The sequence below is a fragment of the Hirundo rustica genome, chromosome 3 (assembly GCF_015227805.2).
Source record: "Hirundo rustica isolate bHirRus1 chromosome 3, bHirRus1.pri.v3, whole genome shotgun sequence".
NCBI classification, from domain to species: Eukaryota; Metazoa; Chordata; class Aves; order Passeriformes; family Hirundinidae; genus Hirundo; species Hirundo rustica.
The window spans coordinates 47,997,935-48,142,113 of record NC_053452.1 but is presented as its reverse complement, the minus strand read 5'-3'; the positions used below and the strand labels follow the sequence as shown (position 1 = coordinate 48,142,113).

General features: G+C 38.1%; 3 protein-coding genes across 6 annotated transcripts; 1 reads left to right on the top strand and 2 right to left on the bottom strand.

The window, feature by feature from the left end:
* Positions 1-7,479: 7,479 nt before the first annotated feature.
* Positions 7,480-25,319, bottom strand: EXO1 (exonuclease 1). The gene is made up of 13 exons (XM_040058823.2): positions 24,870-25,319; positions 22,488-22,607; positions 21,465-21,588; positions 20,559-20,696; positions 20,147-20,359; positions 18,644-18,831; positions 17,698-17,794; positions 16,905-17,121; positions 15,695-15,950; positions 13,637-14,102; positions 13,051-13,152; positions 9,624-9,817; positions 7,480-7,817 (listed from the first exon to the last, which is right to left on the bottom strand). The coding sequence occupies exons 1-13, from the start codon at positions 25,028-25,030 to the stop codon at positions 7,676-7,678; spliced, it is 2,418 nt and encodes an 805-aa protein (XP_039914757.1). The 5' UTR covers positions 25,031-25,319; the 3' UTR covers positions 7,480-7,675.
* Positions 25,320-32,958: 7,639 nt separating this feature from the next.
* WDR64 (WD repeat domain 64) lies at positions 32,959-100,963 on the bottom strand. Of its 3 annotated transcripts, none has more exons than XM_040060224.1 (30): positions 100,715-100,963; positions 94,320-94,479; positions 92,694-92,845; positions 91,861-91,991; positions 88,906-89,005; positions 88,264-88,367; positions 85,739-85,768; positions 81,277-81,384; positions 79,863-80,077; positions 79,205-79,339; positions 76,484-76,563; positions 70,313-70,452; positions 57,739-57,865; positions 55,605-55,753; positions 54,509-54,632; positions 53,052-53,221; positions 51,049-51,225; positions 49,989-50,119; positions 48,631-48,708; positions 46,871-46,961; positions 45,426-45,468; positions 44,030-44,160; positions 41,819-41,924; positions 40,101-40,162; positions 39,538-39,647; positions 38,554-38,739; positions 34,950-35,043; positions 34,307-34,381; positions 34,097-34,130; positions 32,959-33,337 (listed from the first exon to the last, which is right to left on the bottom strand). In XM_040060224.1, exons 3-30 carry the CDS (start codon positions 92,842-92,844, stop codon positions 33,249-33,251), a joined length of 3,171 nt encoding a protein of 1,056 aa, XP_039916158.1. In that variant the 5' UTR covers position 92,845; positions 94,320-94,479; positions 100,715-100,963; the 3' UTR covers positions 32,959-33,248. The 3 variants fall into 3 exon arrangements, with proteins under 3 accessions (XP_039916158.1, XP_039916156.1, XP_039916159.1); XM_040060222.1 differs by having other exon boundaries at positions 44,030-44,163; positions 100,715-100,948; XM_040060225.1 differs by lacking the exons at positions 32,959-33,337; positions 34,097-34,130; positions 34,307-34,381; positions 34,950-35,043; positions 39,538-39,647 and having other exon boundaries at positions 38,568-38,739; positions 44,030-44,163; positions 100,715-100,948.
* OPN3 (opsin 3) lies at positions 100,416-117,019 on the top strand. Of its 2 annotated transcripts, none has more exons than XM_040060227.2 (4): positions 100,416-101,432; positions 111,691-112,010; positions 112,985-113,017; positions 116,427-117,019. In XM_040060227.2, exons 1-4 carry the CDS (start codon positions 101,084-101,086, stop codon positions 116,694-116,696), a joined length of 972 nt encoding a protein of 323 aa, XP_039916161.1. In that variant the 5' UTR covers positions 100,416-101,083; the 3' UTR covers positions 116,697-117,019. The 2 variants fall into 2 exon arrangements, with proteins under 2 accessions (XP_039916161.1, XP_039916160.1); XM_040060226.2 differs by having other exon boundaries at positions 100,428-101,432; positions 112,985-113,236.
* The last annotated feature ends 27,160 nt before the right edge of the window (positions 117,020-144,179 follow it).

Below are 144,179 nucleotides of genomic sequence, written 5' to 3'. Positions count from 1 at the left end.
GTAGAAGACTCCTAGTTCAACCTCTTCACCTCCAACACACAGACAGACACAAGCACACTCACATCTAAATCCACATCACATATAGGAGATTTAAGTTCTTCAAACTTAAATTAGTGTCATTTAAATAAGGATTCCACAAAACAAACTCAAGTATTAATGTTGATTGCTAGGGTGTGCCGGCATTTCACAACAGCTATAAATGTGGGAGATTCAACATTTTTGCACCCCTCCTCCTGCAGGCACATCTGAGGAATGTTCAGATGCTCTCACCCACAGCTATATTAGGCACATGTCACAAGTGCAGAAGCAGCTTTTTAAGTTATGCTCCAGACAATGGAGGCTTAGACATATAACTCACTGGACTGATGCATTCTTGTGTCATCTATTAATTTAGTATGGTACAGAACAAATGTGCATCTTTGATCTCCAGCTGAAATGTAACTATTCTCAAAGAATATTGTTTTATCACCCACTTATATGCAAGCAGGGCCAGTTGGGAAGGGTAATGGGATGAATGCTTTTTCTTGGAATTAGGGGTGAGTTCCGATTGGCTGGACATTGCTCCTCTTTTTTTTTTTACACATCCTTATTATTCAATTCCCCTTGTTTAACTTTTCTGGTGCAGAACCTAAAATAAATCAAGAGGCAGTGTGTTCCTAGATCTCCTAAAAGCTGATTTTAAGTTTACAGTCAACCTTATGAGTTGAAGTTACTGGGCTTATATGTTTATACTATTCCTTTCTAACCATCTATGAGGTGCTTTCAGGTGATCTCAGGAATGTTGTCTCCTTGTTACAGTGCAGAACTGTGATTCGAAGTACCTAAATGCCAGTTTTTACTGTCTCACTGATTTAGAGAACACTGGCTAATCTTCCAATTTTCAGTCCAAACAGAGTTTCTATTTAAAAAAAAAAAAAAAAATGAGGACAATACTGTTGACCTTTGTCACTCTCTGTTGACAAGACCTATAAAAGCTAAATGACTGCAACTCAGAAATTACTCTCACTACAGTTGTATGTGACAACTGTAGGTTCACGTATTCTATCAAGCAGGTAAGTACTCCAGAAAACCTGTATCCTTAAGGAGTTAAGAAGGTATGGCACAATATACTCATCAAATAAAATACAATTGTGATGGAGTAACTTCCTCTACCTGCCATATCTGATGATTTCTAGTAGCCCTCTGGGAAGGGGAGCCCAGGTTGATCCTCTTTTCTGACTATATGCATTTGCAAATCACTGGTAAATGGTCTCTTCCAAGTCACCAGGTCTCTAGAAGCACAAATAAAGGAAATGTGAGTGATATAAACACTCCTCTCCACACAGGAAATATAAAGTTCCAAGTTTCAGTTCAGAAGAATATGAGCCTAAAATGTCCTTTAATTTTTATGATTTTTCAATGTGCATATCTAGATGTAATGTCCTGGATTACTTACACCTTGTTTATAGCTACAGTGGGTACTCTTTAGTGAACTTATTATTTAGACCCCTAGAAAGAAGTAGGAGTGAAGCAAGAAGACAGGGCTGAAAACTCAGTCCAAAGCATTCAGAATAAAGAAGATTGATAAAAAAAGGCAAACCCAGTTTCCTCATTACACAAAAAGATTCAGACCAATTGGCTCAAAAGTTTCTAAAGTCACTTTCCAATTCCAGAAACATTATAGACTAAGAACAGAAGGAGGGTCAGATCTTACACAAAATTAACTACTTTGACTGTGAGCAAAATTAAAACCTCTGTTCAGTGGTCCACAAGAAGAAGATAATTCAAATAAAAATTGAGATGGAACGACTACCATCTCAGGAGATTTTCTTGCTGGTCTGAAAAAATGAAATTTAAAAAAAAAAAAAAAAAAAAAGAAAATAGAGTACTGCTACTTATAAACTTAGCACTAATTATGCTCAACTCAGTTGCATTCAGCAGTAAGTATCCTGCCATCCTACGTGGGTGTGACTCACTGCAGGCACTTGTTTAATATAAAAATCTTCCAGGCATCCTAGAAGGTTTATTTTTAAGGCTTCTGAATTGGCCTAGAAGTTATAGTTTATGTACAGAGTTTACTTGTGTTTGACATCTCTGCAGATACCAGTGTTTAATTTTTAAACTGAAAATAAAATCCAGCCAGAAAACTTTATTAAGCCTTTAACCAATCTATTGAAGGAAAGTTACTCCAGCCACAAGACCGAAGCTCACTTGCTGTGTACTTTTCATTACTTCTCTCCCATCTATAGTTGATATTTTCTGTTTTGCAGAAACAGTGTTCATAGCTTATGGGCTAACATCTCATCTTTCCTTAGTTCTCCCTTCTCTAGACTAAACAATGCCAATTCCTTCCACCCTCCCTCATACTGCCTTCTAGACTGTTGCTCATTCTTCTTACTTCTCTCTGGACTGTCTCCAGGGTGTCTACATTTTTCTTCAATTATGGTGCCCAAAACAGTACTCCTTGCTACTGGAAAGTGTCAAGGAGAGTGAAAGAAGCACTTTACACACTCTGCATAAAATGTCTGTACTTCAGAACTGCTTTGTTTGGCTTAAATTTGGCAATACTTGGTAAGTGCTGAGAGCTTTTTGAACAGTTCAGCTAAAGATGTATGTTCAGAGAGACTTTCCTTGTGAAAGCTGGGTTCAGGTATAAATCTGTGATCAGGGTCATAAGGCCAGAAATTTGTAAATATGTATCTTCCTTTATTATAAGGCATGCTAGCAAATCAGGAGTAAGCTCTGTTTTGCCGTGCAAAATGGTCCCTATTTTTAGACCCTCAAGCAGGCTTGCAAGGTTTCCAGATATGGATGGCAATTATCCTATTTTGTATTTAATTAGCATAGCAATAAATATTACCCAGCTTTCTAGACACAGGCAGTCAAGTCAAATTCATGAGAGCCTTGCCCGCAGGGAAAGCGAGCACCCAAGCCTTCTGAGCTGTGCACAGTTACACAGTATAAAGCCTTGTTACTTCTCTGTACCTCTAGGCTGAAACACTGTTTCATGAAAGGCAATTGAATATCTATTAACTGGATTACCCAATTAGCTCTAAAACTTTGCAGGTAGCAGTGTGTTATTTACTATTCATATTTGGTTATGAAAATAGTCTTAGTTAATGCTCTAGTCTAGTGTAGTCTAAATATTCATTCGAATAATTCTAATACCTCTCCTACTCTTCCTTTGCTGTGTTGCCTTTAATTGTGCTGTGTTTTTGGAAGAGGATTTAGAACAGATCTTAATGAAATTTTCTGTCAGAATTTGAAGGATTTTGTTTTTCAAATACTTGCCAGAGGCCCGTGATATATTATTATACTTGGTACTGGGCAAACATGAAACAAACTCAACAAGTTGGGCTGGTGTTTTTAAACAATAGTGTTGATCCACAGAAGTCAGGGAGTCTCAGGTAAAACAGAACTTTCTCAGTCATCTAGTCTCACAGTCTTTTAGTGCTTAATTATAGCTGTATAACTTAGCATGGGAAAAATGTGGGGCTACACATCAAATATTGTCCTTTGCTATAGAGGAGGAGAGATAGAATAAGTATATTTTAAATTACTGTTCCACTTCCATGCCATCACTACGACACAAGTCTAAAACTAAAAACAGGGAATGAAAACAGAAACTCATAGCTGTAAAGTGCAGTAGTCAGTGTTCCCTTGAAGACAAATAAAGACGTCAGTGAACTAACTTCAAGGTTGAGTAAATAAGATTAGAATAATAATCTATAACCTGGGAAATTGCAGAAATCTTCAGTGGATTGTTTTGAACGCAGACCAAGCATTCTCTAATTTTGGGGAAATTGTTACTGCAGACTATTGTAACTTTCCCAGAAAATTCACAAAATTCCTTCTCTCCACTTGTCACTGCTGGCTTGAAAAGCAGATAAGCAGAAGGCATTTGGATGGTTTAATATATAAATAAATCAAAATACCATCTAGGGCAAAGAAGGGAAGACTTTCATGTCATTTTTGCTGAGGAAATAGTATAAAGGCAGCCAAAAAACAAACAAACAAACAACCCCCACCCCCAAAAAACCCCAACAAACAAATCCCCAAAACCACCAAAACTACACTTTGACTACCATAACTTCAACTTTGCTTAACTGTTATGCAAAGATTTTATGTGTTTTAAAGAATTCTTTAAAAAATAAACCTGAGGATATGCAAATGATGCAGTACTACAAATACAGTGATATTTATATGTAGTTTGTATTTATTCAGCTAAGCACTGCCAGTATGTATGCTTTTTTCTTCTTCTTCTTCTTCTTCAAAGCCAGCTGAAATTTGACTTAAAAATACTGACCAGAACGTAGGAGCATAATGTTCTTGCATGCCTGAAGCTAGTAATGCTGTGAAACCAAAGTGGGTAAAATCCATATAAACACAAAGAAAACTGACAAAGTCTCTTGGTCTTTATTGTCAGACAGAAATTTGTCCAACAGATATCACTTCAGGATTCTGGCATTGGTAAAATGTGCATGCCAGACACAGGAAACCAAGAAAAACTAGAGAAATCACAGAAGCCTCCAAAACAGTATCATTTTTATAGTTTAGTGAGAAGATGGATGTTCTCACTGTGACTGACCTCCAAGAAGTAGACTTTTAAGCCAATACAAATATTAGCTTATTTAAGCCTCTGAACATACATATAATACTGGACACAGGATAGTCCAGCTTAGTTTTGATCAGATTTCAGACCATTAACTGAACTCTACTTTGCTTAGTAATCTACCTTATTAAAAAAACAACCAATAACAAAAAACCCACCAAAAATGTTCAGTGGTTAGCAACCATAATATCAGCAGTCAGTGCTCTCTATATTTAAACTAGAAGTTATTTATAATTCAATACTCTCTTATGTTATTTAGTTCTATTTAAAACTTAAAAAAAAAAGTCTGTTGTAATTCAGGTGAACATTGAAAGTCATTGTGTTTGCTAATGAAAATGATTTTAATACACTAAAGCTATCATTATCTAATTTAAAATGGTCTTCATTGGAGAAAAAATGGTGAGGTGAAATATCTAAAATTGTATTTAGTTTACCAGAACTTACTAGTTGTTCAAAAAAGGATGTTAATAGCTGCTAATTGACCTCAAAACATCCTTATTCATTTTTGCATTTGTAAAAATGACTAACTACTGTATTGATTTGTGTAGGAAAGAATAAAAAGATTTAAGCAGAAATATTCAGTTGAATTTGGACAAGTCACCAATAGTTTCAAAATCATAACTGGATTTGGATGATCACACTCTCATATTAATTCTCTGTGATATTGAAAAATTATAGGTCATATGAGAATTCTGATGAAGGAATGGCCAGCAAGCACTTTCAAAATTGAAGTCTGATTAGAACACCATTAGTAAATTTTTTTTTGGGGGGGGGCCAGATTTACCCTTTTAATATGGTATAGCAACGCTATCCATTTTGTAAGAATACTCTGAAGTCCTGCTGATAAAATGAGAAAGATTAGTTGCAGATATTAAAAAGGTATATTTAATATTTTATATGAGATTATATACCAAGCAACACAGTCATGCCTTGCTTGCCATTTGCTTTTAATTCCTCCTACTCGTTTTCCAGCTACCCAACTTTTAAATGCCTGCTATTTTAAAAATCATCAAACTCTCTTTCCTCCATGTTTTTTTTTTTTCTTTTTCTTTTCATTGTGTTATATTTTATCCTCGCCAGGCCATCATAACCTGTAATAATTTCTCCTATTCTGATACTTAATAATTTTTACTATGGAATACTACCCTAGTAAACGCAGGAATAAAGTCTTGCACCAATTCATTTGCATTTATGTTATTGTACCTTCCACAGAGCAAACACAGTAACTCCACATGAAAAGTATAAAACTCAAATGTTAGTATATGCTTACATGTGTTACATATTTACATGTAATGTAACAGATGTCTCTGTTCCTGAGAAGAATCCCCTGTAATGTGAAGTAAGTATCCAAGACCTCCGAAACACAAATCAGGAACTAAAAATAAGTATTTTTAAGAAATCTGCTTTAAGAATATTCAATGTAGCTTGCACATAAAATAATCCCTTAATATCACCCACCCCTGATAGTACAAAACCAAGTATTTTGTTATGATGATCCACTAAAGCAGGAACAAGTGGCCCTTTGATTGAAGAGGCAGGAAAAAGGCAAGGATGCACTGTACAAAATAACCTTGTAACTCCCACACCAATAAAAAAGCAATGGATGAAAATAAACTGGTTTTTTTGCCTTCGAAGACTCATTCTGTCACTTTTATTATATTTGTAGGAACACATAAACATTCATCCTAGGCAATAGTTTTATGACTGGAAACACAAACATTTATCCCTGGCCTACATTTGTAACATCATACCTAAGATAATTCTCACTGAAGATCAACATTAAAAAAAAATCTGCTTTTCAGCAGCAGGGATTTTCAAGTGATGCATGTATGAGAGAAAGCCTGTCCTAGAGCATTATTGCCTCAACTACTTCTATCCCACACCTTCAACACAAATGTAGAAATAAGAGGGCTGATCCCACAAATGTATGCCTAACACATTATTTTAAGCAGCTTCCTTGTAATTTAATTCAGCTGGTCACTTTAGTTTCATAGATGGAAATTCACTTGGAGAGAAAAAAAGTACATTACACCCTAAAATCCTCTGCCTCCCATAGGTAATTTCAAACTTGAAACTCTTGCAAAAAAGCTCAAAGGTTGAGGTAGAGTTAATCTCAGGAATGAAAAAAATATGTATAGATAACTTCTTGTATCTTCATTTGCTGCAGAAATACTATCCATTCCTAAAAATAGAAAAGTTTCAAACATACCTTTACACGGACTCAGATCCTGATTTGCAAGGTATAAATCTGAAATCCCATCACGCTATTTCATGGTAATTGAGTCAAACACAGCAAGGGCTCAAGTATCCTGCATTCTTTCCCTTTAGCTGAACACTGAATCTTGGCCTGTGGTGATGACAATGCTGCTTTGTAACCCTACATCTGCACACTGGCATTTTGAGTGTCTGTTGTTGGAGAAGAATACAAGTGTGAAACAGATAGGTTAAACAGAAGAATACATTATATTTTTTTGGATAGCATTCTCTTAATGTGAGAATTTGGGCACCAGATATTTGTGATACTCCTTTCTGAAGACCCCATGTTATTCCCACCACCAACACGACTGTATCAAACAGAAAGCCAGCTGTTGAGAGAGTAAATCTTACCTTATAGGGAAAAAAAAATAGTTATCAGAGTGCTGGAAGTATACTGCAGACTGTTACGCACACGTAACAGCAGCTTTAAAACTGTGTTGAAGCCAGATTAGCCCCAAGAGGAAAAAAGAAAGAGGCAAAAAATTATGAATTATTACAAATTAAGACACAAACTTGTTCTACTGCTCTTGTAGAAACTTGAACTGTATGTGAGACCTACATAAAATGCCCAGGGTGAACTAGAAGGGTTTGGAGAAAAATCTAGCATGGGGACTTTAAATAAGAGAACAGAGGAAACTGAATTATTTTATTCCAGTCAGTATAGAACTGTACCTTTGAATTCACGCTTTTATAAAAGAGATGATAAATCACTAGTCAGACTAAAGTACATTGCTGGTTTTCAAAGCATCTTTTCTATATTGATGAAATATCCAGAAGGTAAATTTTGACAATGATTAAAAATCCATCCCATCATGAACAGCATGCAGTTCACTGGAATATAGCTCTCTGAACATGACTACGTTCCAGATGATTAAAGATTTCTTCTTCTGTTTCTGGAGTGAGCTGTATATTATCTTTGATTGGAGACAAAGGATCTGACTTTCTACAAGAAGGAAGTTTTTCATACTCTCTGCACAAAAAACAAAACAAAGACAAAACAAAACCAAAGAATGTTATGATATTTGGTGTTTCTGACCACAGGCCAGTAAGAATATAAGGTTAAAACAAAGCAAGACCCCACACCTAACTACCCACTCCACCTGTGAATAAGTACAAAATAAAAATTTCTGATTCAAAGTTTTAATTTCAATACAATTGAACAACTTCACTGAAAGTGACAGAATGATAGCTGTTAGCTTTATTTTTGAAAGACTGTATGCACCCCATCCTACTTTGGGTTGTACATGCTCCCTTAACATTTAAGTTTTCTGAATAAGAGCAGTTTTAGATATATCTTCTGTGAGTGAGCCTTGACATTAAGGCAGAACAGATTAGTGCCCTGCAGGATTTATATGCCACAAGGTAACATAATTGTTAAAACATAAGGCTAATTTAGAAACATCTTAAAATCTGAAAAAAAAAAGAGGTGAGTTCTAGCAGTAAAAAACCCAATTTATGAAATGTCTTGAGAAAAAAAAAAAATCCCCTAAAAGCTAATAAACTATTGCTTACATAGAATTAATAGAAAAATATATATATTCGCAGTATAAACACCCAGAGGTTACAAGCCAACAAAAACTGGATGGATAAAATGTGCATGGTGGGAGCCAAGTCTTGCAACCATCAGCAGAGAGTGCCACCTAGGCTCACACTGCTCTATCTGCCTGTGTTCTGAGAAATCCAAATTTATGGATGTTCTCCCGATGAGCAATCCGGGCCAGACATTCTCAAACAGAGGTCAAGCAATAAATACACAAATACTTTCACTTCCTCCTTGAAACTGTCAGTTATTCTTACACCCCATAAGGAGGATAATAAAATGTAAATATCATAAGTCATATTTTTTAAACAGAAATCAATTGTACGTTTATAATAACCTACTCTAAGACCCAAATTTACCAAAATAGATTAAACTAAATTAACAAATGCTCACCAATATCAACATTTACTACTCAATGCAAAAAATACTTTTGTCCTACTCACACTTGATTTCAAGTTAATGAAAATAATTTTATTTAAATAAGACTTATGTACTCAAAGTTGAGATTGCTACTCAGTCTCAAACTTTGGGAAAACTTTGCCATCAGGAGTTTTTATCTGAGCCCATGGAGGTGATGTAAGTTAGAACACCTACACTTCAGGTTCTGTTTTACTTTTTTAAAATAATCATTGCCCTTCAAATTCAAATCTTGAAGCTATTTGCAGAAACTTCAAGTTAGACAAGTCATCTCCACAATGAAAAGTGACAGCATTTTACAATGTTCAAGAATGTCCCTTTTAACCAGATACGCCAGCTAAACAGAAATATTCCATCAATTCACCATCATCTTGAAAGCAGAACACTTCTGACAATCAGCCACCTCCAAATGGGAGGGACACAGAGTTAAATAGAAGCAGTCTTGTACTCAATTAAATTTAGCAACTTTAATGCAGCTTTTGTATTTAGGTCAAGAAATGATTTTTGGTGTTTGATGGCAAACAATGGCAATTATTTTTGTATCAATTATTGTAAATGAAATATAATTATCAATAAAATTCAGTATGTGACCTTTTCCTGGTTAGAAAGAAAAAAGTAATTATAAAACATATTTACCAAAAACCATGCTTCATGTTTACATCAAGGTTAGGAAGTTAAAAATTGTATGTAGAAAATACCTAATCTTGCCCTGCTATCCTTTTTGAATTGTATGGAGAGCATTTGTAGAGTCTGTTTTGAAAATTGTTTCTTTGGGAAAAAAACATGTCATGTACTAAGTAAAGTGTTAAAGCAACTCACCTTTTAAATTGGAAGCTTTTCCAGAGTTCACCGATAGTGGATTGCAGCCCCAGCTTATTTTCAGTATCACAGTCCTTTCTCTTCTGCACAGGTGACATTTTCCTGCTTAGTCCACTTACTTTAGCTGGTATCAACGGCTTGAGCTTCGTTACCATATGTGACTTTATATTACTGGATTTACGTAATCCAGGAACCTGTGGGATTTTAATATTGCAGTTAACACACGGTTAAAATGACAACCTGCAAGAAACAGATCCGCTGCAAAACTTTTAATAAAAAAAAAATTTGGTGTTTTACATTGTGTTGAGATAATGCAATCTGAAATGCCACCACAAAGTATATTTAAATAGTCTATAATCTTAAAAATAGCATCTCAAACACAAGACACATACTGCAGCTCTAAGAACTGGCAAACCAGCTTCCATAAGTCTTTGTATTAAGGTTGTAAATACTCATTTCTTTTGAATGCAGTTTTTAAAATCTACTGAGTATTTATTTTTTCATCTGTTTTCAGACTATTTGTTGTGCTGTCAAGTAATGCCATCTTTTAGAATTTTAAGAGAACAACTCTCTGGTATCACTACCTGTGACACTCTGATTTCATGAAGATGGAGCCATAAGCAAGTGCACAGGTAACAGTACGATGATCCCCAGGGATCATAAGACCTCTAGCTGGACCTTCTTATCCACTTTCTATACCAGGAGCTCAGAAAAGCTGTGCTTGGCCACAATCTCCCTCCCTTAAATGCAACCAGACTTAAGTTGGAACATCTCAGCATACTTTTCTTCAAAGAGAATTCATAGCTTAGTTCTTTCTGAAACATCATGGCATTTTGCCATCCCCCCACCATTTGTTACGTATTTTTTTTGCGCCTCAAATACTGTGTACAGTTTTGGTCCCTTTCTACAAGAAAGACATTGAGGAACTGGAATGAGTCCAGAGACAGGCAATAGAGCTGGTGAAGGGCCTGGGGCACAAGTCTGATGATGAGCAGCTGAGGGAGATGGAGAGTGTTTAGCCTGGAGAAAAGGAGGCTCAGGAGCAACCTTATCACTCTCTACAACTGCCTGAGGGGAAGGTATTTCCAGGTGGGGGTTGGCCACTTCTTCCAAGCAACTCATAGGACATGAGGAAATGGCCTCAAGTTGTACCAGGGAAGGTTTAGAATGGATATTAGAAAAAATTTCTTCCTGCAAAGGGTTGTAAAGCACTGGAACAGGCTGCCCAGAGAAGTGTCAGGATCACAATTCATGGAAGTGTCCAAAAATTGTGTAGATATGGCACTTCAAGATACAGTTCAATGGTGAACGTGATAGCGCTGGGTTGACAGCTAGACCTGACTGCAAAGGTCTTTTCCAACCTTAATGATTCTGTGATTCTATTATTGAAATTACATTGGTTCTACCTAAATATATTAAGCAGATCTTGGTATTCCAAGAAGGGAAAAAAAGTGTTTAGAATGTAAGCTAAAACTTGGAACAAGAATACCAGGAAGAATAAAATAAAATCTTAAAACTCCCTGCTTTACAGTATTTCGCTTTTTATCTATCACCTCGGTCTTTTTGTGCATGCGAAGGCACCCAAATCCCAAGTATCCGTGTAGTACTGAATTATGTCAGAGTTATAACTTAATTTAGCTAACCCAAAAGTAGCCAAAGCTGCATTGTGAACACCTGCTAAGAAATTTAAAGCCAGAGCAGAATGTTCTTTTCTATTATCAGTATTAGCCTCTTTGCTGAGCTCACAGCAATTGTGAAAAATAATTAGCAGTAAAAACCAGAGCTGAAATAGTATCACAGAAAACAACTTGAGGTATTAGGGAGCTCCGTATCACATAGGCATTTGTTAGTAAAAAGCTTCTACTAGTTTTGATATTAGGATTGAGTAGGTAGCACTTCACATTTTGGACTGGAGCCGTGAGAGCTCACAAATTTTTCAGATTGCCTCCCCCAGTTATTAAATTTCTCTAAGTAAATCTACATAGCTGATATTCAGCTTACCAAAATTAGAATAAATTATGCATTACATGATTAACTGCTTCTTCCCTAAATCTGGAACTCATTTTTCCCTTTGGTATCCTCTACTGTATTTAACACCAGCAAACACTTCCCTTGTTTTACACTTGCAGGATCCTAATAAATACCTAACAAGATTTTAATGAATTCTAAAAGAAAACTGAGCCAAAAGTGGTGATCCTTATTTCTGTCTTCCCCCTCCTGTGGTCTTACTGGTCTTACTTACAGGAGTTCCAAGAGCCTGGGTGGGTCCAAGTTACAATATGAGTAACCTTTTGGTGGTTGTTGTCAGGTTCCTTTTTGGCCAAGCCAAGTTTTCTGATGTAATTCTTTATAATGTATATGTAATTCTTTATTACCAACACATAAAGGAAGAAGACAGAATTCATGGCCATGGAAATAAGTGGTGGAAATTCTCCTACTAGCCACTTGCTTTAAGCTAACCTTATTGCCCTTGCAGGTTTTTAGCAGCTTTTGTTTCCTGAAGGACTCCAAGCATGCTGAAATTTTGTTTTTACATGCTGCTTATATTACATCAGTACTTCCATAATGTGATCCCCCAATATTTAATATATTCATTCTCCCAATATACCTTCTAAGGTGGGGAAAATAATGTGAAACATATTAAACATATAAAAGAATGTAAACATATTAAACACAGCCTTAAAACCAAAGTAATAAAAATTCTGAATGCCAGGATGATTTCCTTGCTCAGTCTTGTTGAGGAAAAGCAGGAAAAATGTTAATGTTCCAAAATACAAATGTAAATGTCTCCTTAACAAAAAAGTTCCTAACAATAACCACAAGATGTCACTATTTTACAAAACACACAATATTCTTAGCTAACAGAGAGACGCTTGTGATTTTTAATCTGGCTACAAGAAAACTTAGTAGGGGCATACACAGAAGGATGAAAACAACTGCTTCTTACTCATTCATCTTTTGGCCAGTTCTAATGACAAGACCCAAGGAGTCAGAGCTGTTAAACTCTTAGAAGTTTTTCAACTGGACAAATATATTTAGCTCTTAGAAATGTTCCAAAGACAAGGAACACAAATTTATTCTTAGACATCCAAGCAAAGAGAGAGAAGTCAAATTACAGTTGTATCTTGTGACTGTATCTGGACTGTGAACATTACTGCAACTTATATCATTAAATCAGAACTAGGTTTTCTTGCCCTACCTTGGCTTACTTTACAGAAAAGTGTTTAAAATCACCAAACAAGTTTCAATTCTGTTATCAATCACAGTGGTTATATTTCACCCCAGCTCCACGGTAGATGGACAAGAATATAGCTTGGTCTTGCCAACATTTGCATTGCTTAAGTCTTCTATTACAAGGTTTGAAATTAACTAGGAGAAACTCATTTTCAGAGTTTAGTAAAACTCATAAAGTTAAAAGAATTCTTACCTTGGTCTTTATGATTGTACTTTTTTTATTAGTTTGAACAGCAGAAAATAGCAGAGACAGAGAACATCGATCATCATTCAGTTTTGAACTGGAATCAGATTCCTTCAAGAGAAAATTGATCTGGTTTTAAAACAGGTTGTCTTTTCGTAAACACAATATATGTTTTCATATCTACATGTATATACTTTAAGCTACAATGTTTTCAGCAGCTCTAAGAACTTGTACAAAAACCTGGGCAAAGGCATGCACGTGCTTCTGAAAGCACTTCAGGGACCAAAAGCAGAGAACAAAAAGTTGCCTACCAAGTGTTTTTATGAGGCACTGAAGTGATAGCAGCAGAAAGACTCAAGACAAACTAAAACCAGAGAACAGATTTTATTTAAGCTAGTATGTCAATCCATTCTGTACAACTACGTTAAGCATTGACAAGAAGAATATGATCATTCTGTGATTCTATTTAGAGACAGATTTTGACAGCACAAGCTACATCATCTGTAGGGCACCATTCTGAAAAAGAGACTTCACTACAATTTCTTTTATAATTTGAAGTGAAAACAAATGCTGAAACAATGTCTAATTTTCTTACCTTTTCACCTGAGCTGTTGTTGGACACTTGTAGGATTTCTGAAGACTCCAAACTGCATTCTGATGACTCACAGGACTCATGAGACTGTGATGACTGTTCCAGTTCTATTAAGGGGGAGGACTCTTCCTCCGATTCATCACACACTGCCCCACTAATCTGATCTCCCTGGGATACAATGCAGTTGTTTCTCTGTTGGTGATACTGCTCTGAAAGTACATTATGAGATGGACCACGATTTGCTGAGTTACTTCTGTGGCTGCTACACCACTGTAAACAACTTTCCTGCATTTCTCCAGGAGGTGTAAAGACAGTCCGTGATGACTTTTCAGTTTCTGAAAACCTAGAAACAGCCTCAGCTACATGTTCTACTTCCTGTTTTGGGCAACCCTGCTCCTCATCTTGAGTTAGATCACCATCTTCCTTCTTTGCTCTACTGTCAAACATAACTGCATCATTGCAGAAAAACCTAAAAAAATAATTAAAAAAAAAAGGTGAAGGCAAGGGGGAAGAAAGTTATGCAAATGAGTATGCCATTGCCAATCATTGTCTCTATGCATAAATTTTATTTTCAGAGTATACTTGAAGACAAATTATTTTGGCAACTGGAAAGGTATCGCAGGGAGACATTTAGCAAAAAAAGGGGGGGGAAGCACCTGTAAAAATGGCATTCTTTGACTGAAGTACTAAGAAGATGTTTCACCTGAAAGAGAAACACCTAGAAGTCCTACAAAATTTAAGAGTATATTAATTAACAGTGATAAAGCTGGTAGTGAAATACTTCAGCACCACTTATCAAGGAAAATAGAACTTTATGACTTTTTTCCTATGCTATACCAGCAGCTCCTGAGAATACTGAGCAAAGATTCAGGGAAGAACCTATCATCAGTGACAAGTCTTAATTTTTGATGCAATAAAAAAACCTTTCAGCTTAGGAAGGTGTGCTTTAAAACTAAGGTATTAAGACTGCTCTGTAAAATTGCACGGCTCAAAAATATTCAGATTATTTAACCTAAAAATGACACAATAATAGACTTAATTGTGATAATGTTTTGTAAAACAAATTCAAGTAGTTGTGGCCAAGTGACTAAATGAAAAAAAAAAAAAAGCAACCCTAAGTCCCTGTCCTCAAAGTGCTGCTGCAGAGACCAGCAGTGTCAGCTGAATGAGATGGGATAAGAATAGGTATTTAGCTTAGAGTATGACCAGGTTTAGCTTTACTGAAACAAACAAAAACCCCTATCAGCTTAAGTCCATGTGTTCATTAACTGCTTACATATTTGCCACAAAGCATCTACCTTTGATCTTTTGTGATATGTCACATGTCCTTTACCTGGAAAAAAAACCCAGCCAATTCCTAATTAATTTTGATACCCAGAGATATTGAATATTTTCTTGAGAGCCAGTAAATTGATCACAGAGCTGGAGCACCTCTCCTACAAAGAGAGGCTGAGAAAGTCAGGGCTGTTCAACCTAGAGAAGAAAAGGCTCCGGGGAAACCTTAGAGCACCTGCAGGGGAGCCTACAGGACAGCTGGAAAGGGACTTTTCACAAGGGCATGTAGTGACAGGACAAGAGGAAATTATCTTAAGTTGAAGAAGGTTGAAATTACATATTGGGAAGAAATTCTTCACTGTGTGGTGAATGTGAGTGCAATGGCACACTGGACCAAGTTGCCCAGAGAAGTTGCAGATGCCCCATCCCTGGAAGTGCTCAAGGTCAAGTTGGATGGATCTCTGAGCAGCCTGGTCTCATTAAAGGTGTCCTGACAATGTCAGGGGGGTTGGAACGAGATGATTTTAAGGTCCCCTCCAAGCCAAACCATTCTATGATTCTATGAATAGTCTCAGTCTTCACTCCTGCAGTAAAAAATGAACATTATCTGTCTCACAAATAGATAGCATGTCTAGCACAAGGATCCACCATCTTGGCTGAGATGCAATACAGTTGCATAAAAAGTTTGAGGTAGTATTTTTCCTATTTTCAGTATTCAGGCTACTTTAACAACTAGGACAGCAACTAGTATTTTGCTACTTATGAAAACAGGTGACATAAGCATACCTGCTTCTTGTTCCTGGCACAATTACAGCATCCTTCTCTTTGTTTTTCCTTTGTAAAAAGGAAGCAAATTTATTTCTAACTCTGGGTAGGGAGTTAGAGCTTTCTTGAGTGGTGGAAATTCCTGGAGAATCGAGGCTTTGTATTGCTGACGCACTCTTTTGTGCTTGACCATCATTATCGTTCTCCTTCTTGATTCTCTTTGTTTTAGAAAATGAATACTGCTTCAACAGATCTCCATCTGAGACTTCTGCTGAATCTAAAGACAATTTACAGATCACTGTAGAAGTACATTCTACAATTAACTACTTATGAGATAACTAAACATTACATATTACTCTCACAGGCTTAAAAATATTAGTAAGGTCTGGTAAGAAAATTATTGACAACAGAGTTTAGATGTCTTTAACACCACTCTTTTCTATTACATATCCTTAAAAATAACTCAGTGAACAGGTAGAAGGCAGAACAACTACAATGAAACTACATTTGATTTAAAAGTAGGTTGCTAAACTACATACAGACTTTGATAAGCGAGGGAATAGGAAGATGCCAGGAGAAACAAATGAAAAAAAAAAAAAAAAATCCCCAGCAGTATAATCAGAGGGCAAAGGAAGCAGAGGAAAACACTTAACAAAGAGCAATAGGAACAAAAAAGTGCCTCTTCTATTACAAGCCCACAGTTTATTTGTGCACATATAACTCAGGTGGTATAAAAGATGAGATATACCACAGATGCACTAGAGAAAGTGAAAAAGTTGGCATAAAGAGCAATTATACAAGGGATAGAGGCAGCACAGTCTAAGTACAGAAAACATTCTTTACGTTTTCTGTCTGGCCTAATACCAGCACTAGGAGAAACAGGCTGCTTTAACTTCTTCACAAGCCATTTTAAGATAGAAATGAAAACAAAAACTGCATCAAAATACCAACTGTATTAAACATAACTTGAGACTGAAACCACCAGAGTTTTACAGTAAACCAAAGAAGGTTAAAAACAAGTCCAGTTGAAAGTTTGCTGTCACCCTTACCCATTATCTAGGCTTTAACATTATGGCTTGTTAGTCTTGCAGCTTGCTGAAAACAGAATACAGATAATAACATTCAAGAATTAAGCCTCAAAAGCCTCATATCGTAAAGTACAAGATAAAATCCTTTTTTTTTCCCCACAGCCTTCTACTGTTATTCATATACTTATTTAATATAAACATACCACTCCTTGGCCTTTTTGCCCAGAGCTCTTTGCCTGCAAGCTTTAGTCCTTTAACACTAATTATTTTCTCCATGCCTTTGGTTATTGGTTTCTCTGGGAAATGCATTTTAGGAGGAGCAGGATCTTCAGTGGGGCCAAACTTGTATCCTCTGCTCCAAATGCTACTGACCCGATTATCATGTTGGTCATTCCAGCCACAACTTCTCTGCTGCACAGGCTACAAAAAACAATTAAAAACCAAAACTTGTTTATAATCTTGCCTTCTATATATGATTTCCTGACTTAGCATACAAAGAAGGAAATGATGACATTTGTACATCTGGTGACATACTCTACATAAGCTTTTTTTTTGTTGTTTGCACAATTGTCATGCTTTTCATACTTCTTGTTGTGCTCCCATGTCTTCATTTCAATATGGCACAAGTGACTAACTGCTCATCTCAGACCAAATTTAAAGTTTAAAATTTATTTCTATTCAGGAAATGGATTATTCTTGGAAGAAATCCAAAACTCTTTGAGAATTTTCTCTTCAAACCAGTTACTTCTGTAAATAGATTTAAGGACTTACTAAAAATGTCTGAAAGTAAAACAGATATTAATGTCAAATGCCATGAAATATAGAACTTTACCTTTAAAAAGAGTGAAAATTATGTGTGTGGGAGCACACAGTTTCTGTAATACCAGAATACTTTCACTGACAATTCACTTGTGGATAACATTCAACCACATTTCCCCATTAACACTTAGACCCACATCAAATTCTTAATATCTAACTTCATAACAAAAATGTTACCTGTGCCATGTCAGGGTTATAATTATCAATTTCTTCCATTGTATTGATATCAATATTGCCAATAGCAATTTGAAAAGCAGTATCATCACCAACATATCTATTCCCATCATAGTAAAGGAAATATCTGAAAATTACATTATATTTCAACAACTGTACCATAAAAGTTAGAACAGCTGCTTTCGCATTTTTCAACAAAAAAGCAGGGCTAGAATATTAACCCAAATGATTAATATTAGTACTCCAGGCTCAATCTGATGTGACAGCAATTGTAATAGATCTGCAATCTTTGGCAAATCATGAAAGTCAAAATTACATCCTTCAATTATCAGCAGGAGAGGCAGCAACTTTCTCCTTAATTCCTGCAAATGCCAGAGATTAGATGGCTTGAACATACAAAGCTATTAACTACTTTAACAGTCCCCTCTCTTCCTTCATTTTCCTAATATTCCATGTTGAAATTTATATTGCACGGATGTGGCAAAATGCTACCTTTTCTATAGGAAGAGGGAGCTAGTAAAACAGGAAATGCTAAGATTAGAGTCTGAGTTGAGCACAAAATGCACAAATTAAACTGGTAGAGATTATAACACACAACAAAGGCAGAAATTCAAGACAGCCATAAAGCAGCCAGTTTATATTTAAATTGTATTTAACAATTTGCTTTCTAAAGAAAATAACCAGGTCAATAACTTCTGCCTAAAACAATGTAGCAATAATAGGTAATTTAGTTACCCCCTGCACTTATAAAAAGTTGATTAAAATCAGAGCAAAGGGAAAAAGAAGAAAACCCCTACAAATGTTTAAGACTGCAGAAAAACCAGGCTTTAGTCAAAGCAGGGATGCAAACAAAAAAATCTAAGTACACCACAGAGGCAATGAAAATTGTAAGATACCACATCAACCCAACCTTTATTTCCCCATTCTGCTGTTTCAACACAAAGGATACCGTCCTGCGTAAGTTAGTGTTTCTGGATCAATATCATCTGCATATGCATTCAGAGGAACTAATTTTCTCTTGACAGGATCAAAAACTAACTGATACAGGAACGTATTGTTAGCTCGTGTAAAACCCTGTATGTATTCTTCTGGTACTGTTATATTCATCTTCAAGTACTGCCCCATTTTCTTAATAACCTGTCAAAAAAAGAAAGTACTCATTTTAACAGGTCACATGAAAGGTTAAATACATTTCAATTATTAATTATCTTTGCTTGTAATTAAATGTAGAATGAGTCCTACCGCAACAAGCAGATTCAACTTAAACAGGGGAAGGAAAGAAAATAGACTTTGTACATTATTTTCCCATTCAAATTGTCTACAATTACATAAATAACACAATTCAATTTTTACACCTCCTTCTTCAATAAATAAATCAATACAAAATGTGATCAGAAAAACAGATAACCTCCTAAAGGTATATTTATTTAAATTAATGCACACCAAATTCTTATCATCCATATTATCAGGACACATAAGCAATATGTGGGTGTTATTAAAATGGGAAAAAACCCAAAATTAACCAGAATAAACCCTGGAATTTTACTCACAGATACATTAAAGAAAATAATGATTTGCATGGGAAAAGTTCAAAGTTCCCCTTTTACTTCCTCAAAAGCCAAAACAGTTGCTTTGATGTCTGCTCTATATGACATAAAATATTTTAAAATTAAAAATCATAGTTCTTTTCTGTGAGAGACACACAAGTAATTTAAGAAAGAAGATAATGCGCTAAGTTATTTAACTGCATATTAAAATGCTTTTCTGGATTAGATTTAACTGCCTCCAGGACAGCCCCATGAGGCATTCTTATAAGCCCTTAACCTCTCTAATCCCTTACCACCCACACAAAAGATGTTATTCCCACCCTCTTAGCCTCTGTATTTCCTAAGATGAGATTTGCTTTAATTTCATACATTGTATAAGAAAAATAACCTCCCTATATTAATTTGTTTTGCACCATATCACACTTTTCTTCCATACTGTTTTTAATATAGAAATGTCCATATCCATACATATGTCATTAAATAAGATTCCCAATCTCTTCCCCTCCTGCACACAGATAGATCTGTACTTATACAAAAATAACAGTTCATTGAGCAGTTCGAATAAGTAGTCTGCAGAAGCAGAAGAAAGTAGTAATGAGGGGAGGGGAAAAAAAAAAAAATCAAAGTCTTACAAAAAATTTAGTTTCCCTTCAAACAGAATATAACCTTGAAGAATTAAAGCAATTCTTTACCTAAGTTTACTTTGGTATATTTCTTATAACAAGTTCAACTGTTTAGTAAGTTTAGTTCGGTATCTTTTTTAAGCACAGGTAAAAAGCACTTTTTAGTATTCTCCTCAAAATGGAGGAAGTCAAGGACCCTTCATATTTTCAATTCAGTGTTAAATTTCATGTATACTGATATAGGCTCCCAAAAAATAAAACACAAAGCAAAACTGAGTTTACCTTTATGATATCTGGATTGTTGGCTAATTTTAGTAACTTGCATGCTTTAGCCAACCCAATTCCATGAATTGAAGGGAGGTAGTCACAACCAGAAAGAATACACATGTAGCGGAATTTCTCCTCTGTAAATATATTTCCAAGCTGCTTGCAGTTTCCTAGCCGAGTTTGATCTATCTCCAGTCCATTTCCAAACTTGTCAATTTTCAGAAACACCTGAAAATTAAGAGGAAGTGAAAACAATAATTTTCATAAGGTAGTTCGTTGTACTCGGTGGAAACAAAGAGGCGCAAACAGCTATTCTCATCTCTTCTATTTCCCACGTTTGCTGTAAAAGAGTTAATCCATACATCAAACAGATTTGGCAGCTTCAAACCTTGAGAGAGGTAAAGGCTATTAGTATTTTCTTCCATACCTTTTTACATCCAAAAGCCAAAAGATCTGAATCTTCCGTAATTATGGCATGAACCATGCCAATCTTATTAAGATAAGCCAGCTGGGCATCAGCTTCATAAGGAGCAACAATACAATCAACTCCCTGGGCTCGTGCAGCCTGTACATAAACAAGAAGCAGACAAGTGCTTTGCATTAATTTTCAATAATTAACCTTAGGAAATCTGAAAACATAAAAACCTCTACACTAAAAAGCCAAAACCATGACCTTTTTAATCACGCACCCATCCTGTCCCCAGTGAGAGTCCAATATTTCATAGTCAAAACATCAACTTTTAAGCAGTTTAGATCTATATACACTGGTTTCCAAAAACAGCCTTTCCTATAACACTATTGCCACTGCATCTGACCACAGGCGACAGCTTCAAACTCATGCAAGTTATATTCTAGACAAAGGAGAGCAGTACTAGAACAAATTTAATACTTCTTGATAAAGACCCTATGACTGCATTGAAAGTATAACAAAAAACTACTACAACAATTTTTAATCAGCCAAATTTTTTCTGTAGTCTATGCTCAGAAACTAGCCAAGGGGAAAATTGCAAAAAAAATCTGATTTTTTCTTGTGCTGCAAAAGTCAAACCAGTGTTATCAAATTCAGCTCACAGTGGTACGAAGAGATGTGTTTTGTTTGACACGTCACTATTGCTTATACAAATGGGCACAATAAACTCCAGCTTCAAGTTTGTTAATTGTGCCTAACACAATCCAATAACATGCAGAACAATTAGAGAATAAGCAGGTGGGAATATTTTCTTCCCTATATAGGAGAGGCAGTGATGTAGCCACAAAAATGCAGAGTAGGATATGCTACCTATTGCAGAGATTTTTTTTAAAACTGGCATTATCAATAAAGCTGACAACTTACTTTAATAACTTCATGAGCCATAGCATGGGTAATATTTACACTGCGCCCAAAACATTCCCTAGCTTCTGACAGTCTTCCTTCCTGCAACAATTGTTTCCCCTTCAGAAGACTAGCTTGACGCCTCCTAAAAGAAAGGCAAAAAATATCCACCAATCTCAGATTATTTTTCACTTAAAAGAACAAACAGTAGAAGGGACTAAAAGAGACAGGTGAGAAAGAGGGAAAAATTGCAACACCTTCCAAATCTGGGCTACTGCATAATTTTTTTTAAACAAAAGAATAACTAGGTCATTGCACTGTCAAGGACAACTGGATTTGAATGTTGAAACTGATAATATTTTCTCAGAAAACAGTGACAAATAGGAACTGAAATCAGCAATGTAAAAGAAGAAATGCACCCACTCAGCTTGCAGTAAAATAGATTTAATGGGAGTTGGGAGTATCTTACTCTAGATACTTATTGATTTAGAGGACAGAAAACCTAATTTACTTAATTTCATTAATCGGAAATTGTTCACTTCACGCTGAAGGAAGCACGTCTCTCATGAGAATTCATAAATAACAACCACTACTGAAAAATTCTCATAGCTTCAGTGAAAAGTCTCATTTATAGGGACCTGAATCCAAATTTGAAATAAGTTTACCATAAGTTTACCTTGTTAGTTGTAGAGAAAGATTAGGAAAGTGATGCTATTTTTAAATAAAATTATATTGGGAAAAAATATTTTTGTCCAGAGATCACAAGCGTGGGTAAGCTAAAAGCCTCTAATGCATTACAGGAACTACTGCTCAAAGGTTTACTTCCTTCCTCTATAAAATGGCTTTCATTTATGAAGTGTATTTCTATTTTTGGAATAAAACCTCTAAGAAGTTTGTATGATTTTAGATGTAAATTAAAAAATGTCACACTACACTGCAGGACGGTTTACCAGAGCTTCCTTTCTAGCTAAAGTTTGAGGGGTTTGATTTTTACTGTCGTGATAAAACTGCTTTGCTTGCAAATCAATACAGTTCGGTACTTACTCTCGTCGTGCCTTTTCCACTTCCTTCTTAGAGGGTAGGGTGCATCCATCAAATACCAAAATCGGTTTAATTCCGAATGAGAGGAGCATATGAACAAGTTTCATACAGAAAGCTACATACCTGTATCAACAACAAAAAAAGTCAGAGAAGAGAAATAAACTTGATTGTTAACCACAAGTCTATTACATATTTTCCAGTTGTAGGAAAGGAGAACTTTAAGTTTAAGACTAACTATTGCTCAAAAATCATAACAGGCTCTGTATTCCCCCAGTATCACAAAAAACTAAGAACACTTGAATGCAGTTTGGATGGGTTTTTTTACCAAGAGAAACAATCCACCTGCCAATTCAGAACCGGGCTGACTGCTTTTCTCTTCTAGACAAAATGAAATAAGAATTCAAGTATAATTCAGTTGATTTTGCTACATTAGGATTTGATACTGACAAAAACTTGACCAGTTAAGACATGAATTGTCTTTTTACTTTCAGCAACTCAATTCATAATGGCCAGGGAAAAAAGAAGCAGACAAGCACAGTACATGACCTTCCCCCAGAAAAGCAGACTAAAAGCACTTTTGTAGAGATGGAAATGATGGGGTTATTTAACCTCTCCTTGTAGAACTATCCACTCTTCTCTCCAAATAATGGATATATCCTTTGGACACAACATACAACCTTATCTTCCCATTCTAAAAATACAAGCACAGCACAGAAAATACTCCAAAAGACAGAAAAATTCCCCTTCTGTACAAACTGTGAAGACAGTGCATGGCCCAGGAGGCAACCCTCCACTGCCTTCAAAGCCCAGCCCTTGTAAAAATATTTGTTGGGCACTCCAGATGTTATTTATTCCCTCAGACCTCTCATTTTCAACACTAAGCAAGCACACTGCAGCAATGCTCAAAGAAAAAAAAAAAAAAAGTTCTTTATTTTAAGGACACTGTTTAAAACAAGAGCAACCTCATCCACAGAGGAAGGGAGGAGAAGGAGAGTGGGATTTAGAAGCATTTAAAAGCAAGGATATGAGCACTGAAGAAACTGGATTCAGAGCTACTGAAAAATAACTATGATTTTTAAAAGGCAGGAACAAATGGCACTGTAGCTATATAATAACTTCATCCAGATGATTTTTAAAGTATGAAAGGACTCTACACCATAGTTAAGGTGCCAGTCTAGGATCTTATGTAAACAGAAACAAGATTTGCCCATAAAGTACTCATGTGTTCAAATTGAACCATTCCAAAGTTTCCTATGACTATTTCTCCTGACAGGGATTTTTTTCCTCAACTGAAGTGTAATTCTCAGGACTCTGAAGAACCTTCACTACCTTCAAGGCAGGGTTGGATTGAAACTCCACCGTTCTTCAAATTGCTATGAGCAGGAGGAAATATTTGAATCCATTTGCAAAACACCGACTCTCTCTTGCCTCCAATCAAACATTTGCTGGATCCAAGGTACCCTGGATGGTGCCAAGCAATAGGACAAGAGGCAGCAGGCAGAAACCAAAACACAGGAATTCCACTAGAATATAAGTAGAAATTCCTTACAATGCAAACACTGAAGCAGGTTGGCGAGAGGTTTTCAAGTCTCTTCCTTCTCTGGAGATATTTAAAAGCCATATGGGCACAACCCTGAGTAATGTGCTTTAAGGGAACCTGTATGAGATGACATCCAGTGGTCCCTTCCAACCTTACCTATATCTAATCTACAACAAGAGTTCAACTCACAATTCCAGAGATGGGCAAGAAATGCAAACCTGACCTAAGGTGTGGAGTTGAATCTGAAATATGACTACAATTTTTGTTCGTTTCCTTCCCTAGAGATATAACTGCATAAATGTGTTTTAGAAAAGCTAATTTACCTAAAAACGTGGTATGTTAAGCAAAAAACCTTACACCTTAACCAGAGCACAACACGTCTCTCAAAATTCCTTGGCATCATTGCCACCTTTGTCACAGCAGTATTTACAAACTCTCTTTGCATACAAAAAAGGCGGCTGAAAATAATATTAAATTTGAAATTAAAGAAATGCACGTACAGAATTTCATCAGAGAAATTATAGTTGAAAGTGATACATGCTAGGAAAAAAACAAACCCAAAAACCTAATTGATACAGCCTAACCAAAAAATTCTAACTAAAAAATATCTTGAGAGTCTTTTGCCCAATGTAATGTATACTTTTTTTTTTTTTTTTTTTTTTTTTTTGCGTATCTGGAAAGCTGTTTATTTATGGCTAAAATTTTTCATTTCTTAAGAGTTTAACTCAGAATTCAGAAGCAATAGTAAGATGCTACTGTAACTTAGTTTTTCGTTCAAGAAACACCAAGTTAACAAAACTTTAGTTTGTAAAAGGGCCTAGACTCAAAACGTAAGAAAGACTTACAAATCCGTGGGCTCTCCTCGGGCCAGCTTCTCAGCACAAGCGTAGGCGCCTTTGTGGAGCCAGCAGTAGGTGTCCACAGCTACCGTCAGCCCTTTGTATTTCTTCACGTGGGAAGGCTCGGCCGCCTCCTTGATGAACTGGAGCAGGCCCTGGATCCCCATGATGCCGCGGAGTGGGGGAAAATATAATAAAGCAGCGGACACAGAGCCGAATGCTTTGTGTTCTCGGTTGTCACCCTTGATCTTCGCTCGAGGACCGTCAGCTCAGCTCACGGACCGCGCCAGGGCCACGAGAAGCTCCTGCGGTGTCCCCACGCACCCCGGCTCGGGGCTGACCCCCGCGCGGCGGCGGGGCTGTATCTCGTTGAGGGCCGGCGCTACCCGGGGAGCGGGGCGAGAGAGGGGCGAGAGAGGGACCGAGGAGGGATGCGGAGACCCGGCCCCGCCTGCCCGCGCCTCGCTGGGGCAGCCGCGGCTCCTCCGGCCCGGCCCGGCCCGGCCCGGCTCAACTCGGCCCCGGCGCGCGGCGGCCGCCCGAGGCTTTCGAAGTGCGCGCGCCGAGTGCCGTGGCCCCGCCCCTCGCGCGGGGAATCGATCACAATGGTGCCCCGCGCGGGGACTACGATCCCCATGGTGCCCCGCGCGAGAGGGGGCCGGGCCGGCCGTGCGGAGACCGTGGGACAGCGCCTTCCTGACAGCATTCCTCCCAGCATTCCTGACAGCCCGCGTGCGCCGGACGCGGCTGTTGGATAACAAGGCGAACGTGACGTTTATAAACATTATATACGCGGAAATCAAAAGGGCCCGCAGAGTTTTAACAGGACAGTGGGCTGTAGCCAACGCCGTGGGAGGCGAGGCGCTAACGCGGGCCGAGGAGCAAGTGAGGGACAGATGTTATTGTTACAGCGCCGAAACCCTGGGGTTGACCTAAGAACGGATGGTCAAAGTTACAATTATGTGATACAGGGTCTTTTTCTTGTCAGTTAACGTAAGGGTTTGCTTGCGTAATTGCAGTAAGAAGTAAATGTAGGCAAATATCTTCCAGATTAACAGTTTCTTTTTCTACGTGCTATTTTGAAGTCTGTACAGTTCTTAGATGCTTTGATTCAGTGACATGGACGACTCAGTCAGCAGTTTAAATTCAATGCATTCTGGAAAGAGCACATCTGAGTTAAAACTTCTCAGCTAAGAAATGCATAGAAATAACTTGGCCACAGTGATAGCATAAGATGTTTTAATGTTGAAAATATTGCTTGAATTCCACTTTGCCAATTCTTTTTTCACTCTGTGATTCTGACTATATATGACACACTCCACAAGTTTTAAATCCTATTGCAGCTACATTTCCATCTGGATTAGATTCACTTCTCTTAAGAATATGTACTTCTATCACTTCTGACATTTCTTTTTCTCTCAAACTGCTGTGCTCATGGGAAGAACAGTAAACGGAGCAGACATTGTAATGTACCCAATATCATTCAAAATTTTATGTGCAATTCAATTAAATATACTTTTGACTATTTTCTGTAAACTGTGTCAAAAATAGTCCTAAGGTGAACCTCAGAGTCAGAAGCACTGGAGCCAAGGAACTTGCATTGAAGGAAGCCAGAGCTGCAGAACTCTTGCCCAGCTCAGATTTTCAATTCCTTCACCTGAAAGGATGGATACTTTGAAATTGGAGAGTTAGGACAACATGTCTTAACATTCAGTTTATTACATATATCGTCAGCCATGTATGAAAGTATGACCCACCCTCATGACATCTCATAACTTCTATAAAATAACAGAAGGCTTTGTTTGTTTCAGTAGAGCTATCTCAATTTAAAACTGGCTAAGGACACCGATCTTTAAGTTCAACAGTGTCTCTTGGAAGAAAGTGTCAGATGGTAACATTTTGGTGAGTTATTCCTTTGAAGAATACTGTAGTATTGCAGTTTTGTTTCCTATAGGGACCAGATGAAACAGGGAAGCAGCACCACATTATGGTTAATTACAAGACTTGTAATAATACAGAGAATTCTTTTCTTTCACATGTAGCCCCTGTATCAGGAGAGCTGGTAAGAGCAGAAATCACTGTGCCAAATCTCTGCTGTGTGTTTTTTCTTTCCTTGAGCAGTTTTGTAATAGTGACTTGCAGAATACATTTTAAAGAGCTCTCCAAGTAGCACGTATAGCAGAAACATTTTGTTTTCTTTGCAACTGTTTTCTGTTTTGTAATAAAAAGAGTCTGTCTGAGTTTAGCCTTGTTGACCCCTGATAAAAATTTGAGATAGGTACCCAAGATAAGAACACTGAAGTACCTCTAGAACTGCTTCTTTCTCAACACAATTCTCCCAAAGAGAGGAAATGGGATCACTGTCTGATGTAAACATCTAACCTTTACTCACTCAAGTAAAGCAAAATTAAATTTGTCCCCACTGTGCACTACAGTGGGCAAGGACATTTTACAGATTTTTACTAAACTTCCTTCTGAGCAGTGTCTTGGCACAGCTGGAAGTGTCTTCATGCAGTACATTAAAAATACTCAGAATGGAAACCGGCACTTTGCTGAAGCTCACAATCAGACCATCAGCTTTGGTGGCGTTAGTAGATTGGGTGTCTGGTTTATACTAATTTCTCCAAAATTTCAGTGAATTTCTTATTACTGCTACTATATTGTTTTCACTGCTTAAGAAGTTGATCACTTTTATCTCAAAAAGTTGGTTTCGAAGTTAGTTGGACTATTTAATCAATTTCTTAGAAAAGAAATTAGATTTCTCTCTGATAGGTGGCAGTATTACTTCCACTGCACCCTTTATCTGTTTTTAATTGAAATTTCTATTTATGGACTGTATCTTTTCACAGCTTTTGTTAGCTTAGCTAAGAAGCCAGACTTTAATACTACAAACAAATTCACAAACAGGGCTTGTCTCAAATGTGGCTGTGCTACTTGTGGCAAGTTTTTTTTTTTTTTTTTTTTTTTTTTTTTTTTTTTTTTTTTAATCTCTGTAAACGTAATGTCAGTATAGAGAACAAAAGCATGCTAAATTCTGTGCATATCCCCGTGCATATTTTTTCCACTGTGATCTGTCGTTGTGAAATCAGACATCCGGGTGCTGCTGAAGCCTCCGTTCCTTGTAGCTGCATGCAGCCGGGCCCCTAGAGGCTTCTTGGGACAGAGCCTCAGCTGCAGCCGAGTGCAAAGGGGCAGTTCAGTTTCGCTTTCGAAGGAGCAGAGGCAGGAAAACTCTAAATTTGTAGGTAAATCTTCAAACTAGTCCTGCCGTCATTACAGCCACTTTAAATTACTTATTTTATTTTATTTTATTTTATTTTATTTTATTTTATTTTATTTTATTTTATTTTATTTTATTTTATTGACCTCACAATAACACAGGTGCCTCCAGACTCGGCAAGTCCGTCCAGAACTTGAGCTGTGCCAAGGTGACTTTCTTCAGTTTGGGAATTATACAGAGCTCTCTCTCCATATATCATTAAGTCGTGATCTAGTAGCATTAACAGCTTGACTCAATAATTACCTAAAAATTACAAAAAAGACAAGCAAACCGCTGCTGATAACCACAGCTGGGCATGCTGTGGGAAAGGAACAGCTGTCCCATCGTGTTTAGAAGAGAGCCTGAGACTAAGAAACCTGAGTCCTTCTGGAGCAGGTGAGCAGCCTCTGGGTAGCTGTTGCTGTCGATTTATTTAACTTAGTGCTGGACCCCCTGCACCTCAGGTAAGCTATGCCTAGACTTACACACTCTGCATGTGTAGTCTGTTTTTCTGAGAAAAGGGATTTTGAATAATGTTTGACAAAGCGTTCCTTTCCTCAGTGTTTCTGGTAGCACACAGTGAACTAGCAGGTGAACGTCTGCTTCAGGGAAATCTACGGAAACATTAACCAAATGGGGCCTTGGACAAAATCTTGTTTTAAGCCAGTAGCTCAACTAAAAGGACCTTTTAAATGAAAGCTTAAAATGAAACAAAAAAAATCTTTTGTCATGAACAGGAAAACTAGATTCTCAGAGATCTGATTCCAGCTCACAGATTTTTATGGGACTTTCAGCCCAGAAAGAAGAGCGGAAGATAAATGTTTATTTTTCAGGTACCGGCTCCTCAGAGTGCAGTGCAGTAGGCAGGAGAGATTACCTCTAAAAATCCATCAGCACAACCTCATAGCAGGAAAAGAATATTTTACTGCATTATTTGGGTGAAGTTGCCCTCTCCCTTTCTTAGGGTAGGCAGCCGATGGCGGGTGCTTCCACAGTGCCCCCTGCCCTCTCAGTATGACTGGCTGCCCTCATACATAGTCTCAGGCCAGAAGCTGGGGATAGATTTGTGCTGATCTTCTTTCTTACTCTCTCCTTTTTCTGTCCTACTACCATTTCCTTTGCATCTGTTACATCTAGCCGTACTAAGTGCCCTGTTAATTTCTTTTTCTCATGTAAGTGTTCTTCTTTGTGCTACATGCAATAAAACTAAAATAGGTTAATCATTAACTAATTATGCCAGTAGCAGCTGAACAGTCTCATGTGTTCCCAGCTGTAAGTAATCTACAGTCTGTTTTTTGCTTTTTTGTAGGTACTGATATATTTCATATTGCTGACTCTTCCAGCAGCAAATGAAAAATATGGGTTTTTTCCTCCTTTCAATTTTACCTTTTCCTTTGAAAGTCCCTGGCACCAAAGATGTTATATTTGGTCATAATAATTTCACAGAATATCAAGTAGGCAACATGAACCTCATTCTCTCTGTCTCACATGGTGGGTCAATGGAACCTAAAGACATCCCTGATCGAGAGGCTGCCTGTTGGGATGCAAAGACATCCTCTTGTATTTACTCTCACGACTGTCCTCCTGGAAGTATTCAAAATTCTAAGGAATGCAAAGTGTCTACCAACCAAGACAGGTATACTATAGAGGTGGCTCAGGCTTTTGCTGAAGAAATCAACAATATTACTCATGGCTTCTTCCCACATATCATCATAAACCACCTATAGAGGTTCAAGATGGATGCTAATAGGGAAAAGGAAGAAGCCTCCTTTGGAATTCCCCAAGCAGAACAGGCCTGGGAGGACTATATGGGATTTTTGACCACTGCAAAATCACAGATGTCAAGGGGCCTAATTCTGGATATCCATGGACAAGCACATCCTGAAAGGTGGACAGAACTAGGTTACACACTTTCAAAAGCTTCCCTTAACTCCGGTGTCTTTTCTGCACTGAATTCCTCGATTAGCCATCTGGCCAGTCAGCTAGTCAATGTGTCTTCTGAGACTTTGGCTGCAGGGAACAGAAGTTTGGGTAAATATATTGAAGAACAAAATAAGAGTTATGTTTGTGTGCCTTCTCCATCCAATCCTAGTCCAAATAATGGAAACTATTATAGTGGGGGATACATAATAAAGACTTTTGGTTCCCGTAGTTCTGGCACCATTGATGCCATTCAGCTTGAACTGCCCCGGTGGGTGAGGGCAGCTGAAGAGCGTCACAGATTTTGTAAAGCACTGGCAAGGGCTGTAATGAAATTTTGGCAAATTAACTACTGCGGCCAGAACAAGCACAAACTTCTTCCATGCTAGAAGAGGCTGTGTTGTTAAGGTATCTTTCCTTAATGGAGTAGTGAACTGCAACAATTAAGCAACTCATTCACCTGGAACATATAAGCCTGCAATATAATTGTGGATGCTGGTAGAAAGAAACCATCCTGCAAAGGAATGCATCAACAGAGAAGAAATCCACAGTTAATACTAACAAATCCATTAACACACAGCTTTGTACTAGACCCAACACTAAAAAGCCTGCTTTAAGATGAGTAGGTGCAAATATTACTTGCCTGTGCTTAATTTCTTTCCAGTCTCATCCTCTGTTTTTAAGCACATGATAAACAACTGATCTTCTTCTAATAGATTCTGTGCAATACTTTAGTGGATTATCGGTTCAAATAAATGAAATGTCTCTGCTTTTCTTTTGACGCCTAAGAAATACAATTGGATAATGTCTATTGTATAAAATGTTTGGGGCCATGACCAGTTTCCATTCGGTGCTTATAAAACCCTAGGGTTTGGAGGTAAACAGTGATGCTGAGCAATGAAATGCAGTCTGATCTACTTCAGGTTTTTTTAATATAATGAATTAGGAAAAAAAGGTCTGATAGCACTTATAGCACAGTAGTTTTGTCACACTTTAAATAGCGTAACAGTAAGGTAGTGACTGGGTGGAAGGCTGATAAAGATAGCAAAAACACATCATGCATTTTTGACAATTTTCCTTATAACATGATTACCTCCTGAGAGCTTGTCCATTGATTTCATTCACCATAGGATTAACTACTTGATTGCTACTGGAACAGTGCTACGTTATGGATAGTATCTGCACAGTGGAGAATATAGTGGCATGAATAGCCATGACTACAAGACCAATCCTAGAAAACACAGGCAATTTATAAAGAAAACCAAAGGAAGAAGGAAGCAAGACTGAAAAGGGTACCATTTGAAAATTAAGAAGCTGTGAAATCCTAGCACTGTTAAAAGTTTGGTAAAAAGAAAATATTGAGTAAATAGTCAGTTTTGAGGAAGTAAATACTGAGTCAATAAACTGAAGTGGAATATCTGCATCTTGCAACCACAGTAAAATAATGTTGGCTTGACTATTAGTAGGAACAATGCCAAAGAGAAAATATTACATTACTTATGATAAAATATAACACATAGGAGCATCAAAATAAATGGGTAAGGGTCTCTCTGAACCTGAACTTGCATTTTAATAATCTTTGAAGACTTGGCAATTTTCCAGTAACTGAAAGAGCCTTTATGTAGATTTCAAAATGATAGAGGACTCAGCATTGCAAGAACGTTACCTTTCATTGTGCTAACTGCTAAATCGGGGCAGATGAAGTGAACACAAGTAGTAAATGGCAGATCACTCTTTATCACACTTTAAAATCAGACAAGTCTGATTTTAGTTTTGATCACAAGGTTGGCTAATGTGGTGGGCTGACCCTGAGAGACACCAAGTTTCTTGCTTGCTTCCTTACTCCTGCCAGTGGGATGAGGTAGAGATGTGGAAGAGCAAAAGCGAGAAAATTCCTGGGCCAAAATGAAGACCATTTAATAGGTGAAGCAAAGCTGCATGTGCAAGCAAGGCAAAACAAGGAATTCAAGCACTGCTTACCACCAGCAGGCAGATGTTTGTTTAGCCTCTTCCTGGGAAACAGGGCCTCAGCACATATAATGGATGGTTATGTGGGAAGACAAACACTATAATCATGAACATCTTGGTTCCTTCCCCATTCCATGAGGATGTTATATTGTAAGCAAAATTTCTGGTCAGTTCAGGTCAGCTGTCCCGGCTGTGTCCCTTCCCAGCTTACTCACTGGGTGTATGGGAAAAAAAGCGCCTTCTTGTTGTGCTGGCATTGCTCAGCAATAGCCAAAACCCTGGTGTGTTATCAACACTGTGTTATTTGCTAACCCAGGACACAGCACCCTACAGGCTGCTATGGAGAAAACTACATTAATCCCTGACAGATCCAGTACAGCTGATCGTAAGAATTTTAAGTATACTCCCACAAGATATTTTGCAGCTACCCTTAAATCCATCATAGCCTTGTAACCAGTCAAAGGCAGGTAAATAATTTCAAGTATTTTATATTCAGTTCATGAGAAGAATGTCTTTTCAAGAAGGTCAGCAGATCAAACACCATTCAATACCAGTGATACAGAAAACCTGCTCTTTCCCCCTAATAGTAGGTAATAATATCACTAGTTACATACATTATCCTAACTACTCACTAAAGTGAGACACTTGGCACCGTTTGTATGTTTAGGAAAAGGATGAAAATGTGTTCTGTGCATTGGATCATATTGTGCCATTGTCCTGGAATGCTGAAATGAGACAAAAGATTTGTGGAATCATGATGGATAATTAATTGACTATGAACTCAGCAGGCACTTTTCTGGCTTAGAGGATGAACACACTCTTTGAAAGCACAGGCAAGGAATGAGCAGGCAGAAACAGCAGGGCATATTAACTCTTTGTTGACTTTATGATTAATCTGGCAGGACAAAAGCAGTGTAGTATTCAACATTCAGAAGTTCAGACTGGACAAATTGAAGCAGAAGGAAGTCAGTGTTTTGACACAGAGATACCTGTCAGCAAATATACATGAAGTCAAATGGGCTTTTCAATATCTAGTTGAAATCATACACTGGCTTTATTAGAATTTATTCTTTGCATGAAGGATTGGAATAGAAGTAAAGATTTGTTTTCTATATGTTCTACTTAATAATGAAATAGATTAAACAGATTTAAATGTAATTGAAAAGGAAAACAGAAAAAATAACAAAGGAAATCCACTAATCCACTTGCTGAAGTTTCCATGAAGATGGAAACTACATTTATTTGCCTTGACTCAAGTCTTCAGTGGGATCTGGAGCCTTTTGCTGTCTCTTGTGACTGGACTTCTCAGCTTTGATCCTTTGAAGACCTTTAAAAAAATTTCAAGAACTAATTAGCATACTGAGGTGAATAGACCAGATTGATAGCATTTTGTAACAGCACAGACAAAAAATATGTTTTTGTGCACATAGCTTACAGAAAATGTCTGATTTCATTTTGTTGTAAATCCATTGCAGTGCCATTGGCTTCAGAGGAGTTGCTCCTAATTTCCCAAGGCACAAGAATCCCCGTGTTTTATTTCCTTTTTCAGGAAGAAAACAAAACACAGATTTCCAAAGTACATTTATGGTTGGAAAAATAGCATATGTGCCAACTATTTGAGCACTGTGCTCCTGAGTTTTTTTAACACACTGTAATGCTGCACATACAAGGATTAGGTCATATATATTGGAATGCAAAGTAGAGGTGGAATGCAAAGTATTCTATTAATCCCATCTAATCAGCCATCTAGGATCTAACTCTTATCCAAGTTAGTTCTCTAGGTACCCTCAACAGAAAGAGATCAGCATCTTTGCTAGGGGTGATTCCTTTCATTCTATGATAGGTGGGATAGACAACCCTGTGGAATATTCTGATCGTGCTTCATAGCAGAAGAACCTAGGGAGCTTTGCTAGACAGCTTGCAATACATCAGATCATTAATACCCATAAAATAGTACTACCTTACAATACGCAAAGCTTTGGGCAGATGGGAATCAGTAGGTTTTGGGCTGGTTAAAAGAATCTAATCTGAGCAAAACATTAATGACATGAGGTTGAACAGGGGAGTTAATATCTGTGATACTCACTTTTTGGCATGCTCACTTCAGTTGGGTTTTCAAGCTTCCACCAAAGTTGGAGTTGGATAGGTAGTAATGCAAATCATGTTAGAAAATTAAATTGAGAAGCAGGCAATTAACAGTGGGAATGTCAGAGTATGTCACTGTAATAACATGCAAGTGCTAATGGCTTCTGATTTACGAATGCCAGCACAAAAGGTAGAAAACACTTGAGCTTACCTCATATATAGGAAGAAACCCGAATATTGCACCAGCCTCTTTGCTTGCAAACTCAAAAGTTTCCAAAGGTTGGAACTGACCGAGAAAAGCCAAAGTCAGTGTATTAGTAGCAGAAGACAAAAGGTAATGAAGACATTCTCACTACAACTGCAGGAGAAGTTTTATATTCCCATGACTTTTAAGGTTAAAGCCAGGTAAAGATGGAAGAGCTCCACTGATACTCAATTAGAGTTGTAGAAAGTATATGTAATGAAATCTATCTCTCCTGGCTTCTGGTTTCATAGGAACCCTGAACTATTGTATGTAACCAGGGATTCACTGTTATTCTAGTATTTTCACACATCCTTCAAGTAAACTTGAGATATTTAGGTTTTGTGTTGAAGCAGAGGAAAATTCTAGGGTTTCTTTTATGTGTTTAAAGTGAATCAGTTTGTACTCCCTTTTAAACTGAAATTTGAAAATGTGAAAAATGAGAATGAAAACCACAGACTCTTAGATCTCTCTGTTTTTGCATTTTTGTTCTAGCTTGTCCATTTAATGAGAAAAATATGTATGGTTATTTATAGATAATTTTTAAATGAGAAATACATTTTTATTTTCTGTATGTTGCACAGAACATAGTTGTGTCATATACATTAGCTACCTTTTGAGGAGACAGAGCTCTGAAAAACTTGAAACATGCTTCCCCATGTCCAGCCTTTTCTAAATCTGAAGGTGAACTGGTCAGTGACATCCACCTGTATATGCAAGACAGAAAAAAATCTGAATTTCCTATCAAAATGACAGTTATGAACACAATATTCTTATATGTCTCCAAAATGAAATTCTTTTGAACTAGGTTCCAAAAGTAAATTATTTTTAACTAAGCTTCAAAATGAAATTATTCTGAAATATAAATTATTTCATATATCTTCAAAATATAATTTATATTAGGTCCCCTTCATAGGTGTCATGGAGTGCTTCACTAATATTTTGTCAATCCAGGTATGGCTGTCACCTGTAGAAGGCAGGAAATCTTAATATAAACACCATTTACAAGAGTCATGTGCTATCTCACTGTCTGATAATAGCTTTTCAGCATTTCTTTAAGTTCTGACTAGTACACCTGAATGTGACTTTCTTAAAAAAGGTGTCATCTGCTCATATGTCTGGTTTCTAAATTTAATCATGAGAAGAAATTATCTAGAGTGTTTGTTAGTGCAGATTAGCACTTGCCTTTTTAATCAGAAAATAAGAAAATAATCTAAGGAACTACAGGGAGAAACTGCAACCATTAGATGGAACCATACAGAAGAATGAGACCATTCCTCTCTATGGTTCTATCTACCTGCTGACATTTTTCAATAGATCTCCTGAGATGCTTGTTTAAACTGTAAGCACCGATGCTACTCAAGATAGGTTTGTGCACATTTGGGGAATATTTTTCCACAGCTTTCTTCTGGAGAAGCTGGCGGGTCATGGCTTGGCCAGGTGCACTGTTTGCTGGGTAAAAAGAGACTGGACGGCCAGGCCCAGAGAGTGGTGATGAATGGAGTTAAATCCAGCTGGCAACCAGTCACAAGTGGTGTTCTCCATGGCTTACTGGTGGGCTCAGTTCTGTTTAATATCTTTACTGATGATCTGGATGAGGAGATCAAGTGCACCTTCAGTAAGTTCACAGATCACAGCAAGTTGGATAGGAATGTTGATCTGCTGGACAGTGGGAAACCCTTGGAGAGGGACCTGGACAGGCTAAGGCCAATAGTATGAAATTCAACAAGGCCAGGTGCCAGGTCTTGCTCTTGGGTCACAACAACCCCTCAGAGCACTCTGGGGGCAGAGTGGCTGGAAAGCTGCCTTGTGGAAAAGGGCCTCGAGGTGCTGGTCGACAGTGGCTGAACATGAGCCAGCGTGTGCCCAGGTGGGCAAGAAGGCCAATGGCACATAGTCACGAGCTCATAGTGCATGGCAGAGCATGGTAGGGTATGGTGCTCATAATGCTATAGTTGTGGGCTTGATCTCTGTACAGGTCATTCACTTAAGGATTGGACTCAATGAGTCTCGTGGGTCCCTTCCAACTCAGAATATTCTGGGATATTCAATCTGTGATATACAAATAATGTGGCCAGCAGGACTACAGGTGATTGTCCTTGTATACTTGGTACTCCTACGGGCACTCTTCAAGTGCTGTATCCAGTTCTGGGCCTCTCAGTTCAGGAAGGATGTTGTGCTGGAGTGTGTCCAGAGAAGGGCAACAGAACTGATGAAGGACTGAGAGGTTAAGTCCTATGAGGAGCAGATGGGAGAGCTGGAGTTGCTTAGCCTGGAGAAAAGGAGGCTCGGGGTAGACTTTATTGATCTCTACATCTGCCTGAAAGGAGGCTGTAGCCAGGTGGGGGTTGGCCTCTTCTCCCAGATGACAACAGGATGAGAGCAAATGATCTCAAGTTCTACCAGGGGAGGTTTAATTAGACATTAGGAAAAATTTGTTTGCTGAAAGGGTAGTCAAGCATGGCAATAGGCTGCCCAGGGAGGTGGTGGAGTCACTGTTCCTGAAAGTGTTCAAAAGGCATCTGGATATGAGGGATATGGTTTAGAAGCGAATATGGTTGTCCTTGGTTAATGGTTGGACTTGATGATCTTAGAAATATTTTCCAGCCTTAATGATTCCACAATTCCATGAATATATATCTGTTAATAACACTTATAACATGATTTGTGAATGGAGATCCTAAAATTTTATCTTAGTGATGAATATCGTATGAGTTATCCAATAAGTGAATTATACTAGCATCACAAAGGTAAGTAACTTGTCACAAGACAATTGTCTGTATCCTGCAAAGAACAAAGCCTAGTATCCATAAGTAACATAGCCTTTTGGATGATGGTTGGCTAGCTCCCCATTACAATATTTAGTTAATCCAGAGAAACCAAATCACTCTTGAGGTGACAGCACACAAACCTTGTAGAATGATAAGACTGAAACTTTCTATTGCACCAAGTGTGGCTCAGTTCTCTACACAGTTAAGCATTTCTCATTTTCCTTGTCTGTTTAGTTAATGTGTTTAAATGTATGATAGCCATTCTCCTCTACTGAAATATTTGAAGCATCCTCAAAAAGTAGTCACAGTTTGACACAGGCATGTATTTTATGGGAAGTTCCTTTCAGGTTAGCTGATTCAATGATAGTATCTTTGGTTCCAGAGGTTTCAAACTGGCTGCTGACTATTCAGAGGAACTACAGGGGTCCATCCAACACAGCTAACCACTTCTTTATATTGATGAGTTACTGTTCTGACTGCAGTGACACTACTCATATTAGTAAGAACTCCATGGAATAATAATTATTAGCAGGATACCAAAGTACATGGGGTAACAGTAATGCACCTTAGAGATTTTCCATTGTCCCCAAGTGTTTTGGTTGAAAGGCAGCTTAAGAATGGACATGATATATGAATTCTTACCACTAAACAATGCATGATTTTTTAAGTCCTGAATAATTTTTTCCCATATTTGGATTGCTTTGTTACTTAAGGCACTGTGTGCATTGCCTCTGAAGACGCCCTCTTCAATATTTCCATTCACTTGGTTAATCCACTAATTAATGAACCAGAGAATTCCAGGACTAGAAATATGTACTTAAATGAATGGGCCAAGGCTCTCTGACTTGACTTGCAACTAACACATATTCTTTAAGAGCTCTACCTAGAAAAAAAGCTCAGTACTGCTATTGAACACACATTTATGCCAGTTTCAGGATGCCATGATATTTGAATCCTCTACCCATGTGAATGTATCCATAACACCCCAGCAAATTTAAGACAATCATTTCTTAAACTGAAATCTTAAATTTGCTTTATTCTTCTGAAAGGATTTGTGTTTTGCTCAAAACTGTTCACATTAAGCTTTTTCAATAAATTTTTGGAGATCCAGAAATATAGCAACTTGAGGCATTTGGAAGGCAGCAGGCTGCTAACCTGAACAGTATATATAACATACCACCTATAATTAGGCTAAAAGTTGAGACAAGTATCTAGTCATCACTATTACTTAGGTCAAACCTTGAATGTCACATAATCCTGACTGTCACCAAATCATAAGAATGAAAAGATTTATCCATACTGGGTCAAAAGACATCTTCAAAGAGATTTTTCTGAATAACACATGGTACTATTTTTTTTCTGACCTTCAGATGAAAGGTGTTTTTAAAGAATGTTTTCAAAACTGTTCCCCCAATCATACATGTATGTAAATGTATGTGATCTTACTTGTCTCTGTCCAGCCTGAGAGGATATGTAACCTTCTTCTTTTCCATATGTTGGCTCTCCTCTTTAATTATAGCAGAAAAATCTTTAACATCAGGAGGCAAAATCAACCGACTGGTATCTGATAATTCAAACTTCCCAGCTTGTCCAAAATAACCAAAATAATATCCAGTCCTGGCATGCCAAAGCCTACAGACATAGTAGAAGCAGCGCCAAAGGGCAGAAAAGAAAAATGAATATTTTTAGATCTGGAACAGAAGTGAGATAATATCTCTGTACATTATCAAATTCTGCAGCACTGTTCTAGAGTTCAGTGTGCTAGTCATAAAACATCAATGAGATTTTTTTTATAATTTAAATAATTTGAGTGTGAAAAAAATTCAGAAGGTTATTGTAAAGACAAACAAACAAAAAAACAAACCAGAAGAAAAAACAGTTCATGTTTGTATATATGAAAATGAAGAGTAAATGTACCAAAATTCTGAATTGTTCCTGTAGTAAAGTGCTGCCACCAGAGGAGGATCTACACAAAATTTCTTCATTTATAGTTCCAGAAAACCAAAAGAAACCCCTTCAAATGCATTTGTTAGTCAAGAAGGAATTACAGTTGTCTAGGGAGTATCTTCAAGCTTCCATGGTCTAATTGCATACACATTGATTAGATGCCACACTTAGGATCCATGTGAATTTAATAAGTATTGAATGCTAAAATAGGATTAGAACAGGAGGTAATTTTTAAAATTATGTACCCATTACCTATGTGTTCAAAGTAAAGCACGGGCTGAAAGAAAGCGTGAGTCTGCAAAATGACTGACTTTCAGAGAAGTGTTACATTAAAACTAGGTCTTTTGGGGGCAGAACAGAAAACACACCCAGTGTTTTACTTTATTTAAGTTCTAGCCTATATACAAGTGCAGCAGGAAAAGGAACTTTGAAGATGGCCCAACTGATTTGCCATAGCAGTAAAAAGTGTTAGTCATTTTATACCTGACTGAGCCATCAATGGATGCTGTCACTACCACATTTTTTTCCTCTTCAATAAATAAGTCAACCACTTCACTAGCATGTGCCCTCCAGCAGAGCTCTTCCTTTATTTTCTGAGGGGTAAAAAGCAACATAATCACATTTGAGCAGTTCTGTACCCCACCACGGTTGCTATCTTAGTGGATTTATCAGCATGTCTTTCTAAAAACCGGAAAAGGTGAAAAGATAATCCCTCCATGAAACAGCCTGCATATGATAGAAATGCCACCCAGGGGACATGGAGACATTAATTCTTAATATAACTTCTTTAAACCCAGTGAAATAATGCTAACACCATTTTACTTATGGTTTTCTATTTTTTTTCCCAGCATTGTTATTATTTGAAGCACAAAACATGATCTTTATATGCAGAAAACATTTTTATCCCTGAAGAGCTCTGTGCTGGGTGGTTTTTGTTTTGTTTTCGTGTGTGTGGTTGTTTTTTTTTTTTTTTTTTTGGTCCTGTTTTGTCCTGTTTGTCTGGGTATACTGTTCAAGGTAAGAAGATCTGAAAGATAATTCCTTACATTTTTTTTATTTCGTGAATCTTCTAAGAATGAGGCGATGTTCCAGCGAATAATATGTCCCTCTGTTTAAGAAAGGAGAAAGCAAAACATCAGTAAGTTTCTTTAGTGCTACACCTTCACTTGTTGCTGCCATTTACTCTCAGTAGACACTGGGCAGAATGAAGCAGAGAACACAGGTCAGTTAGTGTACAGTGAATATAACTGTCTTATTGTCAAGCTCTGAGCACATATAGATATAATGGACTGTTCATTAATATGCAAAGAAACACATATGCTAGTTGTAAACAACTGTGTATTAACTGGATAGGTTGGAAATGGAAGTAAGGTAAAGCTTTTTCTTTAAATTATGAGTGAAAAACAAGGGTTATCGTGTCAGGACAGTTGTCTATTGCACAACTGAGGTATGAGAGCTTCCTGGAGGTTACACTGGTTTTCAATCCTAGTAAAACAGACAAAATTTAATTAATTTTATACATAATGAATGCTTAATGTTTTACAACATTTTAGCTCACTCACGTGAAACTAGAATCAAAGAGCCACTTTCCTTATCACCCACAACTGCTCTGTTCCCTGCCTAGGCTCCCTCTTTCCTGATGAAGTTGCCTCTTCTAATTTCTACTACAAGACAGAGGAATATTTTGTGTAATTCCAGTTTTCATACCAGTCACATCTGATTTCTAGGACTGTACATTTGCAAGCAAGGGAGGAGGCAGGCAGAGAAGCTGACCTCTTCATAACAAAAAAAAAATCTGTAATGGGGAAAGGCAATTGGTAGTAGCACTGCAGATAAAAAAGAAGAGTGTGGAAAGCATGAAAAGCAAATACACAGTGACACAAACACAAAAAGGCAAAGGGAGAGTATTAAATGAAGAGATGGTAGGGTGGATACTTTTCCACAACTAATTGAAATACTCTTCAGTGCATGCTGGCTTTCTGAACTCATTTACTCATTTGAATCAGAGAGGAGTGGAAACTCCTCATAATTTCTAGTATAGAAGTCAAATTATTGCTCAATTTTGAAACAAAAATGGGAAAAATCCCTTGCTCCATCCAATTTCTGACCACATAAGAGAAGGAAGCTCGCAGAAAACAATTTTCATACGTGTTTTTAAAGAAAAGTGACACATTATGATGTACAGAGAGATGGAAAACTGCCAGGGTGATTCCAAAGGTTTGAAGAAGAATCAGACAGCAGATAAACTTTTCTGCCAAGGAAGAGCCAGACTTCATAGGAGATTCAAAGTCTAGCAATGAGCTGCTGGCATAGACAAGTGTTTTTCCTATATAGCTGTGTACTGCTGGAGCTATTACTGTGCACCCTCTACCAGTGTTTGAATCACAGCTCTTGGTACAGCTCAAGTTGCAACTTTTTATTTAGTATTACTGCCACAGAACTGAAATTTTTCCTTGTTCTTAGCAGTAATCTTTGCCCTCGGGATCAATGTCATCATTTAGATGGAAAGTATATTCAGGACATGTGAATGAAGAAAATTTTAATGTCTTCTATGAAAACAATGCTACTGATAATGCTGTAACACTCATCTTTAATCTACCATCCTTTAATAAAACAAAACACCTTTTACAATTTTTTAACTATAGCTTTGATGAAAAAAACCTGTCAGCACTTGTATCATCATTTCCACATTTCTGGCACATTTACAATATGATATTTTCTTGTCCTACTGACTGTCCTGAACAGAATGACTAACATGACTCACCTTTACTGCCTGTCAAAAGAATTTTAGTAAAGTTGTCTGAACACAATGCTGTCAGAGGACCTGAGGGATGTTCTGAAAATGGCAGAAGTTCTTTCATCAAGTTTCCCTAAAACAAATAATCAAAAAAAGAAATAAACCCCACATATTTATCTTATAATACCTACATTAAAAATATTAATTAATCAGAATTTGAGTGCCATTGATTTTATCTATTCAACATTACTGAGCTCATATCTACTCAGAAAGCTAAGAAGGCAAATTCCTTAATCTAGCGAATGATGAAGATAGCTGTGGTGCATTCTTCTGGACTGCTGTCTCTTATACGTTGAAAGGACAAGCTATTAAATTCTTCAGGCAAGTCAGTCTAGTGGTACCTACCACCCCTACTACCCCTACTTCACCACTTACCCCTCATTTGCTATCGAATAGTATCTGTATACCCCTCATTTGCTATTGAAATGTTGGTTTTTTGCCACAAATGGGCCCATGATGTCTCCTTCACCAACTTGTTCTGTTTTTCAAATTAGCACCAGTAGACTTTCTCCATTATTGCCTCTTCAGAATTGGGAGGATGTGGAGGAGAATGTCTTGCTGAAAAGGAGATTCTTATTTTGTCATTCATGTAATGATGATGACAATCATTCCAGTCATGACACCACTGGCATATGAACTTGGAGATTCCTATAGGAATCTAGGCACACTAATATATCAACAGTGAAGAAAAGAAAACCCAACAAAGCTCATACCTACTATACTTGGATACATTTACCATCATTTTCTATTTTTGAATAAAACATCTGCAAGGTTACCTCACCATCTTTCTGAAAAATTCTTCCTGTGACTTGCTTCAGCTGTAATTCCTGTAAAAGCCTTACATGGCTGGCTTTTTATGATCACTGTATCAACCAATCACATCATGGTACTTTCTCTTCTTGCTCTATTAACTTTGTGTATCTTATTTAGGCTAAAATGATGTCTGGAAAAGTCTTATAGGTCTGAGGTGATACAACAAATAAGCCTCTGCCATTTGGTTGCATGACTGGCTTTTCAAGCCCATAACAGTTGTAGATGTTATGTTAGGACACTCTTCTCTCCTATTCACTATTTGTTACCCTACTAGTGCTAGCTGGCTTATACAATTTTCCAGACATATTTATCCTCTTCTGAGAGTAGGACACTTTGCCTTGCCTATCATCCTTTCTTAGAAGATAAATGTTGTGGGTGAAAAATCTAATTCTGGACTTTCACATAAATTTAGAGTCAGTTATAATTATTTCAAATCATGTTTCCTTGTTTTCCACTTGCCATTAAGCCCCGTGTCTTGGGTTACAATATATAACCAAAAGCAAATATTCTATTCCCAGTTTGTTGAAACCACTTGAAGAGGTGTTTTTTCTATAACTCCAGTGGTGAGGGGTTGGGTTGCCTTCTGTTAATGGACCAGCTGTTAAAACCAGGTGGAGCAATGTTCCTTATTTCTTCCACAAGCCACCCTCTCTCCAGGGGGATATCTTCTGTTAAGGGGCCATTAAGGCTCACCACAACATGACATCATCCCATTGTGAGATACTCCACCCAGTGGGGGAGGAGCCAAGGATTCCTACCTGGATAAAAGCTGAGAGTCAGCACAGCAGGACAGCCTGTTTCCACTGGATTCCCTGAGGAAGGACTGGACCCATCTCACCACCACTGGACCCATCTCACCACCAGTGGTCCCTTCTACAGGACCATCCCTACTCCAACAGAACCACATCTGTTACTCCAGGAGGACTTATTCGGACTACTCCCAACACCCTGACCAGGGTGTCAGGTCATATTCTGATTCTGTCAGTGTTTCCAGTGTTCTTTTGTTTGCTTTACTATATTTGTAGTTTTTAATATTCCTAGTAAAGAACTGTTATTCCTATTCCCAAATTTTTGCCTGAAGGCCCTTAATTGTAAAATCATAATAAATTGGAGGGAGGGGGTTTACATTCTCCATTCCAAGAGAAGCTGCAGCTTTCCCTGGCAGACGCCTGTCTTTTCCAAACCAAGACACGCTGCTACAGTTGCTAAAGCAGAACTAATTTGGGTCCATGGAACAAATTGATAACAAAAAGATGCAACAAATATCTGCTGCTGCAACTCCTAGTTAAAGAACAATTTTCCAAAGATTAGTGGATTTATCTTCTCAATGTTCCAGTCCCTTCCCAAAGACATTCAGTTGGGTACCTGAATACTCCATAGGCGGATACAGCTACTTTCATGAGCAGAAGCCAGTATAGGTGAATATCCTGCTTTAACCTTCAACAACTGTGCATTCATCTTTGGATCTTGGATGTCCTTACAGCTAGTTGTTTCTTCTGCTTTGGAACAGAAATGATCACATATTTTCTCAAAAGGTTTTAGTATTGCTTTTCAATGCATGGAAATTACGTAACACTAGAAAAAGAATTATATTTGAAAATAAAGTCCATCATCAAGCTGGCATTACTCTAATAACATCAGAAGTATGGATAAAGACCACTGAAAAGAAATGGGAACAATCTTCATTATCTTATCTAAACCAGCCTGAACTATTGCTCAGTGATGTAGGGGAACTTTATTTAGAAGCCATATATTTTACAGGAACTGCAAGCACAAGTGAAAGTGGAGGAGGTGTCCAGAATAGTTTTCATCAGGACAGCTCCCAGGCAGATGTGCAGCCTCTGCATGAGGCTTCTAGAGGTAACAATGAATTCAGCAATGAAATTTAATAACTACATGACACTTAGCAATTCTGGAATAATAGATTTCTATACTTCTCCAATTGAAAACTTTTGCTAAATGCAAGGGGATGGTCACAGAGACCCTTTTTGAGTTTCTGCTGCGACTTTTCCAGAGTTGGAGATGCTGGTAGGACCTTCATAGACATTCAGTGGAGGCAAAAACTAACATGAGTGTCTATTTCATTGGGCAGCTATAAGGCTTAGGAATATTCTGGTTTTAGGGCATGCTTTCTTTCCCAAATAAATGGATCTTAAATCCATATTGCAGATGATCAAATTTCTTACTATTGGGAAATTCTGCTTTCCAGCAGAGGATTTTTAAGGGATTCAGAAGAATCTAAAGGATTTACTTCTTGCAAATTCACCAACTCATTTGCACAGCTTTAACACTTAAGCACTAGGTTCTCTCTTGATTATGATTTTTTTAAGGACAGATAACATAATGAAGAATTTTCCTTCTAAAATTTTACCTAGTTTCGAAGCTTTTGTCTGTGAGGCCATTTACTGATGCTTGACTCAAGTTGGCTTTTGCTATACTATTTCAATAATTCATTGCTTGAATATTTATGTAGAAGAATTGTGTATAGTTGACATTCTCAAACTCTGAAAGTGTTATTATGTCTACTTGGAGAAAAAAAGCAATTAAGATCCTGCATAACCTGCATCCTGGCCTGGCTTTGGGGAAATAACTGCAAATCAGGAGGAAGCAGAAGATAATGAAATCTGTCCTCCACATACCAAAGGTATCCCAATTATTCTAAACACAGTTTGCCAGAAAAAATTACAACCTCAGCTTCTACAATAATCTGGGCAGAACTCATGCATCAACATCAAAAAGAACAAAAAACATCTTTCCATACCTGTTTTTATTTCAGTATTAATTTTATCACGTTCTGCATTTTCCTAAAAGAAAGAAATAACATGTAAGAGAGTTAGGAAGTGGAATTTGAGTGTAACTACAGAACTGTTCACTAGTTGAAATTACTTTAAAAAGTTATTTTTTAGTTGGATTATTCAAATATTCCTCCAATTTCCACTGAGTATAAGGAAGAAACATTTTATTTGAAGAGAATCAACAGATGAACAAATCACAAACAAAATTAATGGGAATTAAGGAGCATGTTAAATGTAAATTTGTCTGAATAACCTCAGTTTCTTAAGACAAGCAAAGTCAATCACAATTGTGAATGTAACCTAGATCTCTTTGAGAGTCTCATTCAGAACATGCATAGAGACTTGTTACTGCCTTGAGCAAAAATTAACAAAGTGTATAAATACATTTATACATATATATAAATATTTACTCATGTCTGCATTTTCAGTAAGAGATTTTTCACAAATCCGCATTTGTGCCTTGCCACACAGGCACAAGAAGATCTGAAGATCCCCAAGGCTGACATAATCAGTATACTGAGCTCAGAAATTGCCAAGTCAAATAAGGCAGGGAAAACTCTGCAGCCACCTCAAACGAGTGTTTGAGGTATCTCACAAGAGGACAAGTCACTTAAATCTCATCCTACACATTTATATGTATGGCTTGGTGTATGGGACTTTCAAGAATCTTTTTAAAGGCTGCAAATCACTTTCATTTATTATTCTAATGAGGACACAGCACAGTATTGGATACTTTGGTTTGCAGATGACAATTAAGCCAGTATTTGCTTGGGAATCTATCCAAGTGCCATGTTCTGCTGAAACAACATGCTGGTAAGAATTTCAGAGGTAGCAGGATTTTCCTTTTTTTACCTACTTACTTTTTATTGCTCTGCAAGTATGGCATGTCCTTCTGGCATAGAAGGGCAAAAATTGTCACAAACCCCATGATGTTATCCTCAGCAAAAAAAATACAGATTGAGACACTGGTACAGTGATGGTAAAAAAACACAAACAAAACCCCCCACTTTCATTTGAAAGAATGTATCCAAGCAACATCAGCTGCAATGCAGAAGTGGTTCTGCTTTCATTCAAGTACTTCACGATTTGTCTATTTTACCTTCCCGTTTGAATCCTTGTATACCCCCATTTGAAAGTCAGAATTGCTAGTGACAAATACCTGCCCAACATTTTGATAGTCAGCTATTCCATTGTAACAGAGCCAGCTGACTAACAAAGGATTCTTAATGCACTGCTCCACTCAGTTTAACAAAGCTAAACAAAGATAATTTCTTCATAATTCTTGATATTCAGTTTTGTAGACAGTGTTATGGAGGGATTTTAGTAAGTTACAGTATTTTAAAATCAAAACCAAAAAGAAACCTGAAATTTGTTTTGAAAGCTACCAAATCCATCAAACCATCATACTTACCTCATGTAGGTCCAATGAACTTCCCTTTTGCTCTGGAATGGCGTTGGCCTCACTCCTCATAGAAGGAGTAGGGGACAGGGAACTTCTTTTCCTGTGTGAAAGAAATTATTGAAGATCTCTGATATTCTTGAAGATACTATTTGATATCTGGAAATCAACATCACCCAGCTTTAAAAACATAATAAAATGGTACTTGAATTGATTAGACTTGGGGTTATTGGTTTTATATATATTTCTAAGTAACTAGGCAATATTTGCATATTACACAGCCAGCCTCTCCTGGCAGGAGTTTTGAGCTAACGAAGTCCATAGTAAATGAAAAGTAACATTGGTATTCATCCTTAAGGCATGAAAGGAGAAAATTAACCACATCCAAATGGCTTGTTCCCTTCCATTTTATATAGTACTTTCTCTGCAAGTAGTTTTCAATTAATTATAGCAACTTATTTTCAATTTGTTATGAAAACTCTCAATAATGAGGTTTTGTGGAAGAAAATAAGGGAAAAAATGGATGTGATCTTCAATGGTTCTGTTTCTGAGTCAAGAAAAGTTCTGACTGTTAACAAGTGGTTCTTGCCACATAACACACTAATGTCACAGCTGATCTGTTTTTTGGCAAGAATATCTGAATAACTGGGATAGTTAGAAAGTATGCAGCTGGGTTAGTCCATTTAAATGTGGTCAGGTTGCCATAACTTTGCAATTTTCAGTGTTTGATTTTACAGATTTGCTATCATGCTTGAACATTTTAATGTGTGTGTGTATGATCACAGTCAAATTTATCCAGGTATCTTCCCAGTAAATACAAAACATCCTAAGACAGTATGATTTTCCAAGGCATTGTAGGATCCTCCTGTTTAAGAATAGTATAAGCTTATCTTCATTTATTAAAAAAGAAAAGCTATTTATGAATTTTAATCGCTCCTTTTAAAATTTAGCTAGAATTTCTTAAACTAATCATTAAGTTAAAATGTCAAAAAGAGAATTACGATTCTCAAATTGTTCAATTAAGTAGCACTGATATCAACTAGTATAAGCTACTTGAAGATTTTAAAGCAACATAAGACCATAAACCAGCTTCATGGTTCACAAGAACAAAAAAGTTGTCTAATTGCTAAAAACTTAAAGCAGCATATGTGTTTAAGACATACTGAATCCTTTTGGCTACCACTGTCTTTGCATATCCATTGGAAGACAAGTGTTTCTCAAGTGATGTGCAGGTGCAATGCCTCTCTTTTAAAATGGGCATATTTGGCTAAAATTCTCCTTTTCATCCAACACTACTAACCTATGGAAGCTTCTAGCTTGTTTTAAGAGGAATTTTGTGGCTACACACTTTGATGTGCTTGCCTATCTGCTGAGAGTATCTAAATGCAGGAGGATTTTATCAGGTTTTAAATAAAGAAAAACTCTGCTGCCACACAATTTTCTCACAGAGGTAAAAGAAGCTATGGAACACTGGAAAACTGAAACCGGGCAAAAGCTACCTTTTGTTGAATTCTTCAACATAATTGAGACTTATGAGATCATTTAGAGAAAAAAAGGAGAGCTGAGTAGAAAAATAACATATCATATTGTTTGATGAGCATTATGAAAGTTTAAGAATGGGTAAGCTAATTAATTGTATGGACTTGAATTGATAAAATACAAATAAAATCTGAATTCAAATAAGCTGTCTTGGAGAAACATTACATCGTTTTACTGCAACAAAATTCCAAGAGACTGTGCCTGTCCCCAAGGAAGATAAAATGCACAATTACCTGGAAGAGGAAATACTATGTACAAGGAATAATATGGCATTGACTCCACAGCCCTGGTTGTCTTCAGTAGTTTTACGCCTGAAAACGAAGATATTTGTACAGGATATGTCAGATAGGTTGTGTATTGTTCCAGAAAATGTTTCACATTTAACTTGTAATTAAAAAAAATTAAACTTCTAATTTCCCAGAACGCATGCCACCTAAAGTTTTAGACAGTTTTTCAGAACCAGTTAAGCAGTTATGATGGTTTAATGTCAGTGGAGAGGACATAATGAATGTGCCTGTGCCAGGAAAAAACAGGTACCTGATGGAATGATGAAAACTTCATTCAGCCAAATATTTTCTTGAGGATTAGTATTTAAGGAGAAAGTGAAGTAACTTAAGTAGCTAAGTTAATGTTAGCAATGTATCTTTTCATGCCACTCAAACAGTAATATGAGCCCTGGTAAAGGGTTACCCTATGTACAAAGCATTGACTTCCTGTTTTCCATGCATCCATATGAATTGGCTGCCTCATATATGGGGAAGAAAATATAAGGAAAGAGCCACTGTCTGAACTGCAGTAAAGTTTTGATTATTTTCCATGGTACAGAAAACTCATCTCACTTCCTCACAAACTTGCCAATTTTACACATAAAGGATGAAGTGAAACTCCTGGGTAGGACAGTTAGATATGGACTTTGTATGGTCCTAAAAGACATGTATTCCCTCACTATCACAGGAATACTGCCATGCTGCTCCATTCCGTTTAACCAGACATATTGCTGTTGTTCAGTTTACTGATGCAGCAGCTTAATGGGCATAAGAATATCTGGAACCATCCTATGCTTACTCTTTGTCACTTTCTCTGAAAGATCTTTACTCTCAAACCTCCCAAATCATGTCAGGTTTTTCCTCATTGAATGTGACTTCTAGTCTTCTAAGTATGGACAGTGATGGAGATACCGATAATGCAGAACATTTGCCATTATCATCTGAATTACTTCCAAATGTCCTCCCAAACACAAAACTTCCAAAATAAGGATGTTTCTACAGCTCAGTAGCAGCCTCTAGTGAATGACTAGAGTGATGTATATAGTGAGAGTTTCCTTCAGTGGCAGTACTGAGTTATGTTAAAACATTATTTTTAATTACATCATCCCTTCCCCAAATGATTTTCCTGATCACTTCTACTTGCAATGTCAGGACTAGCTAGCGAAGTAATTTGAAGTGGGAGGGAAGAGGGCCCAAATAAATTGCTACTTTAATTCCTGCTTGTAAATCACCCTTTATATTTGGGCATGTTGGAATTCCCAGTATGTCATTTGAAAAGTTTGTATGACGTACTGGAGATCAAAAGGCATGAAAGTAATACTTACAGGCATTTCACAGAGGCAGATTCAAAATCCCACAAATTTATTTCACCATTTGCACTTCCTGTAGCTATCATTCTGCATCCTTCTCCTCTTGAAACATCAAAACACCTAATATCCACAGAAGATAAAAAAGTCTACAAAGAAGATTCAAAGAAAAAATTGAGTAGGAGTAAGAGTAGGACACTATAGACAGTGAAATATTTTAATGGTTAATCTAACAAAATGCTTAAATTGACAGTGTCTACAACAACTGCACATGAGATGCTATTTTAATACTATTGTATTTGAGGTACATAAAAGCACCAGAGGAAGCAGGGAGTGAAAGTATTGGGAGACTCCCTGCTGCAGAGGACAGGGACCTCCAACCTGACCTGCTTTTTACAGCACAGTTGCAATTTGAGCATGTGAAAACAGGTGTAAGAGCTGAAGATTAATCAAAACTAGGTATCTGTGGAGATATTATAATCAAGTTAAAGGAGATATAATGACCTTTCCATAAACATCATCCACAGCTGTTACAAAGTTAGTGACATTTTACAAGACAGGACTTGAGTCTTGTGGACTATTCAAGTTAAATTGAAACATAAATTTGACATTTTATTTTACTGAAGCAGTAAGATGAGAAAATGGAATCACTCTGATTCTCAGCTTGATTTTTATGTGCCACTGTTACAAAAAGTCAGCCTAGCTATAGGAAGAAAGACATCTCATTTCTAGAAGTGTTTATGTGAGAACCTTAACTTACTAGACTGTATAGGATTGGGAAGTGTATGTTCAGAGCAACTCCTTAATTATGGTGATAACCATGCAATGGATTTCTAGGAAGATACGGCCCTTAGAAACAGTCACATTCTTACATGATTTATTGTGTGTATTTATTTCAGTGTACTGATAAGTTTGGAATCACAGAATCAAAGAACATGTAAGGCTGTAAGGGACCACAGTGGGGAATAATTATTTTGGTTCTTGTACTGTTGCTAAAACATGAAATTCTTGTGAGCACAGTAAACATTTTATTTTCCAATCTTCTGTAAATGATGTGAAACTTTGAAGTGTTTCTCACCTCTCTATCATTTCTCATGGAACTGGTGTTACATAGAAGCCGAATCTCTGGAAAAAAATCTTGTGTTTCTAAGGAGCTAGGCTTCAGTGACAGATACACAACTGGATTCCTTCGTGGAAATGGCACTATCTCAGGAAGCACCCATGTGACATAGAGATCTGTTTGAGCGGAGTCACCCTATTAAAATAAATGACTTAATGAAAGAGGAAGGAAAGGATTTCTTTATTCATAAAGAATTACAGCAAGTGTGTATCAAAAGCTTGTTTTCTGTGACAAATTACAAAAACTTTACAGGTATTAACTAACATATGCATAAACTGCAAGCTGAAGCCTCATCTAGACATATTTCAGCTCCCCTTAAATTACCTGCTGTTATATTAGAAGCTGCGCAGCTGTGGAACTCAGAGCTATTGTTTTTACTCATTTTAACTACCTCTTTGAAGTAAGTTGTCTCCTTAGTTTTAGCTGCTTATTTCACCAACGTTGTTACTCTCCATTTCGTATCTACCAAAACATCCAGCAAAAGTGATGTTTGTTCCAGTTATGTGAGAAGGGAAGCTACAGCTCAGCTAAAGCCCTGAGTCTCCGATTCCTTTCCATTGCACCTAGAGGCAACTGGGAGTTACTCTGATGTTTTTCCAACTATAACAAATTTACTCCAGTATCTAGTTCCTGCTAACGCTGAAATTTTTGTCCATTTTGAGAAGTGTTACTGAAATCAGCTCCTTAGGTTTGCTACTGTTTTCATAGATGTCTTGAGCTGCAGAATGAAGCAATAATTAGGATTTTAGTAAATCTTACACTATTGACTTAATCAAGTAAGAAATAGAGAAGGACTAAAAATTGAGAGATCTGTAGTAGAGTCCTGCAAAAGATGAACTGGTTTTGGGCTGCTACTCCAGTTTACCTTGCTAATTACTGTATCTTAAGCCTTTAAAAAAGCTAATAATGAAACAACTTGTATTTCTCATTATCCCAGAAATGCTTGCGGAAAAATGTAGCTCTGCAAGTATGTGAAACAGTATTAATCTACTTAGCTTCATAAAGACTTGGAGGAGGTTCAACTCCTCACCAGCCTGTTTTGTCAAGGGATACATTTACATCGTTGACAGTTAATTGTTAAACAGTTTCAGTAATAACACTGAGGAGAAGTGATGTGATGCAGTATTTCCAAAAAGTCTGAATAACAGAAGCAAACCCTGTATAAAGCAGCTTTGACAGTTAATTGTTAAACAGTTTCAGTAATAACACTGAGGAGAAGTGATGTGATGAAGTATTTCCAAAAAGTCTGAATAACAGAAGCAAACCCTGTATAAAGCAGCTTTCCATTAGCAGGCTCAAAAGAAGAAATTATTTACTGAGATGAGAGCCTGTATACTTGGCTTTTTTCTGAAATATATCAACTGTCTAAACTCACATTTTTCTACCTTGCACATAGTGGCTTTAAAGTTTCAGAAGAGTTTTGTCCCAAGTTAAACATTCCATTTTGACTAATGTAATACCACAGAAACATGGAAGTCTGTCTGAGAAGTTAAGCCATAATTATTGTAAGCTGCGAATGCATCCATATCAGTTCCTATGAATCCACTGTCTTAATCCATTAATTTTAAACAAAAATAAAATAAAATAATCTTTTCATCAAAATATTATCTTAAGAAGCTCTTTAAATAGACTAAACACCATCTGTAGTAAAAACACCAATATTTTAAAGACATTACCTCAAAGGATCTGTAACTACTGAAACCTCAAGCACAAAAATCACAGAAAGCAAACTCAAGGAAAAGATTATGAGAATGCTAAAAACCAGTGATGGTCTAATAAACATTCTAACACTAGACAGAAGGGCAAAAGCTAAGTTGATTACATTGAAAAAGCAGACTGTTCCTTGACAGTTTCTAAATGTTTATCTACCAATTTAAAAAAAAAAAAATCATTATTTTACCTCAGAAATGAGGGGCTACCAAATGAAATTAGGGGGGAAAAAAGCAGCATATTTGAAAAACCTGAATGATTTTTATCTTCCCTCTCTGCTCCAAAACAATAACTGCATGTTGACCCTCATCACCCTTCAGATATAGTATCTTCAGCATACGATGCTCATCATTGCCGTCTTGTGGTAAAGGCAAGGCTTTAACTTCTTGCCCGCTTTCAAACTCCCAGATTTTCACTGTCCCTACACAGGGATGACAAAAATGTAGAAAAGGGAATGAACTTTTAGCAATAACCTGTGCTGCAAAACCAGAAGCTTAAATAGGATCAAACAGGGAAAAGAGAAAGAAAGAGAAAATCCAATTTGAGGTCAAGAGCCAGGTCACTGGTCTTTCAAAAATTGTACGAAGCAAAGCAGACGTAGGAACTAAAAAAACTTACCAAGAAATGTCACTACCCTCTCATTTTTTCCATCTTTTTTTTCCATGTCTATTTTTTTTTGTGCAGCCCAGGATAAAAAAATCTCTGCTTAACTTGCTTCTTAGAGTTTCTGAATAACATTATCAGAGAGCAATCAGAGCAGAAGACTTTGGGTTCTGAGCAACAGCAACGAGCAGAGGGACCTGATTGCTGGATTTATCCCAGAGAGCTAATGGGGTGAGTGAGCTATGGAACTTTCTTAAGTAGAGCTATTAATTACATGTGACTTTTCTTTTGAAGACATGACAACATTCACCTTCTGTTGAGCTCTTGAGATGCATAAAGGATGCAGTCTCTGCTCCCAGGTAGAAACAAGAAATATTAGCCAGTATGTTGTGTGGAAAAGGCCATCATTTCCTCTTCATGTAAGGCAGCTTTCGTAAGTTTCACATATTTTAGAAATTCAGGTGTGTACTCTTGAACATTTTAATGTAAGAAGAATTATTCTTTCATGTTAACAGATTATAAAATTATTAATGCTTCCTGCACAATTGGATGTGCATTTGTGTATTGGAGACATCTTGTCATGTTACCTAAAACTCACGCGCGCTTAATAACACGTATGAAATTACAGGAAACATCCATCCATCCATCTATCTATCTATCTATCTATCTATCTATCTATCTATCTATCTATCTATCTATCTATCTATCTCTTCTAGTGTTCAATGAGTTCCAACACTATAAAACTGAGCTTAGAGACTAGAAAATTTACAAACTACCATTCTTCATCTGCAGCCATTTAGTTATAGATCTAGGTCCTAATTATTATGAGGAAACAACTTTTTAGACCAAGAGCTTTAAAGACAGTCTTTCAAAGAGTACTAGGCTAAAAAAGAAACAGAGCCCAAGCAGCCCAAAATCACATTTCTGTGAACCATCTATGAAAGAGAACCCAACCAAGACCCACCCCACCCTTCTACAGACTGACAGCTGTGCAATCAAAATTAATTCTGTCACTGAGACAGTCAGGGTGAAGAGTTCTGTCTGCTAATGTAATATATGCTATTAAAAAAAAAAAAAAAAAGTAGTAATTATTTAATTGCTTTACCATCACATGCCCCAGTAGCGAGATAAACCCCATTTATTTCAATGGCTGCACAGGTCACCTCAGTATTCAGCCCATGTGCATCTTCTATTTGATATATTTGAGATCCTGTTTCTAGGTCCCAGACCTGAAAAAATAATAAGATAGTTATTTTTAATACATCCTCTAAAACTAGTCACCAATGTGTTCTACTGTAATAGGAGAAATTATGACCAATAGCAAATTTTTTACTGAAACACTAGTGTCTTTTCCCTGAAAATGTCCCTCTCTCTAAGGAAGCCACCCAGGCAAGGGGAGGCTCTATTTTTTATGTAAAGAGCCTTGATAAGTCCGAGAGACTGACATTAAATATAAAGTATTTTTACAGTTTGAAAGCAAAGAAATTTAACTAGAAAGAATTGTTTCACTTATAGTTTCCGTGCAGAATATACAAAGGAGGCTTTTCCTAAACATTTGGTCCAAAAACATAGAAACAACTATCTCTGATCATTACTGAATCCTTTTTAGAAATTTAAGCAACACCTTATAATAAAATACTAGTATAAAATTTGGTCACTGTAGTGGGATAGTTCAAATTCAACAGGATTTATCAAGTAGCCTGATTTCATATGCACTGGAATCTGATTTTCTGTAGCACCAAGTGCTCCAAATTATCTTGTGATTGTAATAGTGTTGCAGCCATATGGTCTAAGGAAGGCAGGGTTTACAGTGGCAGAAACATCTTTAGAGAGACTATAAACTGAGCACGCCATTACGCAAATAAGCCTTCCGTCACAGGAATGCCACGCATCAACAACTGACCCAATAAAAGACGCTACCTATCCCTACAAATTTTGCCATCTAATGTAACAACAGCTGGTGAAAACTACAGGCTCTCAGTACCTTTTATGATTATTGTAGCACTCTTAAAAAGAAAAGTTGGATATTCTGAACCCAAATAGGGTTCACGGCTACCACTTCTTTGGATCCCCAAAACAGCCACAAAAACAACACTGAATAAAAAATAGTAGTAACTTTTCAATTTTTCTGATAAGTTATTCAAAATAAAAAAAGTTGAGACTTTTGTTTTTCAGTATAAAGGGTGACAACTTACACTCACCTTCAGTACTGACTCAGTGCAAATGCTGAGAATCTGGTGAAAAGCCCTGTTGTAAAGCAGAACATTGAGGCTCTTCTCATGTGTCTTAGGCAACTCTTTTGAATCTTGTATCACATTAGCTAGAGGATAAATATCAATGACCTCTGAACCTGCAGAAGGTGAGAGAAGTGAGAATACATACATTTTGTGCATAATTACTTTTCCTGGAAATTAAAAAAATTCATGTAACCCATTGGGTTCATATGAGTTCTTCTGAAGAGCATACGGAATATGTTTTTTGAGAATACCTGTTCTCTGAAGCAGAAAACATTTACACACAGTCCCCAAAAAGCACCAGTCAAACAATGGCTAAGTACTTACCTGTCTTACATGGTTCTCTGCTCACCTTTGGTAAGATTGACCTCCTGACTGCAAATTAGTAGAAGCCATAAATCCCCCAGTCACAGAGTTGGTTGCCATGAAATGGAATGAACCCAAATACATAAACTGAAACTAGGAGATCAATCATTCAAATAAATTCTGGTTTCTGCTTTATTAGAGATAAAGCAATTCTACCTGCAGGCAATGATAATGTCTTTCCAGTACCTTCCACTGCAGTTCTGAATGGTGTTTTCTGAACACTTTCCAGTGCTCTCAGATCAGGCAAAGACAGAGGCAAACAGAGACAATAGGACAAAAGAAAGGACAAGGTCTGTACAGCGCTTTCAAGCCAAGTGCACGTGCAGTCTCCCACTGCAGCTCCAGTATTCCTGCCCTGATATCCCTGCTGATCTACCAGCAGAGGAGCAGCAGTGAGTACAGAGCAAAGGAGGAAATTGCCTAATCCTTGGCATAAATCCAGGTGCAGAGGCCAGCGGCTTGGAAACAGGCACAGAAGGAAAGCTATGGCAATATTCAAATGAAGCATGAAGGTGAACTGTGATTTATGAATGTTAGTGAATTACTAAGTGAAAATCTCCTCTGTGAAGCCAGGTACAGAGCAATGAGAATTAATTCACTCGTATACAGCCTCAGTCTCTTGCCCTCTTCAGGGACAAGGAGACATTCACTTAGGCTTTTAATGGAATCATTAACAGAGTCTAGGACCATATTTAAAAATATTTAGGCACTTACAGAACCACTGTTTATAAGGGCAAATTACCTAATTTTGTTAAGGAGTGATGTATATAAATTCCTGACGTTGCTAAGCCTTGAAAATCTCACGAGTATAAATCTGAAATTAAGGCAGTATCTATATCCTTTAGTGATTACAAAATTCAGTAGAAACCATCAGCGCACTGAAAACAAAATGTTTCACATTCATCTTCTCAGATCTGACAAGCTTTGCAAGCTTTGTACCTTGTTCCTAATTCAAGGACAGAAAAGGCAGTCTCCAAAGACAATTACTTTATTTGCCTGGTACATGTCAGGCCTCTATAGCCTCAGAACAAGTTCAAAGCTTTCTTTTTTGTGATTTCATCTCTGGGGCAGACAAACCTTGCCAATTTCAAGACTCTCTGCCTTAGATATAAAAGCCTAACATCCTTAGTGACAACTGCAAAGCTCTGGTCCCTCAGAGGCTCTCTACTACAAAGTCAGGAAACAGAGCCCAGAAACCCCAGGTCGAGTTACCACAATATTTTATTCCTAATGAGTTGGGCAGTGTGTCTGTTGATACCTCAGGTTGTAGGGCTGTCTTTAGCTACTGAGTTAAAAAAGGAGTTTGAATATACTTGAGGGCTCCACAGAGGTTGTATGCTGCTGTTTTCATCTCCAAACAAGAGGTGGGTCCTAGAGGAATAGTTAGGGGGGGATCAATAACCTAATAGCTTTCAAGAAATGACAAGTCTATATATCTGTCATTTAATTTTGCTGTGGGAGGCTCATCTTGCCCTCAGAGAAGCCCTTCTCATTCCCTTTGATCCCTGCTGTTAATTCCCATGCTGCATATTTTCATGCCATTTTCAATATTGGACTTAGCACCATATATAACCCACTTTAAAGCAGCCTTAATGTGCAATACCCTTGTCTCCCAGTATTCTATATATTCTCATATATGTTACACCTTTACTCAACTTCAGTTGGATTTAATCATAAAGAAAATGGGATTCTAGGAGAAGGGGCATGCTCTCATATACCAACTGCAATAACATACCTGTGAAAAGCAGGCCATGATCATTGTCAAATACCATGGGAAAGGCATTCATCTCTTCTGGAGTCCCATGATCTTCATAGAAGACCTGCAGCGGTGAAAGAGTCTGTATATCCCACACTCTGAAAACCTAGAAAGGGGGGAGAGAGGAGAAAATCTAGTACTCTGTCTTCTCTGGATTTTCAACTGTTTTGTTTCTATGACATGAGTTGCCTCCAACACAAATCACATTGTTAAAAATGGTACATGCCAAAACAAGCAAGAAAAATATCAAAGGTATCTTTGTCCCCATTTTACTAAGGATAAAATGCACAGAAAGGCTGAATTTTGTAGTCTTGACCTGAGAAGTCCACAGCAGAACCAGATCTCCTGAAAACTGATTCTACCCCCTAATGACAAGATGTCTCCATTGTGTGTCATACTTTTCTGTCATATGGCTATTTATTTATGGATATACATATGGATAAATGCCACTTGTTTAAAAACATGTACTTGAACTGGAGTATGAAATGACATGCAACAGTACAAAGATCAATGTCAGGAGGTATTGGATAAAGAAATTCCTGAAACCTTTGACTGGCAGTGGGTGTTGGACCAAATCAGGATCAGAACACATTGCAGAACTATTATTTTTATGCATAGAAAGTTCTTGTGTTCTCCATAAGGAAATGCTATCAACTACACTCTGGGTTCCATCCTGTAGCAAGCATTAGATATATTTAGATGTATTTGTTTTTACCTTCAGTTTCAACAGAAAACACACCATCTGCTTCGAACTCTAGAATAATCGTATGTTAGTGGCACTTTTCATCCTGTCTGATCAAAAGCTGTGTTGAACTTACTGCTATCCCATGCAAACTATTTTAAATACTTCAAGAAATCATGACTTAACTTCTCAGATCCCATGGCCTTTAGTGTGGTATATTTCTCTGCAAGATAATTTTACTATGATCTCAAAAGTTATTCCGTCATCACATCTGCCTGCAATTCTTATTCAGCTGCCATAACTGGTAAGTTGTTTATAAGCATTTGTGCAAGTTATTTTATTCATTCAATTGTGCTATTATTATGGCTTTACTTTTAATTGGGATATCAACACCAAGACATATGTTGGTACAACGTCAACACTCATCAATACTCTGAGTGTTGTGGGCCCTGACAAAAGTCACAACCTGATTTTAAAGGATGTTACAGTGGATCCATTAGAATTCTGAAAAGGAATGGATGAAAAGGAAAAGATAAATCAATCAGTGTTTAATCAAATCACCTTTGACACCAGAGAGAAATTCATACATGAGTATTTCAGAATGTTAAGTAGAAGAAAATTTCTCTTTAATATTTTGTTTGTTTTCAGAAAAACTCAGAAAGAAAGGACTCTGAAGAACATTTTACTGAGAATAAATTTTCCTGGAGACAGTACTGAGTCAAAAGAACCATGTCCATCACATTCCTCTGATCGACTTCTGATAACATTTCAGAGTTCACTCAGATATGCAATTTCTAAAGTCTACAAAGAGCAAAACAGTCATGAGAAGCCTTGAAACAAGAAATCCATTTGAATAGGAAAAAAACCATGAAGCTCTTCATTTAGCTGAATAGTAGACCAGCAAAAATGGAAAGAAGAATCAATGATGAGAATCGTGAAAGTTAGGGCAATATTGCAGGTGGATCTCCAAGCTCAATTCTGGTACACTCACAATTACAGCATATAAAAACAGGGGTAAGAGCTGAAGATCAAGTGAAAGTAAGTATCTACGGAGATACTACAGTCATGTAAAAATAATAATTCACTGAACAGAGATAAACTTTCCCATAAACATCACCCAGATCTGCTACAGTGTTAGTGAAATTACACAAAACAAAAATGAAGAAAGACAATTCTAATAGTCTAATGTGAAACATAGGTTTGATAGAATATCAAAACAATAAAAAGAGAGGATATTTTTATAGCACAAGAGAATATAAGTAAGAACTTCCTGTGCTATTTCTTCCTGCTTGTTCAGCTGTTCAGGCCAGTGGCACATTAAGAAAATGCATTCACTTAAAGTGACAGCAAAAACCTAGATACATCGCAGCATTTATGAATCTCTTCCCTGCCTTATGGCTGCTTTCTTTTCCCAGCCCATGGGCAGGCATGGGAGATTATATAAACCACCGTTCCACTTGAGTAACTCCCACCCACAGCATCACCAGCGTGGCCATGAGACACAATGTCAGTGCTGCTCATCTGCATCAGCACACAGACTGGGCATGAATCCATGCAGGAACAGAGGCAACAAAAGGCATGCTTATTTAGAAACCAGGAAGTAGCTAGCAGGAGTTGCCTTAGGAGTGTTTTGTTAATACTAACTTGACTGTCCTTACTTATTTATTGAAGAATTTCCCACAGCAACCTGAGAAATACCAGGAATCCCTGAAAACCTCTGAGAGCATATTCTTTATGACAAAGTTATTTTGGACTGTGTCTTCTGAAATGCAAAATACAGACTATTTATAAACAAAACAAAACAAAAACAAAACCAAAAACAAACCCCAAAACATATTAGGGAGGAGAAGCAATGTGGAAAGAAGGTGCTTCAAGTGCTATTGGAAACAACCTACTATTTCAGCTTTATAGGCAAAGCTGAGCTGTACTTCCAGCAACATTATATCTACAATAGTAGCTTACATTGATGAGAAACTTTGATCACTTTAGTTGTTAGCAGAATTGGCTTTGACCCACAGACAGACTTTTTTAAGAGTTAGCAAAGCAGGGATACTCCCCTGTGTTCCCAAATTGTGACAGCCTTCTCCACACAGTTGGTATCTGGCACACAGCATCATTCAAGGAATGTACAGTGCATCTCTTTCCTCTGTCTTGGCTGCAACAGCCCCAGCAAACTACTGTGTTATCCTCTCCAGGACTGCAGTCTGGAGCAGTTCCCTCTCTTCTGGGGTGCTCTTCTTGTTTCATTCATTTTTCAACCCAATGGCAAAATCATATAGTTACAGAAGAAATTTCCACAGACACTGATAAAAATTGGGAACCAAATGCCCCCAGAATTCAGTGGGAATTCTTGCCACTGTGACCCATTCTGAGCCTTCTGACATCTCCTGAAAAATTTAAATGTTTGTATTTGCATTCATAAACATTTTCCTCTTGAGCATCACCTTCCTTCAAGTCTTTTAGAACATAGAAAAAAAGCCTGAAAAATCTTTTCTGTTGGCTCTGAAGCCTTTGTTTTATGAGTACATAAAACTAGCAACACACCTCTCTTCTATTTTTCTCAATACACTCAAAGACAGACAGAATGCAAAAGATTCATATCAACAATGAAAATGTGAAAGCAGAGGGAAACAGAAAGATGGGAAATAGGGCCAGAAAATTTGGTAAATAAATTTTTTACATGATCTCAGTATAATAAAGTTCAGGCTTGGGAACACTTATCTCTTGCCAGGTTTCTATGAAGACGCTACTGTGGAAACACACTTTGACTTCGGAAGAAGCAAATCCTGTTCTCCTTTCCATTTGTAATTAACTGAGACAGATAAGGACAAAAGAAGTTCTGGTTTTGCCCATCCCCCAGCAAAACATAATCCCTTCAAATTTCTGCTAGTTAAGAATAAATGACTTTAAAATACTGGTTTAGGGGAAATATCTCAATATTTCCAATATTTCCAATTTCTCAAAATCTCCAGAGAAAACAGTAAATTTCTTTCAGTTCTTCCAAACTCCTACATTCTGCTGACACTTTTTGAAAGTTAAAGAATATTTGTTTTTTGAAGGAATCAACTTTCCTCAGTTTTACAGAATGGTGATGCTGCAAGTCTTTAAAAAGACTTATGAAAAAAACACTCATGCAGGAAAATCCAAAATTCAACCACTTGTGGGGCACAGAAAGAAGTTGCGTTAGCCACAGTATTCACTGTAGGCATAGACAGGAAGAGTAAGGAACGATTGAAGTCGATTTTTTTGTTGAAGCATTTAGTTTATCTGCTCCTGTTTTGCTACCCTGTTCACCTGTTTGAGATGGTCATTTAACGCTCCATGGTCTAAATGAAAAAAATCACTAATTCATACAGAACATCTGAGGCTTCAAAGACAAAAATCACCAGGCATGAATGTCAAACTGCAATTCTGCTTGCTGTGTTAAGTGATCTGCAGAGAGTGCCTATATGTGTCTTGTGATCCCTGAAGGTGATCCTGGAAAGTGCTACAACTCATTGTCACAGTAAGAAGACTTAGGAACAAACTGATGTCAATGGGACTACTTGTGAGGTTAAGGCAAGGAGGACTTAGTTCTAATCATATAAATGCAATGTGGTGTAGCAGCCAGTTCAACAGCTACCGCCTTATTGAGATAGTAACTTGACAAAGTCCAAAATTATGAGCATTTCAAATCACTTCCTCAGGTAATACCATTAACCTGGTAGTATATAAAATTGCTTACTTTTCCCAAACATGAAGAGATGCTGGAAAGAAATCAAACTGTTGTATGCAATAGTGAGTCTTATTACACAGCAATGAGCCTGAAGGATATTTACTGAGTGCTGCTACTGAGAGGGGGTAAATGCTCTGCATGTCTTGTCTCTGTATTGTATGCACGATGTGCTGACAATAGACATACTCAATCCCTGCTGCAAAGACAAAATAACAATCAACATCTGTGGAGAACAGCTTCAGTGGACATGAAGATGGTGTGGGGGTCAGAAACAGGAAACTAAAGGTGTAGGACAGAGGCAGCTGCCCATGCATACCTTAATCAGAAGAGTTAAAAGCCAGTCAGGTTCCTCCTGTCAATCTTCAACCAATCATAGAATGATTCTCTCACCTCAGACAAAGTTTTTGAAGTAATTTTACTTTTTCATGGAATAACAATGGTTGTGGTTGGAAGGGACCTTTGAAGATCACCTTTTTAATACCATGGTTCAAGTTAGACCACACAGGGCAGGGCCATGTCCAGATGGATTTGAAATACCTCCAAGAACAGAGATTCCACAACCTCTCTGGGCACCCTGTGTCTGTGCTTGGACTCCCTGCAGTAAAGAAATGTTTCCTGATGTTCACACAGAATCTCCGGTGTTTCTGTTTTCATTGTCTTTGTTCTCATCACTGGCAGCTACTGAAAAGATCCTGGCACCATCTTGTTTACACTCTCTCTTCCAGTATTTATCTACATGAATAAGATCTCCCTTGAGACTTCTGTAGGCTTTTGTAGTGTTTTTTTGTTTGTTTTGTTTTGGTTTGGTTTGGTTTTGGTTGGTTTTGTTTTTTATTTTTTTTTTCCCAGACTATCTAAGGCAGAGAGTGATTTGAATATGAGAAAATGGGACAGGAAATTACAGAAAATTGAGTATCTTACATGAAAAGTCTGAAGAATATTCAATGTTATTGAAGGATTACACAATGTAAAAGAAGAATAAAATTCTTAATATCTGGGAGAAACAAATAAACCAAAGAGAGTAAAGGAACAACAGTAAGAGAACTTTGGTTTCAAAACTGTAAAAAAAATGTGTCTGATATAGATGTGGCCACATAATTTTTGTGAAGGATGACTGGAGCAAATTTCCCAAATGCCTCTTTTTCAAATTATCTAGATTAAATTTAATATCGTTATAGAGTACATTCCAGTAATAGACGTGATTAGCAATGGTTTGACATAAATTAAACAGTGTGTTTCCAGCTGAGATGGTCTCATTTTTCAGGAAGACAAATGACTGTACTATAAATATATCCTTATAACTATATCATGTGCTTTCAAAACTGGTTAGACAAGCATCCACACTAACAGGCATTGATACAATCACCTGCTCAGTTCCAGACTGACAAAGACACTTATGACTTCCCACAGGGATATGGCCCAGCCGATATTAAGCAGATCAGGAGAAAAAGGACAAGAGACTGATAACATCAAGGGTTGAGTAAATTTGCAAAAGTCAGAAAATGAAAAAACTAATAACATATCTTACCTCCCTTTATCTTCTCTGAAATGCTAAAAATCTACCCTTAGGCTGAATAAGAGTAAAGCTAACAGATATACAACAGAGTTACTTTAGGATAGGCAAATTTTAGCAGGGAAAGGTTTATGCAGTTGCATCATGTTGGCTGCATCAGATTTTGAAGAAATTATGAATGGAATGAAACTCTCCCATACCCCAGAACTGAGATATGAGAAAACCCTGCTTATTGCACTACTCTCCTGCCATGTGTAAATGTGTGCATTGCTCTTTAGCTACCAAAAATGAAATTACTTTTAAAAAGAAAAAACCTAAAGAACACTGCCGTCACTTGTTTAAAATAAGGGGTTTGTGTTTACAAACGATACTGTAGAGTGGTTTAAAGACTGGGAATATACTTCTTATATTAGCCCTACTGATCATCAAACAAAACTGGTTTTATGAATTGAAGCCTGTAAGCTCAAATCTTGTTCTCCTGACTCACTTAGTGGTCTAATTCAACCAAATCACCACTGGAGATGACAACTGACAACTCAAGTAGGCAAGACATGAAGTTGTAGCCTCCATTGTTCAAGCTGTGAATCCCCACTCTGCTCTAAGTGAGAGAGAGTGGGTGTCACTGCTCCACAGCCTTTCAGTACAAGAGCTATTCGCTCAGGTCTGGTCTCTGCCATTAGCCTTAACCTCATTTCCACAGAGTGTAAGATCATCTTTCAGATAATGGCCTACTTTCTGCCACATCTCCAGGCTTAATAAACCCTGTGCCTACGAGGTTTTTGTTTTTTTTTTTTTTTTCCTTGATGCTTCCTGAATGCATTCAATCAGTTCTGTAATATGAAAAAAATAAGAATTATATGCTTCATGATGTAGCACAAAAATAAGAATGGGTAAACAATAGAGAGCCAGGGACAATGAAGGACTGAGTAACATGAAGGAGAGGAAAAAAATAAACACAGCAGAGATTTCCTATGCAGCATTCTTCTATCTGTGCTAAAGCATCAAGTCAGCCATCCATTATTTCCTTACCCCACAGACTGTTCTCATATTACCATACACTCTGTCAAAGTAATTTTTATGTTTACTGGGCCCAACAGAAAAAAAAAAAAACAACAACCCAACAACTATAGCAATTTCTATTAACTTTGAGACAACTATAGCAATTTCTATTAACTTAAGAGTACTGGTATCTGTAGAAAAATGCATTAGTGGTAATGTAATAACCACAAAGATCAAGTACCTTTATATAAGACAATCTTGTTTTGCCTAGCTTGAAACATTAAACTCATATAATAATTCATTTTCTATCTAGTGTATCTTGAAGCATCTGAGGATGCTGCTTAGCTGTAATTCCAAGTCCATAGCTGGCTTTTTTTAAAAGGACTTAACATATTCTACCAGTATTCCTTGTCAATAAAAAAGATGTTGCTTCAGTGCTTGAATAAGCCATATTATTTTACTTTGTAGAGAAAATAGTAGGAAATAATCACTCATTCCTCTTTTTATAGCTCCCAAATGATAAATATAAATGGTATTACAACCATAAATCTAGAGATATGCTTTGGCAGTAATTTTGGAAAAAATGTTTCCTGAAAACTGTTTTAGTGGTTTTTGCAGAATAATTCCAATCAAAGAGTTATATACATTTGCAGTTATATACATATGCTTTTACTTTTATGCCAATAATCTAATCTATGCTGACACTTTAGCAAAGAGTCCATGTATTATATGAAAACCTTAGTCTGTATTTTGGTACAATGACACAAGGGATGAGTTTATATCTTCAGACAAATTTAACAGTAATTAGTTTTTGGAAATATTTTCAACCAAAATGTAAGTCAAGACAGACACACTAAGTGAGATGAATGTAGTTCATGTTGGTCTGTGGTATATAATTTAACATACAATAGTGTATGTTAAATACAAAACAATTGAGATTTGTGGGAAGTCTCAACACAAGATTCAGAGCATGTTCCTGTGATTAAGAACGCATAGATCACACCAATATTTCAGATCTTCTTGTAAATTCACTTAACTGCTGAAGAAAAAGGTGTGGCTGTGTACTACAGCTGTAACTGCACCTATGCAAACTGATCTCCAAAGTCTTCAAAATCTGGAAAATCAGGAACAAACTTACTTCCATGAATATTATACTCTGGAGCTCAGAGTTCAGCAACACAGAATTATGAAAATTTCTGCCTTGGCCCTCCCCTCTACCTCAATGTCACTACTGTGGAAATACTAATTCATATGACTAAAGGTCATACAGAAATTATATACAAATCAATGTCTCTGCCTAATTTGTAGGTATTCTTATGTTATAAACCCAAAAAACTAAGTTTAATTTTTTGATCGGAGAATTGGAAAAATTTTAATATCTGCCTGACAAGTTTTTACTAATAATTAGTTCTATCAAGAAATCCTCATACCATTGGAGCAAGCAAAATGCTTATGTCCTAGAATAGTTAAAGCAATCTCCATTTTCTTAAATAAAACGATTGTTTGAATTCAAATTCCAAAATAGTTTCTTAATTGTTGTGGTAATTGTTTTGCTATTACTGTCTCAGGATAACTTGTTTTCAGTTCGATTAAATATTACAGAGGTCTTTTTAATGCTTTCCAGAAAGCTGTATTGCATATTGCCCAAAATGCCACAGAGAAAATCAAGAAGTTTGCTCCAAGAAGAAGAGAGCACTGCTCAGATGTTTATTCTGCTGGAGAAAGCAGAACGGATCTAGCGAAGTGTACTGGTTTTGACTGAGGTCGAGTTAATTTTCTTTCCAGTGGCTGGTATGGGGCTGTGCTTTGGATTTGTGCTAAACACAGGTTGATCATATAGAGATGTTTTTGTTATTGCTGAGCTGAGCTTGCACAGAGCCAAGGCCTGCTGAGTAATCTGTACTTTTGGAATCTACCTCACAAAGTTAACACAGTGATGCCTCGTTCCCCTGAGATCTACTCTCTTTTTCATGCTCTGGTATGTTCAGACTGTTAGAGCTAAAATTTTTCTAAAATAGATCTTCCACTATGATACAAATCTCCTGTGATCTCCTTTTTTTTTTTTTTTTTTTCCTTTATTTTTTTCACTAGTACTGTGGAACCATGGTTTGAGATTTGTACATTTTTACCTTTTTGTATAAATCACAATATATATTTGTGTTCTATAGTATGGAACTAAGGCTAATACCATCAAATAAATCCCCTAGTACTCTTGTAATAGATGTGGAAGATTTGTGATATCTTTAAACCATTCACTGCAGGTCTTGAGCCCTTAATTCAGCCAATAATTCTTTAGACTGCAACATGTTGCTGCAGCATGAGTCTGAAACCAAAAGCCAATGTGATACCTTGCTTTTGACCTCTGTAGTAGAAATCAGTTGCATACAGGCTGCAGAGACATTCTTTTGAGCACATTTTACATTGCATAAAAATATCTTTACAATGACAAGGAACTTTTCAATATAGCTCAAGAAAAATAGCCATAAAGTTTAAAATCAGTCTGAATCTTCAAATGTAACAATTATGTAAAAAAGATAACAACTGCAAATCTTAATGACAAAAATTACTCCATACTTTTAACCTTGTTTTGCAACTTCAGTTGAAAATGGCACAAATAAAAAAAGCTTTTTTTTTAATATGGATAGCTGATATGGCTTAGGTTAAATTTAATTTGGGGAAGGTTCTGAAAAAGTGTTTATTTAATTTTCCTAAGCTTTTCCTCTAGTTCTGCTATTCTGTCAAACATGTATTGTAAAATCTATATAAAGAGATTTTGTTTCTCTAGGATACAATTCTTCTATGAGATCATTGATATGTCTCTAACTTATTTTCAGTGAAGCTATATAGGCTGTCCTTATTTTGCTTCAGTGGCCTCCTATATCACAGTCACTGAAAGATGGAAACAAAACTATTTTGATTTTTTTATGCTAGGCAGATTGAAAAGCAAGTTGGCAGTTGCTTTTTAGGTGGAAACAAATTAAACGCTAAAGTATCGTTAAAAGTTCTCTGAGAAGTTGCACAACCTTCTACAATTCCTGGTTCTTGACTGTCAAACACAAATGTGCTTTTAGCAGGTTGGAAACAATGCTGTTATTAGCTGACCTCCTTCTGCTATTTGGTATACCATATGTCTTCTATAGATTGCATATTTGAGGTACAGCTTGATAAGCACTTTATTTGAAAGTTTATGTTTAGACTCCTCTGTGAGGGATTCCTTCTTTTTTGATACAGTTTTCACTATGACCACAAGATTTATACGACTTGAAAGTCTAGGAATTCTTTTTTTTTTTTTTTTTTTTTTGGTAAGTGTTATTTCAGCCTTATAACTCACTGCACTATTTAAACACACATGGCTTTTAATTAAAACATACTTTCATATATACATTTGCAGGTACAAGTGGTCTTACTGATGTCATTGGAACTACTCAGCTATATTTAGTTAAGATCACATCTACATACTTAGAGACATTTAAAATATATTTTGGTTTCTTATAAATCATCCTACTGAATCATGGAAAAGCCCAGAAGTGCCCTCAGAAGATCTTGTACATTTACTGCACCAGGGGCTTCACTCTCTTGTTTTTTCATAAATATCTTAATGTTCATTCATTCCCCTTAAGTCATGTCTTACATCTTACTCACTTTTTCCTACACGTATGGCTTGAGGCTATCTATCAAAACCCTCCTTAATTCACAGTAATGTATGCCTGTAGCAAAATTACAGAGTTATCTATAGAGCAGACAGGTGTAGATTTATAGGAGTGAGGAAGGGGGAAGGGCTATGGCTCCAGGATTATGTTAAAATGGGAAATTCTGATAATTTATTTTCAGCTAGTATTAATTTAGAAATGTGTGGGGTTTTTAAAGAATAAGATTACAGAAGTGAAAATGTGGTATTTACTGCCACCACAATGAGCAGTGGTAAGCAATTATAGCAGAGGAGTGGCATGGGCAGGACAAATAGTTCAGCAATATTTCCTACATAATCCAATAAAAATCTGGAAACCTTTGAGATAGAAGGATATCTCAGCAGACTAATTACATTGGGTCCTTATTGATTTATAGGAGCTATTTTTCATAATCATACCTTCAATTTTAATGACCATTCTGAACTCTAATACTTCTGCTCAAGGCCTGCAGCTTTAACCAGTTTGGTGTAACTCGTTCATTTAGTATCTATCCTCTCTACTCCATCATTATAGATGCCAATAAGGATATTGAATAGTGTTAAATATCAAAAATGTTGCATTGGACCACCTTGAAAGAGTTCTATAGCCATTCACAACTATCGAGTCCTACCTCTGACCAAGCAGTCCCTTGTCAACCAGATCATGGCCCTAAGTGCCATATCCAGTTGTTTCTTAATGCTTCCAGTGATGGTGATTCCACCACCTCCCTGGGCAGTCCACAAACCCTTTCTGTGGATAAATTCTTCCTGATATTAAACCTAAACCTCCTCTGGCACATTGTAAGGCCATTTCCTCTTCTTTCTTATTTCTAGCTGCCTGGCAGAAGAGGCTGACCCACACCTGGCTACAGCCTCCTTTCAGCCAGTTGTAGAGAGTGATAAGGTCTCCCCTCACCCTCTGGTTTTTTTCCCAGGCTAAACACTCCCAGCTCCCTCAGCTGCTCCTCACAGGACTTGCACTCCAGACTCTTCACCAGCCTCATTGCCTGTCTCTGGACATGCTTCAATGCCTCAATGTCCCTCCTAAAGTGAGGAGCCTTTCACCAAACACAGGATTTGAGGTGTGGCCTCAACCAGTGCTGAGTACAGGGTGACAATCACTGCTCTGGTCCTGCTGGCCACACTATTGCTGATCCAGCCAGGATGCCGTTGGCCTTCTTGGCCACGTGGGCACATTCCAGCTCAAGTTCAGCTGCTGTTGACCAGTAACACAAGGTCCTTTTCTGCTGGACAGCTTTCAGCCACTCTTTCCCAAGCATGTGATGCTACCTGGGGTTGTTGTAGCTGAAGTGCAGGACCTGACATTTGGTCTTATTGAATCTCATACTTTTGGTCTTGGCTCATCAATCCAGTCTCTCCAGACGCCTCTGCAGAGCTCTCCTCCCTTCCAGCAGATCAACACCCCCCCAGCTTGGTGTTGTCTGTGAATTTACTGAGGGTGCACTTGGTCCCCTCATCCTGACCATCAATAGGGATATTGAAGAGGTCTAGACCCAGCACTAATCCCTGGGGGGGTTACCTCTGGAGACTGGTCATTAACAGGGTGAGGCAAAATTCACCACCACTCTCTGGGCCTGGCCATTCAAACAGTTATTTGTGCAGCAAAAGTGCACCTGTGCAAGCTGTGGGCTGCCAGCTTTTCCAGGAGAATGCCATGGGACACAGTATCAAAGACCTTGGTGAAGTCCAGGTAGACAACATCTACAGCCTTACCCTCACCCACCAGGTGAGTCACCTGCTCATAGAAGGAGACCAGGTTAGTCAGGCAGGATCTGCCTTTCCTAGACCTGTGCTGGCTGGGCCTGATTCCTTGGGTGTCCTGTATGTGCTGTGTGATTGCACTCCAGATCCTCTGTTCCATAATTTTTTGGGGCACTGAGTTTAGGCTGACAGGCCTGGAGTTCTCTGGATCCTACTTCCAGCTCTGTTCCCCTGAGGTTTAGAAGAGTATTTTACCTTTGCACAGGAAAGGCTGATGACATGTTGATCTTTTTCATTTGTGACAATATCCACAACACTATGTCTGTGTCCTAATAGCTTCCCTGTAGGGCTAAAATTAACAACAGGATTCCACAAACGAAGGATTCTGTCATTACCTGAAAGAAAAAAAATAATTAATATATATAGTCAGAAAGATGGAATAGTCACTTATTTGTATTACAAATAAGCTTTGTAACTGAGAGCTTAGTGTTCATAAGTCTCCTTTCATTCAGGTAGACTACTCCCACATAAGGACGTGAATTTTTCATTCCAAGGGCTGGATTGCAGCTTATGTTTCATTGCTTATCCACAAACACATATTAAAAATGCGTAACTGATTAGCTTTTCAAAGCCTTTTTATTTTGCTAAAGGAAGGGCAGGGACACTGAATGGGACTAGGTGGACTAGTCCCAGAGGAGCAGAGTACTTTAACAGAAATACAACTGGGGCTCATATTTTGTTTCCTTCAAAGATGTAATTTAGAAAAATGTCAACAAGTTTTTGTGTCCAGTTAGCCAGGACACAAAGGGATAACCTCCTTTATGGAAGAAGGTGAACATGCAGAAAGGAGTGGGCATGAAAGTGGAGGGCAGACAGAAAACAGTAACTGCCAATGATTTAGTCTGTAGTAAAGTAAATGAGAATTAGGTATTTCATACTTGTATGTTCAAACTTTGAATTTGCCTACAATTTAAGGAATAATCTTTGATTGTGTTGTAGGTGAATGTTGATGGGAACTATTTTGCTAACAGTTCCCATAAATATTACAAAACACAAGGATATTAGAAATGTATTTTGACTTTCAATTCCTGGCAAATATTGCAAACTATATGCATCTAATGAACAGTCTATGTTGGCATACAAGAAATAAAACAGACACATTTTGTCTAGACTTCTGTTTGAATTCTACTTTTATCTCAGCTTCAATTAAAGAGCAAAAAGCAAAAAACCCATAGACTAAGAAGTATTTGCCCCAAGAGAACCAGCTCAATTATGTTAAGCGTTCAGCTCAATTATGTTAATCATCTTCCTTAAGCTTGTTCAATCTACTCTCATTAGTCAGTCCCTCCATTTCTCTCTCCAGAAATCTATTCCTTTCCTTCTTAATGCAGCAATATGTGATTTGTTTAGGAGCACCCCATCTCCCTTTTCCTCCATTAAACAATATTGTTCTCTCAGTTAAATTGATTCCACTGTTTATGTGGCTTCTCTCTAAATGAGAGAGGCTCACTGAAGGAATGATCTACTCTTAAAATAGCTACAACAGAAAGCCATTTTGATTTATGCCAGCTCATTTCACAAGTGTGACTGAGAATTCAACTATGCAAACAGCTGTAACAGCTGTACCAGCACAATGGAGGGAGAACTTCTGCACAGGAAAGGAAGGCCATGTGTAAGTAGCTGACTGGCTTGAAACTTCAAGGGGAAGAGATTATTTTTTAGGCAAAAGTACTCTAGACAATCTGTATATGCTGTAAGCATGGCAGGAAGTAGCTTAAACGGGTTATAACTGCACAAACGGTTTTTGAAGCCTTTTTGTATGGGAAAACTCCAGAATGCGGTGGATGTCCCTGCTCACTTCCTCAGAGTTTGTGTTAGGCTGTCCCAGACATGTCCTGCAAGTTAGCAGAACCCTTGTGACCAGGTCAGGGTTTAGGGTCAAACAAGTCCAACATTGCTTCAACAACGGCCCCATCTGGGGCTTCCTTACCAGTCTCAGACGGAAATTATCATGTCTTAAGATGATGGAGAACTGGGCAGAAGTTGTTGACAATATCTGATCAACCTGACTACCTGCTGGCTGTACTTTTTAGGAACAGAACCTTTCTTGGTCTTCCTAACTGCTCTGTTCTTTATATTCCTGAAGTGATGGCAGATGATTGGAGGGGAGGATAGTGACCTTTAACTTTAATTCTAGCACAGTTTTGGTTTTTTTTTTTTTAAGAGTAGAATCACTAATAAATGTCATTTATTTCAGATATTAACAAGAAGATCAAGTGACATTTGGGAAGAAAACCTTTCCCTACATTAAAAAATACTGTTTGCTCTTCATGTGAAAGAGTGGATTAATTTTAGTTCCTTTTACTGATGTGGAGATAATCGTAGGTTTTATTATAGTAGATGTGCTCTCTTCTCTGTTTCTGGACTAATGCCAGATTGGCCCTAACGTGCACTGCTACACTGGAACATTTCCTGGAACGTTTGTTCTCTCCACACTCCAAATATGCCTACAGGATTCAGAATCCTGACACAGAAAGTGTGGGTACCAAGCACATTCAAGAAAAGCTTGAAAATGATCTATCCAACAGCAATTTTTTAGGATTTTCTGAAATCAGTGATTTGATTCAAAACTGATGCAGTTGTGTGTGGTGCTTTCCATGATAAATAATTATAAAAACAGATGCTTAGGGTTTTTTAGAAGTTAGATTCTACAACCACAGGTCTATTCTAGCTAGATGTTATGGACTCAAATACCTTCTTTGAACATGTGATGCTTTGTCAAACTCTTGCTAACACAGTTTTGCAATTTGTGTGGTATTACAAGCCTGCTGAGATGTCTGGATTTCAATGGTGAAACCCACTTGAGAACAATAACATATTTGAATGAAGAAATACTAGGCTTAGCCTGGCATCCTTGATAGACTGTAAATGAAAAAAAAATACCTCCTGGTTTCTTTCTGTGCTGCTACTCTCATACAAAAAACTCCTTATCCTTTAAAAGAACTAGTCTTTCCTTCAAGTCTGTCATTTAATAATCTTGCTCTATAATGTCTGCAAAAACTCTTCAGAGTTTGTCAGTATGATAAACTAGTAAACCAGTTTATCATACTGACAAATGTCTCTTTTTTCCTTCGTGCTTCCTTCTCTGTCTTTGTATGTCCTTAAATGTAGATGGCATCATAGAAGAGTTTGATATGCTTCTAAGAGCTAATATTAGAGAAGATATGGTGATTTCTATCACTGGAATTCCTGTGAATTCCTGAAAATGTGCTTCACTTGGTCCAGAAATTCACAAAGGAAACTGAACAAGCACAGAGCAGTTCCTTTTATATGTCTTAATCTTTTACTGTTAGATTTAGAAATCACTAATAGTTTTTCTTCTGCTTCACTGCTCACAGGAAAACCAAAGCCATATTTGAAATACTAATAGGGTTAGAAGTTGATGTGTCATTTAAAACTGATCATCTCCTGCTTTTATATGCATACCTAATTTGACTTTAACTGCAGTCATTCCCTGAAATGATGATTAAGACATAGACGGAATTGAAATTAATACAAAATAAGAAGAAAACTTTATAATTCAATTTAACTTTACCATTCAATGTAATATTAATGCAAAATGCTACACAGAGGAGTTATTTTAAACTTCTCCCAACTCCATATTTTAGGCTGCTATCAGGCTTTTATTATTTTACTGGTTGAAATCTAGCCTTAAGCACGAAAAGCAAATTCAGTACCAGGCTTGTTTTTATCTTATTCATTTTTATAAGCGTCAAATACCTAGAAGACAAAATTAGTTTGTGTCACAGTACTGACAAACTCATGAGCATAATCAAATACAAATAAGTGATGGAAGAGTAAGTCCTTTAATAGTCAAAGTAATAATTCATCACAATATATGACACTCCATTTGTGATATAAACATCTGGCTAAATAATATTAAGTTGGGGCTTACTAAAATGTTTAGCAGATTTACCCCTGCTGAATACTTTAGAAGCTAGCCTGCAATCAGAGGCTGGATTTTTCTTTTGTGTTAACTGCCGAATGAGACAAATAAATATAGTTTTTACAAATGTTTGAACATGTCATCCAGAAATCTATATATTGTTATTCCTGAATTATTTACCTGTTACAGTCTCTCATTTTTAGGGTATATTGCAGGAAGGTAGAATTCCAGACTCCCTAATTAACAGGACTAGCTTATGTTCATTTTAAATAGTTTAAATCTGTCATTAATTAGATCATCAACGTGTGTTTCTCAATTGGTCAAGAGTGAGATGACTTTTAAGATACAGAGGCAAACATAGTGTGCTCCAGCCTGACAGTGTGCCAAAGCACAGAATTCTGAGGCTCAGGTTTTGAAGGCTTTAGTAGAGGGGTCTCTCAAGACCTGTAGCATTACTCTGAATTCTGGGCACAGCTTCATAGTTGGCCCTAACTGATCTAACTTCATAGTGAAACTGAAAGAGACGATGCCACCCTGTCTTTGTCCTTAGACATGCATGCCCACTGTGTTCTGGGACTCTTAGTAATACAGCTCAGGAATAATTTCCTTTCATATTCAAGGGGAGCAGCAGGGCTAAGCTTTGGGAATGAAGGTGAGAGGCAGAAGGACAGCTTCCAATAACAAGATGAAGGATGGTGGGTGAAAAAGCAAGACAGGATTCCAACTCAAGGTTATGCAAATATTATGAATGGACAGGAAGATTGGTAGAAGTAAGTACAATTTCTTATGCTTCTCTAAAAATCATCATTACGGAGTCTTTAAACATGATTTTATTAAACTTTTTTCATGTTGCTTATACTTTCAGTATTTTCCCGCAGTGAAAGTCAAAACAAATTAGAATTCCGTGTTGAGAAAACTCATCTGCTTCTAAAATATTCTGATTAGGGATCTGTTTGGATGGGATAGGAGCCCCTGCATTCTAAGTCTATCCTCCAACCATGACAAACAAGTATGAAATCTAAGTTTTTCAAAAATCCGAGCTCCATTTTATTAAACTGAGAATATTTTTCTGCAACTGCCACTATTCAGGAGACTCTTCCTGAACATCACTGCTCTATTTTTTGCTCTAATAGACATCAGTGGCATTCCTTGTTAATTGTCACTTTTCTAGGTTATAGAAAATATACTTTATTAATCTCTGCACAATAGTGCAGTTAGAGCTTAGCTCAGTTGGTTAGAGCCTGCTGCTATAAACACCAAGATTGTGAGTTCAATCACTTTATGGGCCATTCACTTAAGGGCTAGACTTGATAGGCTCATTATGGGTCCCTTCCCCCACCCTTTTTCTATATTCAACTAATCTTTCTTAAACGTGGTTCATATCAGCAAGACAAAACCAGCACAGGTACCTAGGGCAAGTGTTGCTGCATGACTGCCCTATTGCTTTTCTGTGCCACAGGTGTTCACTGCTGGTCATTGACAAAGTAGAGTGAGTGCATTAGGCTGACCTTTGGTCTGGCTTACCACAGCTATTATAATTTTATTAGAAAGTTTCTCCAGATTTTTCTCTTCTGCTACTTTGAAAAGGAGAATTTTCATTGTGTAAAAGAAACTTTTTCTAGTTCCTGTGCAATTGTCCTTCTTTCCTATTCTGACACTTCACCCTGGTTTTATGACTACAGCAAAATCCTCCTTTTGTACCTGTAGGAAATACTGACCACATATTTTGTTCAATAGGACCTCCCTACTTTATGTCATCAGTAAATTTCTTCAGAATACTTTTTTTGTGACAAGGTAATCACTATAAACAGTATCTCCTCCAAGGCTAAACCTCAGGATTTTCACTAATAACTCTTCTGCAGCTGTATTGCTTTTCCTTTAAATCTCATGTCTAGAAAATCAATAGAACTGCCTGATATTTATTTTGGTATCTTTCACAGTTTTCCTCTTGGTATACTGTTACAATTCAACATGAACTGCATTACTTCCCATATACTGCCAGGTACATTAACACTTTGGGGAAACATGATCAGAGAGACCAATGGAAAGTATTAAGATGGGCCAATGTGACTGCTTAAGATAGAAAAGGATGGTGAAAGAGTAATAGGGTGGAAGCTCTGCTGATATTGTAGGGAATAATGTGTATAACCTGGTCAAGGCCACTGTGACTTGGAAAGATACCTCAAAGTAGTTGAACATACTGTTTCTTCTGTTTTATTATATAAATGATACTTGAATCAAACCCAGGTGAAGCTCTTGACAGATTCCTGTCAGGAAGTATATCTCTTCAGACAAGAACTGACAGCAATTAAAAGCAAGGCCTCTGTTTCCTCTAATTGTAGACAGAAGCCATTGTTGAAATTCTTAAGACACTAACTCAGCTTTATTCGATCTCATTAAACTCAAATTAAAAAAAAAAAAAAAAAAAAATCAGATTTTTTTTTCCAAGAACAATCTCTTGGAAAAACCCCAGTACTTACCTCCAGTGACAATCACTTTCGCCTTTCCACAGTATGTGAAGGCATTTACTCCTTTAGGGACAGAAAATTCCTTTACAGGTCTGCAATCATTAATAAAACAATCATGTAAGAAATATTTGGAAAATACAGTCTACAGTCATTCCACCTTATTTTTCTGTAGCATTCAGAATAGCTGTTTGCATACTGTATGCAATCTCATCTTAAAGGAAAATTGATTTATAACAGAGACTTGGAGTGATACTGACATCAATGAAACAGGAAGAGAGTGTACATTCCATTAAAGAAATAAATATCTGATCTGCACACCTGAATATTTTAACAGGCAAACTCCAAACTGACTCCTAAAATGTAGCTGTTGCCAAAGTAAGCTGCACACAAGCCTGTGTGCTTTAAGCAGTTCATCACTGAGGAAAAGTACCAAAGAAACTGCCTGTTTCAGACATGGAGGTCTACTGTGATCTCAGTCTTACATTAAGTAAGCGCAGTTAACTTTTCTGTTGCTTCCATATAATGTACTGTATAATGAATAGTCTTTATATGATCTATTTTGTGTTGTATGACATGAAGAGACCACAAGCATGTGAAATGCAACAGTTATTCTATTATATTCACTGCTAAAGCATTGGAACTGAGACAGACAACACAGACTGAAACTGACTCAGGGTCCCATCTAAACCCTTCCTTTGTGCAACTTCTTGTTTGTCTCTCTAACTTTCATCCATTGCTACTAATGAGTTACTATTTAATTGATTTTTGGATGTAGCAATAGCAGGGTTAACACCTATCATCCCAAGGAAACAATGACTCCCAGTGGATACATTTAATTTTTTCCTTTGAAATTCAGATTAATATTAGTTCATCTACTCTGGGCTAGAGTAGCCATTAATATTGAAAACCATAAATGAGGGAGGCAGTAAATCGGACAAAAGACTCTGGAAACTTTGAGGATTAATAAGAGTTGTTATTTCTAGGCAGGTGTAAATAAAAGGCTTGCTTCCTATTATTTAGAGGGAGAAAAGATTTCTTTCCATTGCTTTAACAAAGAAGTCTTAATTCTCTTGACAGTACAAAGTAACAATTAATTGGTTTAAATGTATGATTAACAGACCTCCTAAGTTTTTTTCACCTTTTATACTTCTATATAACTGTCCATTAGCTCTTTCAACAGTCTTGATACTATTCCAAGTTCAGTGGGAATAAGGGATTCTGGCACTGTGAAGTCCTGCCCAAGCCATGGCCTTGCAACAGAAGCACCTTATGATTAAATCCATACCTCTCTTTTTCAGATACTTTACAAGAAAATATTATAGCTGTTCACCAGCCATTATTGGCAAACAAACTTAAATCCCATAAGAGAGAAGATGCATTGCATCCCTCTTTGAGTACAATAACAACTCCTTGATACAAAGTTAATTGGGGAAATTTCTTTTGTTAGAACCAGCAAATCATATTTTTAAACTAGTTACTTATTAGATGGACACTTCAAAATTATTTGATCTATAGGTATTTTTTTGACTATTAATTTCATTTTAACAGCTGTGCAATTCTAACTGTTGTGAGAAACTGCTTAGTATTTATTGCATTTGGAGACACAACTACATCCAGTAGTGAAATGAAACGAAATTAAATGAAAAAGAGCTATCAAGATAGTTGCAGTCATTTGTAGTCAATTACAGAAGTAATTCTGAATTACTTCCATATTCAAGTATTTGATGGTAGCATCTACTCTTTTGACTAGACTTTTAGCTCTGCGGACTTAGTCTTTTTCCTCTTCTAACTATTTCTCTTTTTCCAAAGCTCCCAACAAAAAACCACAGGATTTCTCAGCTCTTCAGCTGACACATATGTTACCTGGGACAATCTAAAAGTTTCATAGTTCACTTTCCCCATCCTCAACAGACATGCAATACTCAGAAAACCCAAAGTTACTGTATTTATGGCCTGTGTTAACCAAAAAATAAAACACATTATAATAATTGTAGCTACTAGCCTTAAAAATCTATTAATCTCTCTGGATGTACCTCAAAGAGGAATTGAGAAGCTGTAATATTTACAATTTTTTGAAACATTTGAATGAAAAGTCCTATTTATATGTTATTTATAGGTCCTTCTTACATCAAATTCAATTTATATTATTTAATTGTGCTATAAACTTTTCTAAATTCACAGACTAATTAGGCTTGGAATCAGTTAAATCAGCTAATAGTACTGATGAGCCATATGAATAAGGACTTGGCACAAATAAGGAGGCCTCTTAAAACCTCTTTTCTGCTGCAAAGTAGAACCACTTTTCAGCCCTCATTGTGCTCGCAGTTTAATCTTGTATTACTCAAACTTGTGAAAATAAAATGAAATTAAATTTAGTTGAGTTTATTTTTTACTGGGTATAAATTTTAGATGAATGGATACAAGACATATGTGCAACGAACCAATCAATTTTCTACCTAAAATTTGCTTGCTGAGGAGAAGTTGGAGGAGACAACACCGTCAACATAATATATTTTAAGGGTTGTGAGTACTGAACAGATATGGACAGTTCTCTCCTACATCAAAAGGCAGCACACAAAAATATTCAAGCATTTAAACAACTGTATTTTTTTTTTTGTTAGCAATGCTAATAGAAAAGGCAGATTCAATATAACGAGATGACATCTTATGAGGCACTGATCTCCAGCAGAGTTATAAAGCAGATCTACTGTTTTCTAGATGTCAGATACTTACAGTTGGTCCTCCAGTCGCTTTATGTCATCCAAAACAAATGAATTAATACTGTCTGTGGAGCAGGATCCAAAACGTTTTAGGGCAGAAAAATACTTAATCTTCCCAACCCAGTCATCATGTAGCTTGCGTTTAGGACTAGGGATATAAACGGAGAAGTCATTAGGCTACAGTAGCAACTACTGCGGTGCATCTGTGGATGGACAGGGATTTTGTCTGTGAGATTACATACACAACCAATGCTAACATTTTATATTCAAGGCAGATACAGAGCCTCTCTTCCAGCTCAAACGGAAGCAGAGAGAAAGTCGGGGTTGAACCATGCACTATTCTAGCCACAATCGTCCTTCCATCTCACTGGGTACAGCAGAGCTATTCCTTTGTCAAACTGGATAGCAGCAATTGTGAATTCTCCCCTTGAACTGTATTCTGCATCCTCTCAGTTGTAAGAGCTCTTGTAAAATCTTCTACTGAAAATGATGGCATTTCCTTCATGCAACAACAAGCAAATCATACTTACTCCAGTCTGAAAAATTATTTTCTTTGGTTAGATGGGGTTAATTTATAAAGAGAAGCTAATCCTCCACTTAGGGCAAACAAAACCCAAATTAAAAACAAAACACAAGGCAAGACTGATAATATTTTATCAGAAGCAACTTACATGTCAAAAGATTCAGAGTCCAAGACTTTAAACTGTGATTCTTTTTCAGCTTTAGATTGTTTCATTATGAAATCATCACTGGTAATAGTAAGCAGATAAACATAACCCTTATCATCTCCCATTAAGATAGTATCCTTAGCCAGGTTATCTGCCATAGTCACCGTACAAACACAGAGCAGACAGTTTTTCATTGGTTTGATGACAAAGCCATCACTCTGTGGAAAATGATAAGAGAGTTTGTTAGATATTGCACTAGGGCCCTTAAATTGAATCTATCATGCTTATCTAGTTACATCAGCATTCAAATCTTGACTTTGTTTTTTCAAGGTGCCCCTGTGCTTGCTGTTTCCTGGTATCAGAAACTCATGGAATGGGATTTGGGGTCATCTGCCTGACACTGTTTATTGGTTCTACTGCTGGACTCCATCTACTATTCGATGAAACCATCCTTGCCAACCAAAACAGGGAACTGTTCACATGCCATAGGAATTAACTGCATCAAAGTTCTCTGTGTAGCACAGAAACATCAGAGATGTAACAGAGATAGAACTGTCCCTATATTATTTCTGTGGTCTTGAAAGAGAGCTGCACCTATTCATCAACAGGATACCTGCAGCTCTCACTGATGTAATGAGTGGAGGGAACTTGGAGAATAATAGGTGGAGAATAAATATTTGAGCCCTCCTCCAAGAAGTCCAATTGGATTGACAAGAAGACTTAAATTGGCATGTCTGAGCTTGGGAAGCAACCTTTTAATATTGGGGGAGGGGTGGTGGGAATCAAATCCTAAGAAAATTTATCCTAAAAATAATTACTTTGCTTCTCCTCATCATCTCATCTGACTTGAAATTTCCAAGAGAAGAAAAAGCTAAGATATGGGTCAGCAAAAATGCGTAAGACATTAAAAAAAAACTTTGACAATTCGGACATACATTATTAACATCAAAATGTTTTTTATCTTAGAAAGTCCCAATCAAAACACAGGATATGAAGAAATATTTTCTTTAAATCAGGAAGTTACCTCGAAAAGAATCTGTGTTATATTCCTTGTAAAACCTGTTCCTTGATTCTTAATAGATTCCAAGATGTACACCCATGCACACATTTTAGGTACACGGATGCACACAGACACACTAGATACACATGGAAAGGAAATTCTTTTGGGGGTTGTTTGCACCATAGTAAAAAATTTTTCTTTTTTTCTTCCAAACTTTTAATATACTTTAATAATCCCACTTGGCATGTAGACACTATTCCTCCTTCAATGTGAATTGCACTGCTTCACTGAGTTCCTACAAAGCTGAAAGTTAAAAGCCTTTATCCTGTTAGACCAAAGGTGTGTGAACCTATATTGGAAACAAGACTGATCAACTTCCAGGTTTCATTTTGGCATTTGTCTCATCCAGCATAATACCTCGCTCTCTTTTGATTTATAGTCCCAGAGAATGATTGTGCTTTCAGTTACAGCCACAACATATTTCAGATTAGGCAGGTAATCACATCCAGTGATCCAAGCAGTATCCTGAAGAAAATAAAAAGAGTAGATAAAGAAGGATTTTTCTGTAAATTTATCAACTTTTCTATCACATAAGTACATATTTTAAACCATTTTCACATAAATCACATATAGTCTGCACTAGCACCTGCTAGGTCTAGTTCCACTGAGAGTTCTAACTCCAGAAATAGCTCATACATGAAGTTACAGATGCACCAGGCCCAACCTCTGTTATCAATGAGAGGCACAAATGTTGCACACAATACACATATACTGTTAGTTCATCTGCAGTGACACTCTGGAAAAGCACTCTGAGCAGAGAAAGCTTAAGCTAAAACATCCATAGTAAAGCAGATCAAGCTTTTACCTGGATGCATTTTGGTTTGAAACAAAAGAAATTTAAAGGCAGCCAAAATTTCAGCTATGAAAACAAAATTGAAATGAATGTTTACAAATATAAGTACCTTTATTAAATAATTTTAATTACCCCAATAGGTAGATCAACTATTTACAAATATTTACATTTGCTCATATTAAGCCATGGTTCAAGTATACCTCCTATTATACAGGTATTAATGTAAAACAATTTCTCTTCCAAAGTATAGATCAGACTCCTGATGCTTCTACTTTTATTTCCATTGTCATACACAATACTGGTTTTGTTCTTAGTGTAAAGGGTCCAAAATCCTGACAGAGGATATCAACACTCTGTTGCAGGAAAAAACTTCTCTCCTTCCTAAGGATCTGTGGTTATGGACTTACAAGGATGTTTTGTGCCCTTTACTACAACAAACGTGGAAAGTATCAGTCCTGCAGAGCCTTGTGGATTTTTTGGTAATTCTTATGGAAGAATTTGTTAACTGTGGTTTTTGAGGTCCTTATAATAGTGTCAGATAACAATGACTACACAGCTTGAAAAGATGATTTTACATTTGTAGTTGTCACTAATTTGCTGTGTTGGCTGGTGATGATGCAGCCAAAGTTACAGATTTCAGCTTCAGATTTAAGGTTATGAGAATTTCTCTTCTTAGTGCTGCCATACCTGACAGACTAACTAGGCGGCTGCACCAGATCAACCTTTCATTATGTTCTTATTCCACCCTGTCACCCAAGGGCTCATCTTTCCTTCTTTCTTTTCAATACAGCTTCTGTTTCACTTTGTCTTGCTTATCCATTGGCTCGGTTTATGCTTTTCTAAGTGATATTTAAAAGACATTTCATTTCCCTTTTTGAAAGAAGTAATTTGTTCACTACCAGTATTCCCATCATCATTCAGCAATGATTCTATGCTGATTACTATTTTTGCGACCTGTCAGCTGGACAATTGTTAGTCAATGCAGCCTACTGTTTTTTTTTTTTCCCCAGTGGTCATATTTTAAAACAGAAGGTTGTGTGGTGCTAAGACAAAGATTGCATAGAGTATTAACTGTATTATATTTATGCCTCTACTCTTCACTCAGTCACATAATCTCAGCAAGAAATGAAATCAGTTTTTCTTGAAGTGACCTGTTCTCCATAACATCCCTGTAACAAATGCATCCATAGTTCATGTTTCATTTTCCTAGCACGATGCTAGGAAAGTTCTGATGGCTGCAGTCCACTGGACTTTATTTCTAGCACTACTGTGTTTTAGTCTTTCTGGCTTAATATCCTCAGGGCCAAGACCTCTGTCACTCTGCTTGAGTGGGTCTCTATTCTGAAACACCTCAAGAATGAGAACACTGAATGGAATAAAGCATATAAGAGTACAAGGACTGTTGCAACCTGTAAACCACCCTCTATACACATTGGTGTTTGTCAATGGATAGAAGGTTTGGAGTCTGATAACTTATCTCTGAATAAATCCTTAATTCAGTACCTTAGTTCATTTGCAGGAAAATACACACAAATAGATAGCTTCATCAATTAGCTATTGATGCCAGTATTGATGATGATGTTAAAACAGTTGAAAATGGCATAATAATTGTAGTGAAAAAAGAATGTACTGTTATTTCTGTAGATCAGAACTGAAATGTAAGCCCTGAAAGGTAAAGTCATCTTTCTCTGTTTATCTGTTTAGATATTAATCAGAAGCTACTATTCATAGTTGTACATTATGATCATTTGGTGCTGAATTTTTCAACTAGGATTGTTCACCATATCTTTGATAAGTACATGGCGAGGGATGATTTACACTCACATAAGACATTGTGCTTTGATTTTTAATAAATGATAATATAAAGCTTCCATTTTTACAAGCATGCTTTACATTAGAAAAATTGTGACCAAATTCTAGAGATAAATCTCTCAAATAATCCCCAAGTTAATAAATTTAATAGCATCATACATTTCAACCATGTGGAAAGTGGTATTTATTATCTCAAAGAAATCTAGAATTTTATTTCATTTCAGTTTGTGAATTTATATTTAAAGAACAACATAGCTTAAAATATTATATCCTAGAAGCATCAAAATCTTTCAATAACAATCAAAAAGTTCAGGAGCCTCAAGTCAAATAAAAGCCCTTTTAATTCTTTTTTCAGAGCAGCGGTTAGAGGAAAGATGAGATGAAATCAAATTGAGCAAGGGCAGGACCATTCAATGCAAATACTTAAATAAAAACAGGAGATAAAAATTCCAATTCCATAAGACAAGGCAGAGCGCAAAGCAGAAAAGGGTAATTTTTAACTAAGCCATCTGATCATTTCATAACTTTGATACAAAAAAAGTGGATATAATAACTTCAACAAAAGTGAAATGACATCAAAAAATACCATAAAATCTTTCAGACATAGAGTCAGAGGGATTTCATAAGGTTGTGGGCATGGGTTTCTCCTTTCTTTTCACCAACTGTCAGCTCCCCAGTCAGTCAAATGTCCCTGGGAAGCCAAAGATTTTCCCCTGAAAGACTTTATACTCTACAGTAGAGACTGTCATGTTCAGCAGTAATGGTCTCAACTGATCAAATGATCCCTAAAAGCAATGATCCTCCATCCTAAAGACAGAGAGGAATCCAAACTATTTTTAACCTACTTCTTCCTGCCCCTAGGAGAAGCTGAAAAAGTGGAAACATCTCAGCTGGGAAAGGATGGGATAGTGGCCTGTAACAACAGTGACAGCAGATCAGGGTAGTCCACACAGATCTGATGCAGAGCTGAAACAAGTGGACGCTCACAGATACTAAAACTACCAGCTTTGGAATCATAATCCTAACAATTATGGTATTGCACCATTATACGGGCAGATACCATCATGTTAAACATATCTATCCTTCTCTCACACATTTTATGGCAAAGATGTTCTTCAATGATTCCTAATACTGCCAGAGCTGCCAAATATCATCCTACTTTTGCTGCAAAAAACCCCTTCATATTCACTGAGGAATCATCTTGAGACAAGTGCTTAGTGCTCAGAAAGGAAAGGGATGCTGCAGCCCACTGCAGCATCAGGCTAGCAGTCCAACTGCTTCCAGCTTCTTTCCCTCAGCGGGCAGCTCTGCGGGAGATCCTACCTTAGCACACTTGAACTGGGGAGAGTGGTTCCTATAAACAAAGTAGGAACGACTAAAATTCACTCCTGTAGCATTGCTGTAGGAGAAATTCTAATTCTAGTCAAAGTTTCCAAAAGTCAATTGGTCCCAAGAATATTTCTCACAGTTACCTCTCTGCACTGATTCCACTGGTCAGATTAGTTGTTGCAATAAATTAAATGCAACTCAGGCCCAGAGCTGTTTTCTGAGTTGGAGTGTAGTACTCCAACTCCACTACTCAGAAGTACTCCTCTGGTGTGGAGTACTTCTATTGCATTTTAGAACTACCACAGTATGTAAGAGAGAACCAATGAAATGCACTGCCTCCTGGCACAAGATACCAACATCGACTTTTAGGACAGTAGGTCACGTTACTTTGCTAAGACTGATGTCTCTACAGGTCATTTGAAAGAAGCTCGTTACCTAAAATCTGTAGTGATACTACAAGGGAAAACGTGAGGTTTTAATGTATACACTGTGCAGCCAATCATCCACCTAGCAAAATGCACAACTGATTTTTGTTAACAAATTTAAAAATTTACTTATTTAAATTTTACAGTGACAATTGGAGTTCTGGATTTTAGAATAAAAAACTCTGACAAGGTAATAGGTAAAGGATAATTTGGCAGAAAAATAAGCATTTTTCTGAAGTTTCATTTATCAGAGGAAATAAATGAACTTACTCAATTGTTTCAATAACTGAAAGGAATAAATTGAAACTATTTGATCTACAGCACCCTATGAAAAATCATGCAGAAGTCTCAAAGTTAGAGGTGGCATTAGAATAATGCTTAGTTTCTAATTATTTAAATTTTGTACATGCTGATATTTACTTAAAATTATTTAACAGGAAGGAGACAAAAAAGAACTTACCTCGACTTCAATGGTCGTCAGAACTTTCATCTGAAAAATCATGAAAGACATTGTCACAATAACAAGGTAGTTCTTAGACTAAAAGTCCAAACAAAGTTATCTCTTCACAGGCAGATCAGAACAATAATTGCTAACTGAAAGAGTAGGTGGTTAAGATCTGAGAAAGATCCTTAACCTGCCTACTGTTTGTTCCCCTTTTTATTGAGAGGAACTTAAAACTTCTCTTTCCTTCACAATTGTTTCATAGTTTCTGGTTTGGCTAGGGTTTTCTACATCAAGACGTTGAAGTGAGTAAAATAAGTAAAAACCCCTCACTTTTACAACGTGCAGAGTACAGACCAGCGGGTCTTCTGATGGAACTGTACTTTCAATGGTTATTGACAGCTAGAACAGCATTAGCTCCTCTGAGAAATAGGATGTGCCATACAGAAACCCAGGCTAATGCTGGCCCACTGCCATGTCAACTAGTGCCAGCAAAATCCCTGGCAGAGGCAGCATTTCAGGCTGCAAACAGGAACACCCACATTGGTACAGCATCTTCCACCAAAGGTTACTACTGGTAGACAGTGTAACATGTGGCTCAAAACCTGAAGTGTTTAAAGTGTCACCAACATCCAGCAGAGACAGGGTTATCTTCTGTGTCCTTTAGCAAAACTACTAAGTTTTCAAAAGCAGTTTCAACCTTTCCCCTTCTGAAACACCCACAGATGATTTTTCATTTCCACTTGCCCCTGTCCCTCATCACTAATTATCCAATGGCACCTCATACTCATCCCAGCAATTCCACATTTCATAAACCAAGGAACTAGGATCAAAGTCTTTTGTCCCATAGAAGTGAGATTCAAGGTGTCATCATGGACAGCCTTTGAGCAGAGTTTAAGAGTATTGTTAACCAAGAGATGGATTTCCATGAGCTGTATCAGACTTGGCTCTATCTAAAATAACTAAAATGTGTCCTTAAGGCTGCCTACTCCTACAGGTCTTACGTGCTGGTCAGGGCAGTATTGTCTGAGAACCTGAGAAATGTGTAGTTGATGGTGTAGAGCTGTATACAGGTGTTGAGTCACATTAGGCCCACATTTGTTGCAGAAAGCAATGCTTAGCCCTCAAACAGAATCACAGAATTATAGAATAATTAATGCTGGAGAAGAACTTTGAGATGATCAAGTCCAACTGTAAAACTAACACTGCCAAGTCTACTGCTAGATCATGCTGCCAATAGCTACTTTACTTCTTTTGAATACCTCCAGGGTTGGTGACTCAATCACTTCCCCAGACAGTTCCAATGGTTAACAACCCTTTTGATAAAGAAATGATTCCTAATATCCAATCTAATCCTCTCCTGGCACATCTTGAGGCTGTTGTAATGCCCTAATCATTTTCAGAATACAGTTTTCTAAATGGGAGTTTAGGTCCCTAATTCACTGTGTTAAGCAGTTGGGTGTAAAATCATTTGCATTGCAATCACTGATGTCAGATAACATCAGCCCAGCCTATGAGAAGGCAGCAATTCAACTTGAAAATAGCAGGGGCAGGTAGGAGGTAGGAAGAAGAGTTATTTTTAATCTTATACTTTGGGAAATTATTTTTCATAGGTACATAAGAGGGATAATGTTCTGGAGGACAGGCTTTCAAATAAATTACTTCAGCATTTACCAACAGTGCAGTACAGCTTTGTTATTTAATAATCTGCAAGAGTTCTTTCTTGGTTTAAATGCTCATCATAAGAATTATGCACTAATTAGCTAAAACCCCTAGAAAGTTGCTTTAAAGTTTGACTGCATTGACTGAAATAACTTAAGAAATTGGTTGCATTAAAATTGTACAAATGTAAAGCACGCATAGATGTGTGAGAGCCTGAGTTCCTGTATGGCACATTCTATCTCATAGCATCTATAGGTGCATAATACTAAACTAATATAATCACCTGAGTAATTAATGCAAAAACTTTAGTTTAACAGCACCTTAAGCCTGAATTTCTACTTATAATGGTACAGATATCCTTATATTTTACTGATGAGGGAACTAACTGTGAGCCAGTGTCATGCAGACTGTTGTAATACTCATGCCTTTCAAGTTTCTAGATGTTGCTGTATTGAATAAATCTTTTTTGCAAACAACTGTCTCTGTCCATTCTAGATATTTTCAGTAGCTGTAGAAAACAGTTCATTCTCTGATTTCCACTCTATATCTAAAAGTTAATTCCCACAACATTTTTTTTTTTTTATTTAGGGAAACCCTTTCTAAACAGAAATGCAGATTATTTTCTATTAAATGAATTTCTATGAAGAATGCAGATTATTAGCCATCTCTACCTTCTATCAGTTTGTGTAGACTGTCTAATAGGTTTATAATTGAAAAGAACAATGTGTATTTCCTGCTGTACATAAAAAAATAGAAAAAGTTAACTTGATAAGAAAGATATGTAGGGTCTTTATGGGAAAATTTGAAAGCTAGATAGCAGTCCACTTAGTTTCCCTATGTACTGCCTAATGGAATAATGAAAGAGTTTGATTTAGAATTACCTGTTTGTTAAACACAGTTAGCACTCCTCGCTGAGAGGCTGTTACTGTGAGATGCAGAAGGGGCACCTTCACTATACCCTTGATAACATCTTTTCTCTTGACAACTGTCAATGACAAAATATTACTCTTCATCTTACAGATATGGAAAACATAAACAAACAGAACTATATTAGTAAGAAAAAACATAAGCAAATAGGACTATAATAGTAAGAACAGTTTCTCTTCCTGAAATGCATTTTGGTACCATATACAAGGTAGTGAAGCAATATAACATAAATTATCCTATGCCTGGTTTAATAAATCATGTTGCATTTTAAATATCATTAATATCAATTCTAGATGTGCCAGTTCTTCCTCCATATTTTCAAAAAATACAGAAAGACAATGAGTAACTGCATAAATAAATAGTCTGGTTCATAAAAATTCATCATATCAAAATAATTTAGGAATATGGAGAGCCGGGAAATGCAGCAATGGAGTGTTCAATGTTTAGTAAAAACCCATGTATTTTGGAACACGGAAGAAGAAGAAGCGTGAATAAGCAAAGACAGACATGTGATCTTATCACTCTACTTTCAAGAAAGTGAGCAGTACACTGCATTAGAAAAAATATAGTTTTTGATGTAAGATGAAGCATGTCACCTGAATGAGTAATCTGCTGTTTTTCAGATACAAGAAAAACCATGCTTTCTTTTGATGGGGATGACATGCCAGCACTTTCTCCTGTGAAACAGCCAAAGATCTAAACAAAACAAAATAGAACTAAACAAATAATTTATTGCAAAACTACTTCTGGAAGATATATGTATAAAGTCAAATAGTTATATCACATTTTAATAATTTAATATTCCTTGAGAAAGTACCTTACATTATTTCCTTTAAACATTGTGACTTCAGAGTGACTTTAGACTGCTGAGATCTGATACTCAGGCATAATCCTTCTTCAATATTTGTAAAGAAGTCAGCCTACAAAGGGCTTCTAGGAAGGCAGCCCATTTATTTTTTAAAGTTGTTAGTACAGTTTTGCTAGGTAAATAACCATATTCAATTTTTATTTTCCAGTTCCATCTACCTCAACTAGAAAAAAAACCCAAAAACTAACAAAAGGCAGACAATTCCATATTTATAAACTGAGACATTCAATGCAGCATAGTGGTTTAGCCTACACAGAAGAGTTTTTCCACAAAGATATGGAGATTCCCATTTGCTTGGGGAAAAAAAAAAAAAAAAGGTAATATAAAGACAATGTTTAAAAAATCCTTTTTCGGCCATCTCCCTAAGTTTGACAATGTTCCATTTGTACTGAACATGATGAAGATCCCTGTACAGGATAGTTAGGTAAGTAGCTTATTTCTGCTCCAGGGTGTGAAATTTTCAGCTGAAATGCTCTACAAATCTCAAGCTCTGTACCCAAAAGTAGTTTAGTAATTTCTTTAGGAAATTACTCCCACTTAGCTGTACAGATTTTTTTAAACTCCTTTCTCATATTATAGACATTTTATATACTTCCTTTCATGAATTCTGAAAGCAATGCCCCTTTGGATGAGAGACAAAGTGTTGTATTTTATTCTAGTTCAGTGTTTTCCATGTTATACAACAGAGCTCCCATTTTCATTCTTTGAGAGATTCAGATGTACCTCTTTCAAAAAAATACTCTCACACAACATTACTCTTTATCTTTCACTTCACACCTTCCTCCTTTCTATATACACAATTATTAGCTGTCATACATCCACATTTTTCAAGAAAGTTTAAATGCAAGCCATATTAAAAGACTCTCATCAGTCCGCTCACACTTGGTAAAATTTGAGAAATGCTTACAGAAAGGGTTCTGGGGAATTTTAAACCAAGGAAATCATGCACAGATTTCAAAAGGAAACTAAACGGGCTTCACTTCTTTTATTACACCCCATACTGTGCTTGCTTGTGTAATTATGTAGCCGAATTATTTATGTAATTATGTAATTCGGTAACTAGTCTGCATTAGAAACTCAATAAGGTTTTGGAGGAAATGATCCTCACTCCGGCAAACACACAGAGCTTCCCTTACTTCTCTTATAAACTAATGAGCCCAAATACAATTTGCTACTGTTCTGCCACCCTAAACTAAGGACAGTAAGTTCCTCAGACTGTGACCTACTTTCCAGATTTGCCCCAACCCCTACTTGAAGGAAATCTTTAATGGCTGACATGAGCCAAATCCATTAATAATGTGACACTGTAAGTAAAAACAACGGTTAAGGAAGGTAGTAGCCAGAAATGTTCCCATACAGAAACTTATCAAATAGAAATGGCTGAACACATTGCTTTTGGGATGATATTAGGAAATCACTTGATAGCAGCTGTTGATAACATGTAAGGAAGAGGTGTTGGGTATCTTCAAGGTTCCAATATTAGCATGATGTCCCAGAGTAACATAAAATGTAAATATGCAGACAAATTTATAGTTCACATTACTTGCTAATACCCTGCCGTAAGACTTTAAGTCTGGCAAGGATTTGCCATGTATACAATACTCCTATGCTATCACAGCAAAGTCACTGTGTACTGGGAGTTATGTCTGTTCTGCACAATTCTGTCTTTGGGTAAGAAACAAACAAAAAAGTCCTGCAGTAATACATGATGATGGGATAAGGATAAGGACCCTTATAAGATTCTTGCTCTTGATAAGGATTGGCTCAAGCAATCTAAGAATCAATAATTTTTATAGAACTGTTGCTTGAAACACTACCTATGGGAAATACCTGAATAAAAGACACATTTGTAGAGCAAATGCTCATTTCTCATAACGTGCAAATAAAATAGTGCGCCATGTTAAAAAAAAAAAACCCTGACAAAGTACTTTTTCACAAAATGTGAAAAACTGGGTGCTATGGAGATAACTTTCTAAGGTGGATTCAGAAATAACTTGCAAATGGATAGATTAAAAATCCAGGAAGAGATATTAAACACAGAGTGCGTTTGCAGCTCTGGCAGAGGAAAACCTTAAGATAAGTGCAGACAGATGTGAAGAGGGTAAATTGCATCTACTGTTTCACTGTTATCTCACTCTTACATGCTTTTTACAAAGATTTGCTGTTTATCATCATTAGAGACTGAAAAAATGATTGCAAATATCTCATTCATCTACAGGACTAAATAATATATTCAGAATTCTCTGGTTAAAAAGCTCTACTAAAATGCCACTCTACCTTTAACACGCCATATTTAAAGGGTCAGATTTATGCTGTGAATGGGGAAGAGAAAGGCAAGGAAGCAGAGGTAAGAGAAAAGAGAGGAAAGGAGAAAAAAAGTAAGCATTTCTGAAGGTTTAGCTAAAGATAGACTTATCTTCAGAGCATAAATGGCTTACTGTAGTCATAAGAGATTTTGCATTTTGTCAAGAAGCCTGAGGACAATGCACATCACTGAAGTATTTCCGAAGACCTGAACACACCCAGGCTTCAGGCAGATAGGATAAATAATAAGAGAGCGCTTCATTATGCCACAGAGCTCAAGAACAACAGACTCATGAACAACACACAATCAACAGATAAATACTGTCACCATTTAAAGTTCTAATTAATTTGTCATATTTAAGAAAACTTCAGAAATTACCTCAAACCATTCTGGCCTTTCATCAGGGTTGCTCATAATCTTCCTGAAAAAGGCTTGAACATTCTGATCCTTGACTGCTGGACCAAAAAGTGTTCGTGTGGTTGTATGGAACTTATCATAGTCTATCTCGTCTGTATGGGAGGAACAATGTCCACACAATTTAAAACTGGCAAGCTACAGATTCCTTTCTTATCCACCCTACCTCTGGTTTTATTTCTCCTTCAATACCAATAGCATGCAAGTTCCAGCTTCTCACATTGTATTCAGTAAAGCATTTGAAAAGAAAAAAAAATCAGTCTTAAATATTTGCTCTTTTCAAAGCTATCTAATTTACAGTGCATGACACAATGCATGAGGGAACAGATAAAAGGATAGATAAAATTTTCTCACTTCTTTTTTCTTCCCTTACTTACCATAATTCTGATTTTTTTTTTTTTTTGAACCTGAATGGTGTGTGGGATAAAGTTTATCTTTTCAAGAAGCAAAAGCCACTTGCATTGAGAAAAGCAAAATTTTACCCCCATTATTTACAATTTGTAACTGTATTTACATAATTAATCAAGTTTGTGCTTTTATGGAAACAAGTTAGTATCATGCTAACTGTATGTGGCAACTCCACCAAGTATATTTTCTGAGTGATCACCATGGCCTTATAATTTGGCCAGAAATCCTAACAGGAGGAAAAAAGAACTTTCACAGTACACTATCTCTATTGTCTGTAAAAGTCAATAAGTTCCAGTTAGAACATTATTTTGAAGGAAATTATTATCTCTCCATGATATGTTCTCTCCATGTGAAAATTACACTATTCCATCTGAATTAATATCTCTTACCACCATCTTTAGTATACAAGCCTGAACTCTCCTTGGTCTTCTGGATGATCATTTTTTCAACTAGATTCTGGAACTGCTCCAAAGCATTCTTGAAATCAATCAATTCAAGAGCAGAGCAACTCTCCTTATCACGAGCCTTCTTTCCAGACATCCTTTATTAACAGAAGACAAGAGGGAGAGCTCTTTTTACAGCCATGTCCAAACCTTGCTTTGTTCCTTTAACTCCCATGTGAGTTCACGTGAGATGCAGCTGCATGACAGGTATACCAAACATTACATAATAAAAAAGAGGAGACTCTGGCTTAGCATCTCAAGATGGAAAACAGTGTAGTGAACTGTGGATGTCAAAATATCCCATCATATCACAGAATCCTATTCACTCAGTGCCCCCAGGCCATGAACCAGCATCACTAAGTAACCTGGCATGCGAGATTATTCCATTTTATCTCATGTAATTGGTGACAGAAAGACTTCATCCTTTTTTTCCCAGAGTAGTTCGGGTTGGAAGGGACCTCTGGAGATCATACAGTTCAACCTCACTGCCAAGGCAGGGTCACTTAGACCAAGTGACGCAGGAACACATCCAGGTGGTTTTTGAGTGTCTCCAAAGAGGTATTTCCCCCTAGCCTTTTAGTAACACTTTTCTAAATAACACTAAAAGTAACACTTTTTTTGGGGAGAGAGCTGAAGGAGTGAAGAGCATTTAGTATGTATTAATTGCATGGATAAATCTGATCTTTAGCTCTTCTTTCACCTCCTCTATGTAACAGATCAATAAATATCAGCCATTTATCACTACACTAAGCCCAAAACTTTGTTCTTAAATATAACTTGTGGTAAGGTGTCAAGTGTGGATCTTCAGACACAAAAAGATGGAGAATCCAACATGTTTCTTTCAAAGGGTAATTGCACAAACTGTTAAAATGTAACCCTCTTTGTGTGGTTTATGCTTCCTTTCAGCAGTTCTTGTAATATCTTCACTAATTTAGTTGGTACATTCTCGTACCAAGGGCCTTTGTACCTGAACTACCTCTCCTTTCCTTTGGGTTTCAATATAATTGTCATTCTTATCCACATTTTTCATCTTTCCAATATCTTTAAGCAATATTGATGCCATGTTACTGAGCTATATTGATGCCTTGAGAGGCTACCTGGAACAGAGACTAGACAGTGTTAAGGGAATAAAGCAAGTATTTATTGAAAAGGCCTTGAAATGATACACTTTGGGCAGAACAACAGCCCAGCTGTGGCTCTAGACAAGATGGACCTAAGATAGACAACCGGTCATGAGTTTTCAACTATTTCAAGTTTTGATCCATTTACATGTTGGGGCTAATTGTCCAATTACAGCTTCAGGTTATGAAGTCCCATTCTCCCAGATTGCTCTCCTCAATTCACCGCTGTTTATACTTTTTGGGCCTGTAGCTGCAATGGTGTCCTCGGTTCTTGGGCTGGAAAAGGATTGTTTTGCCTAAATAAATTGTGAAGAGAACTTGCTAACACTTTATATGAAGTTTGGAGTTATATACTAATGCAGTACAGAATCTGGAAAATATGAAAGCTAAAACTTAAGGCATCAGTACCATATAGGCAAATGATGAATTTCAGACTATTTGTTAAACTCACTTTTCTGTAGACCACAGTAATCAATTTCTTTGTATTGTTCTTCAGCTACGGATCTCCAGATGCACTTTGCTATTATTTCATCCAAGGATGATGCCAGGTTTACTGGGTAAGGCTTTCTTGAATTCCTGAGTGTGGAGTCTTAGCTATGTGGAGATTGTACCTGAAATAGAGAAATTATATTTTACATTTTCTCATGGCAGTCTAGAGGATTGATATCAAACAGGCACATTTCAAGAAATTCCAGTCACTTCAAAGAAAACAAAACAAATAAAGACAGCAGTCTTCACACACCCCCAGCATATCAGCTAAACATTTTTGAAACATATAGGGAAAGCATCTAATTGGTATTAAAAAGTTACTAAAAATAATGTATGGAAATATCTCTGCATGAAATACGTAGTTCTTCAGGGAAAGTGGTGTCTCATGATACCTAACCTACCTAACACAAGCAATCCAACAGCTTGGGATTCTCTCATTTCAAGAGGAAGAACCCAAAAGTTTCTGGGTACTTCTGCTCTACTGAAATGAGCATTTCTTTTGATTAGAATAAGGAAAAGAGCTTGGCAGAGAAAAGCAGCAATGATGCCTGGAAAAGGGAGGGATAGCTTGAGGATACATTTTTGCCGTTTCCAACAGTAATTCTCCAGGAAAGTATTTCCTTTGTGTGTCATGGTACTCAGTGGCTGGTCAGATACTATATCCTGGTCAGAGTTGTGGTGTATTTGACATACTGCCTCCAGCTGAATTCTTGCTAAGCGGTGCTTCCTGTTGATTAATTTTTCAAGTCTCTCTCATCTAAGCTTGTATGACATCAGGTTATATTTGCATTTCTCAGTTAATATCAGTGGTTTAAGGTTCATAAAGGGTACTAGCATCCATCCTCAGAATAGAGAGGTTGAGAACAGAAAGCTATGTTTTGTTCCCTTGCAAAAACCCATGTGGAAATTTCATGTTATGTAATATAATGAAAACATAAAGAAACCCAAAAGGAGGAACTATTGCTTTCAGTACCAGCTGATTCTGTCATCTTCAATGTTTACAATAAAAAAAAAAAGTACAGTACAATTTAAAAATAAGATGTGATGACTAAGTGGACTGAAAAAAAAAACGTAGAGAAGATAGGAATTGCATTAGAAGATAAGCGAAGTCTAAAAGGCAAATTCAATATTTAATTGATGAGTCAGGAAGTCCTTGCATCAGTAGCCCTACAGTAGCATTAACTGAATGAAAAGCATTTCTTTCACTGTCTCCCATACTGATAGTGTGGAAAGCACTGGATATGGACTATGATATAATTGATGTTTATTCTGAAGTTGACTCTCTCAACTCTTCTTACCACATAATCTTATTAGTTTCAATTATTGGAAATTCTCAGATACAAAGATAATGATATGTCTGTATGGGTGCAAAGAAGGGCTGCAGCAAGTTCATTGTAGGATTGGCACCTCATTTGAAAAATCAATAATTTTCAATCTTTATCTCAATAACTACCCTAAGTCTATGAAATGCCATGCAAGTTTTAAAATTCTGACCATGTAATTCAACCCAAACCTACTGAAGCAGACAAACAGCAAAGGTGATAGACCTCTCCTCCCTGTACAAGGCTGTCAGTCACCATTCCTGGTGGTCTCATGCAAAAGCAAATTCTCCCCAGGTAAAATGATGGTTCAGAACAGCCCAAAGTGGATCACACAGTGGATCTAAACTGGTCTTAGTTGTCCCTAAAGAGACTCTGCGACATAAAAGACTTTGTTCCTGACTCTGATTTTGGTCCAGATAAAGTCCAACCATTAAAAAAAAAAAAAAAAAAAAAAAAAAAAAAAAAAAAAAAAAAAAAAAAAAATTAGTCCCTGAAGATGCTTTCTTTTGATAAGCTTACCCATCCTTTGCTATTTCTTCCTTATAAACATCCCATTAAATCTGGTTGCATTTAAGTTGAATCAGGATAGAGCTGCTTGAGTTTAGACTGAATGAACTCTCTGACCAGGATGGGGCTGGGTAAGTAATAAATTTTAGCATTGTAAAAAATTAATTTCTTCTACGGAACAGTGTTTAAGGGGTGTTATCATGTTGACATTTACATTAGCTCACTCTTTTTTTCTACTGGCTCAATTTTTCACTTTTCTTTTGTTACTAACACCCCACAAACAGTATTGCACTCCTTGCTAAAAAGTGCAGCTGAAATGACCAAGTGATAGTTTTAAAACCTCTATTTCTTATGAACTGTATATTGATTTGTATGTTGGGCCCTGGAAAACGACAAGGCAGAGAGTTTGTAAACACTTTCACTTTATGTTTGTCACACTAACAGGAAGCTGCAGCATAAGTGCAAACTACTATGCAGGGTTTTTCCTTAAAAGTAACCAGTTTATACTACAAACAAATTTAATAGTGTTATTGCAAAAATGGGTATTGCTGGTTTTATAACAGTTATACAATGCTAGTGTTTAGAGTTCAGGCTGTCCTATAAGCTGTACAACCAAGGACAGTATGATGTCAGCAGGCACAAGCATGTATCACCACTTCTTTTAATCTACTCTGCAAGAAACAAATGCCACAGAGGCATCAACATGCATCTGCTGCCTGAGCACACAGCACAGTCTCACACAGGTTTCTCTAGCCAAGATGAAGTTCACCTCATCTAACTTAGGCATCTAAAAGTTAATTATTCAAGTCATCTTATGTGCCAGTCAATAAACACTTCCAGAGGGTGATTCATCTTACTGGTCTTAGGTGCTTGACTTTCAAATGCATCATTTAGGTGAGATGAATCACACCTGCAGCTAGTACAGCTCTTTGTACACGTGTCAGGTACACACCAGATGTGTCAGAGCTCACACAGCACGGAACAGGCTGCAGCCAACGCCCAGCTGCAGCACAGATGCTTTGACTGCTGGCCATCACCTCTCAGGACTGCCTGCTTGGGTCCCCCTCCCCTGCTGAAAGCACCTGTGCTTGCTTCAGTGAACTGTGTCTGAGCCAAGCACTTCTCTCAGCCCAGGATATTCCCACATTCTTGCAACATTTGCGCTTTATCTGCTTTATGATTTAGATTTAATTTATCCTAATATGGACTAGATTATACAGGTAGTATTACAAATTCTGCAAGATGAAGCCCTGGTTTTAAACCTTTGCCATTTGGGTTGTGCATTTTAATTTTTTATTTTACTTAAAAATTGCATTATCAACAAGTGTAGATCTATATTAAAAGCCTTGTTTTAATGCCAAGAGGTTGGCAATAGATGAAAGGTTTCTTCTGTCTACAAACTCACACTTGTTCTGTAGATATACCCTGCAGCAGATATACCCTATATATAGATACAGTAAATAATCACTTGGCTTTCTGCCTCTAAGGCTAAAGAATAGCAAAAACAAAATGTAAGAAAAAACAATGCCAGGAGAACACTAAAAAAACCTGAAGTTAGGTAGCTAGAGTTTTTGGGAAGTGTGGTTTGGTTTGGTTTTGAGCAGCCTGCATTCTGGCTCTATACCATGCCATTTGAAATAATAAGCTTACCAAGTTCAAAATAGGCATCAAAACCCAGCATTATCTGACTCCTATTTATTAAAATGTAAATTAAAAATTAAATAAAAATTTAAATATTAAAATGTATTTGATACAGACAAAAGCCTGACTTTCCTGCTTGCTCTCTGCTAGTCAGGAAAGATGGGAAAGAGCCTGTGACTTCAAAGGCACACTATCAGAAGACAGAGAACAGAGAAAATGAGTTAATGCAACACGAGCTTTGTAAGTCAGTGAACATAAAATGAAATAGGTCTCTTGAATGCCTTAAAACACTCTTTTCCCACCCCACAATGTTCTCACTACAAAAGCCCACACATTTAACATTTTTAATAGTGCAGTTACAACTGGGAGTCATATTTGTGGTTTGTATTTCTACCCAGGCTTAAAGAGTAGCAGTGACTTTGAAAGTTTATTTACTCTGCTTCAGATCCTTCAGCTCTAACTTGTGACACTCAATGCTCTGGTGTGCTGAAGCGTTCTGAATTACTAACTACTATAAACTTTTGAAGACAGTCTCAGACATCTGCAAACTTGCTACTTGTGAATTATTAGTTCCAAGGTGGGGTTTTAAGGTTTGTCTTGTGTAAGCATATGTTGGCCACCTGAAAATTTACAACCAAGATATTCTTCCACTCCATGTGAATTGTGCATGACAGACAACAAGCCAAAAGGAAAAGGACTGCTGCAGAAGAGATCTAGGAAGTCCTTGGGAGTTTCAGGGACTGTTTCTGTAGTACAGGACTGGGGACCTTCTATTCCTGCTTCTTGTTGTACGTTTTTAATCCCATGAGCAAAGCTGCATACATGTTAATGCTTTGATGCACTTCCAGTAAGTCACACACACACACACACTTTTACAAATGGGTTCTGCTCTATCCTTTTATGCAGTGGTAAAAGGAAACGTAAAACTCTTTTTGCAGCAGAAAAGGATTGACTAAAAAATTAGTTAGATTATTAAAACCATAGCTGCATTAGTTCTAGAGTGAGTTAGGTAAAACAGAATCTGAACTAGGACTGGGGCCAGGGTTCTGTTTCCAGCTTTGCCTTCGACCTGATGATACAATAAAACAGCATTTCTTTTTGTTTTGCCTCATGAGAAGCGACACTGGATGGAAGATGAATGGAAGGAACTCTGTTCATGAAGTATCCAAGACCACTAAAATAACATTAGCAATTTGACACTATTAATAATGGGGCCTTTGCAAATAAAGCATTGCAGAGAGTGCACATCTATGAATCTATTTAGTTTTGCTATGAAAAAGCAAACCAAGAATTCTGAGATATGATCTTTATAAAATGCAAGTTATGGGTTCTCTTCTATAAATTCAAAGACATCTAGAGGGAGTACTTCTGGCAGGTGCTGTAGTGAATTACCCCTTGGAATCCCTAAGTATATAATGGAATCTGCCAGTGGAAACTACGTTTTCTGGCATGTACTACTCGCTACATTAAATTTTTCCTGTTCTTCTTACCACCTTTTCTCTCCTTTCATTGTGCAGGGATAAAAAGATACACCAATTAAGATTTGCCTTTATAGGCAGAAGATAGAGACGTCTTTTTCTCAGTGAGGTGCAGTATTAATTTGGCTGAGTCATGTCAGACTTTTAGAATGCTGTGACTGTTCTAAACAAACCCATAACTGTGCATTGACATCACATTTTTGCACATGGTCTGTCATGTACAGGTAAGTTTCTATCTGTGGATGAGGAAAGACAAAATTATGTCTTCCCTAAAACTGATGCTCAAGTACTGTGGTTTATTACCAGAAATTCTAGAAGGTCACGTGTTCTGTAACTACAGCTTTTATGGTAAAAAGCATATAACTGATTTTGCAAAAGGAAGCTGCTCCATCCTTTGCAATGAGAAACGCCCTGTTGACCAGTGATGAAGAAACAGACTGAACTAGCTTTTTAAAGTAAGTTTCAATTACTGATTACATCATATATGAGGGATTTAACAAAATGGTTCATAAGTAAAGACAACATCAGTAAGAATAGCTACTTTAATCAGTGTTTAATTTTTCTGACCTATGACTTTGTTCCTACTGCCTTGTATTACAGCAGTAATTTGTCATATAAAATTTACTGCCATGAGAAGCCCATAATTTGTATATAGGTTTGTTTTGAAAGACATCAAACCTGCCTCAACTATCCATGCTTTCAATCTCAGCTCACCCTTAGTCTAGACCATTTAATACCACTGCGTATTAGAGAAGGAAAAAAAAAACAACAAACCAGCTATTTTTTGACATGTATCCATTAAAACATTAAAATTCTGTTGCTTTCACAGCTGATTTTTTTTTCCAAACTAAAGTAAGAACAGACCTAAACTGAAAGCTTTCTCTGGGCCCTTAAGATGGCTGTCACTTGTCAACACATTTTAAAGCAAACAAACTATAGGGTCTTCCTGTGAGGAAAACCAGTGCTTGGCCTAGCAAGGTGCTTTGGGTGTAGAACCACGGTGAGCAACACTCGCTGTGAAACACGGCGGGGTGGGTTGGGCTTGGAGACAGCGCAGCCACCCAGCACAGCAGGGGCTGAGGGCAGCACCGCGACTAGCAGCAGCTGGAGCTGCACACAGGCACCCACGGTGCTCCTGTATAACACACCCTGGAGCAGAGGTATAAAACGGGCGACTTCACGGTGCGAACTGTGGTGTCCTACTTGCCCCCTGGCTGACAAAAAGAGCGTTCACCCACACCACAGACTCGCACAGGCCAAATGGTTGCCGGGTTGCTTTGTGGGGTTCCAACCCCTAGAGCCAAGCTGTGAGCACTGCGGGGAACCTCCTGAGAAGACACTGCTGCCGCAATAGCAGTTTTCATTGGCAGGACATCTGGGGAAGAAGCCTAAATAAATATCGGTTCTACCTCTTGCCGGAGCTGGCCGCAGAGCAGGTCTGCCTAGACGCGGCCCCCGTGAGGCAAGCGCTGCTGACGGCAGCCGTGGCCCAGCCAAAGTGCACAGAGGATTTTCAAGGAAGAGGAGACAACAGCCACATCCCGGCCACAATCGGGCTGCTCACCGCGCTAAGAGCACCAGACCAGCCGCTCGTACGGACGGAGCCATGCCCGGGCCCGGACCCGGACCCGCCCCGCGGCAGGCGAGGGCGAAGCCACTCGAGGGCGCGCCCTCCGTGGGCGGGAAGGCAGCGAGGACTCCTCCTCCTGCCCGGAGCGTCGGCGTGCCATGGGGCTGGGAGCGGGCCGGGCGGCTTAGCCCCGCTGCGGCCGGGAGCCATGCCCGCGGGGAACGGCACGGGCACCTCCAGCCGCCCGGAGCCCGCTCCCGAGCAGGCGGTGCCGGGCGAGCGGCCCCTCTTCAGCGCCGGCACCTACGAGCTGCTGGCGCTGCTGGTCGCCACCATCGGCATGCTGGGCTTGTGCAACAACTTGCTGGTGCTGGTGCTCTACTACAAGTTCAAGCGGCTCCGCACGCCCACCAACCTCTTCCTCGTCAACATCAGCCTCAGCGATCTGCTGGTGTCCGTCTTCGGCGTGAGCCTTACCTTCATGTCCTGCCTGAGGAGCCGCTGGGTGTGGGACGCCGCCGGCTGCGTCTGGGACGGCTTCAGCAGCAGCCTCTTCGGTGGGTGCTGGGGCCGCGGGCGCCGCCCGTCCCTCCCTGTCCTGCTGGGTCCGTCCTCTCCCGCTTCTGCCGGCGGTTCCGTCCCTCGTCCCCCGTCCCCCTTTCCCAACCGCCCCAACCGCTCCGCTCCCGCTTCCCAACCGCTCCGCTCCCGCTTCCCAACCGCTCCGCTCCCGCTTCCCAACCGCTCCGCTCCCGCTTCCCAACCGCTCCGCTCCCGCTTCCCAACCGCTCCGTCCCCGCTTCCCAACCGCCCCAACCGCCTCGTTCCCCTTTCCCAGCCGCGCCGTCCCCGCTTCCCGACCGCCCCAACCTGCCGCTCCCACGGGGCAGTCCGGCCCGGGGGGTGCAGTCGCCGCCCTGGTGGGGGAGGGGGGGGGGGGATGATGGAGCTGGAGCTTTTTGGTAAAAAAAGAGCTACAGTGCTGGAGAAACCGATCCGAAGCAAAAAAGAGAAAGTATTCGAGAATTGGTTTTTCGACGTCCCGCCTTTGCCTGTATAAGGTGTGATGGGACATTTAGGGAAAAGGGCGGCAGCGCTGTTAGAAGAGGTCTCGAGCTGACCGACTGATGCGCGGAATTCATGAACATAAACAACTTTATTTTATAGGAGGAAGCGCTGCATTCTGTGGATAAGGAGCACGTATAAGTCTGGGTGTAGGGTCAGCAGTGTTCCACCTCTGTGGAACAGGTGGAAAAGCCGCTCCCCAGCAGCCTTCTCAGTGTTGCGACTTGTCTGCTTATAAAGCTACTCAGTGTGTGGCAGTGCCTTGAATTTCTTTATCCATATGTGAAATTTGGTTACCATCTTTCAGTCATAACGGTGTCACAGTTGGGCTTTGGGAAACCACTGATTCCCGTGAAATTTTAGCACTGCAGAAGCAGTACTTGCACTCCATTTTCAAAACCTATAAGCTCTTCACTGATTTCCTTCCTCAAATGAATACATAGCCTTTGCAGAGGTCTGCAGAAGAATAGGTTGCAGTCCAGCTATGTACATGCAGCCTGTTAAAAGGAATATTGCATTTTCATTAACCAGTAAAGGATGCTGCAAAAGAAGAGACTCATGTTTCCAATGGTGAAAGTAAATGTTTGGCTAACCAGTAACGAAATCTGAAGCTCATGTTAGATACTTCTTCTTTTGGCAGAAGTGTATAAATTAGAGGTGGCTCACAATGCACCCACTGGACGTATATACATTGAAAATTAACTCTGGAGTGACACATTAAAGTCTTCAATAAGCTTTGTAGCTTTCCTGCATACATAACCTTTGTTTCCCATGGCTCTGTGGCCTGCATTTAGTGGGCTACTTTGTGAAGGTGCACGGTTGCTCATGCTTGATTTGACTACTGCTGCATAGTGCAGCAAAATTTTTATGTCTTGAAAGTTATGGTGGGTGCAGGATGTAGTTAATCATTTGTGCAATGTTTGGTACCAGATGATTTCTGCAGTGCACAGCTCTCAGACGTTTGTGTAGCTGTTGGTATCAGGGAAAATGCTAGAGAACCTCGCTGGCATAAGTTTCTATATCACTCAGCCTGTTCAAATTCTTGGGAAACTCAAGTACTTGTCTGCCAAACAGATGCTGTAAGGGGACATAAATTACAGTTTTGTTCCTACCTTTATCTCTTATATATTATACTTATTGTTTTTGATGGAGGCAATTTCCATATAGGTTCAAAAAATAAGGTATGTAGTAAGGGCAAAAAACCAGACTATAATAATCTCATACCATCTTTTGAAATAGTAGAAATAGAAACAATGAGGTATATAAATTGGCAAGGAAATTGCTTGATCACATGTGACTTTTAATATCTGTTTATTTTGAGGTGTGCTATATAATTTGTTACTATATTTACCTGCATCCCTCTATTTAAGATTTTTTTTTTCCCAAAGAAATGTAGGCAAATTCATGGGCCTTGTCTAGGGAGTAGTCAAGTTAGCATCTATGGTTTGTAAAATTACATCTTCCTGTGACTGGTCATGCTATGTTCCTCTTCCATAATGTGCTTCATTGGGAAGAACTTTTTTATTACTGTTATTATTAGAAAAGTGTGGGTTTGTGTGTAGCTGATCATATGGAAGTGGAGAGTAAATGCACAACTTAATGTTCAGGAATGCTGCCTTAGTTTACTTTTTTCAGCTGCTATGCAAAGCAGTCGGAAATATTAAACTTAGCTATCATAATTGAATGCTATTCTGATAAACTGATGTCTAATTTTAACCTCCACAGTATTGTTTTCATATTCTTATCTAGAAATAGCAGGATTGTTCTTTTTTGGTTTTGAAGAAAAGTGGTTCCCCACCTGCATAGGAAAGCAAGGGCATGTTAATGCTGAAGAAAAAGAAATTATAAATGATGCCCCTCAGGTAGCGTCATACTCTGTTTGCCATCTGGATTATCTGGATTATTTCTACCATGGCTTCTATTTTCATTTTGTAATGTGTTTATGGAAAAAAAAACCCAGTAATTTGAAGGTTTTTTTGTTTGTTTGTTCATATTTTATTGTTGTTTAGGGTTGGGTATTTTTTTGTTGTTGTTGTGTTTGTTTGTTTGTTTTTTGTTTTTTTTTCCTTTGGGGAATTTTTGGTGGGTTTTTTTCCCCTGCTTTTTATTTGGGTATTTTTTTGTTGTTTGTTTGTTTCCCTCCCTGATAGTGGTGGAGACATTGATTAAAGATTTCATTCAGAGTAACCAGATATTATAGTTATAAAAATACTTATAACAGCCCAAGTCACCTGTTATCTTGAGGTGATGGTGGTAGGAAAGTAATGTAATGGAAGTCTTACATGTGTATTACTTACAAGTGCTTCTGAAAGCATAACACTCTCCCCAGGAACATTTGGGAATACGAAGTACATTAGTTGATCAAAAAATATACAACATTGACAGCTTTGCAAAGTGAAATTCTTATTAACTAAGCAGAGTACCTACAGCTTTGCAATGTCCAGTTGCTCAGTAAGCCACAATGACAAAATAAAGTGGTGGTAGCTCTGATACCATGGATATGGGGTCTATTAAACCATAACAGATCACGTGAGGTTACTTTGTTGTGTGGCTATGTCCTGGGGTTGGACCCAGTCTGATTCATTTGAGATGAGATGACCAAAACCTCTTTATTTACAGCTTTGTGGTTTCATTCTTGGGTATTATCTTTTTGGGTATGATCATGGGAGCTTTCTGTGCCAGACCTTCAGGTCTGAAGGCTGTTCAGTCTTACTTTCCATCCTTATGCATCTTTTTTAATCAGAAGAACAGCCCCTAAGACCCAATACATGGTGTAAGTTGTTCTCTGCATGTGTTAGCTTATAAATGTGAGGCTCCCCAAGAGTAAATTCAGAACTAATTCTCAACAAATTTTAAAAATCACTTTCTTCCTAATTACTGTATTTAATCAGGAATCACATTGAAAATCATGATTCAGCAGCTTTATTTCAAATTATCACTTGTTGTTACAAGGTTTTTCCTCATACTGTTTTGAAAGCTGAGATTAAGGTATTTCTGTGTTTCTCTTAAGGATTTCAGTATGATGAAATACATAGGTGGCATTTATGCTTAAAATAAACTCGTATGCTTAAAATAAAATCTATGTTTTCAGAAGCCTTCATTACATAATAATGACAACTTCTTTCCCCCCTCACAGATATGAGGGCACTCTCTACACTTCTAATAATTTTGCATTGAAGAATTGATTTGTAAGAGTGCTTCTCATTTTGCCAGCCAGTTGGAGGTGTGTTAAGATCTGGAAAGACACTGTAAGCAGATGTTCACAGTCTGAAACTTTTAAGTTGAGAAGATGGCAGCAGAACTACAGATTGTCTGTCTAGGAATAAATGGCTGGTTTTTCTGTTCCTCACAGCAGTCTACTGCGTGATAACTTTATTGTGAGACAAGTCCATGTAGTAACATCTGCTCTTCAGTTGCACTGCACAGCTCAGAACATGATGTCTGTGCTACTGCCTATGTTTTCTGTGACTTGAAAGATTTTCATTGAGCCTTTAGAAGATGCAGAGACCTGCTTGCTGCAGTGCAAAACTGATCATTTTGATGAACATCTGTGCTCGTCACACAAATAATAGTCCCTATTTTCTTTTCCTCATTAGAGTCTGAAGTCAAGATAAAATTTAGGTACGTCTTCATAGCAGAGGCTGCAAGAAGGGCTTTTTTTCTCTACTACAAAGCCATTCTTATCACCTCATATATTAGTGTAGGGAAAATGACATAAATGATTACCTGACAAGTCTTAGTCTAAGCTTTTGTGACGTAGTTGTCTGTTTTAGACACTAATCCCCACTTAATTTTGTTTCACTGAGTTCCAGTGTTTATTTTGTTGCAGGTGATGTATCCTGGTGTGATATGATAGCTGCTTATCAATTAAAGTGACGTATTTATACCATAAGGGCCACCTTTCTATGGAGGTCATGTCTCTGCTGGCCCTACTGCATCTGCTACCCTCTCTTTATATAAAAAGCTTCTAACTCTTTCCCTGTCTGTAGTCAACCAAGCTGTAAGTAGTAGAGATCAGTGTAATCTCTTTATCTGATTTAGCAATACAACTCATATCTGGGAGGTGTGCTGTCTATCACTGACAGCATAGCTTTTTTGATTATGATTCCTAGAGAAGTCACCTGACAGCTAAACATACCCAAAAGTCTTGGTTAGCAGACATAGATATTTTTTTTCTTCAGGTAAGAGGGTGATTGTGAAATACAGCGTGAGGGCGTCACTATCTTTGTGTATACCTGCTGAGTTTTCACAGATATTCAAGGGGTTTTTTTGAATGACAGTGACTGTCAGAAGGTGATGTGCACAGGAGAAATTTGTGTACTGCTCACCCCCAGGAGGTGGGTGTCTGCTTTAATGCCTTCTGTACGTAGAAATAGGCCCTGAGCGTTTTGAGGTAAGCTGGTCTTATCATGTGGAGCATGCACACATAACCCCTCAAGCATAAATCATTTCAGCTAAAAATAATGGTAGCTAAACCATTGGCCAGTACTGGTGTTCTAACACCTTTTAAGTTTAATTGTGCGAAGAGAGAAAGGAGTGGAAAAACTGGTTGATAACAGGAATGGTCTTGAGGAACATGCACCAAAACTCTTTATTGACAGACGATTGCATAGTCAGGGTGTACTCTGGGGTAGGCTTTATATCATTAAACTTTGCCATTGAAAGGCTACTGTTACTGAAGTGTGGTTAGAGACCTCTGTCTTTCCTAACTGCAAGCTGTTTTTGTCAGGGCAAAACAACAACAACACTGCCATATTTTAATGTCAAATTAATTAAAAGTATTATGTCCCTTCTGGAAAAATTACCATTGGTATGCAGCAGCTAGATCTCGGTGAGCTACCAAATCAGTTTGGAAATCTGGGTGTATACTCCATTCCAGTAATGTGAACTAGAGGATGGGAAATATTGTAAAGAGTTTTACAGATTGTACTCTTCTGTGAAAAGCTACCGTGTATACAGCTGAGGTTCTTTTATTTGTTTGTTTCAAGGCAAGCTGATACCACCACCACCACCCCCACCAAACACTGAAGAAAGGATTAATTGCTTGAGAGTGTCTTGTGGTGCTGGCTTCAGTTACAGCCTGTTCAGCTAAGGCTCTTCCCTGCACAGTGACAGTGATGTCCTGTGCCACCCTCTTGCATTACCCATGTATGTTATATGCACTGATTTAATCTCACTAAAAGCATTTTCTATTGTTACTCAGCAGATAGTTTTAGGATCTGGTGTTACAATTAGCTGGAGGCTAAATCAGCATGCTTTCAGCTTTAGCTTTTTTTTTTTTCCCCCGAGTGAGTTAATCACTTGGAATATTGAATTTGGAAGAGGTGATTTATTTCACTATAATTTTAGAGGGCAGCTACATATAAAATATACTTGAAGTCTGTTATGTCTAAGAGAAGTAGTTTTTCACCTATCAAGATTTGATTGCAGATGTTAAAATTGCTTGAAAAATTAGAAGTGACACATAGCTGGTGCCTAAAAGTTATTGTAATGCCTAGTTGTTGAATTCAAATAGGCTGGTTATATATTTTGTAGTACAAAACTAGAGAGTGCAATAACACCTTTTCTTGCCATGGACATGAAGTTGCTTCTACTAAATTGCTGCTATCTAGTTTTTTAGATGTGAAAAGAGGTGAGGAGCGATTGCAGAAGGGTGGCTTTCTTCTGTGATTAGGTATTCAAAATAGTAATTCAGCATTTGAATGTAAGGCAAGGATTAATTGATATAGAAAACAATACAGCCTTTGACAGAAGCCATGGTCTGTCTCAGAAATGGATCTTATTTGCTACATTATGCTGCAGGTGCTCCGTAGAGGTGCTCAGTCTTTGGGAATATTTGATATAACCTCTGACCAAATTATAGGCCATGCTTGGTGCAGGGGCTCAATGTGAAAATAAGATGTATCTTGCATGGAGGGGGCAGAAGCTGTTGTGATTGTTCAAACTTGTTGAGACAAACTCTTCATTTCTGAAGGCACTGCAATGTTTTTCTTCTAATTAAGGATTATAAAGTCAGACTATACACATTGTATGGTATAACGCAGTACAGCTTAGCCGTGTTTTGCAGTCTTCTCTGTGATGACCTACACTATGCAGATTGAAGTATTTAATGATGTATCCAGAACTGACTCCTGGAAAAGCCCAGAATAGGGAAGAGATAATTATCACATATGGTACATATTCAAATCTACATTAAATGCAGTATTTCAGTAGGAAAACAAAACAAAATGGAAAAAATGAGAATTTTCTTCATAAACATCCAAATAACAAGAAGTAGCTTGTCACTGCTCCCTGATTCTGTGTGGCTGGTTGCTGGAGGAGTTGCAACACAGAAAGTGCAAACTAGTGGCTTAAACAAGAAGACACTTCAGTTTTGCTACATTTATCTGCAGCTTCAATGGAAATAACCCCCCTCTGTGCTGGGGTAATTGCCCAGGCTTAAATCAGAGCTAAAACTAGCAGCAGTTCCTAAACACAAAGAGTGTTTATGTTTACAATCAGCACTTACAGATAGGGGTATTGTCTGAGATGAAAGTCTGTGTATCAGACATGCAATCTCTGTAAACGCTGGGCAGTAAAGCCTTTACATTGAGTAAAGTCTTTCTGAAAGAGTGAATTGCTGGTAGAGTAAATCAACCCTCTTAGGTCTTAGCCTTGAATCAAAATATGTAGATCTCCACTAGCTAAAGGAGCATAACAAAATATGTATCAGATGAGAGGTAGAAATTGGTTTGAAATGCGTATTTTTGCTGGGGGGGTGGGGATGGGGCTAATAGCTGAACAATAACCATTATGGCTTTCTGTAACAGATTTGGTTTTTTAATCAGCACACATTTCATCATATTAAGATATGCAGCTCACTCAGGATGAAATTTAATAAATTCCAGAAAAGCTTCTGTAGAGGAGTGGGGGCAGGGAGAGAAGTAAAATTCAGCATTTTCCTCTGCACTAGGCTACAGAAACTGAATGAAACAGAAGACAGAGCCATATGCATGCATAAATCATATGTATCTTATGCTGTGACCTGCATTGCCTGCCTCATGTCTGTGTGCTGCCAGACACTCCTTGAATGCCAACAGAAGAGGGATTTGCATTTTGGTGCATACTGTGCAACAGGCTGTCCAAGGTCCCATTTACAGTTCAGGGAGGAAAATTCAAGTATGTCTTTCAAGAGCAGTGCTTTCAGACTGAAAGGGGCTTGATCGAACATTGTTCAAATACCTGTGTGCACATACTGATTTTTAGAGGTATTGAGCATCCTATGACTTTCTTGAGAATGTCAAGGACTCAGTAAATTATTGCCTGTGAACACCCGTACTTTCAGCCAAGCATGTGTGCTTTCGATTACTTTGTCACAGGTAGAATTCAGCACTCATAAAAGGGATGGGGAAGTATTAAGACCACACAGGGGCATTAGTCATTGAATATCATTCAATGAAGGAGGGGGGTAAGGAGCAAAAGGTTAATTTAGATATTCTGACTCATCATCCTGAGGAGCTGCTCTTTCTCTTCACTGATCAGACAAAGCTGCAGTGCACTACATAAGCAAACTGAGCCTTTAGTTGATTGATGTGATTTTCTTCCATAAGCATGTCTGCGGATGACTATCATAATTGTCAGGTAAACTTCTGTAATTCCTAATCTCTGAGTAAGAGAAATGGAAGGGAACTTGTTGCCTTACCTTGTGTTCTGGAAGAGGATTGCATTTGACTGAATAAAGTACTTACCTGAGCCAGTGTAAGTACAGAATAGTACCTATAAAATCCTGTAGTCATTTTCTAATGCCTGATAGTATTTTCCTTGGATATACATTGTTCAATGTATTTTCAGTATGTTAGGTCACAAAAAAGGGCGTGAAGGATGACTTTTCAACTTCATTAAAAACAAACAAACAAACAAAAACCACAAAAAACCCAATGAAACACCAACGAACCCAACCTTGGGTCTTTGGAAGCCTTCTGGCCCAAATTTGCTAGTCTGATTTCAAACTATGAAAGTGAAATTCTACAGCAATTATTTGTACAAGGAAAAAAATCCCACAAAACTAAATGTGAAAGGTTATTGCACAGCTGACAATATTTTTGTGACATCTTTTTGTGATGCAGGTTTAAAGATAACTAGAAAAAAAAAAATACAAAAAATTGTTTCCTTGCACATTTTCTTTTAGAGTGGGAAATTCTCTTAAGAAAGCTTTCTAAGATCACCTCTTATAAAAAGGGAATCCTTTAATAACTGCAGCATAAAATAACTTTCTTAGAATCCTAAAGGATATCCTACTGTGACATACTTGGTTAATAAGAAACTGCTTTTGCTGTTGAATACCTTTACAGAGGCTATGTGTTGCTCTAGATTTTGTTACTCTTAGTTGTCTTCCTAAAATCCATGTTGCAGGTCCTTCTGTGCTGTTGTTAATTTATCTTCAATAAATGTTTATCCTTTTTTCAAAGTAAGATCAGATTTCTACTGAGTATAAAATGGTTGTTCTCTCTTTGGTATTGAAATCTGCAGTTAAACTTCTTAGAGCTGTATACATGCACGTTATGGCACATATGAATGTACTTGGAGAAATTAAGTGCTGTGCAAATGCATGAAAAACTACTTGTGCTTTGTATTAGATAAAATATGTACAGATTTAGACAAAGATATCTGTATAATCTCACAGAATGCTGTGAAATACACCCTTTTGTTGTTTAAGAGCTTGAATCGAGGACTGAATCATAACACATTACAGGTGTCTGGCAGTTGCCTGATGGGCAGTTTGGTTTTTGATCATCAAGTGTTACAGACCATTGAAATAGAAATCCTTATATTTTATTCAAGACAGAAATGCCTTGGCTTCATAAAATTATAAAAGTGTCTGGATAGGGTAATACTGAGATCTGAAGATAATGTGTGATTTCTGTCATGTTAATGATTGTGTACGTGGTTTGAGGTGGACAGAAAAGGAATGGAGTGCATAAATAAACAAGGACTGAATTTTTATGAAAGCAGCAAGATAGGAAAGGACACTCAAAATAATGGAATAGCTTTCAGGTATTCCCTCAGCAATGTAATGCTTTGTCTTCCTGGTTCTTCTTGGAATGCAGAAACTTCTAGGATATCTTAAAATAAATTGGAATTATTCTAGTAATTTTGTTCAGATTAAAGGTGCACATCTCTGCTTTCAGTTGCTGAAGGCTTTCTTTAATTTCTGTCTCAACTCTCAATAAGTTTCTAAGAGATTTTTTTATTTGATTGATTAATTTGATTATCTCTGTTTTATATGATAGCTTTTTCTTTTAAAAATCCTAAACAACAACAGCCAAAGGAAACCACAAACCCCAAAGGACTGTATGTATAACAACAACAAACCCTACAGCAATTGCCAGTAGAAAAAGCCCCAGACCTAGGACCATGATGCCTATCTTAATGAAGTAGTGTTTAGGAAGAAGTATTGGCTTGGTCGCTTTTGGTCTTGTCCCACTTCTTAGCCATTGTCCATCATGGCTAAGATGGACAATGGCTAAGATGTACATCTGACATCATAAAGCAGACATCAGCATCCTACTCTGAGTAGTTTGAAGTTGGTGATTCTGTTTGGCTTAGCAGTAAGTGAGTAATGCACAAAAAATGTTATTGTTGTTAGATTTATAATATGAGCCTGGTCATTTTGAGTTAACCTGCTACCAAAGGAAACATTTATCAAGAGGAGTTCAGTCCAGTCTACAGTATTTGTGAATAATTTCATTGATCTTCTTTATTTTTTTACAGGAATTGTTTCAATTATGACTCTTACTGCTCTCGCCTATGAACGCTACATTCGGGTGGTCCATGCGAAGGTGATTGACTTCTCTTGGTCTTGGCGGGCTATCACATACATCTGGCTGTACTCACTGGCCTGGACTGGAGCACCTCTTTTGGGCTGGAACAGATACACACTGGAAATTCATGGATTAGGTTGCTCAGTGGACTGGAAGTCAAAAGACCCCAATGATACCTCCTTTGTGCTCCTTTTTTTCCTTGGCTGTCTGGTAGCACCTGTTGGGATCATGGCCTACTGCTATGGCCATATTCTGCATGCAGTAAGAATGGTAAGTTAGTTCAAATAAGACTTCCCTTAATGTAATATTATCAGTGAAAAATGTTGAAGCTGTATATTAAGGTTGGATCCAAGCCAAATTTGCACTCTCACTCTCCTTTTAAGCTTTTGAATATTTGATGTTCATCCATGTCGGGTATCACTTAAATAGGTTGTAGGATCGGGAGATGAACCAGCCTAGAGCTACTGAGGTCTATTTGTTTTGTGGTTTTACTGGGGGGAAGTAGGAAACTGCTTATGTTTACTAATCCACATCAGATCCTCACCTGAAAATTCAATCCAAATCCTTTGTATGAGAAAGTGTTAATGATTCATATTCTGGGGGTAGTTAGTTTGGACCCGTTCAAGTTTGTGGTCAACATTATTGGCACAATGGACAATTTGTGGAGTATGTTCATGTGCATTTCCTATATTGTCCTTATTTTATGACTCTGGTAACATGGGAACATGCTGCCTAGTATTCTGCTTTGCAGATTTCATAATTTTAGGGCCATGAACTATGTGACAAAGCAGTACAGAGAAATCTATTCATGAATTGTCTTTTCTCTACAAATGTTTTTCACAAATCTACAGGGCTGTCTAACTAGTCAGACAAAGTACCACTAATGCAAACTGAACTTGCTTATGCAATAGCTGAGGGCTTGTTATTTTTTCTAACATACTTATAACTGCTTTGTGAAATCTCTGGATTTGTTTATTTTGGGTTGGTTTGGTTTTTTTTTTTTTTTTTTTTCCCTAGTAGATTGGCTATTTTATTTTTTCTTGTATTTTTACACTTAATGGAGAGAATAGAAGTCTGAGAAACATGACGTAAACTTCCGGAAGAATTATGGTTTAAAAGATAAGATGTTTGGTGTCTGTGTCTTAAACTAAAAGAGTGAGTCAGTTATTTATAAATAAATGTAGAACTATTCAGGTTCAAGTAAAACATAAAGCTATTTTATTTTACTATTTTTTTCTCTACAGCTTCGTTGTGTAGAAGATTTCCAGACAGTTCAGGTGATCAAACTTCTAAGATATGAAAAGAAGGTGGCTAAAATGTGTTTCTTGATGATCTCCACGTTCCTTATTTGTTGGATGCCCTATGCAGTGGTGTCCCTCTTGATTACATATGGCTATAGCAACCTTGTAACTCCAACAGTAGCTATCATCCCATCTTTTTTTGCCAAGTCAAGCACTGCTTATAATCCAGTTATCTATATCTTCATGAGTAGAAAGGTAGGTACTTTAAAGGTTTTCTTGTTTGAATTATTAGTAGCCAGTATCACAGTTGTGTAATGTAGGTCTGATATACTTTAACCTGAAAATTTTTTTTAAAATTTCAACAGCTAGGATAAATGGTAATAATCTAGAAGAAATAAAAACCCCTGATAGTGCTTTAATACCACCAGATTAGAAATTTAATTTGCTTATATGTGAATTCAAACATTTAACTCACATGAAAGGGATCGGAAAAAGTGTCAGGGTTTAAATGTCTAGTTTTTACAGTTTACCTGTGAAATGGACTGCTGCTAGAAGACCTCATCCGAATCACTCCCTTACCACAGGAGAACTCCATCAGAGGAAGTTTAGAATAATCAGTGTCTGTTTTTTAGGAATAAAAAACCTTGCCTCTGAATTCTATGTTATAGCAACACAAGGACTGAAACTGGAAGTGTAGCATGCACATTGTAAACTTCTGAAACCAAGATTCTATAAAGATATCTGGTGTTTAGTAGAATCCCTTGACAAAGGGTAAAAACCATGAATGATTGCTGGAGTGGTTTTGCTGTGTTTTCCTTACCTTTGAACCCATTATAGAGGTGGGATTTTCTGTGGTTTCCTACACTGGCTTGCAGTTGCCAGGCAGCAGCCTGTAGGGACAAGGCAGCCCAGGCAGCGGGTCCCATCAGCCACGCAGGCAGCCAAGCAAAGGCTGAGTGCAGCTCAGCTCAGGACTGAGGGCAAGGGGGAGCTTAAATGTTTTCCTGAGTAAAGGCAGGAGGCCTTCAGTGTGGCATCTTGCAGTTCTTCCCCTACAGTTCATTTCGCAGCAGGCTGATCCACAGCTACATGGCTGCACGATATCAGTTATCCTGCATATGGGAAGCTAAAAACAGTCACATTCAAAAAGGCTTTTTCCATAAAGTGACTTTTTAAATACATTGGCACTGACTCTGTACCTAATTATCAGGCTGAGTATCTTATCTGAAAAACATTTTGTGGGTTCTGATACTGTCCTGGTTTAGGGTAGTTTTGGGAGGAATAGGGTGCCTCTGGGAAGCAAACCCAAACGGCCCCTCCCTGAATCGGTCTGGGAAAAAATCTCCTTAGAGAAAAGTGGAAAAAACTATATATTTAACAAACAAAGTGCCCAAAAGCATAAAGAATGAATAATATGAAACAATAAAACCTCTTGCTGCTCTGACGAGAGATGGCAAAATTGATGAAGTCCTTGCCATGGGTTAGCTTGGCTCGCTCATTCTCTTATCAGTTCCTCCTCAGTCTCCTATTAGTGTTGGATAATGCCATCCTGGGCCCCGGTGGGCTGCAGGTGTGAGCTCCCGACGTTCTTCTGGGTCTTTCAGTCCAGAGCAGGTTTAAATAGTCCCAAGAAAAAGGGGAAAAAAAAATCCAAAACGACAAACCCAACAAAACAGTCCAGGTAACTTCTCTGCCTCAGCTAGCTAAAAAATAACTAAAAGCACATGAGATCTTTGTCCCACTGTCTGTCTCTGCTGAAGATGACACAGTCCAGGAGTGGAATGTGGAGGAGTCAGGCAGTTTTGGCAAACAAACTGTGCGCTGCTTCTTTACCTCTCTTTGCTCTCAGAACCAGTCTTAAAGGTACAGAACACAATAGCCAACACAAACAGAACAGATGACTGGGGATACAAGCATCATGAAGTTACCCCAGGACAGATACCCAGCAGCAAACCAGACTTGTACCAGGTATAATGCCAGTAAAGACACAGCCAGGATAAGTATCAACCATCTGAACATGCTTATTCGAGATGTATTGTGAAGTATTTTTCTCTTCCCTCCAATTCTAGATTAGGACCAAAATGATAGTATTTTTGCTTAGTTTTTTTTTTTTATTATTTTACCCTCAGAAGGATTCCTAAAACAAGTTCTCTATAATAGACTTCCTTTATCTGACCTGGTTCTACCATGCTTGTACTTTCTAACTTCTTTGCTGCTCTGAGGTAGACCATTACCTCTGAAGTTGTCAAGGCTTCCACACAACCATCCTTTCTCTGAGATTATCCTTCTATGAGATCTTGTAATTAGCTAGATTCCTTTCCCTACAGGACAGACCTATTGCCTTCCTTGTGTCAGAGTAGGATTACTTTTCCACAGCAAAACCTTGTTCCAACTTGGCATGTCTGATTGCTTCTTGCGTGATATCTGGGAAAATGGAGGCACTGGCCATGCAGGATAATACAGAGTAATCCTTAACACAGTTGAATGGAAGGCTGTTTAAAAAAGATGTCCTACCCCCTTTTCAGAGAAAAGGTGCATTATTTCCACCTGCTCCTGGATGTTTGCTGTATTTGGAGTTTTTGTTGTTTTCGTTTTGGGGTTTTGTGATATTTTGGTTGGTTGAAGTCTTCTTCATACATTCCAAGTCCTGTTACAGGTTATTAAACAAAGGGGATGTTATCCTCTTATTTTGTGTAAAACCAGAGTTCTTCCCCAAAGGATCATATTTGAGCTTTAAATGTGTGCAGACATAGAACTACTGAATGATTGTATCCTTCAACCTTCATACCTGGGTCTTTGTTTTGTTGAAGGGGAGACTATAATTAGAGAATTAATACAGTGCTACTACTCAAATTTCCATTCTATGTGCTGGTGTGAGCTTTTACTGAGTGTCTCACATATTTAGTCACACAATAGAACAGACGTCCGGTCTCACAGGCAGTTGCTAGTTAGCTGAAAGACTTCTGTTCCATCCATGGGGACTTCTGTGTTACTAACCATCGAAATTTCATTTTACATCTCTGACATTAAATGTGTTTGTTAAAAATCCAGACCCTGCAGTTACTTAAAAGAAAGAAAACATCCCTTTGTATCCCCTTCCTCACGTTGTTCCTTTCCTCTGTATCCTGCTGTGAAGTGCTTGTGAGAATATTCTTTCCCTGCTGGATCTGATGTGTGATTTTTGAATATGGAAACAAAACCTATAGCACACTTTGGAACCTAGTCCTCTTGTCTTTTGCAGATGTTGTAGCTGGTAAATTATTCAGTTGCATTTCAGTGCCCTCTGTTGGCTCAGTGATCCTATTAAGATGTAGAGAAACAAAGTACTCACTACAAAGGCACCATGTTATTTTGAGTCATTTACAGTACTGTGCCCTTCACTTGCTTGTAGGTGAAAGTGAATGCTTAGGAAGCTGAACATCATTCTGTTTATTCTCTCTTGCAGTTTCGACGCTGCCTTTTGCAACTCCTGTGCTTTCGCCTGATGAGATTCCAGAGGACAATGAAAGAGACACCAGCAACAGGGAGCGACAAACCAATACGACCAATAGTTATGTCTCAGAAAGCAGGGGACAGGCCAAAGAAGAAAGTGACTTTCAGCTCTTCCTCTGTCATTTTTATTATCACCAGTGATGACACTGAGCAAATAGATGACAGCAGTAAATACAATGAGGCAAAAGTCAATGTCATCCAAGTAAAGCCATTGCAGGGATGAGTTGAAAAGACATGAGAATGAGATGGATTTCAGCTGCTGGACTGTTGAGGCTGGAGACTGGTTTCAATGGCAGTGCCTGTGGGCTGCCAAAGGAAACCACATTCTTAAGCTGTGAAATACTGAAGGGGTTCAGCATCTGAAGCTCTCCAAGTAGTTCACTTTTGGTCACAGTATGGAAATCTCTTCTAGAATTGTTGATGGATGTCATTACTCTGAATTTTCTTAAAGCATGTTTTATGATTGCTGTTCAGAACTTTTGGTATTTTAATGTTTTCTGTATATTCAGCCTTCAGTGAATAATTAAATGGATCTTATTTATATAATTTTATTCTTAGTGAAATATTTTTTTCCCCATCTGTCATGGGTTGGCACAGTTTGGTTTTTAGTTAGGGAGAAATGTGAGTGGTTTTCCCTTTCAGGACCTTGGAATTGTTTTAGAAAGGACAGGGACCTATCAGAAGGCTAGTTTGGGGTATTGGCATCTGTTTTGACCGCTGAGAATGTCAAATGTGACAATGGGAAGTACCCTGATTTTCTGCAGGTCAGCCCTTTTCCTCCTGGTTGGCTGAACAGGTAACACCAAGGTGGGCCTGCTGCTCCCCCTCTCCTTTGGTGGGATAAGCTGGCTCCGAGGGCTGGCCGGGCTCCATCAGCAGGGGAGGAGAGGTTGCAGCTTAATAGCAACTACTTTTCCAACTTCCCTGGAGCCCCCAGAGCAGGGAGAGATCTCTGTCCGGCCCCTGACAACAGCAGCAGGAGAGAGACTGCAGCCCGGGGCAGAGAGCACATGGCCACTGCAGGCCTGGGCAGATTTAACCCTTTCCTGGCAATGTGAATCTTCCAAGGCCTAACCCTTCCCTGAGAGAGAGAAGAAAGGGACAGAGTGGATGTAGAAAAGACACTGCATGAAGTCAGTGGAAGAAAAGTGAAAGAACTGATAAGATTATTAGAAGAGGGATTGAGGATGTTTACGTTTTTAGCCAGACTTCTCTGGGGTAGACTATGGAGAAATGGACTATTTCTTGTAGCATCTTAATGTTGTTTTGGGGAATGCTGGTTCTAATCAAATTAGGGATTGATATGCTTGAGATTTAGGTGAGAATCTCAAAACCCCTCGGTCCTGGGGTAAAAGGAAGTCTCAGCCTTTGAGATGAAGATGATTTTTGAGAGAAAGTGATTTGAAGCCCTCAGCTTCTGTGGTGAAAGGAGGTCTATATGTTTTTTGAGATAGGGACGATTTTAGAGATAGAAGAAGGGAATCCTTGTTTTGTCCTAGAAGAAGCACTCTCAGACAGTACCCCAGATACACTGAGAGGCCCATGAGTAGCCAGGGGAAAGGCTGCTAATGACTGGGACTGCACAATCTGCAAAAACTCCAGATGTTTGAAGATTTGTGGCATTGGGAGCCACAAGACTGTTGTAGTCTTGATGAAAGATTATGTTTAAATGGTGAAACTGACTGAAAATCATAGGTTGCATCTCTCTTATGTTGTTTTGTAGGAGTTAATAGTTTGTACGGGGAGGGAAGAATGTTTTGAAGTTTTGTTTTGGGGTTTTTTTTTTCCAACTTTTCCATTCTTTTAGTATGTGTTAATAAAACTATTTGTTTATTTTTAAGCTTAGGCCTGCTTTGCTTCCTCCTGATCTTCTCTCACAAAAAGAGAATAAACACTAAGACCACTACATTAAATTTGGCAACGCGAATTTAGCAAGCGTGAAACCTCTACACCACCAACTAGGACATGATCTGATATTGTAGCTTGTTGGGTACAGCTTGAAGGGAAGTAGTAGAACCTGAGGAAACAATAGTATTTCAGTGTTTCAGCTGACCTTTCTAAAGATCAACTACAGAGTTTGTAAAGAGAAACTACCCACTGTTCATATTTATGAAGGTAAAATATGAGTAATTAACAATAACAGTGTGTGATTCTTTATTAGTTGATGTACAACATATTACGTGATGTACAACCACACTGACAATCATGTAACAATGTATGAAAACTAAACACTAGAAATTGTGGTAAATTTCTTATCTTAGGTACTCTGTTTGAAGTGCAGTGAAGTGAGCTGAAACTTCATGACATGATTTTCATTGAAATAGTGAGAATTCGTTTCCTTTGATGAAAGGAAATGAAACAAGAAATCAATGAATGAAGTGAAAAGACAAATAAAGGAAATATAAGGAAGTGAAATGAAATTGATAAAAAAAAAGAAAATTCTTAGGAGAAGTTAAATTTTTGAAATGGATTGAAATCAAGTGCAGTAAAATGAATCAAAACTTCATGAAGTGATACTCACTGAAAGTGTGAGTTTTCATTTCCTTTTGTGAAATGCAGACATTTCATCACAGCAGGGTGCTGAGATTGCTCACTCTATACCTTTGGAATCTGGGCTAGCCATGGTGATGGAGACCACAGCAGCAGCACAAGTTGCCGTTAGGGTTTGGGTTAGGGTTCAGAGAGCTGCAAAAGTGTACAGCTCCAGGAAACCTGGGGCTGGAAAAGGCATGCCAAGGCAATCCTGACAGGGCACCAATTTTGCTATTTCCACATCCTTCTAATCTGGACCTCCCATGGTGATCAGAAACTCGGCCCCAGCAACAAGATGCCATTAAACCTAGAGTTGGGGTTAAGAGAGGAAAAGAGCCTAGAGCTCCAGGGACGCTGGGGCTGGAAAATGCACACCAAGAGGATGATGGTAGGGGCACAACATTGCTGCCTTCATGCCTTGCAGATTAGGGCCATAAATGGGGATGGGCACCTCAGATACAGCCCCAAACTTGCTAAAAGGTTAGTGTGAAAAATCTGAAAATCTGAAATGAAGTGAAAAGAATGGAATGGAATGAAATGACTGAAACTTCGTAAAATGATAGTCATTGAAATTTTGAGATTTCATTTCCTTTCAGGAAATGAAGATTTTTTCATTATGAGATTAAAAAGTGTTGAGCCAGCAATTTGGGCACCCTGCTGTGATGTCCTTGCAATGCCTTTTTGGGTGTCAGTGTCCCTGGAGCTGTAGGTTGAATTAACAACCTAAAACTAAGTTTTTTGAACTGTTTGTGGTAACTTTTTCATGTAGCTTGTCATTGGCTTTGTGAGTATGGCTCTGTGAAGTTTGTGTGCTGCAGTCCTATTTGCTCATCTTTTAAATATAACTATTTTCTGTACTTACTGCAGCACTGTTTCAAAATTCACACACCCTGCTATGGGATTTAATGGTTGCAACTGTCAGCCTTTGAGTAGCATCAGGTTATTCACAGTTTTGTCATATTTTTAAAGACTGGATGTCCATCTTTGGTCTATTCTGGTGTTGTCACAACTGGAAAATTTATTACAGTGTAGATGGAAAGAGTGATGCTGGACCTTTCTCTCCCACTACAGCCAATGAATGATGGTTAGAATTAGTGTTTGAACAATTAGCTGCTCATTGAGTAACAGAAGTGCAGACTAAGAAATCGGAGAAGGAGAAAGTGAGAAGGACAGAAGGATGAGAAGGGATGAGCAGGGTATATAATTAATGAAGATTTTTAATAAACTAGTTGGTAAGAACATTCATGATCCTGTCATGCAAAGGGAAATTACGGGTGTGATAAGTACCATGATAACCTCAGAGCCCATTAATCCTAAGGACGTTTCATTGATTTTATGCATTAATAGAAAAATACACATAATTATTTTGCTAAAATACTATTTTAAAATCTGTGAATGCAGAAGCCTCAGTTTACTTGTTGCCTCCCAGCACCTGGTGTGTCAAGACTGTTGGGAGGCATTTCAGCATCTCCATGCTAGGGGAGGGTTCCCCTCTCATCCTGTGTTTTGGGGCTGCCATGAATCCTGAAGCGGTGCCCACTGACTTACGAGTGCTGGGGCTTCTGCTGCTGTACTGGATCCCATGGAGGCAACAAGCTGCAGGATGGCAACAGATCTGCTCCACAGCTGTATGATCTTCCTCCTTTTCAGCTCCCAGAGGAAGCTAGATTTGCACTGAATGTGTCTAACTTCATGCAGAAAAATTGGGCCTTGTAGTATCATGACTTTTTTTTATCACAGTGATTACATCAGTCAGGAGATCAGTATTCACAAGCATGCCCTTTTTGCTCGTGCCCTGCATAACATTGGTCTCCTGCTGCTGTTTCCTGCTAGAATACTGCATCAGTTAAGTGAAATGGATATGCAACTACTATACTGTGCTAAACCACCCAGAAAGAGCAGCTTTTAAGAATAAATTTATCCTTGGCTTATATAAATAACCTTCAGCTTAAGAACAGAATTTGACTGTCTAATATCCAGAGGCAGGAGATTAGAAAAACCTGGCTATGATGGTGGAAGATTTCACAAGCTCATATTTGAAGCCCATGTAAACACCTCAGTTTGAAAATATGCAGTCAGGTATTTCTTTTGTCAGTCTATGTCACCACAGTTAAGGAGCATTGTTGTTTCTCATGAAGGAAAAAAGGAGGGGGGGTGGGGCTGGAACTGTCCCAGAGGATGGGAATGCCTGTTCCTGCTGCTACTTAGGGTTGGCAGTAGGTGCCCCTTTGGGCAGCTTTGGGTACTTTTGGGTACCTTTAGGCCTGGTACTTGTGCATGCCCCTGTCCCTCCCTTGGTGGCAGAAAAAGTGGGATGAAAAGCAGGAGGGAGAAGTGGCCAGCTGGTCTCTGTTTTCTTCTGCCGCAGGCAAGCGCTGCAGCCTTTGAATTCCACTTTGTCTGATGCCCAAGGCTGCCTTGCCTGCTGCTCTGACCTGGCTCTGCATTCCATTTTTCCAGCTCAAACATAAATAATGCTCTTCTCTTGCTCTGCCCTGACCAGATTAGTATTGAAGAAAAACTTGTAGCACATTAAATCTGAAGAGGAAATTTAATTGATTTTTAGTACAAATGAGCAGGCACATTATTAACAACGGACTTGGCATGAAGAGCTGCCTGGCCCTGGGCCTTTTTCCTTGCGTTTCCTTGCATTTTCCAACAGTGTTTGTGCTCCCTCTTGTGGCTTGCTCAGCCCAGTGCCTCCTGACGGAAGAATGAGCCTGGCCTCCTGAAAAATTTGTTTTCCTTAGACGTTTCCTCTGCATACAGGATGATTCACTGTTTCATGTCTATTGTATTTTGTTCATATTGCATATACTTCTGGCTTTGAAAAATTATAGGAAATATATATCTGTAACTAATAGGAAATCTGGCCCGTTATAATGATAATTTGACTACCTTATGTCTTTGCACGTTCTGGAGAATCCAGCCAGATAGGCTGGTTATATAGATTGTGTAGGCTTGGAGCAGCATATTAAAGTGCTTCTAAATCAATTTTTAGCCTTGCTGAATCTTTCTCCAAAGGAAGGTAAAATTCTGTCTGTTACTTCTCCAAAGAGCCTGAGGTCTGCTCTGTGGGGGAGTAAGTGTATGTGTATTGATTAGCCATGCTGGTTTTCACCACTCTATTTTCATAGGTAAATGATTGAGTCTGAGGCCAGGATATAGCATAGAATTATCAAACCTTATTTAAAAGGCTTTCTGCCACCCTCTTATTTACCTGTGTTAACTGAAATTCTGTTAGATTAGTGAGCTTCTAGATGTAACTAAAACAGGAATTTACTTCTGTGATGGATGACATGGATGAGGGTATTGAGTCTTTCATTAGTAAATTAGCAGATGACACTCAGCTGGGAGTGTGTGTCGGTCTGTTGGAAGGTAGGAGGGCTCTGCAGAGAGATCTGGAACAGTTGGATGGATGGGCAGAGTCCAATAGGATGAGGTTTAATAAGTCCAAGTGCCGAGTGCTGCACTTTGGCCACAGTAACCCCCTGCAGCATTACAGCCTGGGGACGGTGTGGCTGGACAGTGCCCAGGCAGAAAGGGACCTGGGGGCACTGGTGACAGCAGCTGAGCATGAGCCAGCAGTGTGCCCAGGTGGCCAAGAGGGCCAATGGCATCCTGGCCTGGATCAGGAATGGTGTGGCCACAGGAGCAGGGAGGTCATTCTTCCCCTGTACTCGGCACTGGTGAGGTCACACCTCGAGTGCTGTGTCCAGTTCTGTCCCCTCAGTTTAGGAAGGACGTTGAGACGCTTGAGCGCGTCCAGAGGAGGCAACGAGGCTGGTGAGGGGCTTGGAACACAAACCCTGTGAGGAACAGCTGAGGGAGCTGGGGTTGTTTACCCTGGAGAAAAGGAGACTCAGAGTGACCTTATCACACTCTACAGCTTCCTGAAGGGTGGCTGTAGACAGCTGGGGGTTGGTCTCTTTCTCCAGGCAGTGACTGACAGAATGAGAGGACACAGTCTCAGGCTGTGTCAAGGGAAATACAGGTTGGATATTAGGAAAAAGTTTTTTACAGAAAGAGTGATCAAGTACTGGAATTGTCTTTGAATCATCATCCCTGTACGTGTTTAAAAAAAGATTGGATGTGGCACTCGGTGCCGTGGTTTAGTTGAGGTGTTAGGGCATGGGTTGGACTCGATGATCTTGAAGGTCTCTTCCAGCCTTGTGATTCTGTGATCTGAGAGGGTAATGAGAAATACTCTTCATCTTCATGTGTCCCATTGTCTTCATGGTTTATCTAATTGACTTACAACAACATGCCCCCAATACACTGTGCCTTTCAGTTTTGTTTGCAGTGTTGGTGTGAGTTGAGTATTGAATACATGGGACGGGTCATGACTGAAATTTAGAACAGTGTCAGTGCAGATTCCATCTGCAATTACTCTTTTCTAAGGCATGCTGAAGCCTTCAGTAAGAGGCCCTTACACAACTGAGCAGGGTTTTCTTTCCTTATGCCAAATATGCATTTATTTTAGCACCCTTTCAGTAATATATCTGCTGTCTGGGTCTAAGGAGAGTTTGTACTTGGGAGCTCTTGAACATGAATTCTAATTATCCTCGTAGAGGTAAAATACAGGAGAGGATTTTTGTTCACTTCTGAACCTTTTCAGTACTGAGTTTAAAAGATCTTTTGGGTAGATAGTGTTAGTACAGCAGCTATATATATATATATATATATATATATATATCTATATCTCACACAATGCCAGTGTATACCTCAATGTCACATTATGGCTCCTATTAATCATGACTTTTGGCTTTACAGAGATAGTTGTAAAATAAGTGTTTATTTGAACCCATCGGAAATCAGTGAAACTTTACAATCCACAGAACTATGTATGGTTTTCACTTTCTCAGTTGCCTGAAAGCTCCTAAATGAGAGACTAATAGGACAGGAGAGGCGGGGGGGAAAGTGTGGGAAGACATTATTTTCTTTTCAAAACCACTAGAATAATGCCTACTTTCTCTTTTAGTGTGAGGAGATGATGGTAGCCATATGACTAGCAAACACTTAGGATGTTTAAGAGTATATAAAAGTATCTAGAGATGCTCGGAAAATAAATAGTTCAAGTAAGATATCTATTTATGGCTACACAAAATAGTCCAACTCATGAATTTTAGATGTATTTAAAATTTTAAGCAAAAGCTTAGGATATGGCAGTCTGTCTCCTGCCCTGGAGCTATTTCTATTAAAGTTAATTGCATGTCTGGTTTCCAGAGAATTACTTTGAAATCTACTGACAGTAGGGAGCATTTGCTTCGGCAACTGTTTTGAAACAGCTTATTGGTACCTACTGCTGCAATAAGGTGTGATAGAATAATGATATTTATTTTGAATTTTCTCTAACTACATTTTATACACCCAGATCAGGCTGTTGTAAGGCTGTCTCTGCTTTTAAAAGAGATTTGGGAGACCACACACTGCCAATTTCCAAGGTGAATGAGAAATTAGTGATTAGAAAAGGACACGTTGCTACCTAAAGTGGACAGAATGTTTTCCAGGAACAGTATGTACCAAGCCTGAGCTTTTGAGCATCAGCTCCTAATGACCAGTCCTTGAAACATGACAAAGAGGCACATAAATGATCATGTCTTCCTCTGAAAAATAATGAACAGAAATTATGTTGAAGAAGTAAAAGATCAGAAACTTTGATAACCATGCCTTATTTATCTAGACATTTACTGTTATTAGAAATAGAATTTTAAAATGAACAAAGGATTGTTGCTTTTCTGAGTGATGTCCATTCCATATTCCTATTTTTCTGCATATTTTTAAACTAGTTTTAATATTCTTTCATCAAAACTGTGTTCTTTTCTAACAGAAAGGCTCAGATGTGTGGATTCTGCTAAATAAAGAGGGAAGCATAATATATTTGAGACCTCTGCCTTATTGCAAGGAGGTTTGTGAGGCCATCATGGATTTTGCTGTGGGAAAGGGAACTGAACTGGTACATACAAAATATTTTTGATAAAATGATGTTCAAGTGAGACAGCATGTACTTGAAATCTAATATAGCATACATTTATTCTGCACATAACACATAGTTGTATCTGAACACAGGGGATTCACTGATCCTGAGAATATGTCAGCTTCCATTGGAAACAGCTTGAGATATACATCAGTTACGTAGCAAGACCATTTTATATCCAGATGAGACGTGTCACCCTGCAGAGGGAGCCATTGGGTTATCAAGCCAAACAAGACCGCTGTCTTTATTGCAGAAATTTGACTTTTGCGTGTATGTGTTCTTGTTAGATCATTAGTTTCATTTGTTTGTTTTATAGTGAGTTTGGATGAATGATTACAGATTTAATTTTCTTCAGGCTTAGCCACAGTTTGCAGAAACTCATTGCTTAAACCATTTATCCTTCCTAGAGGTGACAATTACACGCTTAGTGCTTTCTCTACAAAGGAAACAAGATAGGAAAAGAGGTTCATCCTGTTCCAGAGTAGCAAGGACAATGGTTAATTTGTATAAAATGCAGCAGATCTCACAAGGGTACAAACTGTCCAAGCGTCATATCAGGGTTTAGACTGCTCTGTGCAGATGGAAGCAGAATTCTGCTGAGGAAAAGAGAACAGAGTTATTTTCATGGGAAAGAAGACTTACTATCAGGGACAGTCTGATGTAACACGTACAGAAAAGGGATGGTCTTTACCAATCAGAATTTAATTTGTTGCTGTTTAACTGTAATTATACTGTACCCCATCATTGCTAGACCTCCCCCAAATCAGAAAGCTGCACTCCTGGTTGTTCTTTGCCAGTCTGCAAAGGTGACTATGTCTGGCATTGCCTCAGATGTTGGCAGTAGACACAAGCTGAATTACAATTATGTCAGACAGTTCCTCTTGGGAAGCTAAAGCTGTTCCATTTGTATTATATGTGAACTGAACTAGAAGACATAGAGCTAAGAGATTTTTAATTCCAAATAGAGGTTCAAGAGTTGTTTTATGCTGCAGCATAAAACTTACTATTTGAAAGTTAACATTCTACATCATACTTCAGATTTCAGTGTTCAGTTAAAGCAGTTATTTTGCTTTCTTCCAAAGTAAATGTGCCACCAAATTAGGAACTCCACCCATTTCAGAGCAATACAAGTCTGAAGAACAGAGCAAGTAATTTTCTCCATGTCAGTCCATTTCCTAAGGTCTGTGATTCTTCTCCCTTTATTTTGGAGGCATTTAAGCATCTATGAGCAAAATGTATCTCTGATCTGCAAGACTTTCTGTGTTACGACAGAATTGTCTTTCTTGGAGCCAGTGTATGTCCAAGAGTGCTTCTGTTCTTTCCACAAACATTATTTGCTCTAGTAAACTATAAGGCTGTGTTACCTAGAAAGTTTTCTTATATTTTCTGGCTTATTCTGCTCTTTCACAGTCCTCCTAAAGTTGTTTTTTATAACATTTTTGAAGTGGTCTCCACTGAGTCTTGCACACCCCTGTTTAGATAATACTGGAGAGTTATCTTCTCATTGCATTTCTTCCTTCTAAGAAAGAGAGAAGCATGCTTTAGTTTTAAAACAGGATTGTTCTTCCTTAGCAGCTTGTATTTTCAGACCAGTGTTGTCAAATGTGTCTAGATTTTGGTCAGGTCATAATAAGACTTACTGACTTATAGTATCTTCCTTGGAAAGCGATACTTTCCAAATATAACTTGCTTAAAATTAAGGACAAGGATTGCTAATATTGTCTTACACTGATGAACAGGCCTGAGAAATATGCTGGGGGAGGAGGAAATACCAGTAGGATGGGGAGACCAGTAATCAATATCATTACTGCAAATTGTTCTTCCTATTCCAGCACATGCTCTCCTGGTTCCTCATTCTCCACTGAGTCACTTTCTGGCCCAGTTAAAATTAATAATTCATAAAGGCAGATTACAGGGGTTTTTTTACATGCTTCTTGGACTGTACTGCAATTTACAGTATAAACATGGAAACCTTTTCCATGCATCCATGGAAACCATGGCAATTTCACATTCCCATAAAACTCTATGCTAGTACTTCAGTCAGGTTTTGGCTTTATTTTCTCCCTAGCCCACAAATGCCTTTGCAGGTCAGTCATCTCAATGCTACTTCAAATGGGCTTGGAAAAATATGACCATGCAAGCAAAACCTCTTGTTTTTGGTACTTGAAGATGATTTCATAACGATGCTCCTTTCCACTGCATGCCTGGAAACCCTGAAATAACAGCAATATTTTACTTACAGAACTGATAGACAGAAACTGCCTGCCCTGGTTGGAGTGAAGTAAGTGTTCTTCTGTCAAACTTGTGTGGTACAGACAATGATTTTACTCAGTCCTTTGTTGCCCAAGCAGGCTGGTAGGAAGAACCAGCAAATATCTTGTCTCACCCAGTTCCCACAGGAAGGCTCAGGTATCAACCATGTACACAGTAGTCTTGTAAAGTAGCAGTATTACTAAACAGAAGTATTGGCTCACTTTGTCACTACAATTTCATTCTTAAAAAAATAACATACCAACCAACCAACCAACCAACCAACCAACCAACCAACCAACCAAGACTCTAGAGAGTTGTTCAGCTTATCTTGGAGCAACTACATATGTTTGATTAAATGCCAATTCCATTGCCTGTACTGACTAAAATTGTTGATGACAATGCTCATCAAAAATGCATGGCCTCAAGCTATTGTTCCACCAGGGTGCAGGTGTTCTGTAGGTCCTATATCAAATTTGTCATACCCGTGGATGTCTTGAATATCCTAGAGCATCCAGATGTCAACAGGCACCTCCATGGCTGCAAAAGTTTGGAGAATTAGACCTCCGCTGACTTCAATGAAAACCTATACATTTATCTCATACCTGAGCATTTAAATTTTATGTGTCCAAATATGGGTGTCTGAATGTGGGCTTGAACTTTCCCCCATCTGGCTTTGTAAAACAATGAGTCAGTCATATCACTCGGCAAGTGAGTTTTATTGAGGGCTCCTCTTGTCTTCCTCTTTCTTTCTTGAGCAGAATACTATGAACTTCATCTGGACACTTTGGTTCCCAGGCAGCTAATCACCTACCATGCAGGCTGTCACATGTCATAATGCTTTATCCAGATGCATGATCTGGCCCAGTTTTTTACAATTATCTGGTGGCCACACAGTTTGAGGCAAGCTGCTGTCTGGAATGTGCTCTGTGTGTGCATTGTGATCGTTGCTGGTTTCTCCTATGAGTTTGACACTAATGAACGCAATTCCACTAAATGGTGTAATTTCCTTGGAATAGTGTTCTCTAACTGAAAAGCATTGAAATATTTTTGGCTAGCACTACTTGAGAAGAATGAGATGAACAGAGGTCTTTCAGGCTTTTTTTTATTAAAAAAACAAACAAACAAAAAAAAACAACAAAAAAAACATGTTTATGCCATCCCAAGTCAGTAGGGATTTTTTTCATTTCAAAGTGAGCAGCTGCTGAAGTATTATGGGCTTCAACAGGAGATATTTAATGCTACTATAAAAGTAGCACAAGAGATGGAGGGAAACTGTTGAGAATATTAGTCCTGAAAACCATGTTCTAGCTGAAATAGCTTTGCTTAGGAATATATAATTAACTTGAAAAAAACCCCCAATTTTGACTTCTCCACAATGAGTAAAGCATTGTCAATTGAAAAAAATTGTTCCTGAGAATCTTTCAAGTCCAGTGCTGTTTGTTCCTTCATACTTGTGGTAGCATTCTGAATGTTAAGCATTTTTCAACTTGTTTTTATCAGTTTGTTGTCAACTGGTGAAAAGGAGATCCAAAATGCTGCCAAATCAAGACTGAGTAATTTGCATGCATTTAGCATTCTGGGGAAACTAACTGCATGAGATACAAGGCAAAAGGGACCCCAATATAAGGCTTCACCAGTAGAATCTACTTTGCATCCCAAAATGTTGGCTATCTCCATGTGGCTTCTCCATTGCTGTACTGCCCAATCATCCCAAATTATGCTGACATTTCTGTACAGCAGTACAGTACTAGGTCTCATACAAGTAACCAAGCTGAAGACAGACCCCACATGAAAGTCAGGAGCAGCAGAAGGAGTATATCTCTGTAGTTTAGTGATCTGTGAAACCTCCTACTCATGAAAAGACAATCACTACAGCAGAGATTTGAACCACTTCTCTTACCAGGCAAGAAGATATTCTTACTGCTGCTAACAAAGAAGAAGAAAGCAATTCTTGATCAGAGCACCACAGGGAGGTGATTTTTCTGATGGAGAAAGTAATTGTCTTCCATTAAATAACTTGAAATCCCAAATTTCAACATTGCTTTCCTTAGCAGCTATTTTAGGTTTCACATTTAATTCCAGTGTCTAATTATTTCTTTAATCTTCATTTTAAAAAGCTGTTGAAATAAAGGTCAGAGAATGTTAACTATAAATTTCCCAGGCCACTGCCTTTCTAGAATTCCTTTGCTGTTACTAGAATAAGCCAAAATGTTATGACAGCAAAATGGATAAAATATGCTAATATGTTTTTACTCCTACAATCCTAGCAAACATGAAGATCACAAGACTTAATGATTTAGGAGACATATTTCCATGGCTTGATCAATTACTGAGTTAACAAATGAAACCCTTTCAAATACAACATAATAAGAATGTTGAACATTTCTTTGTATCAGATTATGATTTAGTTTCAGGGGACACTGGTAGACATAGTGGCTATCTTTTTTTCCACAGTGCAGCACAAAACAAGCCATTATCAGAAACTCAAACCTTTAAAATGCTGAACCTATAAAAACTGGCTTTGTCTGTCTTGGAGACAGACATTTCCTTAATTCTGTGGAAACAGAGCACAGGGGTTAAGTGACTTCCCAGCTTGTTGTCTTAGTCAGACTTCATAATCTGTCAGATTTCCCTACAAGTGCTCTCACACTTGGCTTACACTACACTCCTAACAGCAGCAAGATTTGGAAAATCATTAGTAAGAGAACAAATGTAAGTGCTTTGGGGATGAACTTTTTGGTTTGTTTTTGTATTGTGCCCATTGTGGTTAATGTATTTGACAGCTGACATTACAAACCATGACGTCTCCTATGGAAAGGAACAGCATTGGCACACACATTCACTATGCAAGAAGTCTAGCTGAAGGAAATTTTGGCACTTGCAGTCATAGCTCCAAATGGAAAAGACAGATCCCCACAGAGACTGTTCAGACTGACCTTGGGTAATAAAATACGATTTCATGTTCATGGACATAAATCCATGGAATTGTCTTGTTAGCAATGCTAGTAGCACTGCATCAGCTCATGCAGGCTTCATAAGCAGAAATGTTAAGTGGGAAAAAAAATGTAGCGTAAAACAATGCGTTGCAAGTACTTGGATGAAGCAACAGCCAGAGAAATCAAATAAGAGAGCAAAATCTGTCTGTAGCTGTAAAAAAGGTTTTGGCCTGGGCAAGGCCACGGGTGAGCAGTGAATTATGAAGTATCAGAGCAATAGCTATGGCAGGGCAGACGGCATGCGGCAATAAAGGTGCTGCCTAGGAATTAGGGAGGCAGGTCTGTGGCAGAGAGCTGGGCAGGAGGGGAAAGCAGGGAAAGCTTAGAGAATCTGGCAAGAATCTGAACTCCACTGAAATAGCTGTCTTTTCCTGCCTCAGGCTTTCTTTCTGAAAATGGGCTAGCTGCCGATAGTGTAGATCCTTTGCTGATAATATACAGAAGCTATGTTTTAGCTGCTAATTTGCCAGAGATGTCACTCAGGAAACCTTGAAATCTGTAGCAAAATTAAATAAGAAACTACATGAGCTGAATGGTGATTAGTTCCTACAGTTCAGTTTGCTGAGTCAGAGAAGAATACATCTCACGTGGCTGATATCAACAGCACTTGCTCACCACAGAAGAGGCTGAAGTCAGTGGGAGATGAGTGTAGGCAGTGCCTACACAAGTATTTAACAGATTAAATTGGTTTGACCATCTTTGGATTTGTTTTTTAAATGAAGTTATACTTTTCCTCCTCCCTCTCTTTTACATCGGTTTTGTCAGCTGCTGTTGTTTACAGGAACCATTAGGAGAGAAGCAAAGCTACAGACCCAGCAGAGTTCCTCAAGGTCAGCTATTATGAGGCTGGTGTCTATAAACAGCATTGTGCACTTGCTGTCAAGGTCCACAGGCTCTTCATTCCTAGCAACTGAAATCTTCTGTTAGTGGTAATTGGGAGGTAAATCGTGGTCTTATGACATCAAGCCACTGAATCTTTTTTTCACTTCTATCCTTTTTGGTTTGCATGAGCGCTGAGAAGCAGTTAGCATGATTTTCATATTAGCTCACCTTAATGCTTAAGAGTGCTTGGATATCACAAAGGATCAGTGGAATTCAAGGACAGAAAAACTACACCACAGACAAAGAAATGCATGTTTTTGAGGCTTTAAACACAGTAACAATAAAACCAAATAAGAGAAAATTATATTAAATATTGTGGCCAGTTGGTGACCCTTTCAAGACACCAAATTAACAAGGATTAAACTCAGAATCACTTGTAACAGCAAGCTCAGACTCATGCTGGTATAATTTGCAATAACATTATGGAGAAGTGGGGCTGCCCTTTCCTGTACTCTCTCGAGATGAGCAGAGCTGGCCACAGGGCAACCCCAGGCTTAACTCTGATGCAACAATCTCACTTGGAAATGCTAGGTTGGTACCTCACTATGATGACACAGGAGACAGAGTAGAAACTACAAGTGTCAGCAGATGTCCATCTGTGTGGGTCTCTAAGCATACTTAATGTGTAATTTACCCACAAAGAAAGCTCTGAGTGCTCTGTCTTAGCTTCTGGCTCTGCAGATGGGCCTTTGCTTTTCTTTTACCTTCGGCAGTATGTGACCTGTGGCTAGCAATGACAACACTTTCCTGGCATACGCAATCTGTAACACATGAGATAAAAATGCATGGTTGTTTTTGGCTTTTGGGTGCAATGCTCCCAGCTCATTCCAGTATCCCCATTCCTATCTGCATTTATATATCTGTGTTAGTGCCTCCTCTTTGACACCAGCAGAAATGTGGTGTCATACTGTCATACAGGCATACTGTCCTGGATTTCTTTCCCAAATTGCAAAATGTCAGAAGAGACTTTACTCTCAAACCATAGTTACCTTGAGCAGAGACAAAGCAACCATGGAAAGTTCAAGCTGTCAAGAAATGTAATAAGTGAGGAGTGTCTTCAGCTAAGAAACTTAAATAACTTTTTCCAGTCTTGATTGCCTGTTGCTACCTGCAAAAGCCATGATGAGACAGGAGTCTATAAACCCAGATTTGTGTTCTGGACTCACGATGGGAGTTCAGCTTGTTAGATATGAGAAGATATACTTCCAAGCGGATTTCAGATTTTGCAGAGGTAAAAATAGGGACAGGTTCATACCTGATGTCCTTCCTTAAATACACACTAGTGCTAATCCCAATGTTTAAAAGGTACCTGCTGGAAGATCAATCAAAAAATCTGATTTTATCTTCTTTTTCATATCCGTGTCAATCTACAGGTAGTCTGCATTGTGCCCTTTAGGGTTGTCTTCAGCTAGAAAAGACTAATGAAGATGCCTGCCTTTAGTTCAGGAAATGCATATATCAGTTTGAGTGACAAAACAGCTAAAAATGTAACCTGCTTCTTCATTCCTCACTGTGAAAGTATTTAGTGGGGACAGAGCTCCTGGCTTGGGGTTACATTATTAAGAAACGGTGTTTTTTCCACTTTTCAATGTTCTAAATGTGTGGTGGAGTAGTGTCCCTCAACTCATTTCTGTCAAGCAGATGTGGCAGCTAAACCAAGACAAACGGCCTGGCGGCTGTCAGTGGAGAGATATAAAGCCTTCACAGGCAGCATTTTGCTGTCAGCTGCACCAGAGGAGTCATGAATTGAAGTGGCCTCCAGAGTGAATTTTCTTCCCTAAGCTAACTGGGCTGCTCAGCAGCATGGCTAAAATAAAATTTTGAAATCCTAAGCATGAAGTATTGTAAGCAGAGACCTGGTTGCTCATATTGTGAGAAGCAAAGGTGTCAAAAAGGAAAGAAATTAGCTGAGTGAAGGGTCTGGAGAGACCATTTTGCCTCTTTTGCTACTGCTGAGTGATAACAGCAACTGCTGGGTCTTGGGTTCCCTCTCTCTTCCATGCTAAAAACAGACTGGTTTTCCAAAATGTCCAATACCTTGCAGTCTTTCTTAGGGTAGAACCTCCTCTGCAGCATTTGTGCATCAGTTGGTGACTGCCTTAATGATGCAACGGTTTAGTCAGAAATGTCACCTTGGAAATAACGTCACTAAGCTTATTACAATCATGTCCATCCTTATTTTGTAGGGCTGAGGTCACTTGAGGTAACTTTAAACCCACCTGAGAGCTGTAGTGAAAGTATCCTGCTTTATTAATTAAGTCACAGGTGAAAGAAAATTAGTATATTCTTGAGGACATTGGAAATTCCTAATTCCATTCTCAGTTTGACAGCATTTGCAAGCACGATTTGCAGCATGTGACTTCTCCACCACACTTTGCTATCTTTCCTCGGAAACAAAAAAACTCTATAAATCCCGGGTTTATGGTCACTTTTGTGGGTAGTTTGGTGTGTTAGGAAAGCATGTTCCAGTGAAAAAAGTAGAGAAGTTTTGGGCTTGCACATTTGTCCTCTGAAATTAGGTGTGGTGGGAGGCACAGAGCTGTCCAAGATGAGAGGCCAGTTTAAGTGACAGGTCTTTATATATGCCTTAGCATAAAAAATTCCACTGTCATTATCAAAACAGCTCTGTCTCTTGGAAATACTAAACTTCATAATAGCTGCAAGCTTACAAGTGCAAGGTTTAGGAAGGCAAGAAAAGGAAATGTTGCTTGAAGGTTTCGTTAATGTGCAGAGCTGTTTAATTAATCAGTGCTGGTATCTGTTTATCAACCTGACAGCTGCCTCCCTCATCTCCATCCCACTGTTTGTTGACACTCCATTTGCTCCTTCATTTTTGGAGAATGGAACATTGAGGCAGTAAAAACTGGTGTAAAATGTGACTGGTATGGGAATAGTGTAAATTAAATCTTTCATTGATTTTTCTTGAAAGGGAAGGTGACCCTACCCTGTGTGAAGCTGTAACCATGGCAGCAGATCTAGTCACTGGGAAAAAAATGATGCTGCTTTTACAGTGGGAGGTGAAAATGGACATTCTGAGCTAAATGTTTTCCAGTCCATGATTGGAAGCTGGAGACCTTTTTATTTAAAAGACTTTGACTTTCAAAACAGATTATGCTACTCTGTTTCTTGCAGAAAAGATGTCAGTGGGAAGAGACCACATTTGATAATTGGGCTACACCAACACACAGAACTGAGGGACACTTGCATCAGAAGAAAGCCAAATCCCTGCTGATAGTTGCCAGTAACAGGTGTCAAGGACACAACAGTGTCCCAGATAATGCAGGGATCAACAAAAGATAAAGGATCTTTACATCATTGTCTGCATAAAGGCACCTTTAAGCACTGAAAAAGGACCTGTATGTAACCAGGAATTCAGGCCATAGCACCTATGGGGCCCTGTAAGTCTCTGAAGTCCTTTACAAAGAGACAATTGTCCTTATTGCTTGGGAAAAGGGGCAGCATGGATACTGAGCCATTAAGGCCAGTTTGCCTGCCTGAAGCTGAAGAGAAAAATCTGTGCCAAAATTAGTGCTGAGAAGCATGCTCTTCAAATCTGTGCTCAGAGCATTGCTGATCCTACACCACTTGTTCCCACAGCTCCCAGAGGGCTGTCCTAAGCTGTGCACTCTGTGGTTAATTAGAGACCTCTGTCCCTCTTTCTAGTCACATCAAGAAAAGTCAGCTTGGACGCCAGAAACAGAAACTTGTTCCGCAGCAGCATTTTGATTCAAAGCTAGTTTTGTAATCCCTGCTGTGCTACAGAACCATGGTAAAATTAAAAACACTTGTTCTTCTAATGCAAGTTAAGAGAGAGACAGAGACTTATATCCAAACTGTTGCTTCTGCTTTTTTTGGATGGCTGTTGCTCCATAGATGAATTCTCTGCAGTAATACATATCCAACTGGAGCTCAGGAAATAAGAGAAAACAATAAGCAACTTCAAATGCAGCATTGAAAATCTGCCAGTACCAGGAATTCTGCCCACTGACAGAGCTGGACATGCTGCATGCTTTACCCCGTATGCTTTCTGTATACACTATCTAAGGGCTCCCTTTTGAAATTTAAATCCGACCCCAAACTTCCTTACCAGTTGTACAAAAGGCTGTGGCCTTGTTTGTGCCTCCTGGAGACACATCAAGCATAAGACTTGCTGCAGAGGCCAGTCACATTTCCAGTGGAGCTGTTAAGACATCTGTTTCTCAGGTGGTGACTCGTTTTGCTCCAATAGAGTTTGTATTTACAGCACTGTCCCCCTGGCCAAGCTGAGTGGGAAAGCAACTGTAAGCAGGCAATAAGGGGAAAGGGAATTTGCTCCAGTAGGCACAGAGGAATGTAAGTCTTCAAAAAAGATTGGTTTGAGGATAATGATCAAAGGAGAGAAGCAGAGGTCAGAAAAAAAGGCAAGTGTGAAGGCTAGAGAATCAGAGGACGGGAGAAAAAGAAATTAAAAAATATAGGAAACACTTTAATGATCTTGCTTGAAGATTTTAAAGGCGGAGAAGGATCAGATTTCCTTCAGCGCTGGGTCATTGCTGAAAGACTTCACTCAGATCCTCGGAAGATGCATTTTCCATCTTGACAGCTAACAAATGATTGTTCAGGTTGACTGGAAAACCTCTTTTTCAATAGACTAATCTGCTGTTGGGATTTCTCTGGCTTTTTTTTTTTTTTTTTTTTTTTTTTTTTTTTTTTTTTTTTTTTTTTTTTGGTAGAAATTGGAAGAGAAAGAGAAATAAAGCAGATCTCTCTGCTTCCCTTTCATATGAGTCCCTGCTTTTTCCAACTCATAACTGATTCTGATGCTGTGTAGGGAGTGTATCTCCATCTCTATCTCTATCTCTATCTCTATCTCTATCTCTATTTCCATCTCTATCCCTATCCCTATCCCTATCTCTATCTCTATCTCTATCTCTATCTCTATCTCTATCTCTATCTCTATCTCTATCTCTATCTCTATCTCTATCTCTCTCTATCTCTACATCTATATCTAATCTATCTCTATCTCTATCTCTATCTCTATCTCTATCTCTATCTCTATCTCTATCTCTATCTCTATCTCTATCTCTATCTATATATATATCTACATCTCCATCTACATCTGTCTATATCTATAGATCTGTATCTCCATAATAGTAAATGAGAAAGGGTAAAGGGAGAGCTGGCCATTGAAAGACAGGAAAGGAGAAAATAATAGAACATTTAGTGGCAGGAGAACATCCACACAATAGAGCACATTAGAGGACATGACAAGAAAATGAAAACAATGTGGTTTTTAGAGGAAAATGCCAATGCAGATGGACAGATTTAGGACAGAAAATAGCAGATACGGATATAAGCAGTTAGTGGGTGCATAAGGTGAAGCAAGATTTTGTCCCAAACTTCTATTTGGGCAGTAGATAAAGCTTCAAATATTGTCTCAGTTTTAGCAAATAGATTTTTAAAAACCCAGTAACAAATACTTTTCAAATAAAATCTTTAATGAGTATCTGTTGGTTATTTTTGCATAACCTAAGCAAAACTAGCAAAGCATATTTCTAAATGACTAAAAAAAATACTGTTAAAAGCCTTTTGCAAGATTAACTTTGTGACTCAGATTAGCATATTGAAAAGGCATAATCATACTCCCAGCAGGAGATGAAAATGCCCAGTTTTTCAGAAATATTTGATTTTTGCTGTATTGTGATCAGTTGCATATTGTAGCCATGTTATGTTGAGTGTTTTTTAATTGTGAAGCCACACAATATGAAATACCTTCTAGTGGCATATGATACCGGCATATGATTTATAAAATCCTCATTTTGCTTGGGAAAGGTGATATTAGTAACACACTGGAGGAGTTGTTTCAATGCTGAGAGCTCAGAATAGTCCACAAAATGCTCAAATGTGCACTGATCTGGATAATCATACTACTAACACATTCTTTAGGCTTTGATATGGCTCAGTTTCAATGTAGGTAATATCAGTGCATAGGCACATCTGAGAGTGTGTTTATGTGCAGAACAAAAGAAAAAGCACAGGTAGAAGGCAAAGGAAAACTGCTAGTGTAGAATAGAACACAGGCCTTCATTAAAGAGTTGTAGCTGTTATTGTATTATTTATACAAAAACTCATGGTTTGATTCCTGAAAATGCTAAGTGCTCTTTCTGACAACATACACGCATTCTTTGGATCAAAAATGCATTAAACTCCTAAAAGCTCCTAGGAGATGCCTGCAGCTCCCTCCCTGACAGCTGTGTGGTCACAAACTGAGCCAACAGGGGACGAACAAACTAACGAGGAAAGCTTTGATGGAGGTGACAGAGCTGAACATCCACGTAGGCAGAACCTGAGATAAGTTAGTCTTGAGCTTACAGAAAGCACCTGCTTCAAAGACAAAGCATACCAACAGTGAGACTAAAAATTAAGTGCTTCAAAACTGGCCTTTGTTACAAACCTTATCTCCTTGACTTCTTTCTCCTTCTCCTCTCCACCACCCTATATATTGTATTTATTTGGATAGGGGATGCATGCCAGTGCTTGACCAGTGGTTTGCTTCACATACCAGCAAGAAATCAGATCACAGAGAGCTGAGACTTTTTCTAATGTTAATTAACAGGTACACTGCTTTCATGCTTGTGATTCATGTTGGAGATCTCAGATGCTAACTTATGGCACAGAAAAACAAATCCTGCCCTGTCTGAACTAGAGGGTGAAGAATGCCATCAATATGAGTTGGTGCTTGAAGAAATCCACAGGTTCAGCTTTTTTGTGGTGTGAGCCCCCTATTCATTGGTTAGGCTAACCAAATTAAATTAGATGAATATTAAAATACAAGTGTCAGGATAATGAATAACATTGCATTATCAAAACCATAAAGATCACAGTCTTGCTTTTTTATTAGATATATGTTTTTTCTTCTATTTAACTCAATAAGAGTGATCTTTTCCAAGGCTATATTATGTCAAACACTCTGTTGTATTCATAATTTTGGCTCATGAACAATAATTCCTCAGGGAAACCTTTCTTGGTCACCACCTTGCTTGCGTAGATGTGCAGCTTAAATGTTGATGATCTTTTCTTGTTCAGAGTAGAAAAACATGCAAATGTCAGAGACATAAAACCCTTTCCAAACAAGAAGCTAAGTAGTGAGCATTGTTCAGGGTCTGCTGGTTTCCTTCTGCAATGTTTTTCACCTCACAGTGAAGTCTTTCAAAAATGGAGGGCTGCTCCTAGGGATATCATGCATAAGAAGAGGAAGGCTTCACTTAGTGATGGGGAAGGGACAAAACCAACTGACATGATGCAAAATGTATTTCTAAAATGCTGAGGAGGTCTAGTTCCTGTTTCTCTTATGCTTGACGATTCCTGTCCGTTGGCACTTTATTATTTGTACTGTGCTAATCCCTCTATCACTAGCAAACATAGCAAACATCGCACAGGGGTGAGGTTTGACACCCTTTGTTTTGTATAATCTTTAAAGGTGAATTGTGCCATTTTTCACCATTTCTCTCTTGAGAGCATGGCTTTCCATGTTGTGCTTACAGGCTACATAATCCATCACATTGTATTTTTTCATGGACTGAAGAAGAGCATGTAATTGAGTAGATACTCTCAGACAAAGATTTGTGTCCATCAGCATGTATTCAAAATTACATAGTAAGACTGTACCTGTGCAGGGGAGTCCACCAGTGCCGACACCCTGCCTGCTCTTCTGGCCGGCTCTGACCATGGGCCAGAGGAGCATCTTGGAATAAGGAAGATAGAAAAGCTCAAGGAGAGAGCTGAAGCACAGACTGACAATGATTTTTCATTCTTGTGTCATCCTCATCAGCCTGATCAATTTATATTTACATGAGTTTACTAGAATTTTTATCCCTGGAGGAACAACCTTCATAAAGAAGCCTTGATGAAGAAAGATCTTCCTTGTGTCCAAGAGTTAGCATGATGATAGGCTCCCAGTGTAACCCTCCAGGATGTCCCTTGTGCTGGGACTGGGCCCCTTCAGACAGCGACTCCGCCAGTGCAACACGTGGAGTGCTGACATCACCAGCCATCTTATCCCTCCTCTAGCATCTAATCTAGGGTACCTTGCAGCTCCAACACGGAAACACTGCACTTCCACTCCTGTATTAACAGAAGGGCAAAATCATAAAAGGTCAAGAAAGCCAATATTATTTGGAAACACCTTCAGATTTCTCCCTTAATTCAGCTGTTCTGGGACCCCTGAACCAGTGTGCATAAAGGACACCAGCACCTAAGTCAGGAGGCATACTTGCTGCTTTCCTGGAAAACATTGATGCTGCTGAAAATCTGTTCCCTCCTCCCTCAATTCTGCCTTCCCCTTTCTTTTCTGGTTCAGTGTTAGGGAATCAAAATGCCAGGCAGAATATTCTGTAGCTAATAGGTACGAGGATGAGCAAAATAAAATAACTAGGATCAGTGGGAGCAAGCTAACCTTATTCTGTCAGGAAAGATGTGAGTAGATGTATTAGCAGTCAAAATAATATTTGCTTTTGGATTAGGTGTACTGCCCTGAACTCACTGCAGTCATTTAGCTGAAAAACAATATAAAAGTTAAAAAAACACGCCAGTGGCAGAAAGGAGGTTTTGTTTTTCCCCAGAGCAAACTAGAAAATTCACACATACCTTCCTATAACTTATTCTATAAGTTCTATAACTTCCCTTCTGTGACTGGGAGAACATCCAAATGGAAATGTTTTTATGGCAAGTATAATAAAAAAGTGGCTACTACCTAAGTTTCATCAGATGCCTCTGGGTACCATTGCGGACCAATCAATAAAAATTACTTGTTCAAAGAAAAGTCACAAATTAATTAGATCATTCTACTGGGTGTCTGTCATCCTTGATTTAAAAAGTACACCCCCCAAGATGTCACGGTTGAAAAGTGGGAACCACACAAAAATTACATTATGCAACAAAATACCTTGGGATCCATTCTATGAGGTCAATAAAAATGACCTCATTAATCTCCTTCTGAAGCAAATATGTATTTCAGCAATTAAACTGATAGACATCTCTGGTTCTGTTGGCTCAGAAAGGATGTTTACTTTCCTACCTGCATCTGGCCCCCTACATCAGACAAGACAGATGACTACAGTGTATAAGCTTTTTCCTGCATAGTCTCTGAAACAGATTGAGATCTCTAGACAGTAATGCACATTGGGAACCAGAGGAGCTGCCCAACAGATGGCTTGGGAGACTTCAAGCCGGTTCTCAAAAACAGTTTAGGAATTAAGGAGCTGATGGGACTTGCGTTTATTTGAGAAATGGAATTTTAAGATCTCCTGGATTACCACACTGCTTCCAAATGTTGGCCTCAAACCTAGTTCTATTGAGGATACAGGGTGAGCTAAGAATATTCAGTGGAACTGTGTGGGTGTAAAACCACTTCCAGTTTTTCCAGCTATTTAGATTACTGGGGAAGATGCTGTACGTCTGACTGTTTCACTTGGATATAGAGCTCACGGATCTCAAGTCAAGTACAGCGTTTTGAGGTTAGAGCTGCTGAACCAGATAAGCAGAAGGATTTGGTGACAGACAAAGCCTGTAAAGACACTGCAAAGCAAGCTAATTTGGTTAAAAAAAAAAAAAAAAAAAAAAAAAAAAAAAAAAAAGGTTTTTAGAAGAAAATCTTCAGAAATTTTCAGGAGTTTGCCGATTACTCTGAAAAACTCTGGAACGCTGACTACTTTTATTTGAAATTTTAATTCCATGCACAGGAAGGCCAGGATACTAGATGAGAAGATTAAAAGGGAGACTCTGAGGGAAAAAAAGGTAGGGTACATCTGAATCAAAGCAAAACATCTAAACCAAAATTCTGACAGCAGTTAGTTGTCTTTGAGCTGGGGACAGAGTAAATGTGGCCCACAGCCACTTGACATGAATAAAAAGAATCTCCTAGATAGAGATACTTTTAAAAAAATATCTTTCTGTCCTGGAAAGTATGTAGGATTTATCACTAATCAGGAATGGTGCCAGACTAACAAATCAGACAGTTTTCAGAAAATACCTCAGTGAGGACATTCCCTTCCCATTGGAGAGCAGCACCATGCCAGAGGCATCCACAGAAACATTACCAAGGTCAACACACAGACAAATGTGCTCAGCAATGCCACAGGGGCAGCAGCACCATACTACTGAACATCCCAACAGGAATATGATGCTGAGGACACAATGCTGGGGAGTTGTAGCTATCCCTCAGAGGAACAGGCAGCTTTGCTAGGCTGTTATTCTGGGAATGCATGAGGAAGGGATGGTGATGCTGCTGAGGATGCAGAATAAGTCCTGAGTTCATGTGGCAGAGGCTACATAGATCCAGGACTGGATGGCTCCTTTGTAGCATTATCTGGCTTATCTTATCCAGGAAATGAAGCACTTTCATTTCTGAAGAATTTGTGCCTACAGCAAAGAACCTTGCTTAGAAGTTGACCTCACATTAATAAAAAAAGGTCTGGAGGACACAAAGATAGCCTGAAGTCTTATCAACAAGAAGTTTCCTTGAATCACAGCAAACTCATCATTCTGTAAATTATTAAGCATTAAAGAAACATAACCCCTTCACTTTTATAATTTTATCATTTTTCGACTACTTTTCTACTAAGTAATAAAAAAAAATGCAAGGATTTTTCACATGCAATTAGTACAGGTGATACTGTATCTGTTTGAAAACCATTACATCTGTTTCTAATTTACACTTAAGCCCTTTTATACAGTGTAGAGGGCCTTAAAGGGTGTAATTTATACTCACACACACTTCCAAGGCCCTTTACATTGCCAGTGTACCAAACAAAGCCATGGCAGCCTGCAGGAAAGAGGAAATTGGGCATGGTTCCTCTAAAACTGAACTTCATGGCAGACCTGCAGCCAGCACTGAGAGGTGAAAGGGCACCTTGAGCAGTTGAGGATTTGGAGTACTGCATAAAGCAGTGGCCATGAAGCTCTGTCCTTTAGTACACAACTGTCCTCTCTTTCCCTCTCTCCCTTCCTCTCCTGCTCATTCATCTGCTGCAGCACAGAGATCTCACAGCTGAGTAAAAGAAAGAGAGGAAGGAAAATGATTCTATCATGACGATTTCATGTGATCCCCTGGGTAAGTAAAAATAAAGTTGTTAAACTGGTGACCATGCATGAATCTCACAGAAGTGACAGCACCGACTCCTCTGTGCTCTTCTTATATAGCAGAGCTAAAAATAGGCAATGTGATATTGGTATGAGATTTTATAGGACTTGTCTGCCCTGATGACAAAGAAATGACCTGGCACCACCCATCCCAGTGCCAGATCAGGATATGGCATAGAAGAAATTACATCAAGAACAACAAGAAATGATAGGGAGTCTTTCAAAAAAATCTTTTGAGGAGATTTCACTGGGGAGAGCAGGAGATTGAGTGGTTAGTATGAAGCTAGGAGCAGCAGGAGACAGGATGCAATCAGTGTTCTATAGTGCGAGCAGGCATATCCCCTTCTTCCTCCCCCTCTTCCCCTCCATATGACAGAGCTAAGGTATTTTTTTTAAATCTGAATCCTGAATCTGATATCCAAGAGACTACTCTGGTTTCAACGTCAATGACTATACTCAGACAACACCAAAGATCACTCTCTCTATTTTGCCTTTCTTCCTGCTCCCCCACAACACTCCAAACATATCTTGAGACATATATTTTCTTCTGGTTTCACTCTAGAATCAAAATTTCTGCATTCGTCATCAAACAGAATTATCACATTCTGGCCAATGCCAGTGAGAATGAAAATGTGGTGAACGAGATCCGTGTAACCTCAGGGTAAAATTATTTTTCAACAAACACTTCAGTAGCATGAGGACTGAGAGAGGTCGTAAAAACCACTCACAGTCAACAAAGAAAGGAGTCTGCTTTGAGCAGAATTACATTTCTGCAGCCTTTTTGCCTTTACAAGAGTTTCACAAGATGGGCTGGGAGAAGTTCTGACCCAAGCAGACTTTCCATAAGTGAAATCTGCTAAAAGAAGTGTCTAATAGATCAATCATGCAAAAGCACTTCATGATTGCTATTGCTTTTCCAGCCCACAGTCATGAGTAATTTCTCATTTCCTTCCTCCTTTCTTCCACAGGATGTTACAAGGCAGAGCAGATTGCCAGGAGAGCAAATGAAGGGATGGCACCAAAAGCAGCTGTCTAGTTTGGATTCTTAGATAGGAACAGTCTGATCACCAGCAAAGCCCACAGAAATATTAGGTTTTGAGTCATTTTCTCAAGCATCACGGGGAACAGAAAAAGGGAGAGGGATAGTAGTGAGGGAGATTATTTTACTGCCTGTTTAATTTTGTTGTACATGGACATCTTTAATTTGGAGTTGAGTCTTTCATGCACATAACATAAAGAAGACTAATATGATAAATATGAATCAAGTATTTCCCAAATGCTCAAAGGATATTGTTCAATCTGAGAAGATCATGTATCATGACAAAGCTGTAACTATCTTTTGTAGTTTGAATGCAAGGTTAACTCAAAAGGAGAGTTATTCCCATACCACATTAAGGCATGGGCATACAAAGACTCAAACACCCTGTTCATTATGGAAATTTTGCTATTTGGGTCAGGACTGCCTTCCTGATTTATTTATGTGAACTTCACCTGTATGATTTGCTAATTTCTTTCAGCTTTTACCTTTGATATCTGTTCTGAATTTCTAAAGGGTCTCAAGAGACCAGTGTGGTCTCATGGTTACCGTTGTATTTCTAAAGGGTCTCAGGAGATCAGTGTGCCATGGTAACTCACACACAGTTTAGTACAGACAGAAGAGACACTTTCAGTGATCTCTCTAACAGCAATATAAGTTCTTTCAATGCTGGTATGATACCAAGTATGCAGAGTGGCAACTTTCCAGCTTTTGTAGGAGCTGGCATCTAGTATAGCTCCTTCATAGAACAGCAACATATTTCTCTTTCAGACTTGCTGTTTCTAAATGTCACTCTTGTATTGTTGATTTATAGAGATCTTTTCTTGTCAGACCCAACCAGAGCAGTAGATATATATGAAACAGATATTATATACTCCAAAAATAATGTTTTTCTCCTTGATTGAATCAAAA

What these genes read in the sequence shown, in the direction of transcription:
- EXO1 (XM_040058823.2), bottom strand. Translation starts at nt 25,030, where the DNA reads ATGGGGATCCAGGGCCTGCTCCAGTTCATCAAGGAGGCGGCCGAGCCT. An exon ending in ACAATCCAGATATCATAAAG is followed by an intron (nt 18,832 to 20,146) that starts GTAAACTCAGTT and finishes TTTTTTTGACAG; the next exon opens with GTTATTAAGAAAATGGGGCA. An exon ending in ACACTAACTTACGCAGGACG is followed by an intron (nt 17,795 to 18,643) that starts GTATCCTTTGTG and finishes TGATGGGAATAG; the next exon opens with ATATGTTGGTGATGATACTG.
- WDR64 (XM_040060222.1), bottom strand. Translation starts at nt 92,844, where the DNA reads ATGTCTGGAAAGAAGGCTCGTGATAAGGAGAGTTGCTCTGCTCTTGAA. An exon ending in GAAAGTGATTGTCACTGGAG is followed by an intron (nt 70,453 to 76,483) that starts GTAAGTACTGGG and finishes TTTTTCTTTCAG; the next exon opens with GTAATGACAGAATCCTTCGT. An exon ending in CATAGTATTTCCTCTTCCAG is followed by an intron (nt 46,962 to 48,630) that starts GTAATTGTGCAT and finishes TCTTTCACACAG; the next exon opens with GAAAAGAAGTTCCCTGTCCC.
- OPN3 (XM_040060226.2), top strand. Translation starts at nt 101,084, where the DNA reads ATGCCCGCGGGGAACGGCACGGGCACCTCCAGCCGCCCGGAGCCCGCT. An exon ending in CTTCAGCAGCAGCCTCTTCG is followed by an intron (nt 101,433 to 111,690) that starts GTGGGTGCTGGG and finishes ATTTTTTTACAG; the next exon opens with GAATTGTTTCAATTATGACT. An exon ending in ATATCTTCATGAGTAGAAAG is followed by an intron (nt 113,237 to 116,426) that starts GTAGGTACTTTA and finishes TCTCTCTTGCAG; the next exon opens with TTTCGACGCTGCCTTTTGCA.